At 43.7% G+C, this 144179-nt stretch overlaps 4 protein-coding genes across 4 annotated transcripts; all 4 read left to right on the top strand.

The window, feature by feature from the left end:
• Positions 1-53469: 53469 nt before the first annotated feature.
• LOC311237297 (uncharacterized protein) lies at positions 53470-64234 on the top strand. The gene is made up of 8 exons (XM_084325109.1): positions 53470-53662; positions 54702-54824; positions 55018-55250; positions 55816-55953; positions 56674-56867; positions 59807-59886; positions 61216-61299; positions 63426-64234. Exons 1-8 carry the CDS (start codon positions 53476-53478, stop codon positions 63569-63571), a joined length of 1185 nt encoding a protein of 394 aa, XP_084181235.1. The 5' UTR covers positions 53470-53475; the 3' UTR covers positions 63572-64234.
• Positions 64235-69862: 5628 nt separating this feature from the next.
• f7l (coagulation factor VII, like) lies at positions 69863-79283 on the top strand (the record flags this gene model as incomplete). Its single annotated transcript, XM_084317511.1, has 7 exons — positions 69863-70024; positions 70725-70749; positions 72332-72445; positions 76150-76290; positions 77439-77527; positions 78313-78433; positions 78736-79283. 7 exons carry the CDS (start codon positions 69863-69865, stop codon positions 79281-79283), a joined length of 1200 nt encoding a protein of 399 aa, XP_084173637.1.
• Positions 79284-90262: 10979 nt separating this feature from the next.
• Positions 90263-107341, top strand: f7 (coagulation factor VII; the record flags this gene model as incomplete). Its single annotated transcript, XM_084317397.1, has 8 exons — positions 90263-90326; positions 94657-94823; positions 95473-95497; positions 96078-96191; positions 98372-98512; positions 99783-99904; positions 106100-106220; positions 106752-107341. 8 exons carry the CDS (start codon positions 90263-90265, stop codon positions 107339-107341), a joined length of 1344 nt encoding a protein of 447 aa, XP_084173523.1.
• Positions 107342-114889: 7548 nt separating this feature from the next.
• Positions 114890-132146, top strand: f7i (coagulation factor VIIi; the record flags this gene model as incomplete). The annotated part of the gene is made up of 8 exons (XM_084317265.1): positions 114890-114944; positions 121809-121972; positions 122751-122775; positions 124602-124712; positions 125796-125933; positions 128920-129035; positions 131120-131240; positions 131545-132146. The coding sequence occupies 8 exons, from the start codon at positions 114890-114892 to the stop codon at positions 132144-132146; spliced, it is 1332 nt and encodes a 443-aa protein (XP_084173391.1).
• Positions 132147-144179: the final 12033 nt, after the last annotated feature.

The raw sequence follows: 144179 nt of genomic DNA, 5'->3' as shown, positions 1-144179 counted from the left end.
TGAGGCTTGGCGATCACAAAGTGGCCATTTTCGAAGACTTTACACCGGAGGTTCAAGCACAGAGAGGCGAATACAAGGTGGTCCTGACTAAGCTATGGAAACTAGGCCTGAGGCCCACGTTATTCGCTCCCGCGAAATTATCTGTGTTGGAGAAGGTCGGTGGTCAGCGTTTGTTTTGGTCGTTGGCTAAAGCGAAGGAATATCTCGCGGAGATACCCGAGTCTGTTGCTTGATATCTATGGCGGGTGAGTGACTTGGCGGTTTGGGCCTATATACATTGATTAGGCCGACTATTCACAAATACTTGCTGTCATGCCCAGACATGCTAACTGCCCAATGCCCATCCAACTAGCGGGGCTTCCCAATGACTTCTGTTACTTGCTAAAGCTGACCTCATGGTCGTACTTGTGTATCGCCTCTTTGGAAGCTAACGAGCTAGCTGAACGATGTACATAATAGGCTAACGTGCTATCCGGATTCATCACTAGCTTACGCGCTAGCCTCGGGCTAACCAGCGGGCTTCGTCTATAGTCTGCGCTGAGACACTCGAGACCCGTTAATGGTTACGTATTTTGGTTGCTGTTGCTGTTCAAAGGGACATTGGTTTGCACAATTCAAGAGTGATCGAATCCCTAACTAACTTCTGGTATGCTTTTATTTTTATATCCAGGTTGTTTTGAGCTTTGGGATCCATAGTAGAAGCCAAGGTCGGTTGAATATGCATATACAATATATGATAACAGGTTGGGTCGGGTATGGCTTGCACTTCATGGCTATATGGTTATATGGCTTGCACTTTAGCCATGCCCCTCTTTTCCTTTCTTTTTTCTTTCTTATTGTCGCTGTTTTTATGTCATCTGTATGCGCGATTTAAATGTGATCCGATTCTACCTTGGACTAACTGCTGGTTTGCCTTAATTTTGTTTTGAATTTTCCGTGATCCATTTATGCTATAACGTTGCGACATTAATATGCAGGTAGATGGTTACAGGGTTGATGCTGAGTAATTATATAATAATTATTGTCGCTGTTTTAATGGCATTTGAATGAGCAATTTAACTGTGATTCGATCCTACCTTGGACTAACTGCTCCGACCGATATCTTTATTGAAACAATGTATGATAACAGGTGGTGTCAGGTGTTGCCTATTACCATCCCCGGATTAATTAATGAATGTGTTTAATTCTATTCTTACATAGGTTATGTCATTTCAGCCGTTGTGCCTGATCAGAGGGACAGCTAAAGGGGTGCACTTTGACCATAACACCTTTTTTTTTTCCCTTCCTTTTTTTTGTCATTGTTTAATTGACATTGTTCACACAATTTTGCACAATTAACCTGTGACCCGATCCTGCCTTAGACTATCGGCTGGGATGCTTTAATTTAATTTTGTTTTGAATTTTCCTGTACCCATTTGGGCTTTAACATTGTGACGTTGAAGCGCAGATTCGGAAATAGATGGTTGCAGGTTGATGTGGAGTTATTATTTAATAATGGCTATTTTTACCATTATGGTTGTCTTATGTTGGGGCCAAGGCTCAGGTGGTTTTCGACCGATATCTTTATTGAATTTTATTTTTATTATTATTTGTGTTTATTGGACTAGTGGGGGTTTACTCAGGGGTTTATCTAGAGGGGGGTTGGAGTGGGGAGCGTCTTATTGGATCCATGTCTCTAGTGGGAAGTGATAGGAAGATGACCATCCTCAGGGGATGGGGCATAGGGTGGGGATTGGAGAGTGGGTATAGGGGGCCTTATAATAGGACGGGGGGGTTAGGGTTTAGAGTAGAAGGAGGGGGGGTTGTAGCTGGGGTGGTATTTTTATGTGTTTTATGTACTGTTGTCTTATATGTGTGTAATTGTTCCTCCTCTGAACTCCTGGGATTGACCGTCCGGGCCCGCCGGGATCAGCACCTCTGTACTCAGCCTGGCTGCACTGGTATGTTCTCTACGCACTTATACAAGCTCGACCATGGCTAAATTGAATATTTTAATTTGGAACGCAGGAGGGCTTAACGCCCCACACAAGCGTGCCAGTGTCCTTTGGCTATTGAAGAGGAGAAATATTGACCTTGCTCTCCTTAGTGAGACGCATTTATTGGTAGGTGACGTGTCAAGACTGGTAAATCGGCAATATCACGTTATCTCCTCATCCTCAGCCGATGATAAGACGAAAGGAGTAGTCATAGTTACAAGACGTAACCTTGATATCAAAATCTTGGATGTATGGTCGGACACGGAGGGAAGGATTACTATAGCAAAAGTTGAATTCTTGCATAGGAAGATGGCTATAATAGCATTGTATGCTCCTAACACATTTGATTCAGCGTTCTATAATACAATCACGAAGAATATGTTGGAACTTAATGGATACGCTCTCATTGTGGGTGGCGATTTTAATGCGTGCTGGGATGCGGAGATGGATAGGTCCGGGCCCTCTGAAACGAGCGACCAAAAACGGGCCTCTAAGGCCCTTAGGATGTGGGCCAAAGACACGGGGCTCACAGACCTTTGGCGCTTATGCAACCCCACCCTCAAAGATTACTCTCACCTGTCAGCCAGACACAAAAGCTTCTCTCGAATTGACTATGCATTCGCGTCCCCTAATATGTTTGATAGTTTCGATGTCTCATTGGTTCCCTTGGCTCTCTCAGACCACAAGGGGATTTTCCTTACGGCAACCTTTGGCAGGCTCTCCGCAAGAGCTCCCAGATGGCGTTTTAATTCGACCTTGCTAAAGAACGATGACTTCTGTTCTGAGTTCAGGAGTAAACTAGCTGAATTTTTGCAGATCAACGTTGGCACAGTAGAAGACCCTAGGGTCCTGTGGAACTCATTGAAAGGATTTATCAGGGGTCATGTCACACTATTTGCCTCCAATTTGCGAAAATCCCGGTCAAAAAAGCTAGAAGGACTGGAATCATTATATGCGGACCTATACGCATCCTTGCAAACTAACTATAATGAACGACTAAACACACAACGTAAGATAGTCAAAAAAGAAATAAACTCCATACTTAAACAACAGTCTGAGTTCTTGATACATAGGACAAGACAAAATTACTATTTTCACGGCTCCAGACCTAGCCATCTATTGGCAATGAAAATACGCTCAAATGATCATTTCTCGGATATCCCCTCGATTAGGACGAGCCAGGGTGCAGTCACTACTGATTCGAAAAAGATCAATGACACTTTTAAAGAGTTTTACTCACAGTTATATAGCTCAGAGGGTAATCTGGATGACTCTAAATTTGAATCGTTCATTGGCGGGCTTGAGATACCCCACATTTCTGAGGAAGAGGCCAAGGAACTGGGGAGACCGATTACTCTCGTAGAATTGAGGGAGACGATTGTTGAAATGCAGAGGGGTAAGGCACCAGGCTGGGATGGTATTCCACCCGAAGTGTATTTAGCTTTCTGGGACCAACTGGGTCCATTGATGCTCGATATGATCAATTACGCTATCGAACAAGGGGAGTTCTCAAGAGATGTCAATATGGCGTTGATTTCTTTACTTCTCAAGAAGGACAAAGATCCCAATGATTGTGGTAGCTATAGACCCTTGAGTCTTCTCGGGGCCGATTTAAAGGTGTTTGCCAAGGTGCTGGCCCGTCGCCTGCAGAGATTTATGTCTGTATTGGTACACTGCGATCAAACTGGTTTTATCCCGGGGCGTCTGGCTGCGGATAATCTTAGGAGGCTGTTGCATGTAATCGATAACAGTAAAGACAATACAACTCCATCCACAGTTCTGTCTTTGGATGCCATGAAGGCGTTTGACAGACTTGAGTGGTCATACCTGTGGAAGGTACTTGAGGTCATGGGTCTTGGAAAGAGTTTTATTCATATGATTAAAGTCCTGTATGCCTCGCCGTCTGCGATGATACTGACAGGCAAAAACTGTTCCACACTCTTTCCAGTCTCCAGATCTTCTAGACAGGGTTGCCCTCTGAGCCCGGGACTGTTCGCGCTTTCCCTCGAACCTTTGGCCCAATTTATTAGGCAATCGGAGGACATCGTCCCCATAATGGTCAACAATACTCCACACAAAATTGCTCTCTATGCGGATGACCTGCTGATTTTCATGGACGACCCATCCCGGTCGGCCACAAAATTATTGAGGATAATCGACGACTTTGGTAAATTGTCAGGTTTTAAGATTAACTGGAACAAATCAGCCTGCCTACCTCTTAATGATCTGGCCAAGGCGGTACGACTACCAGCTGATATCCCCATAGTAGAACATTTTAAATACTTGGGCATAGAGATATTCCCCACGCTGAACCAAACTACTAAGTACAACTTCACGGGTACTTATGATAAAATACGCCAGGATCTAGACAGGTGGTCGTCCCTTCCTAACTCCTTACAAGCCCGGGCTTCCATAATCAAAATGAACATCCTGCCTAGGATAAATTTTATTAGCTCAATGCTCCCCCTGCCCCCTCCAATAGACCACTGGCGCAAGGTACAATCGATGGTATCTAAGTTTATCTGGAATAACAAACGCCCGAGAATCAAAAGGGCTACTACTCAACGTAGAAAACAAGATGGGGGCCTCGCAATCCCTGATTTTAAACTTTATTTCTGGTCCTTTTCACTGAGACCTCTGATGTGCTGGCTAGACCCTGTAGAGGCTGTATCGTGGCGCTCCTTAGAAGCGGCGGCGGTATCTCCGCTAAGATTGCAGGATGTAGTGTACTCCACTGTCTCTATTTCGAAATGCCGGCTGAGGTATGGACCGATCATAACTCACGTGATCCAAACGTGGCGTAATGTACAGAGGTCGTGTGGGGTTAATTGCCCATGGCACCTGGACTCTCCAATTTTTAATAACCAGCAATTACTTGTAGGACACAAGCCGGTTAATATTCCTCAATGGCAAAGGAGGGGAGTGCATACTCTGGAGGATATTTATGATAAGAACGGCCTCCGTGCGTTTCAGGACTTAAGAGAATTTTATGATCTTCCCGGCGAGTCCTTCTTTCTTTACCTTCAACTAAGGTCAGCACTGAGGGCGCATGGCGTACCGTGGGCTCAGGCCTTGCACCCACACCCCTTCCTCAGGCTCATAGTGGACAGGACGACATCCAGAGGGTTTGTCTCCGACTTTTATACGCTCTTAATTCAATCCACGTATAAAAATTTATCATTGGATACAATCTGGCGTGTGGATATCCCGGAGTTGGACCCCGAGTTTGACTGGGATGATGTTTGGGCAAATGTGGCATTATCTTCCCGCAACCCCAATCACCAGCAAATTAATTTTAATTATATTCATAGGACCTATCTTACACCTAGGAAGCTATATGCTATGGGACTGATAACCGACTCTCGGTGCACTTTGTGCTCTCAAAAGGCCACTGGCACTTATATGCATATGTATTGGGATTGCCCACCAGTGGCCCGCTTCTGGAGGTCAATAACGGACAAACTTTCAGATCTGTGTGGCCTAACTATCCCATTCACAGCTGTTACGCTACTCCTGAACGATATAACGACACTACCGCGTCCGTACAACTGAAAAGGGTTGTCCTAGCGGGCGTCACAGCAGCGAAGAAGCTAATAGCAATGAGATGGAAGGAGCCTGAGAAGCTTACAATGATTAACTGGTCCCTAACTCTATTGGATGTGATTTATCTTGAGATATCCACAGCCCGGGTGATTGGGGTGGGGCAGGCTGGAATTGACCTATGGTTCGCAGCAGCTGAGAAGGTAAAGACCGCAGTGTGCGGCTGAGCGGGGTTGGGGTGCGTGTTCGGGTGAGTCCGGCGGTCTCTTGGGAGGGGGAGGAGGAAATGTTTTGTCTGTCTTGTCTTTTGTCTTGTCATCTTGAGTTTAGCTGGGGATATTATGGGGGGGCAGCTATTTAACAATTTCTTCACTGTTTGGCCACTTTTACACGGTCTCTGTGAGTCTATGGAACACCTCTACAAGGTTTTTGTTTTTTCATGAAGGTTCATTGCTCTGTTTTCGGGTCGTGTTCTCAAAAAATGGTCCTTGTGGTGGATTGGAGATGTACGTTTTATTAATATAGGGTCACACGGCCGGGAATCGGGGCTGAACACTGGGAAAGACCATTTATTAGATAGTACCCCTTGGAATTAAATTTAGAAGGTTGAACTCTGTTTTCTTTTCTCTTGTCTGTATAATTGTTAGTCTGTATTATTATTATTGTTTTTGTTATTTTCTTGTGAAGTTCTATGTACTGTGATTGTGGTTAATGTGTTGTCTTGTTTCATGTGAATAATAATAAAAAATTTGATCAAAAAAAAACTTAAAAAATTATTATACAGAGAAAAGCTTCAGCAAGTACAAAACGCTGCTGACCAACAAGAGAATCCCTCACTGAGGAAAACACAAAGGCCTAACCAGCATGTATCACAATGGTGATGTCAGCCAGAGATGGGGAGAAGCATGAACCTTTAAAGGACATCTCTTTGCATTTTTTTTTAATCTGATTTCTTTTAAACAAATTATTATCTTGTATTATTTAGTTATTGCACTGCACTGGCAGTTGAACTGCATTGAACTGAAAAAAATAAACTTCATAACTGAACTGGCACTGACACAGGGATTAAAGCAAAAAATTATCTCCCGACTGCTTTTTTTCAGGCCAAGTCATATTCTTATTTTAACCTCCGCTGTATATATTTTTTTAATAGCGTTAGCGTTTTAAAGGAAAACTCCAACACTTTGGGAAATTAGCTTATTTGGCATCTACCCTGGAGTTAGACAAGAAGATACATACCCTTTTCTTCTCTGTGCATGCAGTAGGAGTAGGAAGACACGCACCGTTAGCCTAGCTTAGCGTCAGTCACTGGAAGTAGGTTCCTCCATTAGCCTAGTTCCAAACGTCTTCCTACTCCTACTGCATGCACAGAGAAGAAAAAGGTATGCATCTTCTTTTTTTTGTATCCACTTTTTCTCCCATTTTCTATTTTTCTCCCATCCCAATTTCGTATCATCCAATTCAACCCTCCCCTATCTCGAACGCTGTTTCTTGCCTCCCACAAGCCGGCTGCAATGTGGACTAACTAATGTCATACATAGCACGAGTCCCCTCCGATACTCGAGGTACTGTAGCAGCCGTCGCATCTTTTCACCTGCGCAGCGCGATCTTTCAGCGTCAGGGGTCTGGGCTTTGGAGGGACGCCGCCCCCGTCGCTTCTTGATTCTACTGCGCAGGCGCACCAACCGACCTGTAGGAGTCGCTGTCCACAACGTCCGATCCCCACCCATCAGTTTCCCTCCCCCCTAATACTGCCAAATGTATTAGTGCGGACGACCAGCTAAACTGAAAGCAATGTGGAGCGTTGGGCTCGAACCCAGCGTCTCTAGCATTAGAGGTGAGTGCCTTGCCCACTGCACCACCTAGCCGCCCCAGGTATGCATCTTCTTGTCTAACTCCAGGGTTCCCAAAATGTTGGAGTGTTAAGATACATACGTTTTTCTTCTCTGTGCATGCAGTAGGAAGACACGCACCGTTAGCCTAGCTTAGCGTCAGTCACTGGAAGTAGGTTCCTCCATTAGCCTAGTTCCCAACGTCTTCCTACTCCTACTGCATGCACAGAGAAGAAAAGGGTATGCATCTTCTTGTCTAACTCCAGGGTAGATGGCAAATAAGCAAATTTCCCAAAATGTTGGAGTTTTCCTTTAAGGGAACTCGATTATTTTGAACATCTTTTCTATTGCCGGTTTGCTTTTACGTAATATCAATGCTGTTTTCAATTCATTAAATAAAACTGATACTTTGCAAGGGTTGACTCTGACTTTGTCATACAAATAAATCTACATACTGTAACTTTTCAGTGCACGTTTTTATTTACAGTACATTGTGACAACTGAACAAGCTTATGACTTGAACAAGGAACTAAACAAGGGAAACAGTGCTTTAATAATGCATAATGCAATTTTACAACAAAAAAAGTGCAGAAAACTCCTAATTATGGGTTTTATGCACGCATAACATAAAATATAGATTTCAAATGTATGTGTCTTGTACTTAATCCACAAGTCTTCTGCATCCAGAGGTTCTTCTAGTCTTTGGACTATAGACCACAGTGTTGTAGCATCTACTGTCCTTATGTGACTACAGACCACTGTGTTGTAGCCTACTGTCCTGACTGTGACTACAGACCACTGTGTTGTAGCGCCTACTGTCCTGACTGTGACTACAGACGACTGTGTTGTAGCCTACTGTCCTGACTGTGACCCTACTGTTGTGGTTGTCGCGCCAGGCAGGGAGGCTGTGTGCTGGAGAGCGTGAATGCAAGTCTTGTGGCTAGTTTCTGATTGATGGCGAGCTAGCACCCTTTTCCCATTACTGCCATACTGTAATTTCCTGTGGCATACGTTGCAAAAACACACACCTGCAGGGCTGTACGTTAACTTTTTTTGCACATAGCACTGGTGTGTTTTGTAGCACAGGCCAAAATCTTGTAGCACAAGTATAAAACGTGTTATATTTGTAACAGTCACAAATGTGCCTACCGTATTGTATTTGTGTTATTTAGTTGCAGTGCCCTGTTTGGCTGTCATTTTCATGCTGACAAGTTGACGTCACACAGCCAGACACATTACGTGTAAGGAATTATGGGATTTGGTCTTGGGTGTATGGACTCTACTAGGGGTGGGAATCACCAGTTTCATCACGATACGATACGATATTGATTCTTTGGACAACGATACGATATTTGCCGATATCTGCCATGATACGATACGATGCAGGTGCCTGCAATCGATATGAGACGATATCATAAGCCCATTTAACACAATCAGTAACATTTAGATCAACTCAAAAAAGGTAACGGAAATATAATTTGAAACAAATTAATTTAGCTCTTCCAGACATTTAAATGAAAAACAATCTATTGTTTTTCATACAAATAGACCTCCTGTTCACTATAAAGTGCCACGTTTTGATATATTGAGCTTTAAACTTTAAAGTAAATTTTTTTGGAACTCACAACTCACAACACGCAACCTAAAACCCCTTCCTCTCCCAAACCGTTCCTGCAATTGTCTTATGTTGCATGATGATCATGAATACATTTACAATGTATTGTATTTTTTATGTTTAAATATCAACATTATCTGTCCACCCTCAGTACATTTATTACAATATAATATACTCGTCTGACTTCATCTGATCTTTCCAATCACACACACACACAGAATGGAGAATGCCTAAATAGGCACACTAGCCTTGCTATGTTGCAATGTGCGTGTTCCAGACGCTACTGCTACTACTGAGACGCTACTGCTGCGCTGTGGAGCCGAGCGGATACGAGTCACGCCTCCACGGGATTTTCAAAATAAGAGTATCGATATGAACCGAACGTTGCTAGCTGCCGGAGCCATAGTTATTATGCCTGGAGCTGCGCTTGGGCAGAAATGAGACATGCCACAGGATTTTCAAAACAAGAGTGGAAACCGCTCAGCATACAAATCATATTATACCAGGTAGCCAATTGACGGGAAATCCGTCACGACTCCGAATCAAATTGACGGAAATCCGTCTCAAGAGGGAGCGCTTTAATGCCTGCACTGAACATTCAACTGCACTGGCACTGTTTGCAGAAAGTTTAGTTAAAAAATATAATATTGTATTGTTTTTTTTTGGTTAAATCCAAAGGAAAAAATATAAAATCAGAGAAATCCAAAAACAGGAAAATTTAAAACCAAGAAATCCAATTTCATAGGGCCCTAGTTAAGGTGAGTTAATAAATCCACTCGAAAAATCTGCTCCGCTCTGATAAACTGACTCTTCAGTCAGAGCGTCCAGTGTGCACTCTGAGAATTTCTGAACAATTTAACACTGGTTGTAAATAGTTATGAGTGTTGTATGTGCCTCCCTCTATTGTAAATAGTTCATGTGTGTTGTCACTACTGTATGTATAATTGTAAATAAGTAAATGTATGTGTTGTAAATAAATATTGTTAATATTTATTTACCTAATTTATGTGCAATCGTTTCATTTCAGCGTAGAGAAATGCACAGATACTAACAACCGCCTTACTGCGCGCGTCTATGACAACACTGTTGACACCACGTATCCGTGACACACGCGCCCCGCGACAACACTAGTAGTTTCGGGGGGCCTACCACCCCTCCTGAAAGAAATCCTAGGGGAAACGCTGACTGGTAAGTAAATTCTCTAACTAAATGGTTTCTCTCCTGTATGAGTTATCATGTGTCTCTTCCGATCTCTCTCCCAACTGAAAACCTTCCCACAAACTAAACAACTAAATGGTTTCTCTCCGGTATGAGTTCTCATGTGGGTCTTCAGATGTCCCTCCCTACTGACCCATTTTCCACAAACTAAACAACTAAATGGCTTCTCTCCAGTATGAGTTATCATGTGTCTCTTCAGATTTCCTTTCTTACTGAACCCTTTCGTACAAACCGAACAACTCAATGGTTTCTCTCCAGTATGATTTATAGTGTGTGTCTTCAGATCCCCCTTCCTACTGAACCTTTTCCCACAAATTGAACAACTAAATGGTTTATCTTGTCTTTTCTGTATTTTGTTTGGTTTCAGAGTCATCAAACTTGACTGAAGTCCTCCACTCTCCTTCCAATCATTATTGCCACCAGTTCCAGAAGTCTCAGTTCCAGAAGCGTCTGAAGAGAGGAGCTGGCCATCTCTAGTTGGTTCTAAATCACCAGCTGGATCTAGGTTACTGAAAGGTTCTAATCCTCCACAGTCATCTCCGTCACATTCTGTTTTCACCTGTTCAGTTGAGGTGCTGGGTAAAGAGTGAGCTTCTCCGTTTTTCTTCCTTTGGGTGTGAAGAGGCTGGAAGGGCTGAGCGTTCTCTTGGCCACATTTCACTGGGTATACTGTGATCTTGGAGCGGCCAGCTTCGTCAAGCCCTTGAAATAGTAACATTTTAATTTGCACAATCGCTGGGTCCTGGGTTTGGCTGAGCTGTGAGGATTGGGTATTATCACCATTGCTTTCATATTTCACAGGGTGTACGGTCATCTTGGAGCCTTCAGCCTCTTCTAGATCTTCAAATAATTCCTCCTGTTCCTCTTTAATCTGTAGGGACTCTGGGTCCTGGGTTTGGTTAAACCATAAGGACTGACGTTTTTCTTCATGATGACCACATTTCACAGAGACAGGACTAAATGTGAACTTTATGATATCAGCCTCCTCCAGACCTTGGAGCTGCTCTCCCTCCTGACTGGTCCAGAGGTCCTTCTCCTGTTCCTCTCTCATCTGTAGGGGCTCTGGGTCCTGGGTATGGCTGAGCTGTGAGGACCTAGACTTCTCCCCATCATGTTGACATTCCACAGAGTTGGGATATAATGTGAGCTCCATCATATCATTCTGCTCCAGACCTTGGAGGAGACTGGGGCTCCTCTCCTGCTGCTCAGGATAGACTTCCTCTTCACAAACAAGGAGCTGCTGATGGAGGGAGTCTAGAGGAAGGAGCAAAAGAAAATATTATAACAGCTTATTTAACCTCTTATGCCCTAGCCATATTTTCTGAGAATTCGCCTAAAAATACATACCTAAGTAAATGGAAGATAAGATTGCTCAACTTTTACAAGGTCCATTTGCATGTTCTTGGTATCTAGGGACATCTATGGATCTCAGGGAATGTATTCCCAGTGTCAGAAATATTGTGTCTGTTACTGAATTTTCTCTTCTCCCTTTTTTTCTTCATCTTTTACGGTGAATAACACCATGCTAACATTGACCAGACATGGACAATTGCCACTGAGCTCATTCAGCACTCTTGAGATCAAGTGTACAAAAACTCTAAGCAAATGAATAAAGGGCAGATGATTTACAGGGGTTTTTGTATACAGTACTGAATGTTGCCATACGGACACATTTGAAATATTAATATAGAATATCAGGCCTTATTATGGACAAGTCACACATCTATAGATTGGGCCAAATCTCCTCTTTCCAGTGGCAGAGTTCAATCTGGATTTAGTACCACCAGGAGCCCCTGACAGGGCAGCAAAAACCGTGAATGAAATCTACTGTAAGTAGTTACTTTTTTGTAATGTAAATAGCTCAGCCATTTTTCATCTAAGCGTTTTTTTCCCTAGATGTTCACAGAAAGGTAAAGAAACAAACTACCATTTTATGGCAATAGCGTTCAGATTTGTTCGACCTGTGAGATGTGATCCCGGAAATTCAAGTTCACGCTGGAAGTCAGATGATTGACGGGCTGGCTTGAGCTGGGAAGTGTAGTTTTATTAAATTCGAAAGCCCTGGGTCTCCTCGTTCATAGGACTCCACACACTTATGACTAGGGATGGGTACCTTTCACATTTGAACCGATACCGGTACCTGTGAATCGATACCGGTACCCAACGGTACCTTTTTTCGGTACTTTAGTCTCAAGAAATTTAATTTACCTACCTCAGTCGTAAAAATAAAATCCAAACTTCAAATAACTACAATTTCGACAGTTTTCGGCTTGTCATTGCTCCGACTGCTTTGTTGTTGAATCAAGTCAAATCCTAGGTAAGCATATATTGTGCGTGTGAACGTTGACATGAAAAGAAAAAAGTAAAATTTTTTTTTTTTTTTTTCGGTTTCTCACTTGATTCGATACTCGGTAGTACCGACGTGTTTCGGTTCGGTACCTCAAAAGTACCGAATTCGGTACCCATCCCTACTTATGACAGCTTCCTTTATTTATATTCCTTATATTTATAAACTCAAATTTAGCTAATAACACTTTAAATGTGTAAACTGGTAAAAAAAAAATTGGTAAACAAACGTAGTGCTGAAAATATACACGTTTGACTGCTGTTTTGACAGGGTTAGGGTCTTTACTCTAGGCTACATTTGAAAAAGAAACAAAACATTAATTAATACATTCTGTATTGATCGTTTTATGGCGTGATATGAATCTCGGCCCTGTACCGGGCCCGTCGGGCTTAAGGGGATTTAACCACTGTCATTTAGAGTTATTTACATATAACCCATTCAATACAGTCTACATTTATGTTTAGCTGATGCAAAGAGACTTACAATTAGAGATGTTCCGATACCATTTTTTCCTTCCCGATCCGATTCCGATACCTAAGCTTTGGGTATCGGCCGATATCGATACTGATCCGATACCAGTGCATACATTTAAAAAAAAATTAAATATATTATATAAATTATTTTAAAAAAGTATTTTTTATTTAATTTTTTTTTAGCTACTGTTTTATATATACTGTTTTTTAGTAATAACTAGAAAGTAATGGTATTTATTCAACAACAGGTGATTGTATAGATTAGTATTAGTATCATTAATTGATAACTATGCTCAATGAGTTCACCCACGGAAAGGTTGTTGGGACATTGGTTCCGCACGGACGTTATACGTTGTTGCACTTGCTACCCAGAAGGCTCCGGTTCAGTTAGCTAGTAGCAGAGGCTCTGTTGTGATTTTTAATGCACAATAAATATTCAACATTCTCTTTTGAGACTCCGCCTCAGACTCTTATCCTTTGGCACTAAAAGCTAAACATTGTCACCGGTATGGCTGTCCGCATTATGTCATTAATTGCGTCGATCAGTGACGACACTTAGGTTAGCCAGTTAACGTGAGCTAGATGGAAAGAATGTAACGTTACTGGTGAAAAAGTGATTTACCTTGGAATACTCCTTTGCCAACTTGGCTTGCAGGTCTGCAGCCATTATTGCTAGATTATGAATAGCTCCAACTTTAGCCAAGGTAACGTTAAGCTAAAACTAGCTTTTCAGCTAGCTCTTCAGATACACACCAGCAAGCGAACACATCAGAGCTCCCCGTCAACACCGCTCTGTCGGGACGATGGCATTTAAGAAAGTATCTGCTGTTAAAATGACAAACAGCATTGACACTTTAATTCACAGTCGATTAAAAACACGTTTGTGTTTACGACAAGCGTTGAGTGCCAGAAACGACATATTACGTTTTTGGATTGTTTGATCCCCGCTCTACAGACTTGCTGGGAGCGATCTGCATCATTTTGGCACATCCCCACACATTAGAACTGTATTCTGATCGACTATCACCAGGTGGCAGTATCGTACGTGTCTGAACAGCAATGGCTTGGGGTTGATAGTCAGCCTCCACTTTCATTTCTCCTTGGTTAGTGGCCCCTCCTCCTGCTGGAACAGAAATTCACATTGCTTGCCTCGGAATTCCGTTGCATAAGCGTATTTGACCATCGAAACGTGTATAAATCAAATCAAATTTATTTGTAAGGCCCGACAACACGCGTTAATGTCCCCATGGGCCGGACACGTCTTCTTTAAACAAGTCAAGAAGAAACATCACAATGAGTCAAGAACAAAACAAGAACACCATAGAGTCCAATAATTTTTTTTACATAAATGCAAAATGAATGCAACACTCCCAGACATACCCCACGCGAAGGTAAGGAAAAACTCACTAAAACCTAGCAATAGGAAAAAATGCACCACAGGAAATGTGGAGGAGAGAAACCTTAGAAGGGCCATTCAAGGGGGGTGTGGTATCCTGACGTAATGGTTTCACCCATAAGTTGGTTTAGCCCAGACTCTTGATAATGACGTCAGATACGGTACCTGTCAGTTCATGTATGCAACCCCCAAATGGAAGTAAACAAACCTTCAGCTATAATGTCATTGTGTGGACATTCAGTTCTTTCTGCTAGACACTAAGAGTGACAGGCAGAATAGAAACATTACATGGTGTCAGAATTTTAAGCTTATTTTGGAAATGTTTGGAATGGACAGTTCGGGCGTTCCAATGCCGAGAATGGACTGGGACTCGTCCAATCTACCCGATGCATGGAGGAAGTTTCGCCAGCATGTGGAGTTAATGTTTTCGGGACCTTTGTCTGCAAGAACAGAGGAGGCGAAATGCAGCTACCTACTCCTGTGGATAGGAGAGAAGGGCAGAGATGTCTTCAATACGTGGACTCTGACGGTAGACGAAAGGAAGGTACTGAATACGTACTATGCAGGTTTTGAAGCCTATGTTATACCCAAAGCTAACCCCATTTTTGCACGTTATACGTTCCACGAACGGATACAAGGCAACAGTGAGAACTTTGGTCAGTTTGTAACAGAGCTTAAGCTGCTAGTGAAGGACTGTAATTATGACAAAAGTGACGAAATGGTCCGAGACAGAATCGTGGTTGCCACTAACTCAGCAAGAGTGAGGGAGAAGCTGCTCTGCTACGGTCCAGATTTAACGCTGGAGAAGACGATTGACATCGCAAGATCACATGACATTTCCCAGCAACAACTAAAAATAATGGGATGTGCGACTGTGAGTGGAGCTACTCAGTCTGTGCACGCAGTTAGCAGCAGGAGACCATTCAAACCGGACCAAGCACGTTATGGTCGCAAAACAGTGAGCAAGGCTGACGTCATGCAGGAGGAATGTGGAGCATGCGGGAGAGAGCACAGCCGTGCTCAGGAATGTCCAGCTAAGGGATGTCAATGTAACAACTGCAACCACTTTGCCAGGATGTGCAGGTCAGCACCACAGCGACGTCAGATCAAGCCACAGGCAAAGAGGATGCATGCTATATCTGACACTGGTGAGCAGCAAAGTGATGATGATGAACTGTACATTGACACTATAACAAAACAGCATGCAAACACAGACAAAGAACAAGCCTTTGCAGAATTACAAATTGGAAAACAGAGGCACAAGCTCAAATTTAAAATTGACACAGGTGCTCAGGCTAATGTGATACCAGCCAACACATTCCATGAGCTATTTGGAAATGTAGTATTAAGCCCGCAGGCCAGCAAGCTCTCAGGCTATGGTGGGCATGTGCTTACTGTAAAAGGGGCCTGCAGGCTAACATGCAGATATAAAGAGAAGACAGTCATGCTTGACTTTGATATAATTGATGCCAATGCTCCACCTGTGTTGGGCATGAGAGCATGTATAGACCTGAATTTGGTCAAAATAATCCATACAGTCAATGCACAGCCCAAACCACACATGAACATCATGGATGAATATGCAGATGTGTTTGAAGGCATTGGACTGTTTCCCGGTGAGTGTACCATTCACCTCAGACCTGACGTAACACCAGTGGTGTGCCCACCTCGCCGCACACCATACGCCCTACGTAGTCGGCTCAAAAGTGAGCTGGATGAAATGGAGAAAATGGATATAATCCAGAAGGTCACTGAGCCAACAGACTGGGTCAATGCACTGGTGGTTGTAGAAAAACCCAAAAGGAAAAAGCTTAGGATTTGTCTAGATCCCCGCCCCCTGAACAAAGCCATCCTGAGACCCTACTACCCGCTCCCTGTTTTAGATGACATTACCCCAAAATTAGCGGGTGCACAGTATTTCAGTGTGCTAGACGCCAGGTCTGGGTACTGGAATATAAAACTCAGCCATGAGTCATCCGTTCTCACCACGTTCAACACAATCTATGGCAGATATAGGTTCAATAGACTCCCATTCGGAATCATATCTGCACAAGATGAGTTTCAGAGACGAGTGGATGAGGCCTACGAGGGACTCCCGGGCGTCGCCGCCATTGTCGATGACATCATTGTGTATGGCCGCACGAAAGAGGAGCATGATGCCAACCTGCGTGGCATGCTGGAGAGAACCAGACAGATAGGAATAAAACTGAACAAAGACAAGAGCACCATCTGTGTGACAGAGGTGAACTACTTTGGACACACACTGACACGAGAAGGTGTCAGACCTGACCCCAACAAGGTTTCGGCGATCAAGGACATGGCCGCGCCACAGAGTAAAGCAGAGCTGGAGACAATATTGGGCATGATCACGTACTTGTCAAAATTTGCCCCCAGACTCTCAGAGGCAACGGCCCGCTCCGTCAACTGTTGAAAGAGAGCAGTGAATTTGTATGGGACTCGAACCATGATGTTGCTTTCCAGCAAGTGAAAAGCATTTTAACACAAGAGCCAGGTCCAGTACTTGCCTACTTTGACCACACAAAGGATGTGAAACTGCAGGTTGATGCCTCCAAATATGGATTGGGAGCAGTCCTACTGCAGCAAGAGAAACCAGTCGCATACGCGTCCAGAGCACTGAATGAGACTGAAGTCAATTATGCTCAGATCGAAAAGGAGCTGTACGCCGTGCTCTTTGGATGTAAGCGATTCCACCAATACCTGTACGGACGCCAGGTGATCGTCGAGTCAGACCACAAGCCACTGGAGACAATAATGCGCAAACCCCTTGCAGCTGCACCGCCGAGGCTCCAACGCATGATACTTCAGTTGCAAAGATATAGCATTAACATTGTTCATAAGCCTGGAAAGCAGATTCCAGTGGCAGACACACTATCTAGGAAGCCGCTAGCGTGCTGTGATGACTCACTGAGTGAGGGCATGGACTCGCAAAAATACACTCAGTTGTAAGCAGTGCGCCTGTGAGCGACCGGAAAATGGAAGACATCAGAACTGCTACAGCCAAAGACGAGCAGCTCTCAGCCTTGAAGAAGATCATCCAATCGGGGTGGCCAGACACTGCAAGACAATGCCCCTCTGCCATCACTGAATATTGGAACCACCGGGATGAAATAACAGAATCGAATGGCATTCTGCTTAAAGGTGAGAAAATCATTGTGCCACACTCACTCAGAGGTGACATGCTGTCACGCATACACACAGGCCACTTCGGCATGGAGAAGTGTAAGCAGCGTGCAAGAGATGTTCTATTCTGGCCAGGGATGTGCAAACAAATAGAGACACTAGTTGGATCTTGTAGCATTTGCCTCGAACGACGCAACTCCATCCCCAAAGAACCAATGCTGTCACACCCCATTCCAGAGCGACCTTGGCAGGTGATAGCCACTGATCTGTTCAAATGGAACAACACTGACTATATAGTTGCAGTTGACTATTATAGTAGGTATTTCGAGGTAGAAAAAATCACTAGCCTCACATCCACCGCTGTGATTCAGAAACTCAAGGCCATGTTTTCCAGGTTCGGGATTTGTGAGAAATTGCTCAGCGACAATGGACCGTGCTATAGCTCGCAAGAGTTCAAGAACTTTGCGGATACATGGGATTTTGAGCACATCACAAGCAGCCCCCTGTACCCGCAGAGCAACGGGCTGGCTGAGAAAACTGTGCAAACAGCTAAAGCCATCATGGACAAAGCACATGCACAGAGGTCAGATCCATATCTCAGCCTGTTGGAATACCGAAACACACCAGTGGACGGATTCAAGTCACCAGCACAGCTGCTGATGAGCCGATGTTTGCGCTCAATCCTTCCAACCACTGAGAAACAGCTGCGACCAGAACTTGCCTGTCGCAGTGCAGTTCTAGGCAGACGAGAACTGTGCCAAAAACGACAAAGGCAATACTACGACAGAAATGCCAAACCACAGCCTGCACTGCCAGTAGGAGCCACGATCCGCTTCCAGCAACCAACAGGGTCGTGGAAACCCGCCACAGTCGTCGGACCAGCAGGGACCCAGCGATCCTACAACATCATCACGGATGAGGGCCACACGCTCCGGCGCAATCGGCGTCACCTCCTACAGACCACCGAGGGAGATACACGTCACGGAGTGGCAACGGATGGTCAACAGGTCGAGCCTCAGGCCACTGAGACTGTACAGCAGACTGTTGAAAATTCCCCAACTGTGCCACCACAAGGCATTACTACCAGGTCAGGCCGCTTAGTTAAGCCGAGAGACATTCTAGACCTGTGACTATTATTACACTGATGTTGTTATATAAAAAAAAAAAAAAAAAAATGCACTTATGGTGTTATATGGTGGCATAATTATATGGTGTTATAATTAAATGCACTTATTTTAAAAGAAGGGAAATGTGGTATCCTGACGTAATGGTTTCACCCATAAGTTGGTTTAGCCCAGACTCTTGATAATGACGTCAGATACGGTACCTGTCAGTTCATGTATGCAACCCCCAAATGGAAGTAAACAAACCTTCAGCTATAATGTCATTGTGTGGACATTCAGTTCTTTCTGCTAGACACTAAGAGTGACAGGCAGAATAGAAACATTACAGGGGGGATCTCCCTTCTTAGATGTCGGTGATAGTAGTGTTGCAGTAAAACAGGCGAACAGTTGGTACACAGATAAGTGCATGCGATAGCAACTGAACATTTTGAAAGTTATAGACATACGCACGGGCGGCACTGGTAATCGCAATGGCGATACGATCACTTGGAATTCTTCTTCTTGGAATACCTTTTGGCTAAGGTAAGGACCGGTACATTCTCTGTCTATTTTACCGAATCTGAAACGTGTTTTTCTAACGATCACAGTTCTGTGTTTCACCGGACGAAAAACATGGTCGGCAAACACGATCACAGTTCTGAGTTAAAAACGACCCCCCCCCCCCCCCTTGATGATTTTGTGATGGTACATATACCTTTGATTTGGGAGTATTGAGGGTTTCATGGGATCAGCCAGAACGGTTTGGGCTTATTGCACATAATGCGTTTTATCTCGCGATCTATAAAAAAAGACTGGATTATCTTGGAAATGTGCAATGTTTAGCGTGTAATAAACTACAAACTACAGCGTGTGGAAACAAACTATTATTCCCATCTTGCACTACAAGTAATGTTTGTCAAAATGAGCCACACCATGCCTCCACAGCTGTAATACAGAACACACACAGCTTCGCAAACATAGTGAAACGACCGCGGAAAAGACTATAAGGCTGGCATTCTAGGGGTAAAGATAAGCAATACGTGTGGCACTCAAAGTGTTAATAGTGCCAACCTCAAGTGCTTCACTTGGAATGCATAGCAAGCGTAGACAATTTAAAAAAAGATTCTACATGATGATGAGATACAGATCTAATAGGTGTATTTTTAGTTTAGTCACTAGTTAAGCCTGCACCAATGACAACACAGGACATGAATAAGGTATGGTATTTATTGGCAATACGAGAATGAAGCATGGATAGACGGCAGAGGGATCGATGTACAGCCTTACTGGTGGTTTGCCGTGGATGCGCGGGATGAGTCTATTCGAAACCCAAACGGTGCATGCTTCCACGTTCGCGTTTTGCGCTCTGATTGGCCACTGATGTTTCTGGTCGCACCAATCGTGTGACGGCAAGTTCTTTCGCCGGTTAAGCTTAGGCACTCTTTCGAAGTTGGTTATGGTTAGAGTTTGTCTTAGAGCAGGGCGATAGAACGCCCGCCCTGATTCCAAACTCTAACCATAACCAACTTCGAAAGAGTCGCCTAAGCTTAACCAGTGATAAACTAGGCGTTAGGTAGTTTGCTGCTGGTCGAGGCGGAAATGGGCGCGTCACGCGATTGGGCGCACATGTCACATGACCAGAAACGTCATTGGCCAATCAGATCGCACCAGAAACGGCAGTGGCCAATAAGATTAGCAAAACGCGAACGCGGAAGCATGCACCGTTTGGGTTTCGAATAGACGCGCATGGGATGGGTGGGGAGTGAGTGCATCGCGTGCAAGTGGCTGATCACCTCTGATCTACCCCAGCGTGGCCAGCAGGTGGGCAGGGGCAAAAAGAGGGAAGCAAGACAATTCGTTTATTATGCACGTAAAGGGCGCAGTGATACCCATGAATATATATAGCTGTCACGTCTCCCCTGTCCGTCATGCAGCGCGTTCAGACACACGTGAGAAGTCGAGAGGGAGACCGCGCAGGGCTGTTTTATTTGTTATTTTCAAAAATCACAAAATTCGAATATCCATTTTTACAATCGAATGTATGTTTTTTTTTTTATATAATTCGATTATTAATTTGAATATAGAATATTCGTTGATAGCCCTATTGTCTAGTGGGGTCCACATAGGACTGATGATTAGATGGCCTTGATTAATTTGGCCAGTAACAATGAGGCCTGGGTTCATTAAACTGCAGTGAGTTGGAATGACGGAGAACCCGCTACTCTTTACGGCAGAAGCCCTGGGTTCTTTAACAACTGTAGTGAGTTGGAACCCCCTACTCTTTACGGCAGAAGCCCTGGGTTCTTTAACAACTGTAGTGAGTTGGAACCCCCTACTCTTTATGACAGAAGGCCTGGGTTCATTAACGACTGTAGTGAGTTGGAACCCCCTACTCTTTATGACAGAAGGCCTGGGTTCATTAACGACTGTAGTGCGTTGGAACCCCCTACTCTTTATGACAGAAGGCCTGGGTTTATTAACGACTGCAGTGAGTTGGAACCCCCTACTCTTTATGATAGAAGCACTGGGTTATTTAACAACTGTAATGAGTTGGAACCCCCTACTCTTTTCCCCTACAAACGTTTTAAGTCACATCATACCTCAACATAATTATTGTTTTAACTAACTGTATAGCTGTTCTACAGTATTAGCTTAGCTATAAAGTAGCAGCTAAGATGCTAGCTATTCGGAATCGGTACTAAGGGAGTAGCAGAGCATGATGAATGAATGAAAACTTTATTTAACAGATTGCAGAATGGGTACAATACAGTACGGCTCAATACACACAATTGTTAAGGGGATGCAGAGCAGAGCAAGAGTTTGTCTTGTTTACATCAGGGTCCTCCAATGATGATGGTGCGAGGTAACGTTTGCTAGATTATTTGACTGCTGTTGAATGGTCGACTCGGTATGTTTATTTAATTAGATCAATACGATACGAATAACGTCCAACCCCATTATTTATATCACAATACAAACCTGTTCTCTTCGCAGGCTTCAGGGCATCGAGCAGTTGACGCTGGCGATCGATCTCTCCTTCATATTCTTCTAACGTTCTTTCAAATATTCCAAATATATCTTCAACGGCTGCAGTCAATCTCTCATTAACTAACGATCTCAGTATTTGTATTTTATACATATTCAAATAATTAAAATAAGAGGCCTGTTGACTTTAGCTAGCTCTGAAGCTAATCCACTTCACACAGAGTCATTTCCTTGCCCTATACAGAGCTCTGTGATTGGCCAATGTCAGTGCCCCACTGAGTATGGTGAGCTGTGATTATTCGACATACAGATGACGAGCTAGAAAACCCAGCCAGACAAAGACATCTATCATTTCGTCAGTCATCCAATCACACTCGGGCTTGCTTAAACACCTCGGCAAATCACGAGACTTGTCTGTCAAATGTTTGATTGATTGATTGATTGATTGATTGATTGATTGATTGATTGATTGATTGATTGATTGAACATTTTATTAACAGATTGCAGAATGGGTACAATACAGTACGGCTCAATACACACAATTGTTAAGGGGATGCATACCAGAGAAAGGCTTTCGTCTTGTTTACATCAGGGTCCCCCATTTTCAATTCATCATAACATGACATACATGACATACAGATAGACAGTACTGCTACATCTAGACATTTAAGTATACCAGATTTACAAATACAGTACTGTTTGTGATACAAAAAGAGTCTAAAAAAGAGAGTATATACATTTGATCAAGAAACTACATTGGAGGAGGTTGGGTAAGGTAAGGTAAGGTACATTTTATTTGTATAGCGCTTTTCCAGATTAAAATCACAAAGTGCTTTACAGGCAGTGAAAAGTTAATCAGAATAAAATAACCACACATGTTACATCACATACAAGATTGTAGAATACTTCAAAAACTAAATTAATTCAAATACAACCACATACACAAATGTTACACGATCACATACATGATCAATTAAAAGCCTGACTGCATAGGCGGCGGGTGGGCTTCAGGTCCAGGTAGGCTGTAAAGGGAACGCCCCTTGCGCGCACCGCGAAAAATTTTACCTTTTATTTTTGGTTGCACGCAAACTGTCCAGGTTCTGATTTCATATACACACACACACTACTAGGCTATACTACAGCGAGCCCCACTCATTTATATATAGTGCAAATTAAGTGTTCAAATGAAGGCATCCAATAATATATGAACCATTGTCTTACCTTAATGCAGATAAATGCGACGTTTCGTCTTGGTGAGAAAGACCGTTCACAACAAAAAAGTTTCCACGATTTGATGAACTCGGACTCTCATCATGTCCTCTTAGAGCAAGCCCTTGTTTGCCAAGATAAAACAACATACAGCCTCAGGTGATCGGTAGTTATGCCTCTCCTCGCTTCTCTACAAAGCGATCGGCGGGCTGAAATTCAGAACACAGATGTTTGCTTATTTACTCTGCCTGTGGGATCAGGATGATCATGTGAATGATGTGATTGGCCACATTATTTAACCTGAGCCTATGCGTGATTGGTTACTGCCTGTACCTGGAATGTTAAACGCTGCCACCGATTGACACCTTCGTCGTTGACACCTCGGCCAGCCGGCTGCAGCACAAGACACACACAATAGCCAGCAGCCTGCGCATATATTATATACATTTCAAGATTCCGAGCATAATATTCTGGGTAGGCATAGCCCCCCCTAGCCTTATATACGCGCCGCCTATGCCTGACTGTATAAAAAGGTTTTTAGACCTTGTTTAAAAGACTCCACACTAACAGCAGACCTGATTTCACAAGGTAGCTGATTCCATAGCTTGGGTGCTACGACTGAAAAAGCCCGGTCACCCTTGGTTTTTAGTTTGGTCCGGGGGACGACAAGCTCTCCTTGGTCGGAGGAGCGGAGAGCCCTATTAGGGCAGTAAGGGGTTATAAGCTCACCAATGTAGCTTGAATCCAGGGTAGGTTGGGTAGGTGGGGTGGGGGACTGTACATTGGAGGTGGTTGGGTGAGGGGGGTAACTACATTGGAGGGGGTTGGGTTAAGGCCATTTACTGTACATTGGAGGGGGTTGGGTTAGGACATTTACAGGGGCCAGTTTCTAATTGCAGTCTCCCGTCCGTAGGTGCTCTTTGAGATTGGTTTTGAAAGTGGGTAGTGATTCACATTCCTTTACAGCTGTGGGTAGGACGTTCCACATTGATGTGGCATAATTGCGAAACGTGTTTAGTCCCTTGTTTGAGCCGAAACATGATTTGTGGAGCTCCCTCTGGTGTTGTGGTCTTGGTCGTGGTATTCACTGACCTTTGGAAAGTATTTTGACATGTACGTAATATGGGTACCTTAGTCGTATAGTGTATCTTGTATCTCTGTCGTCTACTCTAAGCCATCCTAGGTTGTCAAAGTGGGCAGGGGTGAGGTGGGTTCTAGGAGTAAGGTCAAGCAGTAGTTACTAGTCTGACCAGTTTGTTTTGTGATGGTACCATGAGGTGCAAGCATAGTCGTAGTACCCTTGAATGAGTGCTCCTGCCAGAGTCTTCAGGGTATTCTTGTTTACCAAGTTTCAAGTTTCAAGTTTCAAGTTTCTTTAATAGTTGTCATACAGAAGTACAGAATACTTTTATACAAAATGCTTCTTACTGTTACGCTCCAGAGACTGTGCAAGACAAGATAAGTATGAAATAAAATAACATAGTATAGCATGTAAATTAGAAGTAAAAAAAATGAGGTCAGTGTTCAGTATAGACATATGTACAATGTTCGATGCAGAGTAGACGTAACTGAGTTACCATATAATACAATACTGTGTAGTGTACTAATATACAATACTATATAGTGCAAGGCAGAAATAGGATGAGGTGCAATTTAGGTACAATTTACAGTAGGTGTACGAGTTGTAGTGCAAATCCTTTATCAATAAATATAAAGTGTGTTTGTGTGATCTAAAGTGTGGAGAGTGGGTGCTGCAGTGTGTTGTTTGTTTAAGTGAGTGTGTGGGTGTGTGTGCTGTGTGCATTTGATGGTTGTTGCATAGTGTTTATTGTTCGTTTAGCAGCCTGATGGCCTGGGGATAGAAGCTTCTTCTGAGTCTTTCTGTGCTCGCCTTAAGACTCCGGTATCGCTTGCCTGACCGCAGCAGTTCAAAGAGGCAGTTGTTCGGGTGGCTCGAGTCCTTAATAATTCTCTTAGCCTTCCCCTTGCACCGCTTGTTGTAAATGTTCTGGAGGGTGGGAAGCCCCCCTCCAATTGTGCGTTCGGCTGAACGTGTCACTCTTTGTAGTCTGCTACGGTCTTGTGCAGTGCTATTCCCAAACCAGGAGGTGATGTTGCCAGTCAGGATGCTCTCTATTGTACATGAGTAGAAGTTCCTAAGGATCTTCTGACTGACTTGGAACTTCCTTAGGCGCCTGAGGAAGTAGAGGCGTTGTCGTGCCTTCTTCACAACACTGTCAATGTGTGTGGTCCATGTCAAATCCTCGGATATGTGGGCTCCGAGGTACTTGAAACTGTTCACTCTCTCAACCGGTGCCCCGTCGATGCTGAGGGGGCTGTAGTCCTTGACCCCCGACCTCCTGAAGTCCACAATCATCTCTTTTGTTTTACTGACGTTCAGGGAGAGGCAGTTCTCCTGACACCACTGTGACAGGTTCTCTACCTCTTCCAGGTAGGCCCTTTCGTCGTTGGCAGAGATCAGGCCCACCACTACTGTGTCATCAGCAAATTTGATGATGGTGTTGTTGTTCCGCTGTGCTACGCAGTCATGTGTGTACAGGGAGTAGAGGAGGGGGCTCAGAACACAGCCCTGGGGGGCCCCTATGTTGAGCGTGATGGATGAGGAGGTGCAGTTGCCTGCTCTTACCACCTGGGGTCTGCCCGTCAGGAAGTCCAAGACCCACTGGCAGAGGTCATAGTTCAAGCCCAGGTCCCTGAGCTTGGCTATGAGTTTGGAGGGGACTATGGTATTGAATGCTGAGCTGTAGTCGATGAACAGCATTCTCACATAGTTCCCCTGTCTCTTGTCCAGGTGTGATGCTGCTGTGTGCAGCACATGGGCTATGGCGTCCTCCGTGGACCTGTTGGGGCGATATGCAAATTGCAGAGGGTCCAGGTTGTTGGGGAGGGAGGAACAGATGTAGCCCTTCACTAGCTTCTCAAAGCACTTCATGGCTATGAAGTGAGGAGAGAGAGTGAGAGAGGAGATCCGGTACAAGAATCTAGTTTGTTGGTTGACTTTTTTTATTACATTGGTTGCCATTTTGTCACAGGAAAGATTAGCCTCTAGGATGGAACCCAGGTAGGTAATTTCATCTTTCCTTGTGACAATATTGTCACCCACTGTAACAGAAAAGCCGTTGGTCTTGCTGAGTTTGTTATTTGATTCAAAGAGAATGGACTCTGTTTTACCCAGGTGTAATGATAGTTTGTTATCAGCGAGCCAGGTGCAGATTCTGCCGAGTTCAGAGCTGAGGGCTTTTTCAACCTGTAACTTGTCCCTGTCAGAGACCAGCACCAGCAGGGACAGTAACGTTATGTTATAATGAAAATGAAAGATAGCAAGGTAGCCTAATGTTATGTTACATGGTAAGAATCCAAACAAGCCAGGATAATAATGCACTCTGGCTTACTAAGAAGTGAAAAAGACTGATAGCCAGTAAACATGGAGTCTAAGTAACCACACTAAGTGCCCTTATATGTTAGTTTGTATGTATACAGAACATGACTCAAATCTATCCTAAGATGTAACATTAACTAAGTATACTGTATGTTTTTTGTGTGCCGGGGGGGGGGGGGGGTCTGCATCCTCTTAGCAGTTGTTTGTATCGAGCCGTACTGTATTACCCATTCTGCAATCTGTTAATAAGGTTTTCAATCAATCAATCAATCAATCAATCAACAGTCTGCCCTGATATACATAACGTAACTAGCCTCAGCCCATCAATTATGTAGTTCTATCCAAATATAAATGATGGTGACCGACATCTGTGTTTATGGTCTATTTTGTAATACAGGTCAGCTGCTATCCAATACAGCTGCATCAGCCAGTCCCCCAAGAAAAGATGTTCCAGGTTTGTGAATCTACCGGTGTAATTTTCTTTTATTTTTAAGAATATGGTTATAGACCGGCTCTATATGAAAAGTGTCATGAGATAACCTTTGTTGTGAATTTGAGCTATATACATTCAATTTACTTAGTTGTGGTTGGTGGGGTGATGGTTAACATTTAATTTTATTGTTTACATATTAATTATATGGTCAATCTTAATACCACTTTTTTTTTTTTTTTTAAGATTTTTTACGTACAGTTACTTACATTACAAAAACACACATTGGGACAAAGGGGGGGGGGGGGGTCCTCCAGTTCATCTATGCCATCATCCACACCATAAGCAGGCAAAAACAAATCAAAAAGAAAAACAAGCAAAAAGGAAAGCAAACCAAGACAGGCACTGTACAGTATTGCACTTGCCTCGAGCCCATTCACATGTAGACATACATATATATTTTTTTTCCTATCCTAAGTCTGTCCATACAATGGGGCATTGGGCCTTTAGAAGGATCCGAGAAATTTCAGCAGGAAAATAGTCTAATAGTGGGGCCCACACCTCCTGAAAGGAAGCGTCGTTGTCTTTCATGGGGTATAGCACACCGAAGATCTCTCTATACCACATTTGTATAGATGGAGGCTTATCCTTAATCCAGTTGATCAGAATGCATTTCCGGGCTGAAAGTAGAAGTTTATCAAATAGTTTCAATTGTAAGAGTGTCAAATGAATTTCTTTTGATGGGAGTCCCAGTAAGAAAGCTCCCGGATCTTTCTTAATTTTCACCTTGAAAATGACCCTTAACTCACATGCCACTTGGCCCCAGAACCTGGATAAACACTTACATTCCCAAAAGTAGTGATAGTAGGTGCCCAGATCTGTTTGACATTTCGAACATAAAGGAGATATAACCACTTTTGTTTTATATTTTCTTTTTTCAGTGGATGTGAGGCATGTTCCCTGGATCAGTGATCTGAAGTGACTTCAACTAGCTGCTAACTGTATTTGAGTGAGTTAAGTCTCGGTGTTATGGTAGACTCAGACCTAAGCTTTAAATCACACATCAACACGTTGACAAAAACATAATTTGCCCACCTTAGAAACATAGCTAAAGTATGACCATTTAAAAATCAAAAGGACGCTGAAAAACAGATCCATGCCTTTATCTCAAGCCGCTTCGACTACTGTTGTTGCAACTATTATTATAAATAATATACATTTTCTTTCAGACTCATAAAGTAAAATATAATACACACACATAGTTAATTGGTGATAACGTTTTGTCTTATTTGTTTTATTTTTCTTTATTGACAATGAAAGTGCAATGCTTGTTCGCCAACAAAACTAATGCAGTTTGTCTTTCAGCACCACGCAAGAGTGGACAGCTCCTGCCAACGTGTTCCAAAACACTGCAGCTGAGCTGAATTGTTTTTGATTATCATTAGAACCAGCTGTGTAATATAGGTGGCGTGCTCTTCGAGCACACAGCATGAAATGAAATGGAAATGAAATGTAATAGAGACTTTGAACTGAACTGAACTGAACTGAAAGAATGCAAAGAGACTTTGAATTGAACTGAACTGAACTGAAAGAAAAAGAACTGAACTGAATTAGAATTTGTAACTAATAGAAAATAAAGGACCTTAAGATTTGATTCGAAGAAAAGCAACGATTGGACATTCCTGATTTCATTCTTTGTAACAAAAGCTGGTGCCGAAACCAGGGAGGAACAAAGAAAAGAAGTGCTTTGAAGACAAAGAAGGATCAAGGGAATGTACAGAAATGCCTACAGCAGCGATGTCCAAAACACAACTAAAGAAACTACTTCTGAAAAGAGGTGTGGTAAGGACTGCGATAACAAAATTACTCAATGTGATAGATGAGAAGACAAGAGTGTCATTAGAAGATGTGGACGTGGATTATGAAGAAATGCTGGACATGCTTGTGGAAAAAGAAATTGCATTGAAAGCCTTGAACACAGAAATTGAAGACGGAATTGAGGAAGAGGATTTTGAAGATGAACTTCAGGGTGTACAACGATATGAAGAGGATATATGTGTGCGTAAAACCAAATTGAAAAAGGCTATGAGAAGAAAAGAAGATGACCGTTCATCAGTGTGCTCCAACAAGGGATATGGTTTTGCAGTCAAACTCCCGAGACTGATCATTGATAAATTTAACGGAGAAATTAGCCTATGGCAAACGTTCTGGAGCCAGTACGACATGGCAGTTCATAGAAACCCAGACCTCAGCAAGGCTGACAAGTTTAATTATCTAAAGTCCTATCTCACGGGAAGGGCTGCAAACGCAATCACGGGTCTCGCATTAACCGATGAAAATTATGATGCTGCGATTAAAATGTTGGAAAACAGATTTGGCCGAAAAGATCTTTTAATCAATGCCCATATGAATAAGTTATTGAACTTGACCCCGGTTAAACGTGCAAACGACACAGTCGCCCTACGAAAACTATATGATGAGATCGAAATACAAGTAAGAAGTCTGTCAGCGCTTCAAGTCGTCTCTGAAATGTATGGTAGCTTACTCTGCCCTATCCTAATGAAAATGGTGCCAGAGAGCATAACGCTCGCGTTCAGCCGCCAAAGAGAGGAAGACGACATGTTGGAAGTAGATGGCCTAATGAAATTCCTGAAAAGAGAAGTTGAAAGCCGAGAAAGAACTGCAACCTTGATTGATCTGAACCCACAAATTGACAAACAAAATTATGAGCAAAGACATAGGCCTACCGCAACCTATAGAGCGTCTACCGCTGCATTATATACGGGAGCGCCACAGAACTGCATATTTTGCAACAAAGCCAACCATATATCCAAATACTGCACGGAAAATACAGTCGAACAAAGAAGAGAATTCCTTAAAAGACAAGGACGTTGTTTTGTGTGTTTGGGGACAGGACATATGGCCAGAACTTGTAAAATGCAGGTTTCATGCGAGAAGTGTGGCCGGCGACACCACAAAGTAGTATGCGCTCAACCCCATGATATGCGCCCTTATGAACCAAGACAGCGCGTAGCGCAACAACCCACAAACCTACAAACTGATACTACCGTCGGATATAATTCGGGCAATAATAGCAATGTTTTACTCCAAACAGCAACAGTGTGGTTGGTTGGCCAAAACGCAACCAGGAGTAAATTGACCAGATGCCTGTTGGACGGTGGGAGTCAACGTAGCTTTATAAGGACAGAATTGTCACGCAAACTAAATCTACCGGTAATAGGCTCCGAGGTAATACAATTACACACGTTTGGCAGCCTACAACCAAAACGAGTGCATTGCAATAAAGTACGGGCAAAATTATCCGATGTAAGAAATGGCCAAACAATCGAAATTGAATTACTGGAATCACCACAAGTGTGCACGTCACAAATGAGTGTACCCGGAGAGCCATTACGCACGGAGATGGAAGAAAAAGGAATGCTGTTGGCCGACGTAAAGGTCCACGGAATGGAAAATCAAGACGTGGAAATATTAATCGGATCCGACTACTATTGGAAAGTGGTCTCTGGGAAGATTGAAAGACTACAAGATGGACTAGTGGCAGCCGAGAGCAGCTTCGGATGGCTCATTCAAGGAACGGTAACTACAATGCACGTCAGCACTATAACCAACGTCGGAGTGATGCATGTCAATGTAGATAATAAAACACTGTCTGACCAGTTACGTTTATTTTGGGAGCTAGAATCCCTGGGAATCAACCCTGAACTAGAAACTAAGTTGAGCGCCAATGATGAAATTGCTCTGAAACAATTCAAAGAAATCATTACGCACAACGGAGAACGTTATGAAGTGCAACTACCATGGCGCACAGATCATTTGAAACTGTCATCCAACTACGGAATTGCAGAGAACAGGTTTCAAGGTCTGATGAGAAGATTCAAACATGATGGGAAACTCTTCACAAGATACAATGAGGTGATCAAAGACTACTTGGAGAAGAAAATCATTGAACCAGTCGAAACCAATATCACCGGTAACCCATTGTACTACATGCCACATCATGCTATTGTGAAGGAGGAACGCGCAACGACGAAAGTCAGGGTTGTATTCGATGCATCATCACATGATGAAAATAGTGACTCACTTAATGACTGTCTATTAACTGGGCCCAATTTGAACCCTGATTTATTGAATGTACTACTGAAATTCAGACAACACAAAATTGCTTTCATGTCGGACATTGAAAAGGCCTTCCTACAGATCTCAATAAACCCGACAGATCGAGACGCACTGAGGTTCCTGTGGACAGACAAGACACCTCATACAGAGAATGAAAACGAATATAATGAATGCATAATGAGGATGACAAGGGTTCCATTTGGCGCGACTGCCAGCCCATTCCTGCTGTCAGCAACGATCAGACATCATCTGGAGGGATTGGAGTCAACATACCCCTCTACGGTAAAAGCATTAAGAGAAACTCTTTATGTGGATGATTTCATAAATGGAGCGGATACAGTAGAAGATGCATACAAGTTGTATAATGAATCCAAAATAATCATGGACAAGGCCGCAATGAAGATGTGTAAATGGAAAACTAATTCACCTGAACTACAGAACAAATTACAGGAAACGAAATCGGACCAGAATGCCCCAGTCAAGGTTCTGGGAATGATGTGGAGAACGACATCGGACGATTTCATGTTTGATCTGACAAGTATTCTACGAGAATCAAAGAATACAAAATGCACAAAGAGGACAGTCCTGCAAACAGCCGCCAGGTTATTCGACCCTATCGGGTTCCTGTCACCATTCACGGTGAGGGCCAAACGACTATTCCAGGAAACATGGGAACGAGGCCTAGAGTGGGATGAGGACTTGCCCACCGATTTAAAGTCAAAATGGAAAGAATGGTATGGAGAGTTACAAACTGTCAAGAATATGGTAATTCCCAGACCCTACGACACTGGAACCACGAGTTCAATCACAGAGCGACAACTACACGTATTCTGCGATGCCAGTGAAACCGCGTACTGCGCCGTAGGCTATTTACGCACGGTTGGGAATGACGAAAGCACCTGCACGTTAATATGTGCCAAAACAAAGGTAGCCCCTTTGAAGAAGGTGACGCTACCAAGACTGGAGTTATTAGCAGCTCTAATAGGAGCGAGACTTTGTAAATATATATCGGACACCAGAGACACACCGATAAAAGCTTACCTTTGGACAGACTCAACAATCGCACTTCACTGGATAAAGGGCTCCGCCAACCAGTGGAAACCATTCGTTGCAAACAGGATAGTTGAAATCCAAAAGCTTTCCGAGCCAGAAGATTGGCGACACTGTCCTGGTAAAGATAATCCAGCCGATCTAGGCACGCGAGGAATATCCGCGGAAAACTTAAAGACTCAGAGCTTATGGTGGAATGGACCACAATGGCTAAGAGACGTGGACCCCCGTCAAATAGAAAAGGAAACCAACGGGCATAGCCTACAAGAGCCCCTTGAGGAGACTGTCAAACAGTACCATGTTGTGACCAAAACGAAAACATACCTAACAGAACCTGCAATTATTCCGCTTGAAAATTACAGTAGGCTAACTACAGTTCTCAGAATTACTGCATGGGTAAACCGATTTGTGCATAACTCGCGCAATAAAAGTAAACGCCAAGGGCCACTGACGGCAGTGGAAATGAACACAGCAGAGTTATACTGGATTGCTGAAACGCAAAAGAGAGCCTTCCCACAAGAAATGAAGGAATTGCAAAAGGGAACGGATATTCACAAGCACTCGAAAATTAAAGATCTAAACCCATTCTTGGATAATGGAGTAATGCGAGTTGGAGGTAGATTGCAAAAATCAAGCCTCAGATATGGACAAAAGCATCCGTTTATTCTACCCACGCATGACTTATTTACAGAACTGGAAATAAAACATGCGCATGAAGAGGTAATGCATAATGGACTTCAGAACACCTTAACACAGCTACGTGAACGTTTCTGGATCCTAAGAGGACGACAAGCAACTAAACGGATTCTAAACAGATGTCTCATTTGCAAAAGGTTTACAACCAAGGCCAGTCAAGAAATAACAGCACCTTTACCTACGGACAGGACAAATGAAGCTGCACCATTTGAAGTGACTGGAGTTGACTTTGCAGGGCCGTTGTACGTCAGACCTAACCACAAAAAGGCCTACATTGCTTTATTCACGTGCGCAGTAACCAGAGCTGTTCACTTAGAATTAGTGTCAGACTTGACGACACCTAACTTTCTTTTGGCCTTCAGAAGGTTTATTGCAAGAAGAGGCATTTGCTCAACAATTTATTCAGACAATGCACAGACATTTAAAAGGGCATCACAGGACTTGAACGAAATATGGAAATCAATGAAATCCAACCAAGTGAAGGACTTCTTTCCAGAAAAACGGATAAACTGGAAGTTTATTGTGGAAAGAGCTGCATGGTGGGGTGGTATATGGGAGCGTATGGTGCGTTCAGTCAAGACCAGCCTCAAAAGAATTGTGGGAAAAGCATTTCTGAGCTTCGAGGAACTGCAGACCTTTCTGACTGAAGTGGAGGCAGTGATCAATTCAAGACCACTCACTTATGTGGACCACGAAAGCGAGGTGGCACCTCTAACCCCAGCTCACTTCCTGGTAGGAAACCGACTGACGACACTACCACCACAGACTGTAAAAGAGTCAAACATACAACAAGGAACTCGAAAGGACATGAACAAGAGATGGCGATACAGAGAACGTCTCGTCAATGGATACTGGAATCGGTGGAGAAGTGAATACCTGATGGAATTGAGATCTGCTCACGCATCCTCCACAAAGAAAACAACACCACTGAAGGAAGGTGATGTGGTACTGGTGAACGAACACATGTTGCCAAGACAACTCTGGAAAATGGGTAGGATACATGAAGTATTCCCAGGTCGTGATGGCAAAACTAGAAGTTGCTCAATACAGTTACCAGGAAGGAAAATGATCAGACGGCCAATACAGTTATTGTATAACCTTGAGATTAATTGATGAACAGTGTTCATCGGGCCGGAGTTTGTTGCAACTATTATTATAAATAATATACATTTTCTTTCAGACTCATAAAGTAAAATATAATACACACACATAGTTAATTGGTGATAACGTTTTGTCTTATTTGTTTTATTTTTCTTTATTGACAATGAAAGTGCAATGCTTGTTCGCCAACAAAACTAATGCAGTTTGTCTTTCAGCACCACGCAAGAGTGGACAGCTCCTGCCAACGTGTTCCAAAACACTGCAGCTGAGCTGAATTGTTTTTGATTATCTTTAGAACCAGCTGTGTAATATAGGTGGCGTGCTCTTCGAGCACACAGCATGAAATGAAATGGAAATGAAATGTAATAGAGACTTTGAACTGAACTGAACTGAACTGAAAGAATGCAAAGAGACTTTGAATTGAACTAAACTGAACTGAAAGAAAAAGAACTGAACTGAATTAGAATTTGTAACTAATAGAAAATAAAGGACCTTAAGATTTGATTCAAAGAAAAGCAACAATTGGACATTCCTGATTTCATTCTTTGTAACAAAAGCTGTACCGGCCTACCGAAAAAATACACAGAACGACTCCAACTCATTCAAAACTCTGCAGCTAGGCTATTAACTAGAACCAAGAGGAGAGACCACATCAGTCCAGTATTAGCTACCCTGCACTGGCTTCTGGTAACATTGAATCAATTTCAAGGTCCTCCTCCTTATATACAAAGCACGAAATGGAACAGGACCATGCTACATTGTCAATTCTCTTGTCAACTATGTGCGCCCTAGAACATTACGATCATCTACTAACTGGTTACTGGTTTATTGAACGTTTATTGAACGTTCCCAATCAGCTAAAAGAAAATCGCGAAGGCAGCCATCGCAAATGATGCACCAAAGCTATGGAATACCCTACCCATGGACATTAGGGAGGCTAGATCTCTAAATAAATATATATATATAAAATTATAAAGGGGGTAAAAACGTACCTCTTCACCATAGCCTTTTGAAGGAAATCGATGATTTGCATTTGGTGTATAACCGATATAGAGATGAGTTTTAAGAGGATAATACCATTATCATCATTTTCAGCATGTATGTCTGTCTCCAGCCAAACCGGGCAGAGGGCCGTTATCAGCTGGGTGAAAACAGAGCAGGGAGCAGTCAGTGTTGTAGCAGCGAGCAGGGTGTCTGCATTCCATCAGCACATAACAACTGATAAGGACAGAGAACAGTGCAGGAACGGTCAGAGAGAGAGTTTGCCATCATTAGAAATGGCAGTTTAATGTGTGTTAAAGGTTGGAAGCAGTTGCCATGACAGCGCGTCACATGACAACCAGAAGAGGGGCGGGGCCTGTCATTGATGAATGATGATGATGATTATTATAATGTGAGTGTCTTCCGCGTATGGGTTAGATCTAGACACGAAGCTGATGCAAGCAGACGTGGTAAAACACAACGCAGAGTCAACGGATACAGAGGTGATAAGTGACACAAGCCAACAGATGAAGAGGTGATACTGGCTGATTGATCGAAAATCTAACACTTTTAATACATTCTGCTTCTTAGACTCATTGCATCCAGACTGTTGCAATGATATGATTGTTGTGATTGCTGTACTAGATGAGAACTATTTTATTGCACTGCACTATTGCATTATTTTACTCTGTCTATTCTATTTTACTAAGAATTTTATTGCACTGCACTATTTTACTCCTTTATTACTGTCTATTTTAAAATGACCATAGAACTGTCAGACACCATTAAGTTGATTGAATAACGGAGGAAAAGGCATTATGAGAAAGACCTATGGCTCCGACAGCACTAAACAGCTAAAATACTGCTGTGCTGAAGCACTTTGTGATTGCTGTACTATAGATGAGAACAATTTTATTGTAATGCACTATTGCATTATTTTATTCTATTTTACTAACAACCTTTGTTACAGTTTGGTAGTTGTGTTGGACCCAGGTGCAGTGCAGAACAGAGAAGACTGGATGCAGGTGTAGGTTTTCAAACAAAGTGATTCTCCTTTATTTTGAGTAGATGAATGAACACGCATAAGGATTGGAATAAACAAAAGGGGAAAAAACTCTGTCTCCAAAAGGCGTTAAATAATAATAAACACTAAACAGGGGGAAATAAAAGGGAGAAAGCAAAGTCTCCAAAACGGGATAAATTAAATGAAAACTTGACAAATGACGGTGCTGCATATACACAAAGCAAGGTACACTTTCAATAACGAATTACGGCAATCAAAGAACAGAAGCGAGCATACTTATCCTCCTATGGCAAGGAGCTATAAGACTTACTGTACTCACGGATAGTCTGGCGATCGACTCACGGTGTCAGTAGTGACACGGAAGAGCATATAAAGCCACCTTAACTAGACACACCAGGTGCCAATGAATGCAATTAGGGCAGAGAGACAGGTCAAATACCACCAGGTAACGCTTTGCTCCCTGAGGAGAGCAAAACCCCAAACGTTACAACTTTATTGCACTGCACTATTTTACTGTGTATCAGTGATGATAATCAAACCGTAAACAAAGAGGCCTATTAATATCTTAGATCCTAATATGAAAAACGATGTGATTTAATGTTCTATGCCTTACCTTGACTTTGTCTATTTTGCTGCTATCTATTTTATGCTTAGTTTATGTCTGCACTTCATGCATTGCTCTTGATCTGCCAATTTTGTGCTCAACCTGTAAACAATGTCAGGCTGTGGAGAAGGTCGATTTCGTACCAGCCAGAATACGAATCTACTAGCACTTGGTAGTGTTTACCATGCCATTCAAACATGTCCGTGGCAACTGTAGACCATGGGAGGTCTGGAACTGATTGAAGTTTCAGGGGTTCCTTTTGCTGGTGGGACTTGGTGCTGTTGCATGTTGCACATGAGAGCAGCTCTTCAGCGATGTCAGTTGACATTGCCGGCCAGAATATGATGCCTCTAGCTCTGCGCTTTGTGGCTTCAACACCTGGGTGACCTTTGTGCACGATGTTGATGTACTCGCTGTGCAGAGACTGGAGGATGACTGTCTTGTGGCCTTTCATGATGATTCCATCCTCTACTGCGAGTTCGTCTCTGTAAGGGAAGAAGGGAATGACAGCAGGCTGGAGCTGGCTTTCTCTGTTGGGCCATCCTCTCTGAATGACCGCGCTGAGGGTCTGTAACATCTCATCCTCTGCTGTGTGCTTTCTGAGTTCTTATAGGCGAGCAGTGGAGATGCAACTCACCGACATGACTTCATAAGCACCGTTTTCAGCAGGGCTCTGGGTGACATGTTTGTTTGGAGCTCTGGAGAGGGTGTCAGCCAGGTACATGTACTTGCCCTTTTTTACACCAGGCTGATGTCGTAGCTCTGTAGACGGAGTAGCATTCTCTGGAGACGGGCTGGGGCTGTGTGAATGGGCTTTTTCAGGATCGTCACCAGAGGTTGGTGGTCTGTTTCCACGATTGTGGGCTTTCCATATACATAGTCCTTGAATTTTGTGCAGGCAAACACGACAGCTAGAAGCTCTCTTTCTATTTGGGCGTACCTTGTCTCTGTATCTGTGAGGGTACGCGACGCAAATGCTACTGGCCTGCCACTTTGCATGCATGCTGCTCCGAGTCCATAGCATGACGCGTCACATGTGAGTGTGACTGGCTCCTTGACGTTGTAGTACGCCAACACTGGTGGGCTGGATAGGCACGACTTGAGGCGCTCAAATGCCTCCTGGTGCTGCTGGTACCAGCACCACGCCGTCTCCTTGTGGGTCAGCTTCCTCAGTGGCACTGCTATGTCACTGAAGCTGGGGATGTACTTTGCCAGGTAGTTTACCATCCCTAGGAAACGCTGTAGTGAAGTGACATCTGTGGGGACTGGCATCTCAGTTATAGCTGCAGTTTTAGAGGGGTCTGCTTTCAGGCCTTCGCTTGTGAAGATGTGGCCTACTACATAACCTACTTGGTCTAGGCGAAACTTGCTCTTTGCTGAGTTTAGCCTGAGGTTGACCTCTCTCACCCGATCAAGCACTTTTCTCAGGTTGGCATCGTGTTCAGCCACTCCGCGGCCTCCGATGATGATGTCATCTACTATCACGGAGCATGGTAAGCCTGTGAACAGCTGTTCCATGGAGGGCTGAAACACCTGGCTTGCGGAGTTGATGCCGAAAGGCATTCTTCGAAATTTGTAGCGCCCGAACGGCGTACTGAATGTGGTCAGCACTGAGGATTTCTCGTCCAGACGTATCTGCCAGAATGAGTTCTTGGCATCCAGGACGGAAAACACTGTTGCTCCTGACATCTGTGCTGCTACCTCTTCAACACTACGCATGGGGTGATGGGGCCTTTTCAACGCTGTGTTGAGGTCCTTTGGATTTGATTCTGATTTCTCGTTTGTCCTTCTTGTGTGCTGCCACCATAGATGAAACCCAGTCCGTGGGCTCAGAGACAGGTGTTATGATACCTATGCTTTGCATGCGGTCCAATTCCGCTTTAACTCTCTCTTGCATCGCTGCAGGGATGCAGTGGGCTGGTCGGACCACAGGCTGTATGCTGGGATCCAGCGTCATGGAATACGTGACTGGGAGTTCTCCAAGCTCATCACTGAACACATCTTTATAATGTGTTAGAATCTGTGTATTGAAATCTGTGTTATTCTCCATCGTGACTTGGTGGACGTCTAGGCTCATTTGAACAATCCTCGTGTACAAGCACGGAAACCTAGTAGTGGTTGCACATATCTGTCCACTATGAAGAAAGGCAGTGTGTGTTGCTGCTCCTTTAAACAGCACAACAGTGTGACCAGACCTTTGGTCTCAATTCTAGTGCCTCCGTAAGCAACAAGGTTTGCAGTTTTCTTCTGCTGCACAAGTTGCTCTCCGTTAGTCACTCTTTTGAAAGTCTCTATTGACATAACATTACATTTAGCTCCTGTGTCAACTTTAAACTCTGTAGATTTGCCGTTTATGTGCATTGTGACAAATCCTTCATCCTTCTCATTGACTTGAGAATTGACACTGTCAACATTGACACCATCCACATAGAACGTGTCGTCTTCATGTGTAGACTGGTCCACTGACACTTCATGCACAGACGGTCTGTAAGATTTTCTCTGACTTGCAACAGCTTTTGTAGTGGTTTGCCTTCTTGCAGTTATGGCACTGCTGTCTGAAGGCTGGGCATTTTTCCCTTTTAGCCTCATGACAACCACCACAATTGTTGCACTTTGTTATGGCATTTGAAAATACCTGGGGTTTAGACTGGTGCTTTCTGTTGTAAACAGGCCTCACTGCATCAACACTGGTAGCCTGTGTGGCTAATGTTTTGCTGTTTTCTTCTGTCATTTCATGAATACAACAGATTGTGATAGCTTTGGCAAGTGTTAATCAACAGAGATTTTCTCAAAGCGTCCCATGTGATGCCACACACGATACGATCACAGATAAGCTCTTCAGTCAATGTTCCAAACTGGCAATTTCTTGCTTTGATCTTCAAGTCACTGATGACGGATTCAATGCTCTCACCTTGTTTCTGGTTTCTCGAATGAAATTTGTGTCTTTCCATCGTCCTGTTGCTTTGGGGATTGCATATCTCCCTGAATTTTCTTTTCAGGCAGTCCGGGTCCTCTCTGGACTCCGCCGGTGTAATTACTGCTCCGTTGTCACCGGGTGCGCGCACCACAGCTGCTCCCGCTCTATGGCTTCAGGTCCAGCAATGTTGAGGAGTATGTAAGCCTTTGTCCTTGCAGGTTTTTCTGAGTGAGCTGCGGCAATAAAAATGTCATATTCCCCTTCAAAAATCCGCCAATTCTCTACGACATTTTCATCAAACACAACAGGGTCGGGTCTGCGAAATCCATCTGCCATAGTGTCTGTTGTGAAGGGCCAGATTAAACCGAATATATATATTTATTTATATATATATATTTAATTGTATTTGTATATTCTCTAATATTCCCTGATATCCCTTGTATATTCCTTGTACAATATGCATTGAATATCCATTATAGCCTACTGAACATCCCATAATAGTCTCCATTCTACTATTGGTCGAGACCTTGGTGCCAGGCTGCCATACCCCTCAGACCCAGTTCAAACGTACCGCTCCACATGTACGAACAAGTCCTAGTTCCGCGTAGGAATCTGGCTACCGCACCACTAATGGGACTATTTGTTCATAGTGCGTATATATACTGCGCTACTAAAGTAGGACTTTCTTTTCAGTCCAGTTTCTTACCCTCCAATAGAGTCACAGACGTAAAGCCTCCCCGCGACGCCACGTGTGGGAGTAAGGCCAAGTTCGCCTACCATCGGTATTGAGACATCGTGTATATTAATATTTGAATAGTCATATTTGGCACTATATCGTCGAGTTGGACGTAGTCTATTAAGCTAATAATAGTCTGTTAATATATAGTGCTTCGTGCGGTGAGAATACTACCGTAGTCAGTACCCCATCGTTTCGGGCAGAGAACTGGCTGCTTACCCAGGGTGGTTGACCCCATGTGAAGCTGCACCCGAGGAGCCCCAGAGCCGACGAGCGAGTGGACCTGTATACCGGATTATTCTACCGACGACAGCCCGCCTTCCCAGGCACAGATTATGCTTTGTATACTTTGATTATTCCATGGATAAAGACCCCCGACACTGCCGTGTGTTGGAACCCCCCCCCCTGGAGAGGACGCAAGGTGAGGAGACGCTCTGCAAGACGAGGTCGCTTCACGTCTCTCCCCCGTGGACCGGAGAGAGCCGGCCCACAAAGAGTCCACCTGCTTTCATCTGTGGTCCAAGGATCGCCGGCGCATTGAACGGCACTACAGTGGGTTCACCTGGGATACCCTTGGCCGGACGAGGCAGCCGGATTCTACCCCCCCCCCTCCTACTCCTGTCGGCTTACAAGCGACCGGATTAACCCCCCCTTAGTGTATCTAGTATATAATCATTAAAGTATCATTGCTGTTATTCCTTAACTATTCCAGGTCGTATATTTACCACCTGCGCCATCAGAGATTGGACATTCTCTATTGATATACCGACGAATACTCTTTGCCATAAAAGTGCATACTATTTCAATTCATAAATGTAATTAAGTGATTACGTGCTTGCTCTACACACCATTGCTGTGTAGTAATAAACGCATACTTCGACTTCGTACATTTGTGTTGGATCCGTTTCATCTACGTGAGAGTGTTTATGATAATATATTTATGCCGTGTACTGGGTGGCCGAATATTAAGTACAAAGGTAGTGGTAGTAAGTATCATATCTAGTAATACAGTCAGGGAATTGTACCCCTCAGTTACAATTGGTCCTTCGAGCCGGATGGGTAATTAGTGTAATATTAATATAGTGTTATTAATATTGAAATGGCCTATGATGAACACTCCACGAAACGATCCTCCTAACCAACGCCCGCAGCGCGAACGACGGCTCCCTCAGTACTTAGAGGCTTACGCTGTCAGTCAACAACCTAGTCTTATACTAACAGTAAACGCGGTAAAACTAGAAAGTAAAAGTATGTCTAACCCCAACGCCCAGACTACCCCGACCATAGAGGCCCCTACGGGCTCTAATGTAACTGACCAAGTTCACGGTGGGGACCAGTGGGAACCAGACATGACTTCACACCCCGCCAGTACTGAAGAAGTAGTCCCCGATGAGTCCCGGGAGGAATACAACGCTACCGAGAGAGAACTCGGCACGGAAGAAGACGGGGAGAGCACCGTGGAGATAGAGCTCCAAGGCTCCGCAAGGAGTACCCCGAGGGAAGGCTCCCCTATACAACCGCCTTCTCCCAGCGAGGCAGAGAGGACCCTACAGCAGGCCTTCCTCATCAGCCTGAACGCCGCTGCTGAACGCGACCGACTGCAGATCCAGCAGCGAAGCGAACACGAGCAGATACGTCTAGAAATAAGACGCATTCAGATGGAAGAGAATGTGGCCCGAGAACGAGTCGGTGCTCAACGGGACGCAGCGCGCGACAGACAGCAGTCGCAACTAATAGAACAGCTGATCAGACGGACAACACCCTCTCCCTCCGCCAGAGGCTCCAGGAACTCGTCTAGACACACCTCCAGGGCGGCATCCCCTAGCCGAGTAAACAACCCTGAACTTGACCAACAGACGAGGTCTATACCCCCCACAGACCACCTCCCCCCACCGGTCCAAGCGAGACCTAGCAACCGGGAAGGAGCAGCATATCCTGTGGAGAGGCTAAACCAGAGACTACAAGCACTGGATGACCTAACTGAAGACGAAGAGGAAGAGGAGGAGAACCACGCCCGAAGACAGCACAGTACTCTACCGGACCAGGAGGTCCGGTACAGCCCAGGCTATACCCCCGCGGAGCTGCGCTACAGACCCCCGACTCTATACACGGGTGAGCACGACGCACGACCCGCACCGAGGAACAGCACCTGGACAAGCGGGCCATGGTACACTGCCGGTACCAGCCCATACCAAGGAGCGGGAGGAGACTCGCCTAGGAGGCCTCTCCCCCAACACTCGCCGATGTATCCACAGTCAGCGTCATACATTGGCACGCCTATGGTACCCGACTTCACCCAAGAGAACCGGGCCCAGTATACAGAACTCCGCATGTGTCTGGAGACCATGTTGGTGGATGTATTGGATGAACGCCACAAATACGCCATCCTACTGAAGCACTTAAAGGTGCCCCGCGCACATAATATAGCGCTCGCCTACGCGACTTCCACCACCCCATACACAGCAGCGCTGGTAGCACTGGACCAGAGGTATGGGCGCATATGGGATTACGTGATCCAGGAGATCCGACACATCGACCGCTTACCCCCAGCAATAGACAATCGAGCACTGGACGACCTGTCCATCAGAGTGCAGTCCCTGGTAGGGATGTTGGGAGCGCAAAGAGAGAAGGGGAGGCATGAACTTTACGCCAACTCAAATGTGGAAAGGATTCTGGAGAAGCTGCCGCCCGCTCGTCAGGAGCGCTTTAGGCGGCAGAGGGACCACAGAGACCCGAATGGCCCCGAACCGAACCTCCTCGATCTAGCAGACTTCCTGGCGAGAGAAGTCAGCAGCCTACGGCTAGATACATTCGGACGGAGCACCCCTGGCTCCAGAGAAGGAACCAGACGACTAAATGATGGAAGAAGATCGGTGACTGTGATGCACCAATCGGAGTCAGTACCGAGCAGCAGGAGCCACAGTACCCCCTCCAGAACGGAGAAGTGGAAGATAGTGTGCCCCTACTGTGAGAAAGAACACTGGCTAGCGCAATGTGACTCCTTCCCCAAGCTGAACGCGGAGGAAGCAGGTCAATGGATAAAGTCCAACAAGCGCTGTTTTCGCTGTGCGCGCTCACACATGGCAGCCGAATGCCGCTTAAAGAAAAGGTGCACCAAGTGCGATGGAGCCCATCTGGACATACTTCACGACAGTAACAGACGGCGCCCTTCACCCGCACCATCCAGCCGCAAAGCGAGCGTCATGTACATCGATCCCGCCAGCAGCAGTGGAGCCCGAGTACTCCTAAAAGTAGTGCGTGTGACACTAAGCTACCAGAATAAAGTCCTGGACACTTACGCCGTCCTCGATGACGGGTCAGAGAAGACCCTGCTGCTCGCCTCCGCTGCGGCCCAGCTAGGGCTGCGGGGAAGCGAAACCCAAATGACAATTCGGACAATAAGACGAGATTTGAAGACGATAAAGGGCGAGAATGTCTCATTCTCTATCGCAGCAAGCGGCCAGCCTGAGCGACGGTACCAGATTGCAGACGCTTTCACCAGCCAAGAAATAGGACTGTCGCGGTACACATACCCCGTCGCCAAGCTGATGGAGAAATATGCACATCTGCGCAAGTTACCGATCCCGCTCATAGACAATGCTATGCCGACCCTGTTGATAGGCTCCGACCATGCAGACCTCATTGTCCCGATAGACCGGGTTCATACCGGACCCCGAGGCTGTCCTGCAGCAGTCGAGACCCGTTTGGGATGGACTCTCCAAGGCCCGCTCGCCAAATCTCTCAACCGAAGTACAGCCACTAGATGTCTCCACTCCCGAGTCACAGAGGGAGAAACCGCACTCCTGCAACACGTAGAGCGGCTATGGACCTTGGAACAAATGCCCTTTAAGAACGGAAAGAAAGACATTCGCTCTAAAGATGACATTTACGCCATTCACCTCCTCGAGACAGGGACCAAGAGAGTCCCGGTCAACGGCGTGTTGAGATACGCCACGCCACTCCTGCGGCGAGAAGGAATGCCTACTTTCCACGCCAAGACAGACGCCACAGAACGGTACCTGCTGAACACGGAGCGGCGCTTAGCCAAGAACCCCGCCCAAGAGAGTGTATACCGCGCTGAGATTGAGAAGCTCATCACAGCGGGACACGTCACAAAGATGGACATTAAAGAGGCTGACCAGACCACTGAATCGTGGTACGTGCCCCACCACAAGGTCCATCACAACGGTAAAGACCGCATAGTATTTAACTGCAGCTACCAGATCGGATCCCAAAATCTAAATAAAGAGTTACTGCCCGGTCCCACACTCGGCCCCTCCCTACTCGGCGTTCTACTCCGCTTCCGCCAGGAAAAGGTGGCCATCAGCGGGGACATTAAAGGAATGTTCCTGCAGGTGAGATTAGTAGAGGCGGACAAGCCCCTGTTACGGTTCCTATGGAGAGAGAAGCCAGGAGATGAGCACCCAGCCATCTACCAATGGGAAGTCCTCCCCTTCGGAACGACGTGCAGCCCCTGCTGTGCTACATTTGCACTACAGAAACATGTAGCAGAGGACCCAGCAGCGGACGAAGAGGTCCGACACAGCGTAAAGAACAGCTTCTACGTAGACAACTGTCTACAAAGCCTTTCAACCCAAGAAGAAGCCGAGGCTCTCCTGATTAAACTCCCCGCCTCATTGATCAAAGGCGGCTTTGATATCAGGCAGTGGGCCAGCAGCGATCCGCAAGTACTGCACAGCCTCTCCTCCGAGGACAAGGCAGCCAGCAGCGAGACCTGGATGGCTACAATCCCGGGAGAAGCCCAGGAGATGACCCTGGGATTGGTGTGGCGATTCAAAACAGATTCGCTTCACTACAGACACAAGCCCCTGACTACGGAGCAGGGAAGGCCGGCGGCGGCGCCGACCACCAGACGGAGTGTGTACACAACACTCGCCCGACAATATGACCCGCTAGGATGTATTCTACCGTACACCACCAGGGCAAAAATGATTGTACGAGCATTGTGGGACAAGGACCAGGGCTGGGACGACCCCATTCCCGCACACCTTGCATCCACCTGGAGAGAGTGGGAGATGGAGCTCCACTCACTCCCAGGCGTTAATATGCGCCGAAGCTACTTCCCACCCACGGTGAGGCCAGAGACATGTAAAATGGACTTACACGTCTTCAGTGACGCCTCAGAGGTCGCATACGGATCAGTAGCCTACTTACGGGCCCAAGACCAGGGGGGAGAGATCTACACAGCATTTGTCCTCGCCCGCTCGAGAATAGCCCCACGCAAGCAACAATCTATCCCACGTCTAGAGCTCTGCGCAGCCCTAGCCGGAGCGCACCTAGCCACGCTCATCCAACGTGAGCTCACCATACCGGTGTCTAGAACAATCCTGTGGTCAGATTCCACGACGGTACTCGCCTGGATCAAATCGGACTCATGCAAGTACAAAGTCTTCGTGGGAGTCAGAGTCACCGAGATTCAAGACTTAACCGAAGAGTTAACCGGAGAAACAGAGTGGCGCTACGTTGATACAAAACAGAACCCAGCTGACGTCATCACCCGGGGGATGCCCCTGGATGACCTCACCCGTCGCAATGTCTACAGTGACGGCCCCGCATTCCTAAGACTCCCGGAAGGACAGTGGCCCATGCCTATCCCGAGGGAAGCAAGTCCAGAGGAGGTGGAAAATAAGAAGTCTGTGTTCTGTGGATTGAGCACCGTAGCCTCCACCGACCCTAACATAGACGATTGCACGTCCATAGAGAGTGCACAACAAAGAACATTCCTGCGGTACCACCCGGAGTGCAAGTCCCCCGCTGATATGTCAGCAGCTAACTACGAGGAAGCAGAATTGCTTCTACTGCAGCGAGCCCAGAGAGACTCGTTCCCCGATGAATTGGCCTGTCTACAGGGAGGAAAGCCCGTCCCATCCGACAGCAGATTAATTCATCTGGCCCCCGAGAGCGACGCTCATACCCTCATCAGAGTGGGTGGTCGCCTACGCAGAGCCCCCAATCTACCGGATGACATTAAATACCCGATCGTATTGAACAGCCGACACAAGGTCACAGAGCTGATTATAAAGAAATACGATGAGGATGTACATCACGCAGGAGCAGAAAGAGTCTTCGCGGAAATCAGACGTCGTTACTGGATCCTACAAGGAAGAGAGGCGGTACGACGCTTCCAGCGAACATGTCTAGACTGCCGCAAGTGGCGCGCGCAGCCCAGCATACCAAGGATGGCTGACCTTCCTCCATGTCGCCTCCGAATCGGTGACAAGCCATTCCACTCAACGGGTATGGACTGCTTTGGCCCGCTGCACATAAAGAAAGGAAGAGGAACCGAGAAGCGGTGGGGGATTGTATTCAAATGCATGACCACCAGAGCGATACACATCGAGCTTCTCCCGACCATGAGCACAGACTCATTCCTTATGGCCTTCCGAAGATTCACATCACGGAAAGGAAGACCGTCTACCCTATTGTCCGATCATGGGACAAACTTCAAAGGCGGCGAAAGAGAGCTGAGAGAGAGCTTCCAAGCTATGGGCCCAGAACTTAAGACCCACCTCGCTCCAGCACAGGTTGATTTCCAATTCAACCCCCCAAACGCACCCCACTTCGGTGGCACTTGGGAACGAGAAGTGCGCTCCATAAAGACAGCCCTGTACGCAGTACTTGGGGCCCAGACTGTGGCGGAAGAAGTCCTAATGACAGTCCTCACGGAGATTGAGGGAGTACTTAACTCGAAGCCCCTCGGATATGTCTCCAGTGATGTGGCGGATATCGACCCAGTTACCCCCAACACACTCCTGATGGGGCGGCTAGATCCTGCATTACCCCAGACAATGTACCGGCCTGAAGAAGCGAACGGCCGATGAATGTGGAGGTACAGCCAAGTATTAGCCGACAAGTTTTGGAACAGTTTCCTACTGCACTACCTACCGTCTCTACAGACCCGCCAGAAGTGGGTAAAGGAGAGAGACAATTTGACAGAAGGAACAGTCGTCATGATTATTGATCAATCACTGCCCAGAGCTATGTGGCCGGCCGGCCGCGTAAGCAAAGTGATCACCGGTGCCGACGGCAAGGTCCGAGCAGCTGAAGTGCTCGTCCAGGGTCGCACTTACACCCGTCCCGTGGCGAGGCTCATAGAACTGCCTCGACTCCCAGACACAATCGATGATGACCATGACCCTACAACCCTATGACTTTGTGAAGTTGACTGACCCCTACAGCAAACCCTTATGTGTAAATAGACAACACGATTAATCTGTCTCTGTTTAACTGATTAGGTCTGGGACCAATCAGGGGGTGGCTGTTGTGAAGGGCCAGATTAAACCGAATATATATATTTATTTATATATATATATTTAATTGTATTTGTATATTCTCTAATATTCCCTGATATCCCTTGTATATTCCTTGTACAATATGCATTGAATATCCATTCTAGCCTACTGAACATCCCATAATAGTCTCCATTCTACTATTGGTCGAGACCTTGGTGCCAGGCTGCCATACCCCTCAGACCCAGTTCAAACGTACCGCTCCACATGTACGAACAAGTCCTAGTTCCGCGTAGGAATCTGGCTACCGCACCACTAATGGGACTATTTGTTCATAGTGCGTATATATACTGCGCTACTAAAGTAGGACTTTCTTTTCAGTCCAGTTTCTTACCCTCCAATAGAGTCACAGACGTAAAGCCTCCCCGCGACGCCACGTGTGGGAGTAAGGCCAAGTTCGCCTACCATCGGTATTGAGACATCGTGTATATTAATATTTGAATAGTCATATTTGGCACTATATCGTCGAGTTGGACGTAGTCTATTAAGCTAATAATAGTCTGTTAATATATAGTGCTTCGTGCGGTGAGAATACTACCGTAGTCAGTACCCCATCGTTTCGGGCAGAGAACTGGCTGCTTACCCAGGGTGGTTGACCCCATGTGAAGCTGCACCCGAGGAGCCCCAGAGCCGACGAGCGAGTGGACCTGTATACCGGATTATTCTACCGACGACAGCCCGCCTTCCCAGGCACGGATTATGCTTTGTATACTTTGATTATTCCATGGATAAAGACCCCCGACACTGCCGTGTGTTGGAACCCCCCCCCCTGGAGAGGACGCAAGGTGAGGAGACGCTCTGCAAGACGAGGTCGCTTCACGTCTCTCCCCCGTGGACCGGAGAGAGCCGGCCCACAAAGAGTCCACCTGCTTTCATCTGTGGTCCAAGGATCGCCGGCGCATTGAACGGCACTACAGTGGGTTCACCTGGGATACCCTTGGCCGGACGAGGCAGCCGGATTCTACCCCCCCCCCCTCCTACTCCTGTCGGCTTACAAGCGACCGGATTAACCCCCCCTTAGTGTATCTAGTATATAATCATTAAAGTATCATTGCTGTTATTCCTTAACTATTCCAGGTCGTATATTTACCACCTGCGCCATCAGAGATTGGACATTCTCTATTGATATACCGACGAATACTCTTTGCCATAAAAGTGCATACTATTTCAATTCATAAATGTAATTAAGTGATTACGTGCTTGCTCTACACACCATTGCTGTGTAGTAATAAACGCATACTTCGACTTCGTACATTTGTGTTGGATCCGTTTCATCTACGTGAGAGTGTTTATGATCATATATTTATGCCGTGTACTGGGTGGCCGAATATTAAGTACAAAGGTAGTGGTAGTAAGTATCATATCTAGTAATACAGTCAGGGAATTGTACCCCTCAGTTACAGTGTCCGTCTTTTAGTGCGTCCGTGGCTAAGTTTGCTAGGCTAGGCTATCACAGGCTAGTAAAAACACGACGAAAATTGGATGTGGCATGAACAAGTTCACCCAGGCAGGCAGTTGTTGGAGGAGTGCTGGGAGTGGGTGGGAAAAGTGGGAGTTTTGTTTTCAGGATAAGAGTGGAGGAGGAGCAGCTGGGATTGAGTGGGGGGGGGGGGGGGGGGCACTGCGGTGGTATGGCCTGCTGTTCCACCATGGCTGCTACCAAAGGTGGAGGTGGACTTTAGTATATCTGTGAGAATGAGGGAGGAGGGTAGAGGAGACCCGGAGGATTTGGTGAGGGAGAGGATGCAGGAGAACTGGGCAGGTCACTTGCAAATATACACAGATGGGTCCATGGATCCTAACAGTAGAAGGGTGGGGTTCGCAATCCACATTCCCGCTCTGCGGGTCACCCAGTAGTCCAGTCATTATATGAAAAAACCTAGGACAAATTGCAACAGTAGCAAACTCAACTGATTTTGTATCCTCATTATGTCCTTAGTGAGGGGAAAAAAGTCCCAAGGAATCCCACCATGGGAAAGTTTTGAAAACGACCTATATATATTCATATCGAAAAATGCCTGTTATAACATAGTGGTGAAAATTTTACTTTTAGATATCACTATAAAAACTCACAAGCTGATTACACACACAAAGACAAGAAAAAAAGTCAATCACAACTTCATTGAATTATTCTGTTTACTCATGCAAATCACACATTATCTTATTTGATATGCACCAATTAGCATACACGCCAGAACAAATCAAAACATTTGATAAAGACATTTCTTTCTTCTTGGAATATTAGTAGATAGGCTCTGTGGAGCTCAGTCCACGAGGATGGGGCTCAAGGGTTTATGTCCGTGGGGATAGGTCCATGGAGATGGGTTTTTTTATAATAGGCGGAAACTACATATTTGTACAGCATGCAAAACACTACATGATTCTTGCACAAAACTACATGGGCTTAACATAAATTGTCTGTATGGTATGTCTGTATAGGGGAGGCTTGTAGGTACCCATGTAACCCATTTCCATTAACATATATTGAGGTAGAAGGCCAAGGGACCATTTGAAAAATGGTGATGGCCACATTTCCCTCCCCAAAAAATCGTCTTAACTTTGAATAATTAGGTATGTAGCCCCCTTTCCAATGAGGTAACATGACATGGTTGGTCTCATTGGAAACCCGAGGTTGTCTAGAATCAAATGGTATCTTTACTTTTGAGCTACCTCAAAATTTGAACGCGTCACAATCTCTGAAAGACAGTGTCGTCAGTGATCCTGCCAGCAATCAAGTACATTGAAAAAAAACACATTTCCCATGATGGGATTCCTTGGGACATTTTTTCTCTCACTAAAGACATATTGAGGATCCAAAATCAGTTGAGTTTGCTAATGTTGCAATTTGTCCTAGGTTTAGCCTAATTCTGGCCTATAATGACTGGACTATAGGGGTAACAAAACATTGAAAAAAAACACATTTCCCATGATGGGATTCCTTGGGACTTTTTTTCTCTCACTAAAGACATATTGAGGATACAAAATCAGTTGAGTTTGCTAATGTTGCAATTTGTCCTAGGTTTAGCCTAATTCTGGCCTATAATGACTGGACTACAGAGCAGACGGCTGTCAAATGGGGTGTCAGTGTTTACATCAGAAGTAGTGGCCTTATTATGGGCAGTAAATTGGGTGGAAGAAGTGAGGCCGCAGCAGGTGGTTATCTGCTCGGACTCTGCGGCTGCATTGATGGCTCTGCAGGGTGGGAGGTCACGGGTCAGGCCGGATCTCATCTGCGAACTGCTAACTGCACTCTATAGAGCAGAACAGGCAGGAATTGAAGTGGGGTTCATATGGGTTCCAGCCCATATGGGGGTGGAGGGCAACGAGGCTGCTGATTTGGCAGCCAAAGAGGCCCTGAGGAGGGAGGAGGTGGATGTGGGCTTAGCCTTGGGGGTATCAGAATACCGCAGTAAAATAAAGGCGGAGATTACCAGGAGGTGGCAGAAGGAATGGGAGGGAGAAAAGAGAGGAAGGTTTTATTACAGCTTGCAGAATAATGTTAGGGGAGGGAACGTCACCCTGGGGAACAGCAGAAGAGAGCAGGTGATAATGACAAGGCTGAGGTTTGGACACTGTGGACTAGCGGGGGGACTGGCCCGCATTGGGAAGCATGAAAATGGACTGTGTGAATGTGGGGCAGAAGAAACGGTGCAACATGTGTTTATGGAATGTGCCAAATACGCATCAAAGAGGAGGGTGCTGTTCACTGCAGTACTGGATGCAGGGCTGCCTTGCATCTCACTGAGGAGTATATTAGGACCTGAGGAACAGCAAAGGGCAGTGGTGAAAGCTGTTATTATGGAATTTCTTGTGGACACAGGCCTCTAAAGGTGTATGGCCACAGAATTTGTTTGGGGGGTAAGATTGAATTTGGTTTATTTTGTTGTGTTTAGGTTTTAGGTTTAATTTTATTAGGTTGGATAGGGTGGTGATGTTAGGGCTGGGTATTTGTTTTGTTTATTCTGGGTTTATTGGTTTTTCTTTATTGTTTTCTTTTATTTGCCGGGTTCTTGCTGCTGGGTTGTACAGGAGGTGGCGGTATGCGCCTTCCTGTGAATGCGACCCGCCATTAAGTCCAAAGAAGAAGAAGAAGAAATACGCCGAAGGGCGTCTAGACTGCCGGTGTCATTCAAAAGAAGAAGAAGATGTTACAAAACATCAAACCAACGTAAAATGTAAATCACACCGTTTAATATTATTTTTAACCAGCCAGTATGCAGAATTCGTTTCTGCAATTTGCATAATCACACAGTCACTGTGGCTGAATGATGTTTTCCTTGGCGCGACGCAGCGACGCCACATAACGACGTTAACGTTAGTTAGTTGTGTAACGTGAGTAGTGTGGCTTATACCTTTAAGATGTTAACGTGAGCTACTGTACTTCCTGCAGTGTTTTGTAACAGTTATGAACTTATGCAAGTTTAATTCAGAAATCATTATCGGCACTTTGCTGTTGTTGCTCGAAGCAGTCGGAACTTCCATCTGCAAGTGGTGAGGAGGGTCTTCTTCATAGCCATATGAACGCAAAGTATTATTGACATGACTTGTGTGATTCTTCTGACAACATCGTCGTGAAATTACTTCTACTACTAGCTCATAATTTGCTATATTCAACCTGATCGTTTGTAAAGTGCAATATTTATTTTCCTCAAACTAAGCTACGCCATCTGACACGCTATTGCATGTACAGTACAGTACAGTACAGTATGTCAGGTGACTGGCGATGCGAACATTAACGTTAAACAAACAATCAACCAACAAAGTAATTTTGCGTCTTTTACATTACGTGAGTCTGAGCAATGTGAGCATGTTGCGCTAGTCTCTGAAAACCACACACACATGCAACAGAAGACAGATAGGTTACAGACTAACAGTGACCAGCTTGGACTCAAGATCAACACCGGAAAACCCAAGACCATGAGGTTAAATCTAAAAACACATGATCCAATCACACTGAGGGGAGAGGCCATAGAGGACGTGGAGCACTTCACCTACCTAGGGAGTAACATCAGCAGGGATGGAGGAGCAGACAGGGACATAGATGGACATTTTATGATGAATTGAAAATGGGGGACCCTGATGTAAACAAGACGAAAGTCTTTCTCTGGTCTGCATCCCCTTAACAATTGTATTGAGATGTACTGTACTGTACCCATTCTGCAATCTGTTAATAAACTTTTCAATCAATCAATCAATCAAATAGAGGCACGCATCAGCAAAGCACAGGTAGCATTCAGGATACTCAGGCCAATCTGGTTGTCCAAGCAACTCTCCAACAACACCAAGCTACGGATCTTCAATACCAATGTGAAGATTGTCCGGCTCTACGGCTCTGAGACGTGGAAGACTACTGAGGGCCTCACAAGCAAAATCCAGGTGTTTGTCAACAAATGCCTGCGCTACATCCTCAAGCTGTGGTGGCCCATCAAAACCACAAATGAAGAGCTGTGGAGGATAACCAACCAGGACAGCATAGCTACCACCATCAAAAGGAGAAAGTGGAACTGGATAGGGCATACCCTTAGGAAGAACTCCAACAACATCACTAGACAGGCCTTGGACTACAACCCGCAGGGGAAGAGGAAAGCCGGTAGGCCGAGAAACACCTGGAGACGTTCCACACTCCAAGACCTAAAGAACATCGGAGTGAGCTGGAAAGAAGCAAAGGCCCTGGCCCAGAAGAGAGTGAGATGGAGAGCTCTGGTGGACGCCCTATGCCCCCCAACGGGGTAAAGAGGATTAAGTCAAGTTAAGTCAAGAGCATGTTGAGCATAGTAATGAATTGAAAATGCACTATGAATTGAAAATGGGGAACCCTGATGTAAACAAGACAAAAGTCTTTCTCTGGTCTGCATCCCCTTAAGAATTGTGTGTATTGAGCCGTACTGTACTGTACTGTACCCATTCTGCAATCTGTTAATAAAGTGTTCATTCATTCATGCATTCATTCATTCATTCATTCATTCATTCATTCATTCATTCATTCATTCATTCATTCATTCATTCAGGTTGGATACACCAGCTAGAGGAAACGATTATTCTCACAACTGGTTAATTTGGCTAGTGCCCAATGTCCATCTATAAACCACCACAGATTAAGCACAAATATGATGCTTCTGTTCTAGGTGTCCATTCATTGTCTGTTAGCAGCACGAGTTACACAATATTGTGTAATTTGTGTTCCAACTGTAGAAAATGTGTTAATTTACACACCTTTTCTTACTGTAGGAGCGACACCTGCTGTAGGCCAGATGAGTCTGGTACGTAGGTCTGTGAGTGAGGCTCTGTGGAGTCTGTGTGCGGCAGATGCCATGTCCATGCCGGTGCATTGGTATTACAATATCCACGACATACAGAAAGACTTCGGGGGATGGATAACGGGCTTCAGCGCGCCCAAGAACAGTCATCCCTCCAGCATCCTCACTCTCTCCAACTCAGGTAGAACACTGTCCTGTGTGGGATAGAACACCAACTCTGAACCCTTTCACTACCACACTACCAAATGGTTAACCCTGTCACTGCGACAATACAGAAGGTTAACCCTTTCACTGCCACAGGGCAAACGGTTAACCCTTTCACTGCCACACTACCAAAGGGTTAACCTGTAGTGTGGTAGTGAAAGGGCTAAGATGCACAATGTTATGTGGCCTGGCAAAGGGCCAATGTTGTTATTCATAGCATTCCATCAAATAAATCTGGTGATTGTAATCAAGTAACGGTTTATAATCACTAAATAACAATAGTCACCAATGAGCTCGATTGCACCATATTTCATTTAATTTCAAACCTTTATTTAAACTCAAAAGGCAACTGAGGCGTCCCTCATTTACAGTCAGGTCGAGTGTACATACAGAAATAAGCTTAAAAAGGTATATAAAACTACAAAGCGTAAGTATTCTGTACTTCTGTATGACAACTATTAAAGAAACTTGAAACTTGAAACTTGAAATCATAACAAAGAGACAACAAGATGAGTCAAAAAGCAAGGATAACAACAAATCAATTAGAACATGTACAACTTGATTGACATAGGTTGGAGATCAAGGTTTTAAACTCTGCAACAGAGGGGAGAATCTCAACCTTTAAGGACTGTTGGAGTTCATTCCATGAGCTAGGGGCATCATAGCAAAATGCAGATTTACCCTGTTCAGAGCAAACTACGGGGACCTTAAGGACCTACCGTATTGGTAGGCATGACACATCATAGGAATACTATGGATTAGTATCATAACGATGACTGGTACTATATTTTTAGGGTGGTACCAGTGCTAGCCCAACCCCTAACCCTGGCAGTGTGAATGCCATGCTCATACTGTCTAGGACTACATGTGTAACGGAGCTAGAGAATTCTGTTCAGTTAACTGTTAACCTAACCAAAATCATATGCCATCATCATCCCTAATTCAAATTTTTTATTTTTTTTTATTTGTTTATCTCTGATCAACTCACAGCTCATTCTTGTGTTAACCTTCCCCAGCAGGAAGTGGTCGCACCACCTGGTCCTCTGGTGGAAACCGGCCTGATGTGATCGGTACCGTTATCCTCCATGATAAACTAAAGTACTGGAAAGCTGCGGCAGGGTCAGGCCACTATCACCAAGGTCTCTCTCTCTCTCTCTCTCTCTCTCTCTCTCTCTCTCTCTCTCTCTCTCTTTCTCTCTTTCTCTCTTTCTCTCTTTCTCTCTCTCTCCCCAGTCCCCACCAATCCCTTTTCTACACAAAGCAGTACAATGATCAAAGTGTCCAGCATATTGTTGTCCATGTGTGAGTCTCTGTCTTCTTTGTTCTGTTCAGGCATGCAGGCAGGAGATAACACTCTGAACACTGTGTGTTCTCTGAGAGTGGCACAGATCCTGGCCAGGGGTAAATTTGCCAACGCGTCTGAGCCGGAGGCACGGGCAGACGTACTGGCAGACTACGTGCACTTTATGACCGCTCCCGGCACGCACAACGACACCTACGCAGAGTCCTTCCACAGAATGTTCTTCAGCGACTGGCAGGATTCTAGGCCCACCTCCCCCAGTAAGGTAAAACAAACAAACCCATCTTTTTTCTTTGCACTCCAGAAAGCCAGGCAAGGATAGAGAGAAGCATGCTTGTGGCCAGTAGGTCTCCACAATACCAATACCTTGAGCAAGGCACTTAATCTATACAGCACAAGTACAATACAACGCAAATAAGTTTGCCATCCAACCAGAGTGCAAATGTAACAGTAAAGTGCAATAGTAATATACAATGCTCAGGTGATTAAGCAGGGTATAAGATATATAAATGAGTACTACTGAGTAATAGTGCTAACGCTCGGTGCTGCCACCATTGGTCGCCAATAAAACACATTACTACCACATTACTGTTAACCTGTCAGGTCAAGGTGCTGATCTTATCAGCAACCAGTGGTGGCAGCGCCGAGCGTTCATCGACTGGAGGATTTCAAAGGAGACTTTCAGCAGCGTGAGTGTGAAGCAGGGTGTTGCTGCTGAAGAAGAGCATCCGTGCTCAGCGAACTTACCCTGGGTGAATAAAGGTAAAAGTAAAAAAGAATAAAACATAGAAACTGCAACAGTCATTGAATAGTTTTGCATGTCTGTCTAGATCCTAGAGTTTGCAGAGAAGCGCTACAAACAGAAGATGAACACTTCCTTCCCCGACAGCCAGCTCGATGCTATCGGCTGCCTGCCCATGATCATTCCTTTTGTCCTGCTCTCTGCCTCAGCCAATGAGGAGCAAGCTGTGAGTGTCTCACACACACCTTTTCTGTGTTTTGTTTTTCACTTGATTTAAGCAAGTGCAGTGGTTCTCAAAACGTTTTCATATCAACAACCCCCAAATTGATACATAATGGGATCATGGATCCCCATTTGATAAGATTATGTACCAGGATTTGTTAAGATGTTATTTATATTAGATTACATTAAAATGTATTGTCATTATACAGCACAAGTACAGTACAGCGGAAATAATTTTGGCATCCAACCAGAGTGAAAATGTAACCGTAAAGTGCAATAGTAATATACAATGTACAGGTAATTAAACTTGTTATAAAATATATAAATGAGTACTACTGAGTAATAGTGCTAATCAGATGTATGTACAGAGTTGTAGTATTAATATACAGTGATACAGGTATAAAGACACTATGGTAGTAAGTCATACTGGCCAGCAGCATAACTAGTAAGAGTAGGTAAGGGATATGTATAGATATAGTATCTACAGATATTTAAAAAGGATTACTATATGCAGGTATATTCAGACAGATATGGATATAGTGTATATGCAGTAAATATATAAATGTATATATACGGTATATACAGCACTATTTTACATGCTATCATACAGAGTTATATAGGTAGACTATAGTATGAGGTAGGTAGTTTAGTCCAGAATTCCATTAACTGTAGGTGGGAAGATATCAGAGGAGACACCCTTGTTAAACACCTCTCTGCTCCACAGGTGTCTGCTGCCGTGGAGTTTGTCCGACTCACCCACCCCCATCCCAAGGTAGAGAAGTATGTGGCACTGTACTCCCGCACCCTCCACGCCACCCTGAACGGTGCCAGTCTGAGAAAGCAGGCCGAGGCTGCCCTCAGGTCCCCGATCCTGGACGCATGGGACAGCTGCCAGCAGTATATACAGAGAGCTGCCAGGTATGTGTTTTAATATGTTCATTCCATAATAATTTTTATCAAATTAATTTGTAAAGCCCGAAATCACAAGGTAAAGGTCCCCATGGGCTGGACAAGTCTTCTTTAACAAGTCAAGAAGAAACATCACAATAAATGAAGAACAAAAATAAATAAATACTACAATCTTTCCTTCTACTACTACACTACTTCTAAACTTCTTTCCCATAGTCTTCATATAAATAAAGTGTGTGTGTCTACAGTGCGATAATTTCACTGGCATTTGCCCCTAAAAATAGATTTGTGCGAACCGGAAAAATCATTTAGGAGCACAGTGTGTGAGTAATAGTTTTGCTTAGTGGGCGTCTCAATGCGCAATTGTCATTTCATATTAGACACAGAGCAGCACGGCCCTTTAATTTTAGAAGCTATGACATCCAGCTATTCAGCCCTGGGTTCGACAGCTCTGTAACAACTCATCTCGTGAGTCACGCTGTTTCTATGTGCAACGAAAACACTGCGAGCAACGGGTCCAACACCTGTGGGGGTCTTATTTTTCTTTTTATACATATATATATTTTTTTTTCAATGTACGAATTAGTATTATTTATGTTACCTAAATAAATTGTTAATAGATCATATTTTTCTTTTCAGTTTTTAAAAGAACAGAGTAATTAATGTTGTGGAAAAGGCTGCATTTCACCTCCAAGCCGCTATGCGTCGCCCATGAGCGTGTCTACTAACGCTACTCCAACCCTTTTGCACAAGCAAGCTGCATGTATTGTAGCTGGGACACATGCAAACAGCTACTTAAGAAACACTAGATTCTAATCAAGCATCATGTGTTCCTAATTTTTCACACATTTATTTAAAAAAATCCAATCATCATTTACATGCTTAGATTATATGGTATTGGGTATGGCCTGTTGAAAGATATGTAAGCATACCTGGCTTAAAGGAATAATTGTACCCAAAAATGAAAATTGAAACTGAGGAATAGAATAGAATAGAAATACTTTTATTATCCAGAGGGAAATTTGACACTGCAAATCGCTCAACATTAAACATTTAGACAGAACAGGTCACGAATAAGAATAACAAAACAAATCAAATTGCCTAAGATAAGAATAGAATAAAATAGAATACAAATGGAATAAAATATACAGTAAATAAATACAGTAAAAATATACTGAGGTCTACAGTAGGTGTAATATTGCACAGTGCTGTTTCAAAAGTAAGAGTCCAGGAATATGGTAACTGTCACTCTGTGCTCAGTGATGCAGTGAGGCACAGTGATGCATTGTATAGTCTGATGGCTGTCGGAATGAAGGACATCCTGTGCCGTTCAGTGCTGCATTTAGGTAGTGTGAGCCTAGTACTGAACATGCTCCTCCTGTCAGCCAAGTCTGTGTATAGTGGGTGGGAGGGGTTTTCCCTGATGGCCTGGAGCTTAGCAAGGCTCCTCCTCTCCGCCACCCTCGCTAGGAAGTCCAGCTCCACCCACAGACAAGAGAGCTGAAGAATGCATTTTATTACTGTTGTTTACTCATAATGTTGCTGCTTATTTGGTGACATGCTGCAGTAGTTACTTTTTGTTGTTGTTCTAAGAAGATGCTGCTACTGAAATATGCTTCTGTTCAGTGCAATACATTTTTCATTCAGTTCTTGATTACCTGTGCACATTTGTTTATAACATTATTTATTTATTTATAAATAATTTATTATTTTATGTTCTATCAAATGATAATGTTACTGTATCTATAGTATATAGCTCAGCAGCTGTAACAATAATTATTTTTTGATTATTTACATTTCAATAGCATTTCAATTATAATGAATTAAAGAATTGTATAAAGAATTTTTCATGTTCTGTCATCTAATAATATATTCCATTACATTTCCTATCTGTATCAAAGTCAAAATGTTGGTATCTTGACAACACTACAACATACAAAAGCAGCTTGACAACCAATATCCTTTTCGTCTATAGGCATGGGCCAATGTGTGATTTTGGTGGTATGTGCTATTGCACAGATGTTTGTCCCTTAGTATGCACACACACGCACAGTATAATATGCATGTAATAAATAGTTTGTTAATAAACTCTCTCGTTTCAACTAGAAACTGCGATTGTGTTTGTCGAGCATGTTTATCTTGTCTATACTCGTTTATATGCTTCAAGCAACAAAATCTCGAGGGCGATCACTGTGGAGGAGCCCTTGCAAAAAAAAGGAAAAAGTGTATCCACACCAAGCCATTCCAGTTCAAAAGGTAGGCGATACTGCCACCTGGTGAGATTCGATCGTCATTGCAATTCCAACGTAGGTAGATGAATCAGGGACACCTAGAGAGCTCCGGCTGACCGTATATAACGGGGATCAAAGGAAAATATCAAGGGATCAAAACCTGAGTATACTCGGATTTTGGCGCTCAACGCATGGCGAGATAACCCGACTTTACTCTGGTATGGCGCAGAATGAGTTAAGAATGACTATTTTACCGCTAGAAGTCAAAATTTTATTTAATTTCAAACCTTTATTTAAACTTGTAAGACACTGAGGTTACCCTCATTTTCAGTGATGACGATCTTACAAAATAAGACATAGTTCATCATCAATTTCCTACATATAGACACAATAAATAAGAATAAACAATAAAAAATCAGCTAAGATAGTTACAAGTCAACAAACAGTGGTTGGAGATCATACCGTTAAATGCAGCAAAAGAAGGAGGAACCTTCAGCTTAAGAGTCAGTTGGAGGGCATTCCAGGTGTTGGAAGTATCAATGGAAAAAGCAGTTTTTCCTAGTTCAGAGCAAACTCGAGTAACCGTAAGAACCAACCAGTCATTTGAATGTGTAAGATAGGTTCCAAGATTCCACAAAAAACATGTGTGTGTTTAAAAAAAGAAATTTAGATACAAAATGTATACCCCAGACCCCAGTGTTTATGTGTCCTCAACAGGTTCCCTGCTGATTCTGGGGAGAGGTTGAAAGTGCACCAGAATGCAGTAGAATACATGGGTCTCGCCTGCTACACTAAGGGTGTGTTTGTTCTTTTACATACTTTTTCTAGATAATAATCTAGATTAGGCAAGAGTTACAGCAAGCCAGTCATTATCGCAAAATAAGCCACAAGAGGGTGCAAGGTCTGGCGGGGCGATATGGCTAAAATATCATATCCCAATACCTTTTTAGTTTTGACGGTATTTACATTTTGTCATTTAGCTGATGCTTTTATCCAAAGCGACTTACACGTTTTGTACGACAAGTCAGTAGGAAGGGTACAACTCTATCAGCTGAGTAACAATGTTCATCAAAGTGTTCAGACTTGAGTGCTACAGTGTTGAGTGTAAGTTAGTACATTAGGAAGAGTGTATGCATCATGACAATAAGAAGTTTAGTTATTTTTTATTTTAGAATAAATAAATTGGTATTTGATGGTATTTCGGAACAGAATTTGACGGTATTTAGTTTTCCAGTACAAATTACAATGTGATATACCATATTTTTTTCTTTTTCTTTTCTTTATCTTGTAATACTTTTTATGACATGTTTACCACATGTATATATCGCAGATACTTTTGCATGGATCTATGACAGTATACCTTAAACTTCTGTATAAATCCCAGCCCTGAAGCAGCCAATTTTGCAATAATAATAACCGTCTCGCTGTACATGCATAGCTTGCCAAAAACATTAATTGTTTGACACAAACTATTCTTTCTTTTTTTTCAACCAAAGATAGGCCAGCAAAACTGTATTTGACTCGTGCCAGTGACGGTTCTAACAGCATTTAGCTGTTTTTGTTCATTTGCGCATGCGGGTCAGTTCAGGAGCGTGACCAGTTCACACTGGAATCTCATATTGGCCACATAAAAAAAGAAAGAAAAAAGAAATAATTATAATAATACTTAAAAAAAAATATATATATATAATAATAATAATTCACCCGTCAAACTAAATAAAAATCTGATCTGAGCATTAAATCAGAATTGAGCACTAAGGCTTGCAGTGTGAATGTAGCCAATGTCAGCCAGAATAGCCTAAAACTGCCTCATCAAACGGCAAACTCCTTTGCTAGCTCATCGTGACGAGACAAACCAAGATATTTATTCAACAGAATCATTTAACCTGCATAAATCTAGCCACGCCAATCCAAGTTCACACACTTGAGTGCAACAGCAGTCTTTGAAACAGTGGTCTGAACTAAATTCAGACATAACGGACCGCAGAATGTGTTCATTGACCAATCAGAATTGTGTATTCAACAGAGTTGTGTAATAAATTGCAGCAATTGTTCCCTACGTTGCTTATCCATGAACTCTGTGTACTCTTTTAAGGAACTAGGTGTGTTTTCGTACCCTTTCATAGGTGCTCTCACAAGCATGTTTTACCTGGCGCATGAGTTTCATGAGGATCCCCGCGGAGGCATCCTGGCCAACACCAACTGCGGTGGTGAGTGGAGTATGTTGTGGAATGAGTGTGTAGTTAGGATGGGCTCCGCACACGGCGGGCGATTTTAGCCAGGCGACCGACTTTTTTTGTGAGCCGACCGACAGAATTGTATCGCTTCCATTGTTATGAATGAGACAACCCACACGGCAGGAGATTTTCGAGCGACAATCGCGCAGCAACTTCTGTCGCCTGGTTATGGCTAAATATCGCCTCAATCCTATTTTTTTGAGGCGACGGCAGGCGACACAGCAAATACAATGAGGAAATAACATGACTTCTACTGGTGTATGATTTGTAATATAAATTAATTTATCAATACATTCATTGATCAATAACCTATGTATTATTACCATGCTACTTATGTTAATTTTTAATTAACAGGAACAATTTAAATAAATAACGTTAGTTGGAGAAGGTGTAGTGGCCGCTTGTCATTAACTAATAAATGGACAATGCGCCACAATGCACCTATACTTAGATGTTTTTATACTCTGGTAACAAAAGAAGTTGTGGATGTTGACAGAGTTGAATGTCCAGGCTGCAGCTGATGTAGTTTGTAAGGTTTATTTTCCAAAGAAAATGATGGTTGAGAACAGAACCGTCTTCCATGAAAAAACTCTCTCAGCAGGTGCATAACATTACTTGTCCAATCGGTGGTAGTGAACGTATTGTAGCGATCCGTCGTGCAGTAATGTCAGGAAGAATGAGGAGAGGTTGTATTCGTATATGGTGGTGTAATTCCAGCTCAATATGGGTTTTACAGGTTAATACTTTCCCTTGTAATGCACAACACAGCTACCTGCTAATACGCTCGCTTCACGACAACCTAACGTCTGGTCCGTACTCTCATATCTCCCGGGGGGAACAACACCTCCAGCTAAACAGAGCGACACATATAGCTTATTATACCTGAACGGTCGTGTCTGGTGCTAAGCGAGCGACAGCCGATCGCATCGCCAGGTGACGTCGCTCGCCTGCCGTGTGCTTTTGACTTTAGGGTTTAAATTCTGTATTTTTCACCCATCCCAATTTAGTCGTTATGCCAATTCCCTTCCTGGGAGGGTGTCGAACTACCACATGCCTCCTCCGATACATGTGGAGTCGCTAGCCGCTTCTTTTCACCCGACAGTGAGGAGTTTCACTGGGGGAACGTAACGCGAGCAGAGGCTCACGCTATTTCCCCCAGATCCCCTCCCTGCTGAACAGGCGCCCCGACTGACCAGTAGGAGTCGCCGTTTACAACGACCAGGACACATACCCCACTGGCTTCCCACCCGCTAACACTGCCAATTGTGTTGGTAGGGATGACTGACCAAGCCGGAGGTACCGCTGACAGCTGGATTCGATCCCAAAGTCTCTGCAGTGGTAGGCGAGTGCTTAGCCCACTGTGCTATCCAGCTGCCTGGGTTTTTAATTTATTCTTTAACCATGTTCTTACTGTGTTTTATTATAGTGCCATTTATATGGACAGCACTTTGGTGCAACTACAGTTGTTTTAAATATACATTTACTTACTATATGAGTGTTGGCTTAGGTGGTGATATGAGTGAGTTGTTAGGGCTTAGGTGGTGATATGAGTGAAGTCAGAAGGACTTTTTTTTAATATTGATACATATACTGTAGAGATGGTTTCCAAGTTGCAAGCAGCATTATCTAAGCAGGTGCAGTCCACGTGGGGAAAGGGGAAGTAGGGAGGAGAAGGGGATACATGCACGCAACATGTAAACAACAACATTCCTTTTGGACCCCGCAATTTTCTTTTCAATTATAGCCTACATTCATTAATAAAATATATTGGGGGGAGCAATACTTTTATTCTGCACCTTCCTAAAAGCTATGTATGTATGTATATGTTTTTTAATGATTACTTTTAATGAAATGTCATCTATAGCACATTTTAAAATATTAATAATAAATTTAAAAAAAGAATAATGCAAATATTAAAAAATGAACAGTGGATTTCCTTGATATAATTCAACTGAAGAACAAAAACTTGACCTGGTTTAAAATATGACCTGACTCAAAGCCTTGATCTGGCTTCAAAACATGACATAGAAATATGATCTATAGCACAACAAAATGATGTATCATGATTCAGGATATTCAGGATAAGTGTTTCTCTCCAGGGGAGAATTGTAATCGAGGTGCTGCCCTGGGAGCTCTGCTGGGGGCGAGGGCAGCCTACGCTGGAGGAGCCGTCTCAGAGGAGTGGAAAGGTGGCCTGCGGGACGCCCAGGAGTACGTCCATGACATCCTGAAGGACATAGCCTAAGGTTTCCCCCTAGTGGAGCGGAGGAATATTACATCACTGATGTGTAATCATTTCAAGTTCAAGTTTCTTTTTTTTTTATCTACTTTTTCTCCCATTTTCAATTTTTCTCCCATCCCAATTTCGTATCGTCCAATTCTACCCTCCCCTGTCTCGAACGCTGTTAGGCCATGCCTCCCACAAGCCGGCTGTAATGTGGACGAAGCCATACATTGCACGTGTCCCCTCCGGTACTCGAGGTAGCAGCCGTCGCATCTTTTCACCTGCACAGCGCGATCTTTCAGTGTCGGGGGTCTGCGTTTGGAGGGCACGCCGCCCCCGTCGCTTCCTGATTCTACTGCGCAGACGCACCAACCGACCTGTAGGAGTCGCTGTCCACAACGTCCGATCCCCACCCATCAGCTTCCCACCCCCTAATACTGCCAAATGTATTAGTATGAACGACCAGCCAAGCTGATAGCAATGTGGAGAGCTGGGCTCGAACCCAGCGTCTCCTGCATTGGTGGTGAGCGCCTTGCCCACTGCACCACCTAGCCGCCTTCAAGTTCAAGTTTCGAGTGACATTACAGTTATGGGGAAGAGAGGACGTTTCTTTTCTTACTCAAGTGCTGTATTTGACTTCTCGCCATTACCAGAGATTTCCCCTTGTCCCCCTTGTGTGTGTGTGTGTGTGTGTGTGTGTGTGTGTGTGTGTGTGTGTGTGTGTGTGTGTGTGTGTGTGTGTGTGTGTGTGTGTGTGTGTGTGTGTGTGTGTGTGTGTGTGTGTGTGTGTGTGTGTGTGTGTGTGTGTGTGTGTGTGTGTGTGTGTGTGTGTGTGTGTGTGTGTGTGTGTGTGTGTGCGCGCGCGCGTGCATGCCATTTTAATTCTAAGCAAATTATATATGAATGCTATGCGAGCGCTACGCCTACACGGACCATTTAAAGATTCAGTATGTAAATCGTGTCTCTCAATCAACTCCGCTGAGGGCTTATTATGGCAATTAGACTGCTTGTCTTAAAGGGGAAGTACCAATAGGCCACTCTGCTACAGTGCACACAAACCAATTTGAAGTACTGTGTGCAAAATATATCTAGATAGTACGACATCAGACAATGGAATGGAGAGATTAGTGGTCTTTTCCAAAGTAGTTTTAATGTATTTGTTTTACCAATTCAGCTGTGGTGGTCCACAGCTAGATGAAATGGGAAATTAACTACATATTACAATCTAGCTCAATGTCCCTCCAAAATGCACAAACAACCGTAGGTCCAGTAGGCTTTAATCATAATCTAGTATCCAAATATAAACTGTTTTAGTGCTACAACCTGCTCTAGAACCAAAACTAAGAATAGTGATAGAACAAATATCAACAAGCGCAATAGGCAACCTTTTTGTGATATGCCACTCTCATTGCCATGCCCCCCTTTTGGAACACGCACAGCTTCACACACTTGACCTATATGCCTAATTTCAGTCTCCTAGGGTGAAACTTATGGCTGCTAGAGGGTAGGGTAATTTTTCTGGACCAACTGAACAACCAACCAACCAACTAACTGGCAGAGTGACTTAGAGCTGCTGGTCGCAGCAAAAAAACGATTCCCTGCCACCACTGCTACAAATCACTTGCAGAAGAAACACTGGCCTGTTTTGATCAAGTCATCAATTACCTCTATTTCAGATCATATAAGGGGTCTATCATTACTGGCCAATTGGTAAACATACAGGTGTCAAAGTTGTGGACTTGGCCATATCCAATTTAACTATAGTGCAGTGGAACTAGTGCAATGAAAAGAGGCAACATCCCCCTTACCCTCCCATTGTGGCTTACTTACTGAATGCTTTCAATGAATGGCTATACAGGTGCAGCTCAATAAATTAGAATATCGTGGAAAAGTCTATATATTTAGCTGTATTGATGCAGTCATTTGTGCAAAAGGAGCCCCAACCAAGTACTGAGCGAACATACATGATATTTTAAATTTTTATTGGTGATACAGAATTTTGGGCTTTCATGAGCTGTAAGACATAATCATCAAAATTAAAACAAATAAAGGCTTGAAATATTTCACTTTGTGTGTAATTAATCTATAATCTCGCTTTTTGAATTGAATTACTGAAATAAAATAACTTTTCCACGATATTCTAATTTATCGAGCTGCACCTGTATATGTATATATAGCAATAACTAACAAAGAATAACTACCAACATATATGGGTTGAGGGGGGGGGGAAATGATAACATGTGAAATTAGCATGTAACTACTACATTCCGGTTCGGGGGGGTTTTGTAAGTACCGTACTTTTCGGACTATAAACCGCGGCTTTTTCCCCCATTTTTCGACCCTGCGGCTTATATAACGGTGCGGCTTATATGTGACTCGACGTGACCAATCCCGAAAATGTAAAAATCTAAATATTGCTTTTTTGACTGCATTGAAATGTTATTTATCTGTTCCCTTATTTGCTAAACTTGATACAACTTGTAAATGAGTTAATTCTTGTTATTTGTCCGACAGTATTGTGTCCCAATGCTAATTACATATGGTAATTAAACATTAAAACACCTGCGGCTTATAGTCCAGTGCGGCTTATATATGTACACATCATTCAATTTAGCTGCTGCGGCTTATATTCAGGTGCGGCTTATAGTGCGAAAAGTACGGTAGTTTTCTGGCTTCAAATATGTTCCACAGACCAATTGTTCTCTGAGGACAATTTATTTATTGACTTGTGAAAACACACATGTTATTTATCATCGACCAACATAATCTGAGTTCCATAGGCCAGGGAAGAGACATCACCTACTGTCTAAAGTGATACTTTGACACTGTGGTTTATAGTCATTGTGCTTCATGAGACACTGGTAGGAAAATATTTCTACATTTGTCCATATCTGGTGGAGAAAAATAACAAACTCAAATTCTAACTTTTGAAAGTCTCAATAATGCTCTTCAATGCAGTCGAGGAGTAAAAACATTTATTGAAAACAAAGTATTTTAAATCACAACATATGTATGGTTCAATTTAAAATTGTAATTCCTGTACCGTTCAGTAGAATCTGGCATTATAATCATAAATAAACACTCGGATATGACTGTGTTGTTTTTCTTGTTTCAAAAAGGTTTTATCCTTTGCACATCTTCGAATCTCAACTTCCTTTCACCTTTTGTAATATGAAGAATTGATTGATTGATTGATTGATTGATTGATTGAACATTTTATTAACAGATTGCAGAATGGGTACAATACGGTACGGCTCAATACACACAATTGTTAAGGGGATGCAGACCAGAGAAAGTCTTTCGTCTTGTTTACATCAGGGTCCCCCATTTTCAATTCATAACATTTATGACATACACGACATACAAATATACAGTACTGTCTATTTACAGGCAGATAAACTAGTTATGGTTGTTTTAAAGACAAAACAGCAGGTGATTGTAATCAAATAAAAGGTGATTATCATTAAATTACAAACATGGCCGATAACCTGTGGCATTGTGCCATTTAAAAACCTTATTTGCCTTTTGCAATTAATATTACTATTAGAGATGCTATTGTGTGAGGAATTACCTCTTGTCCAGATTTGACAGCATTGAGGATTGTACCAGATGTAATGATGTGTCATTAGAAATGTCTGACCACTAAGTGTGTCTGACTCTTAACCACCAAAAATGGCACGGACAACAACTTTATTTTTCCTCTTACTCATAGTATACTGTAGATTCAGATTCAAATAGTTTATTACCTATATTTATTGTAGTGTATAATATAACCGATAGGGCATCTACAGACCCTCATATACACCTTTGTTTACACTGTTTATTTTTCTAATAAAAAAGTATATATATTTAGAGCTAATTAATATAATATTTTTTCTCATTTCTATATTCATATAAAATTGTATTGCCTATATTTATGTCTTTCTACTATTATCCTGCCCATACCTGTACCTCCCCTCCCCATGCTGCTATTATGCCCAAATGTCCACAATCAATAAAGGAATATCTTTTCTTATCTTAAAGAAATACACATGCCAAGTGTTAGATGCAGCCGAAACACATCGTATTGCATCTGTAAAAGCCACTCTGCATATTTCAAGTGTCACCTCTCTACCGATGTTTTCAAACCTGTGATAATTTCTGATTATTGAGTCTTTCTCATAAATGTCGGCATGCTGTGGTAACAAGGTGGGTTAGTCACGTCCAGTCGGTCATCACAGTGACGCCAATCACCACCAGTATATAAAAGGAAAGTAGTATTTTAATTCCTCAAAAACACCCAGTTTTCATGTAACGTGCATCGGTCTGGTGCTACTTAAAGGTGCTATAGATAACATTCAGCCACTAGATGTCACACTAGAGCACCAGCATGTCATCCAATCAGGTACATTCCACATGGGGAAATGGGAAGTAGGGAGGCAACATGTAAACATCAATATTCATTTTGGACCCGCCAAAGGTTTTCAAATGATACATTCCTTAATCAAGTATTTTTGGGGGGGGGAAGCAATACTTTTATTCCACACCTTTCTAAAAGCCCTGGGGATGTTTTTTTTTGGATGATTACTCTACTTAAAAATTTTATCTATAGCACCTTTAATCTAGTATGCAATTAATTTCAATCAAGATTTATATTGGCTAAACTCAAATCAATTGCATTTGCAATTGTCCTATATTAGATAAACTATTAAAACAAATATGTGAGTAGTCCTGACTGAACTGTATTTAAAATAATAATAAACAAGAAGTGTCCTTTGTGATATAAAGCAATAATATACCTATATCACTGTACATATTAATACTACAGCTCTGTACATACATCTAATAGCACTATTACTCAGTAATACTAATTTATATATTTGTATTGTATATTACTGTTACATTTGCACTCATAAAACTCTTGACTTGACTTGATGGTTGGATGCCAAACGTATTTGCATTGTACTGTACTTGTGCTGTATGATGACAATACATTTTAATCTAATCTAACGTTTTTAACTTCATCACATTCTAGCACAAAGGACACTGTCTTTGCTTAATTTTTGTAATTTGTGGCCCTCTGAGGTTCTATTGTATTAAACTCTATTTAAGAAATGAAAAGGTGCTTAACTTGCATTTAGATGCGTTTCCCCTCCATTACATCCATGGTCCTGTGACGGAAGACGTACAGTATCTTCCTATGCCTTCTGTTTCAACGTAATGCAAGTCATAGTCCAGGAAGGAAGTGTGTGTGTTTGTACAAATCCTACTGTTTGTGAAGGAACTGAACTTCGCCCATGAGCCTGAAAGAACAGCAATGGAGTTGCATATCGCAGGTACCACAGACGTACCAGGGGTGAAACTCTGCCTACTGAGCTTGGTGTTGTCCTGTATCCCACTCGGCCACGCGCTACCTGGAGGTGAGTTTCTGAGGAAACACCTCTTGTCCAGATTTGACAGCATTAAGGGTTGTATCAGATGTAGTGATGTGTCATTAAATACTATTAAGAACACAATGGTCATTATCGTGATGATCTCAGGCAAACGTATAGGTCTGGTAGTTGTAGTCTTTCCGTTGTCTTCCTGTATGAAGTATATCACGGCATACATACCTTATGCATACTGCACCTTATGTGTATACTGTATACTTACTTCATCAGAGCATATATTTAGCATTTTTAGATTATATATTAGATTAGATATATTGTAACTATATTTATATATTTACCTTTTTACACTGCTTACTTGCCCAAATTCCATTATGCACATGTCCAGAGTTAATTATATTGTTATATTGTTTACACTGCCTATTTTTATTCTATTTGTATTTTTACTTCGCCACTGTACTATAATTCTATGACCTGTACCATGTCTTCTACTACCTGTACCTCCCCTCCCCCTCCCGCATGCTGCTATGATGCCTGAATTTGCCCAGGGGGATCAATAAAAGAAAATCTTATCATAGTCTCTCCAGTGGTTAGTATGCTTGGTTAGTGGTTAGGGCCGGGTCAAATGCATAGAGAATCATTGCCCCACAGGGATGAATAAAGTAGTCTTAATAAATGTAGTATGCACTACATTTAAAGGGGTCCTTTTGCATGATTGCGTTTATTTCATTTGCATAAAGTAAATTTAACAATAACATGAGTCGGCAAAATCCAATGACACACGGTGGCCATTTTGCTCTTATGTCATGCTCAGGTTGGGATCTCTTGTGTCTTCAAAGTGTCTCATGGCTACAGAAACAAAAGACTCCTGCCATAAGGACTATGATGGCTCAAAACCGACTTTATTAACGTAATTAATCTTTCATTGATACTGTTTAAAGCTCCCATGTTCCTGAGCAGGCCTGAGGCCAGCGGCTTGCTCCAGCGGTCACGGCGCGCTAACTCCATATTTGAGGAGCTGAAGGTGGGAGACCTGGAGAGAGAGTGTCTGGAAGAGAAATGTTCATACGAAGAGGCCAGAGAGATCTTCATGCTGCCTGAGAACGTGGTGAGTCACTGAATAAAATCACACGCTTTTGGATTTCAAGGCCAGATAGATGTGAATGATTGCATGTTCAGATTTCTTTTTCAAAAACGGAAAACAAGAAGAACAAATAAATACATACATTTTGTTAAATTAAAATAAGTGTTAAATAGCTCTACATTCCGGCCATCACTGATATAGAGTGTTTGGTCAGTATTATGGGTCTCTCAGTCCCTCCGCTCTGCAGTAAGCAGAAAATAAATGTTCTCGTATTCCAATTCCACTTCATCCAATCAGGAGAGAGAATCCTAGATAATTTGTATTATTTCAAATTTGCTTACTGCACTGGCAGATAATTTTACTTGTTTCAAGCACCTGTTTTGCTTACAACTAGTTTTTATTTCTTATTTTTGTCAAGACCATTTTTGCAGTGTGGAGTTCTCTCTCCTGATTGGATGAAGTGGGAATGGGATACGAGAACATTTATTTTCAGTTTACTGCAGAGCGGTGGGACTGGGAGACCCATGTTACTGACCAAACACTCTATATCAGTGATGGCTGTCAGAATATTCAGTTATTATTTGAACAAAAATAATACCACTTACAGCACCTATAAGCATACATATATAGCTACCTAACCCCTCTCTCTCTCTCTCTCTCTCTCTCTCTCTCTCTCTCTCTCTCTCTCTCTCTCTCTCTCTCTCTCTCTCTCTCTCTCTCTCAGAATGAATTCTGGAGGACATACTCAGGTACACAATGGACTCATACTCAGCCCATTTAGTTACCATGTGTAACTGCCTTTTCGTCTCTCTCAGTAAAGTATAAGCCCCAAATCACATGACGATTTTATACATTTTGTCGCCAGTGACATTAATTAAAGGGTAATTAACACAATACAAGGATTATGTGTCTTCCGATAACATCACTGCAGGACATATTCAGTCAAACCAAATTAATGTGTGCAAAACCGTTTGGAGTTGTGCCTCCAAGTATAAGCATAAATTACTTTATGATTCATCACTTTGAAAACAAGTAGCTAGCAGAGAGAAAAATGCCTACAGAATAGAATAGAATAGAACTTCCCTTGCCACACAACCAGGGCCAGTGGCATATGGTTCCGGTACATCATATTAAAGACACAGCTTCATAGTTAAGGTACACCAACACATAATAGAAAGGAACATGCACTCAGTCCACATCAACACATAATAGATACAAAGGAACATGCACTCAGTCCACATCAACACATAATAGATACAAAGGAACATACACTAAATCCACATCAACACATAATAGATACAAAGGAACATACACTAAATCCACATCAACACATAATAGATACAAAGGAACATACACTAAATCCACATCAACACATAATAGATACAAAGGAACATACACTCAGTCCACATCAACACATAATAGATACAAAGGAACATGCACTCAGTCCACATCAACACATAATAGATACAAAGGAACATACACTCAGTCCACATCAACACATAATAGATACAAAGGAACATGCACTCAGTCCACATCAACACAATAGATACAAAGGAACATGCACTCAGTCCACATCAACACATAATAGATACAAAGGAACATGCACTCAGTCCACATCAACACATAATAGATACAAAGCAACATACACTAAGTCCACATCAACACAATAGATACAAAGGAACATGCACTCAGTCCACATCAACACATAATAGATACAAAGGAACATGCACTCAGTCCACATCAACACATAATAGATACAAAGCAACATACACTAAGTCCACATCAACACATAATACATAAAAAGGATGGATTGGACTGCATTTATATAGCACTTGTATCCAAAGTGCTTTACAACTTATGCCTCACACGCCGACGACGGAGGCAACCATGCAAGGTGCTAACCTGCTCATTGGGGGAAGTTAGGGGTTAAGTGTCTCGCTCAAGACCGGGAGGAGTCAGAATCTAACCGGGAACCTTCCAATTTCCAGAAGACCGCTCTACCTCCTATAAGCCACTGTCACCCCCAAAGGAACATACAGTACACTCAGACCACATCAACACAAAGAAGCTGTTTTTAAAGCAGGCGGGTTCTGTGGCAAGTGACCCGAGACAACGAACCAGAGGGAAGAAACTGGACGGGAGAGGCCTGAGATCATCTTTTTGTACCCGTCTCTTAACCCTTTCACTACCACACTACCAAAGGGTTAACCCTTTCACAGTGACAAATACAGAAGGTTAACCCTTTCACTACCACACTACAGACGGTGAAAGAGTTAAACAAGTTAGTTGTATTATGGATGTATCCGGTTTTCTTTATGCTCCTGTTTGTAGTGGTGGATCACTGTGCACCTGGACTCTGTCTGAACGGAGGAACCTGCGTGTCCCAGGTTGACTCCTACATCTGTATCTGTCTGCCTGGCTTCCGTGGACGCAACTGTGATAAAGGTAGGAGAACAAGATATGATGTCCAATAATATGTGAGGCAAAAAAAATGACAATCAGTTTATGAAAGAAGGTAGACAGGAAGATAAATAATTGTATTCTGTCTAGTAGACCACTACTATTTACTGAATAAATAGCAAAATGGTGCTTTTTAAAATATGCCTCTCTTTGTCTTGTGAGATTAATTTAACTATAGTATGTATATGAATTATACATTTAATTGATTAATCTAATTATTAATTGTAGTTGAATCACCTGTACATTGTATATTACTACTGCACTTTATTGTTACATTTTCCCTCTGTTTGGATGCTAAACTTATTTTCGTTGTACTATACTTGTGCTGTATAAGGACAATTAATTTGAATCTAATCTAATCTATATTTTGCAAAGTTGTTGGAGGCCTTGATTATTCGTTGTTGCTGTCATTGAAATCATAGATTGGCTGTTACTATCTTATTTTATTTAACTTTTATGTTCTTCCATTTCATTGGTTGTTTTATTAATTTTAATTGTTTTTATTCATTTTAATAGTTTTATTCATTTAACTTTTTGTCTATCTCCTGTAGCACTCTGAGATTCTCGCGAATATAAAGTGCGGTACAAATTGAATCTATTATTATTATTATCTCTTATTTATTTAAGAGTTGTACAAAGACTCCTCACAGTTTCACACACTCTGAAGTTCTCTGTCTTCCAACATGGCTGCCTGTACCATAGCAACCATTGTTTTGTGATGGTTGCTATGTGTTGATCAACAAAAACATAATAATTTTATTACTGGATCTTGTAAACAAGATCTTACATGTTTTACTAATTTCATCTAAGTTTGTTACTGCCTACTATATTCTATTATCTGCATCATGGCATATTCTCAAATGTGTTCTAAGATCATACTTGCCTCTCTAACCTTGCCTCTCTAACCTTGCCTCTCTAACCTTGCCTCTCTAACCTTGCCTCTCTAACCTTGCCTCTCTAACATTGCCTCTCTAACCTTGCGCTGCTAGCTCAACGGCTAGTGACGTCACTGGCGCACCGGCTGTTGTGGAGGGGGGGGGCATCCGCGGGGACGCGGGGACGCTCTCTCATTGACGGTACACAGTGTGAGAAGAGCATTTATGCAGGTGAACACCAGAAAGGCAGCTGGCCCAGATGGAATAACAGGACGCATACTTAAGTCCTGTGCTAACCAGTTAGCCCCTGTGTTCACCACCATATTTAATCGATCCCTGAAGGAGTCAGTGGTCCCTGCCTGCTTCAAGATGTCCACCATTATCCCGGTACCAAAGAAACCCTCCCCAGCAGGTCTCAATGACTACAGACCGGTGGCACTCACCTCTGTGGCCATGAAATGTTTCGAGAGGCTGGTCAAGGATCACATTTGTGCCTCCCTCCCCAGTGATATGGACCCTATGTAATTTGCATACAGGCCAAACAGGTCCACTGACGATGCGGTCTCCCAAGTACTGCACAGCACCCTCTCTCACCTGGACCGTCAGAAGGGGGGCTATGTGAGACTGTTGTTCATTGACTACAGCTCAGCGTTCAACACCATAGTCCCCACCAGACTGGCGGACAAGCTGATCGAGCTAGGTCTGAGCTCCGCTCTGAGCGCCTGGATACTGGACTTTCTGAGTGAAAGGCCCCAGGCGGTCAGGGTGGGGGGTCAGACCTCCAACACCATCACCCTGAGCATCGGGTCCCCCCAGGGCTGTGTTCTGAGCCCCCTGCTGTACTCACTATACACACATGACTGTGTGGCCAAGTTCAGCTCCAACTCCATAGTGAAGTTTGTGGACGACACAGTGGTGGTGGGGCTGATCTCGGACAACGACGAGAAGGCCTACCGGGAGGAGGTTGAGGTACTGGAACGCTGGTGCCAGGACAACAGCCTGCTCCTGAACATTGGTAAAACCAAGGAGCTGATCGTGGATTATAGGAGAGGACAGCAGGAGACACACACACCACTGAGGATTAACGGGGCTACCGTGGACAGGGTGAGCAGCTTTAAGTACCTGGGGGTCCACATTGCAAAGGATCTGACATGGACAACACACATAGACTCAGTCGTAAAAAAGGCGAAGCAACGCCTCTACCACCTGAGACAGTTAAGGAAGTTCAGAGTATCTGGGAAGATACTCCAGTCCTTCTACTCCGGAGCTGTAGAGAGCATCTTGACTGGAAACATCACTGCCTGGTATGGAAACAGCACGGCACAGGACAAGAAGGCCCTACAGAGAGTGGTGCGCTCAGCCGAGCGTACCACGGGTATTGCACTACCACCCCTGCAGGTTCTATACAACAAGAGGTGCAAATCCAGAGCCTGCAGAATAATGAAAGACCCACACCACCCCAACAACAGCCTGTTCATGCTGCTCAGGTCAGGCAGACGTCTGCGAACACCAGCTGCTAGGACAGAGAGACTTCGGCTCAGCTTCTTCCCCCAGGCCATCAGAGCCCTGAACACTGAACTCTCCACACACAAGCACACATGAGCACACACACAACACACACACTGTACACGCTCACACACTAGCAGCCACTTTAACATGAGCAAGCACACACTCATGCTGCACACGCCCATACTTATGGCCACTAAGGAAAGGTCACTTTAAAAATAGTATAGTTTAACCGGAGATTGTATAAATTAGCATGTACAGAAAGACACTACCAAAGGACCTAGTATGTCCTCCATGCTCTGTAAATAACTTATGTACATATACCGATATGCCCTAACATGTTACTTGTTTATTGCACAATGTTACTTGTTTATTGCACAATGTTGATTCTATTATATGTTATTTGCACATTGTTGCGGGCAAGTCCACCCGCATTTCATTGTATACTTGTATGCCGTGACAAATAAATCTCTTGACTTGACTTGGCCTATCTAACCTTGCCTCTCTAACCTTGCCTTTCTAACCTTGCCTCTCTAACCTTGCCTCTCTAACCTTGCCTCTCTAACCTTGCCTCTCTAACCTTGCCTCTCTAACCTTGCCTCTCTAACCTTGCCTCTCTCTAACCTTGCCTCTCTAACCTTGCCTCTCTAACCTTGCCTCTCTAACCTTGCCTCTCTAACCTTGCCTCTCTCTAACCTTGCCTCTCTAACATTGCCTCTCTAACCTTGCCTCTCTAACCTTGCCTCTCTAACCTTGCCTCTCTAACCTTGCCTCTCTCTAACCTTGCCTCTCTAACCTTGCCTCTCTAACCTTGCCTCTCTCTAACCTTGCCTCTCTAACCTTGCCTCTCTAACCTTGCCTCTCTCTAACCTTGCCTCTCTAACCTTGCCTCTCTAACCTTGCCTCTCTAACATTGCCTCTCTCTAACCTTGCCTCTCTAACCTTGCCTCTCTAACCTTGCCTCTCTCTAACCTTGCCTCTCTAACCTTGCCTCTCTAACCATGCCTCTCTAACCTTGCCTCTCTAACCTTGCCTCTCTAACCTTGCCTCTCTCTAACCTTGCCTCTCTAACCTTGCCTCTCTAACATTGCCTCTCTCTAACCTTGCCTCTCTAACCTTGCCTCTCTCTAACCTTGCCTCTCTAACCTTGCCTCTCTAACCATGCCTCTCTAACCTTGCCTCTCTAACCTTGCCTCTCTAACCTTGCCTCTCTAACCTTGCCTCTCTAACCTTGCCTCTCTAACCTGGCCTCTCTAACCTTGCCTCTCTAACCTGGGCTAACGCTGCTCTCTTGGTCCCTCCCTGCAGCATTAAAGACCGCCTATGGCTGCCTCTACAGAAACGGAGACTGTGAGCACTTCTGCACAGAGTTTCCTGACCTCTCCCACTACTGCCACTGTGCCCCTGGCTACAGCCTACAGCGGGATAACACCAGCTGCCAACCACAAGGTCTGCCCTCACTGTGTGTTTTTAATATTGTCGTAGTTTCCTCTCTGTGCGGTCAGTAGAAACTGCACGTTAGCCTAGCTTAGCACAATGAATGGAAGCGGACATGGCCGGTTAGTCTTCGGGAGAGGTGTTAGTTGGACAATGCCTAGGCTAACCGGCCATGTCCGCTTCCATTCATTGTGCTAAGCTAGGCTAACGTGCAGCCAGATAGCTTTCTAGTGAACGCACAGAGAGGAAACTGGTATCTATCTTCTTGTCTCTCTCTGGAGAAGACAATAAGCTAATATCCCAAAATGTTGGCTTGTTCTTTTAAGGTTCAGGGGGCCTGTTTCAAGATCAAATATGGGGCCCTTATCTTATTAACAACCCCCTCTACCCCCCATGTGCACTTACAGGACAATGTAAAGCAGACCTTGGACTTAAATTGAAACATGCCTCTCTGACGCACAAATTCACTCTCTCTGACTTATTTGTGTAGCTGCTCTCAGGAAATTCTCACACACACACACACACACACACACACACACACACACACACACACACACACACACACACACACACACCGGCTAAACCAGTGATTCTCAAATGGTGGGGTGCAAGCAAATGGGGAGAGCCTGCACGTACACAAGAGACATTTTCAACATAGCTAAGGCCATCTATGTCAATGACAAAGACCAGTGTTGGCCGACACATTTAGTTTTTCAAAGCCCCAATCTGAGATTTTCTTTTTCATCGATGTGGGGTATACTCGCATACATCATTGATCTGTAGGTGGAAGATGTGTTTTTTGTGTTTCTTACCCCATTGTACATTTCAATATAGATCTATTTAATTTCAATGTTTACAAATATTACGAAGGTAAACAAACCTTTTATAGATGATGAAATACAGAAAGTATTATTTAAAACCCATACATACCTGTTGTCTAGTATTAATCTTTGTATCAAGAGCTCAATAAGAGAATTAAAACATTTTCTTTTTTGGATGGTGGGGCTACCGATTTGTTTACATGTGTAAATGTTTACTACCAGAAGAGCTGCCATAGTGTTTTTCCCCTATTTATTTTTTTCCAACTAATGTGTTACCATTTAAATGTATTGCATTCATGTCATTTCAAAATGACTTTTCCTTTATTCTCTCCGATACAGTTGCATTTCCCTGCGGGAAAACTGTGGACAGTTTCGGACCCAGAATCGTAGGAGGCTACATCTGCCCCCAAAGACAGTGCCCGTGGCAGGTATGACATCACAGTGTTGTCTGTAATTGTAATTGTTTTAAAGAAGATAGGTATCCATCTTCTGGTCTCTCTCTGGAGAAGACGGTAAGCTAATTTCCCAAAATGTTGGCGTGTTCTTTTAAAACCCGCACTGACATTTCACCAAACGCGCTCAACCTGGGAGTCATGACCCCCTGAATTATTGTGTTGTGTTAATTACACCTCAATGAAATGAGACAAGGTATTGCTAGGTATTGAATGTGTGCAGATGTGTGAAAAACTGCTTAGAGTCTTTGGATGTCTGAGATTATGTGCAAAATAAATCAGCATTGTTTTTTGGTCTTGAGAACTTGCAGAATCGACTCCATACAGTAGCTCTCACTCACCCACCACATTAAAACTTTGCACATTGGGAGAATGAAGCTTCGATTGATAATTACTACTGAAGCCCAAGAAACGGAAATGGAAAACGACCCTAACATCGGTCCCCTCCCTCTACACCCAAGTCAGAAATGTATATACTGCGTATACTTGCATGTACTAATTCAAAGCACATGTTTAATATGATAGTCCTTAATATACTGTAAGTGTAATCTAAGTACACTGAGATGTTAAGTTGTACTTTAGTAAACATATTCAAAGTGTACTATTTTGCCAAGCAAAAATAACCAAAATTCATCAAAAGTCTAATTTTAATATATTTAAGCACATCTTTAGTACAACTTAAGTAGTTTCACTTTAACACAACTTTAGTATACTGTTTTTAAATTTTCTATTATTTTATTAATTTTTTATACTTGGGGCAGGCTTTGCTGACAGAGAATCAGGAATTCAAATGTGGGGCGATTGTCCTGGAGCCTCAGTGGATCCTGACTGCCGCCCACTGTGTCTGGAGAAAAGAGGCCAGTTTGTTCCACATCACTGTGGGTAAGAGGCTACATGCGACACGAGGACTTGCAAAGATGAACATTTGGACGTTGTGTGAATACTTTAATCCAGACCTTTCTAAAATCTCTGGATGTTTTATTTTTTTTAATGATCTACATAGAAATATTATCCATAGCGCCTTTAATCTGTAAGATTGACCTCAAGCCCTGTCCTCTTTTCTTGATTCTCCAATTACAATTGTTCCTTCCCTTTGACAAACAAGAAAAGAGGATGGGTTTTGAGATAGGTCAATTAAAAAACATGTATATATATTTCACTATTCTTCTTATCCCCCTTTCAAGGCGAACATGACCGAGCGCGGAAGGAGAGTACAGAGCAGGTGAGGAAGGTGGCCAGAATCTTCACCCACCCCCACTACAACGTCACCAGCACAGACAGTGACATCGCGCTGCTGAAACTGAGGAAGCCCGTTGCACTCGGACCCTCCGTCGTGCCCGTGTGCCTCCCGGCTCCCGGCGGCTCTTTCAGCCGCACCCTGGCGACGGTCCGCGTCTCCACCGTGAGCGGCTGGGGTCGCCTGTCGCAGGCGGGGCCCCGGGCTCAGTTCCTGCAGAGGCTGGAGGTGCCCCGGGTGCCCTCGCAGGAGTGCCGCGCCCACACAGGGCTCAACATCACCAGGAACATGCTGTGCGCCGGGTACAGGGAGGGCGGTCGGGACGCGTGCCAGGGAGACAGCGGCGGACCCCTGGTCACCCGTTACAAGGACACGTGGTTCCTCACCGGCGTGGTGAGCTGGGGGAAGGGATGCGCCAACCGGGAGCTCTACGGGGTGTATGCCCGAGTCAGCAACTTCCTGGAGTGGATCAACGTCACCATGTCCACTCAGTGAGATGACGGAATCACAATCATTGTAATATCAATCAATCAATCAATCAATCAATCAATCAATCAATCAATCAATCAATCAATCAATCAATCAATCAATCAGATGTATTTATACAGCACATTTAACATGACACATGTCAACCAAAGTGCTGTACAAAGGGTAGATACACATAGATACATCTAGACAACATATAGACAACAATCATGCACATCTCAGTTTTACGACACAAGAAACACAAGAAAACAGGGCATGAGTCAGTGAACATCGGGAAAAACTAGGTAGAAGTGGGTTTTGAGTCTAGATTTGAAGGCAATATGAAGGAATATTAGATAGAGATGAACCGATCTGACTTTTTCGGTCCAGATACAGATAACGATACCTGGGCTTTGGGTATCAACTGATACAGAGTACGGATGCAGTCCAACGACCAATCTGCCATTTTGGTCATTGGACAAAATTATTGAGAATATTGAAAAATCTATTATTGCTTTGATTTCTGGCACGTTAGACACGTTTTCTTTTTGTATCGGTGCATCCCTAATATTAGAGGGGCACTTCACCATGAGCACACGCTCATTTCGTTTGTCAGTTATTGAGAGTAAATGAGTTTGAATATGTCATCGGGACGTTGAATCCTGTTAATTACCGCTCAATGAAATGATAAGGTAGCAGCTCATAAAACAAGGTATTGCTATTTTCTTTTAATCTACATCATTCACAGTGCTGTAATTAACACAATAAAATTATTCAATGTCCTTGATGACATCACTGATGAGTGATGACATATTCAAACTTGTGTACTCTCAATAACTGTCAAACTAAATGAATGTGTGAAAAGCTGTTACGTGAGATTATGTGCAAAATAAATCGACATTGTCTTTTGGTGAAGTGCCCCTTTTAAAGGCAGAATCTGTAATGTTGTCAAACAGTGACTTCTAGGCAAAAGAAGACAACATGCCTAGAGGTCACTGTTTGACAGCATTGCAGATTGTACCTTTAACCTCAGTAACCTTCAAAAGTGAAAGACAAACTGAATGCTGGGGTCACAGGGATTTTTAAACCTCAGTACGGGGTCAGTTGTGAAAATAGTTTGGGGACCAGATTAGGGTTTTAAACATGTTGTCACAGATGAAACTAGAAACTGGGCTGTAAAACTATGTATCTCAGCTACTAAAATGTTGATGTTTGTGTATCATCAGTTACACAATGTGATTATATGTGCCATATTAATGCAGTATTATAATAAAGAAAAAAGAAAAACAAATAATAGTTGAGGTATTGTTTTATGAGAAAAAGCTCAACATATACATGTATTCATAGTAGGGCTGACCTCGAATAGTCCAATAGTCGACTAATCGATCAAAAGGAGCCGTAGTCGACTGCCAACATCTTAGTAAAAAAAAATAAAGAATTATTATTATTTAAAACATTTTAATCATTCTTTCCAAAAGCAAAGAGGCCTAGAAGCGTGGCTAACGCTAATGGCACACATACCAGCTAGGCTAACTGCCTAAGAAAACGGGCACAGAGGCACTGAAAGAGGATTTCACACACTAGACATATCAAGATGTATCCATCATGTTTAATATGGACCTTGAGTCTGAAATAAAGTCTTCATCATCATGGAAAACGACCATCATCAGGATAATGACCCCCCCCCCCCCCCCCCCAAAAAAAGATTAAATACTACCAGTCGACTATCTGCAAATTTTGGCCAATCAAAGTCGACTATACAAATCCTTAGTCAGGGACAGGCCTAATTCATAGACGGGTTTGGTTAGGTTACTTTCAAATGTATTCCATATAATGACTGATAACTAGGGGTGTAAAGTAAAGGTACACGTATTTGGATCGAACCGTTTCAGTGTATACCGTAACGTACCGAACGGCTGTGTACCGAACGAATACAACGGTATGTTAACCACTAACGACTGTTTTTTTCACAATCTAATATAATTATTATTATAATTTGTTTTACAAGTCGATTATTAATTTCAATATAGAGTATTCGTTGACAGCCCTACAAGTACAATTAGTTACTGCACAGTGCACACTACATCACCCCTGAGTGGAACATGGAAAGCCAAACTTTCTCCCACTGTACCGAACCTTGACCTCAAAACCGAGGTACGTACCATGGTTTTTGTGTACCGTTACACCCCTACTGATAACATAATTACATTTGATTACTTTCGGATTACTTTCTCTTACTTGTACAGTTGGAGGGTAAAACTAACAATTCCAATTCACAGACTATTATTTTGAATGGCAAAATCGACTTCATCATTATTGAGAGAGCTAGGGGTTCGTGGGCAGAGTTTGTCGGAAGATGCATTGAAAGTACAGGTAAGTCAATGGATTTTAGTCCTGGAAGGCCATACCTACCTCTCTCCACACTGTGTTAGCACTGTGCCAGTGCTGCAGAGAGGTCTGGCTGAACCTATTATCATTCAGGTATAGGGGGGGAAATGCCTTGGCTTGTTTTTATTTCTTTTTTTTTTGATCAAATTTTTTTATTATTAATTACATGAAACAGGACAACACAATAACCACAGTAACAAAAAACATAACTTCACAGGAGAATAACAAACAATAATAATACAGAATAATAAATTATAAGACAAAAAGAAAAAGAAACAGCGTCCAACCTATCAAATATAGGTGGCTACTTCAATAACAAAAAGGGGTCTTCAAGACATGGCAACCTTTCCCCACCTTTACAAAGTGGAGTGACTTAAAAGATTGTTTATGAGAGTGTTGTCGCAGATTTACTGTAGATAGCCTAGGTCCCTTACACATGTTCAAGACTGCCAAACTCGCAGACGGTAAAGTGTAAGAAGAAAGAAATTCCTCTTCCAAGTTGGTTGACAGGTCAATCAGTCTGCCAATATTAGTTCCTTGGGGAGATGGCATGTGAATTGACATATAGCGCAGAATAGCTAAATACCAACCCCCCCTAAAATCCCCCCAGCCAAAGTTAAGAAGGACAAGACAAAAACCAAGACAGACAAGACATTTCCTCCTCCCCCTCCCCAGAGACCGCCGGACCCCCCCGATCAAGCGCCCCAACCCCGCTCAGCCGCACACGGCGGTCTTTACCTTCTCAGCTGCTGCGAACCACAGGTCAATGCCAGCCTGCCCCACCCCAATCACCCGAGCCGTGGATATCTCAAGATAAATCACATCCAATAGAGTTAGGGACCAGTTGATCATTGTCAGCTTCTCAGGCTCCTTCCATCTCATTGCTATAAGCTTCTTCGCTGCTGTGACACCCGCTAGGACAACCCTTTTCAGTTGTACGGACGCGGGTAGTGTCGTTATATCGTTCAGGAGTAGCGTAACAGCTGTGAATGGGATAGTTAAGCCACACAGATCTGAAAGTTTGTCCGTTATTGACCTCCAGAAACGGGCCACTGGTGGGCAATCCCAATACATATGCATATAAGTGCCAGTGGCCTTTTGAGAGCACAAAGTGCACCGAGAGTCGGTTATCAGTCCCATAGCAAATAGCTTCCTAGGTGTAAGATAGGTCCTATGAATGTAATTAAAATTAATTTGCTGGTGATTGGGGTTGCGGGAAGATAATGCCACATTTGCCCAAACATCATCCCAGTCAAACTCGGGGTCCAACTCCGGGATATCCACACGCCAGATTGTATCCAATGATAAATTTTTATACGTGGATTGAATTAAGAGCGTATAAAAGTCTGAGACAAACCCTCTGGATGTCGTTCTGTCCACTATGAGCCTGAGGAAGGGGTGTGGTTGCAAAGCTTGAGCCCACGGTACGCCATGCGCCCTCAGTGCTGACCTTAGTTGAAGGTAAAGAAAGAAGGACTCGCCGGGAAGATCATAAAATTCTCTTAAGTCCTGAAACGCACGGAGGCCGTTCTTATCATAAATATCCTCCAGAGTATGCACTCCCCTCCTTTGCCATTGAGGAATATTAACCGGCTTGTGTCCAACAAGTAATTGCTGGTTATTAAAAATTGGAGAGTCCAGGTGCCAAGGGCATTTAACCCCACACGACCTCTGTACATTACGCCACGTTTGGATCACGTGAGTTATGATCGGTCCATACCTCAGCCGGCATTTCGCAATAGAGACAGTGGAGTACACTACATCCTGCAATCTTAGCGGAGACACCGCCGCCGCTTCTAAGGAGCGCCACGATACAGCCTCTACAGGGTCTAGCCAGCACATCAGAGGTCTCAGTGAAAAGGACCAGAAATAAAGTTTAAAATCAGGGATTGCGAGGCCCCCATCTTGTTTCCTACGTTGAGTAGTAGCCCTTTTGATTCTCGGGCGTTTGTTATTCCAGACAAACTTAGATACCATCGATTGTACCTTGCGCCAGTGGTCTATTGGAGGGGGCAGGGGGAGCATTGAGCTAATAAAATTTATCCTAGGCAGGATGTTCATTTTGATTATGGAAGCCCGGGCTTGTAAGGAGTTAGGAAGGGACGACCACCTGTCTAGATCCTGGCGTATTTTATCATAAGTACCCGTGAAGTTGTACTTAGTAGTTTGGTTCAGCGTGGGGAATATCTCTATGCCCAGGTATTTAAAATGTTCTACTATGGGGATATCAGCTGGTAGTCGTACCGCCTTGGCCAGTTCATTAAGAGGTAGGCAGGCTGATTTGTTCCAGTTAATCTTAAAACCTGACAATTTACCAAAGTCGTCGATTATCCTCAATAATTTTGTGGCCGACCGGGAGGGGTCGTCCATGAAAATCAGCAGGTCATCCGCATAGAGAGCAATTTTGTGTGGAGTATTGTTGACCATTATGGGGACGATGTCCTCCGATTGCCTAATAAATTGAGCCAAAGGTTCGAGGGAAAGCGCGAACAGTCCCGGGCTCAGAGGGCAACCCTGTCTAGAAGATCTGGAGACTGGAAAGAGTGTGGAACAGTTTTTGCCTGTCAGTATCATCGCAGACGGCGAGGCATACAGGACTTTAATCATATGAATAAAACTCTTTCCAAGACCCATGACCTCCAGTACCTTCCACAGGTATGACCACTCAAGTCTGTCAAACGCCTTCATGGCATCCAAAGACAGAACTGTGGATGGAGTTGTATTGTCTTTACTGTTATCGATTACATGCAACAGCCTCCTAAGATTATCTGCAGCCAGACGCCCCGGGATAAAACCAGTTTGATCGCAGTGTACCAATACAGACATAAATCTCTGCAGGCGACGGGCCAGCACCTTGGCAAACACCTTTAAATCGGCCCCGAGAAGACTCAAGGGTCTATAGCTACCACAATCATTGGGATCTTTGTCCTTTTTGAGAAGTAAAGAAATCAACGCCATATTGACATCTCTTGAGAACTCCCCTTGTTCGATAGCGTGATTGATCATATCGAGCATCAATGGACCCAGTTGGTCCCAGAAAGCTAAATACACTTCGGGTGGAATACCATCCCAGCCTGGCGCCTTACCCCTCTGCATTTCAACAATAGTCTCCCTCAATTCTACGAGAGTAATCGGTCTCCCCAGTTCCTTGGCCTCTTCCTCAGAAATGTGGGGTATCTCAAGCCCGCCAATGAACGATTCAAATCTAGAGTCATCCAGATTACCCTCTGAGCTATATAACTGTGAGTAAAACTCTTTAAAAGTGTCATTGATCTTTTTCGAATCAGTAGTGACTGCACCCTGGCTCGTCCTAATCGAGGGGATATCTGAGAAATGATCATTTGAGCGTATTTTCATTGCCAATAGATGGCTAGGTCTGGAGCCGTGAAAATAGTAATTTTGTCTTGTCCTATGTATTAAGAACTCAGACTGTTGTTTAAGTATGGAGTTTATTTCTTTTTTGACTATCTTACGTTGTGTGTTTAGTCGTTCATTATAGTCAGTTTGCAAGGATGCGTATAGGTCCGCATATAATGATTCCAGTCCTTCTAGCTTTTTTGACCGGGATTTTCGCAAATTGGAGGCAAATAGTGTGACATGACCCCTGATGAATCCTTTCAATGCGTTCCACAGGACCCTAGGGTCTTCTACCGTGCCAACGTTGATCTGCAAAAATTCAGCTAGTTTACTCCTGAACTCAGAACAGAAGTCATCGTTCTTTAGCAAGGTCGAATTAAAACGCCATCTGGGAGCTCTTGCGGAGAGCCTGCCAAAGGTTGCCGTAAGGAAAATCCCCTTGTGGTCTGAGAGAGCCAAGGGAACCAATGAGACATCGAAACTATCAAACATATTAGGGGACGCGAATGCATAGTCAATTCGAGAGAAGCTTTTGTGTCTGGCTGACAGGTGAGAGTAATCTCTGAGGGTGGGGTTGCATAAGCGCCAGAGGTCTGAGAGCCCCGTGTCTTTGGCCCACATCCTGAGGGCCTTAGAGGCCCGTTTCTGGTCGCTCGTTTCAGAGGGCCCAGACCTATCCATCTCCGCATCCCAGCACGCATTAAAATCGCCACCCACAATGAGAGCGTATCCATTAAGTTCCAACATATTCTTCGTGATTGTATTATAGAACGCTGAATCAAATGTGTTAGGAGCATACAATGCTATTATAGCCATCTTCCTATGCAAGAATTCAACTTTTGCTATAGTAATCCTTCCCTCCGTGTCCGACCATACATCCAAGATTTTGATATCAAGGTTACGTCTTGTAACTATGACTACTCCTTTCGTCTTATCATCGGCTGAGGATGCGGAGATAACGTGATATTGCCGATTTGCCAGTCTTGACACGTCACCTACCATTAAATGCGTCTCACTAAGGAGAGCAAGGTCAATATTTCTCCTCTTCAATAGCCAAAGGACACTGGCACGCTTGTGTGGGGCGTTAAGCCCTCCTGCGTTCCAAATTAAAATATTCAATTTAGCCATGGTCGAGCTTGTATAAGTGCGTAGAGAACATACCCGTGCAGCCAGGCTGAGTACAGAGGTGCCGATCCCGGCGGGCCCGGACGGTCAATCCCAGGAGTTCAGAGGAGGAACACTTACACATATATAAGACAACAGTACATAGAACACATAAAAATACCACCCCAGCTACAGCCCCCCCCCCTTCTACTCTAAACCCTAACCCACCCGTCCTACTATAAGTTCCTCTATACCCACTCTCCAATCCCCACCCTATGCCCCACCCACTGAGGATGGTCATCTTCCTATCACTTCCCACTAGAGACATGGATCAATAAGACGCTTCCCACTCCCACCCCCCTCTAGTTAAACCCCTGAGTAAACCCCCACTAGTCCAATAAACACAAATAATAATAAAAATTAAATTCAATAAAGATATCGGTCGAAAACCACCTGAGCACTGGCCCTAACATAAGACAACCATAATGGTAAAAATAGCCATTATTAAATAATAACTCACATCAACCTGCAACCATCTATTTCCGAATCTGCGCTTCAACGTCGCAATGTTATGGCCCAAATGGGTACAGGAAAATTCAAAACAAAATTAAATTAAAGCATCCCAGCCGATAGTCTAAGGCAGGATCGGGTCACAGGTTAATTGTGCAAAATTGTGTGAACAATGTCAATTAAACAATGACAAAAATAAGAAAGGGAAAAAAGGGGTTATGGTTAAAGTGCACCCCTGAAGCAGTCCCTCTGATCAGGCACAACGGCTGACATGACATAACCTATGTAAGAATCGACAATAATAGGAAAAGGAAAAAGAGGGTTATGGCTAAAGTGCAAGCAAAGTTAAACTCGACCCAGCCTGTTATCACATATTTATGTATATTCGTTCGAGAGCCAACATGAACCTTGGCCCTAACATGACAGCTATAATGGAAAAATTAGCCATTATTATATAATTACTCAGCATCAACCCTGTGACCAACTACCTCGTAGTCTGCATATTAATGTTGCAACATTATAGTATAAATGGAAAAAGGAAAATTCAAAACAAAATCAAAGCATATCAGCAGTTAGTCTAAGGTAGGATCGAATCACAGTTAAATTGCTCATTCAAATGCCATTAAAACAGCGACAATAATAGAAAAAGGAAAAAGAGGGTTATGGCTAAAGTGCAAGCAAAGCTAAACCTAAGCCAGCCTGTTATCACATATTTTATGTATATTCGGTCGAGAGCCAACGTGAGCCTTGGCCCTAACATGACAGCTATAATGGAAAAATTAGCCATTAATATATAATTACTCAGCATCAACCTGTAACCATCTACCCTGGAGTCTGCATATTAATGTATCAACGTTATAGCATAAGTGCCTCACGGAAAATTCAAAACAAAATTAAGGCGAGTCAGTAGTTAGTCCAAGGTAGAACCGGATCACATTTAAATTGCTCATTCAAATGCCATTAAAACATATAGGAAAATTCAATACAAAATTAAATTAAAGCATCCCAGCCGATAGTCCAAGGCAGGTTCGGGTCACAGGTTAATTGCTCATTCAATTGCCCTTAAAACAGCGACACTAATTATTATATAATTACTCAGCATCAACCTGTAACCATCTACCCTGGAGTCTGCATATTAATGTATCAACGTTATAGCATAAGTGCCTCACGGAAAATTCAAAACAAAATTAAGGCGAGTCAGTAGTTAGTCCAAGGTAGAACCGGATCACATTTAAATCGCGCATATAGATGACATAAAAACAGCGACAATAGGAAAGAAAAAAAAAAGGAAAGGAGGGGGTAATGGCTAGAGTGCAAGCCATATAACCATATAGCCATTAAGTGCAAGCCATACCCGACCCAACCTGTTATCAAATATTGTTTATGCATATTCAACCGACCTTGGCATCTACTTGGATCACCAAAGCTCAAAACAACCTGGATATAAAAAAATAAAAAGCATACCAGAAGTTAGTTAGGGACTCGGTCACTCTTGAACTGTGCAAACCAATGTCCCTTTGAACAGCAACAGCAACCAAAATACGTAACCATTAACGAATGTCTCAGCGCAGACCATAGTCGAAGCCCGCTGGCTAGCCCGAGGCTAGCGCGTAAGCTAGTGACGAATCCGGATAGCACGTTAGCCTACTATGTACATTGTTCAGCTAGCTCGTTAGCTTCCAAAGAGGCGATACACAAGTACGACCATGAGGTCAGCTTTAGCAAGTAACAGAAGTCATTGGGAAGCCCCGCTAGTTGGATGGGCAGAGGACAGTTAGCATGTCTGGGCATGACAGCAAGTGTTTGTGAATAGTCGACCTAATCAATGTATATAGGCCCAAACCGCCAAGTCACTCACCCTCCATAGATATCAAGCAACAGACTCGGGTGTCTTCGCGAGATATTCCTTCGCTTTAGCCAACGACCAAAACAAACGTTGACCACCGACCTTCTCCAACACAGATAGTTTCGCGGGAGCGAATAACGTGGGCCTCAGGCCTAGTCTCCATAGCTTAGTCAGGACCACCTTGTACTCGGCTCTCTGAGCTTGAACCTCCGGTGTAAAGTCCTCGAAAATGGCCACTTTGTGATCGCCAAACCTCAGAGTACCCCTTCTGGTACGAGCCGACCGCATGATGATTTCTCTCTGTTGGAGTCTGTTCAGCTTGACTATGATGGGCCTCGGTTCTTTGTTCACGCCGGGAGAAAACCTGCCCGCTCTATAGGCCGACTCACAGATAGGAGGCGAGGGGAGGACGTCCGTCCCTAGTATCTTCTGCAGCAGTTCGGGCATGGTCTCAGAGAGACGGCCTTCACCGCTGGTCTCCGGTACTCCAACAATCCTGACGTTGTGGCGTCTATCCCGGGACTGCATCTCCTCCATCGCCGACTGTAGTTTGTTGACTTCAGCCTGCCTAGCCAGCAGGGCGGATTCAAGACCCGCCATCTTCTCACATTGTGATGATACCTCCGTCGTTAGCATGGCTAGTTCGTTAGCATTAGCCGATGAGGCAGCGTGAATCGTCTCCATCTTGTCTGTCAGCGGGACTACCGCCAGCCGTATTTCTTCTGATATCTCACGACGGAGGCTGATACAGAAATCCGCCAACAATTTCTTCTGTGCTTCAGCGATGCGTGCCTCAGAGTCTGCGTGTACTTTCTTCTGTGCTTCAGCGATGCGTGTCTCAGAGTCTGCGTGTAGCTTGGTCATGACCAAGAGCACAGCTTCGCTTAACTCCCCGACAGCGGGAGACGGTACGGCCATGCTCGGCGGTGTCGGTGTCGTGCCTAATTCTTTCATGGCTCTGGTTTCCACCCCCGCCATCGTAGAAAGTCGAAAAAAGTTGACGAATGTATACTAAACACGACGACCTAGCAAACAAATAAAAAACAAATAAAAATAAAATAAAGACTAATGGGGAGAAACGTATATTCAGCACGGTAGAAGGGAGCTCATGTGAAAACACGTCTACTCCATGATCGCTCAGCTCCGCCCCCCATCGCTTGTTTTTATTTCTTTAAACCAATCTGTGCCCTTGCATAGTGTCTCAGATAGCGAAAGGGGAGGAGAATTCCGACTCTGCCCATCTATCTACCTACCTCCAGTCAATGGTCTCTAACTACACACCCTCAAGACCCCTCCACTCTACATCCTATGGCCGCCTCAGACCCCCGAGCTCCGGGAGGGTCATCAAAGAGAAGCCGCCTATTCTCGGTCCTCGCTCCACAATGGTGGAATGAACTTCCCACCACAGTTAGGACAGCCGAATCCCGACCAATCTTCCGCTGTCGACTAAAAACACACTTCTTCAATCAATATCTGAAATGAAGAAAAAACTAAAAACAAAACACTAACCTTCTTACTGTCCTATACTACCATGCACTCCTCCTACTATACTAATATGTCTTATGTCTATGCACTCAGTACTGCAGCACCCAAGTTTCAGCACTGTTTGATCATTGTTATTCAGCTGAAAGAGTTGTACCCTTTCTGCTGACTTGTCGTACAGAACAGTGTGTCATGAGTCACCGTCGTCCCATTGAAAACACGCAGCAGGTGGGTGGGGGGCAAATTGTTTTGAGGGGGGGGGGGGGAGACTTCGGACCTTTAGGCCAAGAGATACAGTGTGGTTCCCGGATCTGCTGACATGATGTGGCTTTGTGTTGTTTCTCTCGTTTTAAGCATCTTCTGCAGTTGTTGTTGTCCAGCATCAGGTAAAGAATGTGTGTGTTTATTAGACAACGTGTGTTTCTTTATGTGCGTGCGTGTTTGTCTGTATATCTGTCTATGTGTCGGTCTGTGTACACTAGGGCTAAGCAATATGGCGGTATAACGGTATCTGACCAGTTTCCCAGTGTAATTTGGCTCCGTTTTCATGCGCACAGTAATGCGTCCATTGAATTTACTGAGATTAAGACAGAAGTCTAATGAAACTGTTTATATGATTTACATGTGTCGTGACGTTATTTCGATTAGATTAGGAGGTGTGTTTTGTTTAGACATGTTGACTACTTTTATCTAAGTAAAGGTATTTAAAAAAAAAATGCATGTTATATATTATGTGATGGTCGATTAAGTTAAAGGTCCTGTGTCTTATAAATGGCCTTTTCCAGTGTTTAGCATTGTTTCCTAGCAATGATGGTATATATCAATGTGGTCTGTGTCGCTAATCCTCATTTTGACTCATCAGTCTAGTCTCGAGTTCACGAGATCCTCCCTCACTCAACTAAGCCGTTCTGATTTGACTGTTTTGCTGACGTGAATAAGGCACTGGTTGTAGTCACCGCCCACAATCAAATTCGTTCAACAACAGAGCGAGTGGAATTACTTCCTCAAACGGGTTGCGCGGGTGCCGACAGAGAGAGAGGGAGAGAGGGATACGGAGCAACGGGAGCATTTACACACAAACCCAACTGCGTGTGTGTTTTCGGGACGCATCTCTCCTCTCTCTCTCTCCCTCTCTGTCTGTCTCTGTCTCTCTCTCTCTCGCTCGCTTGTTCTCTCTCTCTGTATCATGCTGTGTGGGTGACTGTCACTCAAAGCGCTTATGGGCGGAGCCAGGCCAAAACAGGCTGAAATCCTGAAGTAGAAAAATTATGCGTTTGAGTACTTCATTAGAAATACAAAACAATGAATTTTTTTGAATTTTTTTTTTACAGATGTGTTCCATAGACTCAGGAATTGTGTTGAAGTAACAATTTATGTTCACATGGCTAATAGATTTGATATTATAGTGTATTTTTGATTAATTAGTAATAGTTATTTCAACAGTATTATAGCATTATTCAGAATGGCTAGCAGTTTGGCTTGATCTTGGCAAACCTGATTGAAAACACACACACACACAGGCTGAGGTTACACCTTTCGTATCATCTTCGTATTGTTTTCTTATACGCATCGCCGCGTATCGCCGCGACGTCATGCGCCTCGAGTCACACTTTCGTTTTTTTTTCGTTTTTGTCACCAGAGCATACTGATGTAGTACACTGCCAAAGCAGTAGGTGGCAGTAGGTGGCAAACATGAAGGCAATTTCAACCAATCAGAACGAATGTGCCAATACACTTCCTGGTGGAAGCTCCAGCAAAAGAAATGTCAATAAGGCAGGCGCCTATGCCGCGCCACCATCTTGCTTTACTCAATGCAGCAATAATTTTTCAGCAAAGCCTAATAAAAGTGCAATAAACAAAACGGATACATTCACTGTGTGTTCTGCCTGTCATTTGTTGATGAAACAAAACTAACATCAACACAAGTGACCACCAAGAGCGGATAGTTTAGGCTAAAAAACGATCGGTAGCATTCTAGCATTGTTAGCTCACGCTACTTAGCCAGCATCAAAACTGATGATATCGCGAGCTATCAGTAGTTAGATAACATTAGAGACAACGCTGTGTGTATTAAACAAAGGTGAATAGATGACTGGGCCATTTTGTTTAATGCTTCTTAAGTTGAAAGAGGAACTCTGAGCTAACAGGGTCTGAATCCTGATAGCTCACGTTAGCCAGCTGCTCATGCCATCGGTAATGCTAGCAGAATGAATGGATGTAAACTTTATTTAACATATTGCATATGGGTACAATACAATACGGCTCAATACAAACAATTGTTAAGGGAATGCAGACTGTTGTAGCTTGGACTGGGGTCCTTATAACAATAACTTGACAACACATGGTAGCTGAAGCTATTTGGGACACGGAGCTCTGTCCCAAGCAAACACACACACACACACACACTCTGCTGTCACCGGAAGGGCACGCAGATGGTATCTACTGCGCATGGGCGTTTTCGCAACAACGGTAGCGTGCTGACTACACGCTGTTTGTCGACTCGTTTTTTTGCGTATCTCCAAACGCAAACACAATTTTGCGTTTCAGCCGTATCCACAAAAAAACGCCAAAAAACGCGTTTCTGTGTAGATAGGACATCAAACGTTGTCAAAAACGTATAAAAAAACGCCAGGAATACACTAGTCTAACCTCAGCCTCTATCACACCCCCACCCAGGACCCCTTTTGATGTAAACCTGATGACCGAGAGAGGCACACAATAGATGCATACACACACACCCACACACTATCTCGCCCCCACCTGAAGGCCAAAACCAGTTGATTAGGATGTGACTGAATGACCTTTTGTTTTGACAGAAACACACACACACTGATGAATGACACACCCCCTCATCCATTAGAATCTCATGCAGACAGAGACCAAAAACCAGTTTACCCAGCTAGTGATAAGCAAATCACATCACAGCATTTAGATTCGGTTGAAACACATATAAACCACACATCTTGACATTAGAGGACACACAACAGGACAAGCTGTGTGTCAGAGAGATTCTTTGTATCCTGTGAAATTGCTGTATTCCTACCGCTGATGCCCTGCTGAATAAATCGACTGAGAACCTGAAGCCATTGACTTTCAACTTGTATCCAGCGTCTGCTTTTTTGCTCTGAAATTGGTCATTCCATAACTGTTGTTTACAAAGTCACAGCTGATTTGTAACCTCAGTGTAAAGTTGCCCAAATAGTGCAAGGAATAGCAAGACATGGGACCTTTAATCTAGGGTCTAGGCTATTTGCTAGTTCACCAGCCTCTAACTGATAGATGATAAAGTTTCAGGGTCTGCAGACTTCCTACTTGATGACATTTACCCACAACATCCAGGCCATACGCCTACTGAATAAGCAAGCAACCGAATAAATATATAAATACATACATAAATAGAAACTAGACTGTCTTCTACAAAGTGAAAACGTGCTCAGAGAACATCAAAAGCAGGCTGACTTGTCGTACAGAACTTGCAAATCGCTTTGGATAAAAGTGTCAGCTAAATTACTAAATGTAAATGTCTGATATAGGTGTGAACGGGTGGTCTTGGATTTCAGAGCATATTATGTAGAATGGGAACAGCAGTGCTCAAACCATATACTATTCTCACAGTAGGCCCGACTCGTTATGGAAGGCAATGATATGTATGTCATTTATTCTTTGATGTTGTGGCTCTGGAATTGAAGTATCAGGCTTCATGTTCGCGACTCGACTGATTTGAGATTTCTTGCTATTTGATGATTTATGATCAAATGATGGGTCATCCAGTATCTGATCAAATTATTGGTCAATTGACACATCAACAGGTCAGGCATCTCATCCATTTTGCTGTAAAAAGGAATGATTCTTTAGACAAATTAAAGCAACATTTCATATTCATATTCATGAAATGTTATTAGCCCTGGTATATTTAGGAAAAAAGGGTCACAAATTCACAAGGTACAGTTGAATAAGCAGTTATTATGGATGGAAACAATGGCTTAAATCTGACAGGATAATAGGTTCACAGATATTTATATTTATTTTAAGCCTACATAGCCTATACTCTAAGAAGACGTACCTCACTGAATCTTGAGCAAAAACTCCACTTGTGAATCTAAGATAAGACCACATTCAACGTTGCTATCAGTCACATCATTCTATTGACAGTACGGTAACATTTGAATTATGACAGCCTACCTTGGAACTGATTTCATGAGTCCATTTCCTAGAATTGAGAGTAGAGATGGAGAAGTTGAAGGACAAGACCCTGTCAGAGGCCAACTCCACTACTGTACTTGGAAATATGACACACATTGCTAATGACCAGCCCTTTAAACACAGCAAGTATTTTCAAGCGTGACAAGAGAGTTGTATTTAGATTAAGGGAATTAATCAATTACTGAGACCAAATTCTACAATGGAAAGGCCATTTGGGTATAGTCGGCAATAGCCATCTGGAAAAAATGGCGGCCATGTTGGAAATGGCGAACTTCTGCCAAATTTGGTGCTTGTTGCCACATAACGACTCTGCCAAATCCTGCAGTTATCTGCTTGGCTAATATTCTCTGTTATTTTTAATCAGGGTTCCAAGACTATTGTATTGAGTTGTATTGTTTTTGTTGTTGTATTGTATTGTAATATAAAACAAAATCGTATTGTAATTTACATGTATTGTGTTGTATTGTTTTATCTTCTGATCATTTGTTGTGTGTGATCCTCTGACACTTGCAGTGTTCTTGGAGCGGGATCGTGCCCATGGCCTCCTCCCCATCAGGGCCAAGAGGCATAACTCCGGCTGGTTTGAGGAGCTGCAGAAGGGAGATCTAAAGCGCGAGTGTCTGGAGGAGAAGTGTACTTATGAAGAGGCCAGAGAGGTCTTTGAACTCACCGAAGTTACGGTCAGTAACTAGCTAGCGAGCTGTACCCAGCATTCCAGTGGTGGAACATAGGGTCCCATCTATACACTGCACACTGTAGTTGCTGGTAAAAACAAGGGAAAATATATTTTTTTTGCATAAACTATTTTATTTGTATTTTTATTTAACGACTATTAGAATATTTAAAAAAAAAACATGCACCTCCCTAGTTCATACTCGTTGGCACTCAGCCTGCATGCAAACAGTTTATACTGTAGCTTCTAAAAAAAATCTTCCAATGGTGTGTGATATTTCTGTGAGTTATCTGAGTCTATTTGAATAGGATTACTTTTCAGTAGGGTTTTAACCTAATAGAACTCTCTGGTTTGAACCCCTCCAGGTGTGTTATCACAAAAAAGAATGCTGAGAACTGAACATGATGCTGGTCATCAAAAGCAAGTTATAGAATTTTTAAAGAACATTAACAAAAAAAGAAAATTAAATCTCAATTTCACACAAAGTAGCTATGTCAGTGCCACAGCACACATTTGGCCATTTGGAAGAAATGACCCATCTTGGGCAAAAAAATTATTTTCTCTCCGTTGTAAGAATTAAATTGTGGGATAAATAATGAATACCATGACACTTGATCCATCTTATCCGTGATCTGTCTCAAAATATCTTTCCTCAGGATGAATTCTGGAGGCTGTACAATGGTAAGCACCATCCGCTCCAGGCTTCGCCATCTTATTTCAGTATCATCGCAGCACATTAAACCCTTTCACTGCCGCACTACCAAATGGTTAGCCCTTTCACTGTGACAATACAGAAGGTTAACCCTTTCACTGCCACAGGACAAAGGGTTAACCATTTCACTACCACACTACAGAAGGTTAACCCTTTACTATCACACTACAGACCGTTAACCGTCTGTAGTGTGATAGTAAAGGGTTAACCGCAGTGTGGTAGTGAAAGGGTTAAAACGGAATATCAAATAACTACCCAATGAAGTCTCAACCGAGCGTCTTCATCTGCTGCTACACTATGAATTGAAAATGGGGGACCCTGATGTAAACAAGACAAACGTCTTTCTCTGGTCTGTATCCCCTTAACAATTGTGTGTATTGAGTCGTACTGTATTGTACCCATTCTGCAATCTGTTAAATGAAGTTTTCATTCATTCATTCATTCATTCATTCATTCATTCATTCATTCATTCATTCATTCATTCATTCATTCATTCATTCATTCATACATTCATTCATTCATTCATTCATTCATTCATTCATTCTGCAGTTCCAGACAGCTGTTTGTCGGATCCGTGTCACAACGGGGGCAGCTGTTCTACCCAGGGAGCGGCTTACACCTGCTTCTGTCTGCCGGCCTTCAGCGGACGCAGCTGTGAGCTCGGTGAGAAGGTTTATCACAACCTTTTGATAGACAAATGCAATACATGTATAGGAGTTTGTCTCGCAGATGATGTGCAGAGACTCTTGGCTGATTCCTGTGTATAAATCTACTGTCAAATAGATAAAGGATTGCACTAAAAGCAAGGCCAATGTTCTGTGTGTAAAAAAAAAAAAAAAAAAAGGCTTCCTTCAAAGGTTAGATTAGATTAGATTAGATTAAAATGTATTGTCATTATACAGCACAAGTACAGTACAACGAAAAGAAGTTGCACCAGAGTGCAAATGTAACAGTAAAGTGCAATAGTAAGATACAATGTACAGGTGATTAAACTGGATATAAAATCTATAAATTAGTACTACTGAGTATAGTACTAATCAGATTTATGTACAGAGTTGTAGTATTAATATATAGGTATAAAGACACTATGGTCGTAAATTAGGGATGCTCGATATTGGCTTTTTTACCGATACCGATATTCCGATATTGTCCAACTCTTAATTTCGATACCGATACCAACCGATACCGATATATGCAGGGTTTCCCCCCAAAAAAACTGAATAATTTCAGGTAATTAATAATTTCACTGGATGCATTCAAAAGGCTTTCTAAATGTAAGCATTATCTGTGCAAAATATGATAATTAAAAAAGTAAAAATTAACATTACATATCTCTTGTTGTTGAATTAAACCAACATGCATACTTTTGACAATAAATAAAATAAGAATTGGTTCTTACTTGCTTGCCTGGGTAAATAAAGGTTAAATAAATGTAAAAAAAAAATAAAATTTTTTTTTTTTTTACCGATACCGATATTTTCCGATATCACATTTTACTGCCGATATCGGCCGATAATATCGGTCGGCCGATAATATCGGACATCCCTATCGTAAATCATACTGGCCAGCAGCATAACTAGTAAGTGTAGGTAAGGGATATGTACCGTTATAGATATAGTATCTACAGATATGTAAAAAAGGATTAAATGCAGGTATGTACATGTGGATAGATATATATATACACGGTAAGAATAAATATATACATACTGTATATACAGCATTATTGGACATGCTATCATTTCTTTTTGGATACATTTTTTTTTATTATTACTTAACATGAAAACAAGACAACACAATACAATAACCATAATAACAATACACAGAACTTCACAGGGAGATAACAGAACAATAATAATAAAATAAATAACAATTTATAAAAACAGAGTACAACATTTTAATTTGAAAGGGTTACTATCTTACAATTGGCCTTTCCCAGTATTCAGTACCGTTTCCCGGCTGTGTGGCTCTATATCAATAAGACTTATGTCTCTAATTCTCATATTGGCGCACTCTTCCAATTCCCCTCACAACCCTCACCCTCACCAAACTGAGTCATCTCAAAACGTGCATATCAGTGATGTCAGAGATTTCCAGCTGCATAACAATGTGGCAATTGTCACCAGGCCACACAGTGGTTGGAGCCCAGCCTCAAAACGGCTTAAGATCCTGAGGTAGAAAAACGCTGCCCCTGAGTACCCGACCAGAAATACAAAACAATGAACCTTTTCGAAAAACAAAAACCTACAGAGTGTTCCATAGACTAAGGAACCGTGCAAAAGTGCCCAAACAGTGAAGAAATAGCAAAATAGCTAAATAGCTCCCCCCCAATAAAATTCCCCCAGTTAAAGTTAAGAAGGACAAGACAAAAGACAAGACAGACAAGACATTTCCTCCTCCCCCTCCCACGAGACCGCCGGACTCCCCCGAACAAGCACCTCAACCCCGCTCAGCCGCACACAGCGGTCCTGACCTTCTCAGCTGTTGCAAACCACAGGTCAATACCAGCCTGCCCCACCCCAATCACCCGCGCCGTGGATATCTCAAGATAAATCACATCCAACAGTGTTAGGGACCAGTTAATCACTGTGAGCTTATTGGACATGCTATCATATAGAGTTATAGGGGTTATATGCAGGTGTATACGTAGGTATATAGAAGGATTATATGCAGGTAGGCTATATTCAGACAGATATGTATATATATATGGTAAATATAAATATATAAATGTATATATATACAGCATTATTATAAGACATTGTACAGCCAAAAGGTTTTAATTTTACATTTTCAAGTAATTTATTTTTGTAAAGTACAAAATATGCCACACATTCTCTTGCCTCTAGAATACAAGGACGTCCCCGACACTTGCTTGCTGGACAACGGGGGTTGTGAGCACTTCTGCGACGAGGGGCTTGGAAAACGTACCTGCTCATGCGCAGACGGCTACATCCAGGGACCCGATGGGCAGAGCTGCCAGGCACAAGGTGGGAACAACACCAAAATTAATATTGAATGAGTCCACACGCATACATACACTCGCTCCCAGTGTGTGCTTATCGGGAGGTCAACGCTTCAATCATGTATTGATCTTGATTATCATGTGATCGAAACGTTCACCTTTCAATAAACATACAGCAGGAGCAAGTTAACAGTGTGCAGACTATTCATTTTGATGCTGATCTTCCGTTTGTCCTGCACCTGATTTCCAGAGCAGATGTGCATGTACTCTAATCTTTGAATACTTTGGGAACAACAGAAATCTCAGAAACTACAGATCTGCTCTGATGAAGGTCGACACCTGTGTTTTAATTTAATTTGAATATTTTATTAGTATAAACCTTTTTCTTGGTATTCTACCTTGGTATTCTAGAAGTCGCCACGTGTGACGTATATTCATGTCCGGGGCCAAATGCTCTGCTTCAGACAGTGGGGGATACTAGGAGCACATTACACCCCCAAACAGTTTTGAATTTTTACGACTCAGATCTAAAACAACAAGGGACACGGCACTGAGGCGTGTTGAAAAGACCAGAGCCTCAGCCAATGCAGGAAGCTTGGCCCCCGGAAACTGTTTATTGGAACAGTCACGACTTAATAACAATCCAATAGCTTTCAGTGACCAGTCGCCATTGATGTCACAATTAGAATGTTTCCGTTCTCGTGGTACACTTCAAAGGGTTAATTGAGTGAGTGAGATGTTGTGCACGTTCTCTTACATACTATTACAAGGTGGCACTTCTCTCTAGCTTTTAAAGCCGGAGAATCTCTTGCACCAGAAACTAGACTCATCCTGAATACAGTTGCAAGATAAAAAAAAATCTATTATCCCTTATTTAAAACTGTATATTGTGTGTTTTCTTCCATTCATTCATTTGAACGGCCATGTTTACTCAACCACGTGTGAATAAGTACGCAATTTAACGGTTGAGTCTACGTGGTCCTCATTCTGTCAGACCGGGCAATCAGGACCGCTTTGATTAATAAATTACGTGTTTTTCTCCTGCTTAATGTAAGGCTTGTTCCAACCGCCTCCAGCCTAGTCTAGCAGCGCGGCTGCATTAAATTCCTTTCCAAAGTAGAGGGGCGTCTGTAGTACCTCATGTGTACCTCGTGGCTGCATACGCTCCTCTACGTAGGACATTTATTGAATGTAATCGTGCTGCTAGACCTGGCCAGAGTCGGTCGAAACGGGCCATAAGTACTACTACTGTACATGTACCTGTATGAATGCGTCCCAACCACTTGTTCCTCCAGAGACCATTGCGTGTGGGATGGTCCCCGTCTTGGCAGGCAGTGTCTCAGAGAGTGGACCCCTGGAACCACGCTCTCGCATTGTGGGTGGAACAGAGTGTCCCAAAGGTCACTGTCCCTGGCAGGTACAGTACAGCCTGGCCCTATTCGGAACCTTTTCACTAAAACCCCCCCCAAAAAGGTAACATGCAGTATATGAAAAATAAGACTGCACTCACACAACCAGGTGTAGAGGTGATACTTAAAAGAACACGCTTACATTTTGGGAAATTAGCTTACCGTCTTCTCCAGAGAGAGAGACAAGAAGATAGATACCAGTTTCCTCTCTGTGCGTTCAGTAGGAAGCTATCTGGCTGCACGTTAGCCTAGCTTAGCACAGTGAATGGAAGCGGACCTGGACGGTTAGCCTAGGCCAGGGCATTGTCCAACTAATACCTCTCCCGAAGGCTAACCGGCCATGTCCGCTTCCATTCATTGTGCTATTAGATCTTGTTTTTTATATACACCGTGGGAAGGGGGAAACAAAATAAAATGTCCCTGTCTATGTCTTGCACATTACGAGAGGTGACAATAAAGCTGACTTTGACTTTGACTTATACAGTTTGTGTTTAATATGTAAAATATGCATCCTTGACCCTGTGGCCCAAACAGTATAATAACCACTGAAAATACACAAATTAGACTTAAAAGATTAAGAAATCGGCAACCTGTGAACTAAAGGTTGTGTAGCCTATACAAGGACATTTACTTTATCAAAGTCAAAGTCAAAGTCAGCTTTATTGTCGCTTCTCATAATGTGCAAGACATACAGAGAAATTAAATTGCATTTCCCCCTTCCCACGGTGTATATAAAAAAAGATCTAATATAAACATAAAGTAACATATAGGACACTATAAATGTAAAGTAACATATGGGACACGATGTAGGCTACACACACTATACAGGACTATACAGTATACACAGCAGTGGTACATAGTAAGTATAAATAATAAATAATGGCAGTAGAATACAATAATGGCAGTAAAGTGGAAGTGAGATGATATATGGCAGTAAACTAATATAATGTAAACTAAAATAATGGCAGTAAGGTAAAGTGGCAGTGAGTTTGTGAAGTGGCAGTGTGTGTCTGTGTGTGTCAGTGTGGGGGGGGGGTTAGTCCAGAGTCTGTGGGGGCAGAGAGAGAGAGAGAGGAGTCCAGAGTCTGTGGGGGCAGGGTAAGAGAGAGGGGGAGAGGTGTGTGTGTGTGTGTGTGTGTGTGTGTGTGTGTGTGTGTGTGTGTGTGTGTGTGTGTGTGTGTGTGTGTGTGTGTGTGTGTGTGTGTGTGTGTGTGTGTGTGTGTGTGTGTGTGTGTGTGTGTGTGTGTGTGTGTGTGTGTGTGTGTGTGTGTGTGTGTGTGTGTGTGTGTGTGTGTGTGTGTGTGTGTGTGTGTGTGTGTGTGTGTGTGTGTGTGTGTGTGTGTGTGTGTGTGTGTGTGTGTGTGTGTGTGTGTGTGTGTGTCAAGTCAAGTCAAGTCAAGTCAAGTCAAGTCAAGTCAAGTACATTTTATTTATATAGCACATTTCCAGGCAGCGGCAGCTGGCACCAAAGTGCTTTACAGGCAGGTTGATAAAAACAAAATAATGTGATGCAAGATATAAGATTAAAAACATAATAAAGCAATGAAAGTAATAAAAACAAAATAATATGATGCAAGATATAAGATTAAAAACATAGTAAAGCAATGAAAGTAATAAAAACAGGTAGGACACAGTAAAACAAGGAGGATAGAAGGGCCAGGGGTCTAGTGGTGATTAAGTGGGGGGGAAGGCCAAGGAGAACAGGTAGGTTTTTAAAAGTGATTTAAAAGCCTGCACGGTCTGGGCGGTCCGTACACTGAGGGGGAGGCTGTTCCACAATCTAGGCGCTGCGGTGGAGAAAGCTCTGTCTCCCCTAGTCTTGAGCCTAGTTCTAGGCACCACCAGTAGCAGCTGGTCAGCTGATCTGAGGGATCGGTGGGGGGTGTGGCGGTGCAGGAGTTCGGACAGATAGGGAGGAGCCGTGCCATTTAGTGATTGTGTGTGTGTGTGTGTGTGTGTGTGTGTGTGTGTGTGTGTGTGTGTGTGTGTGTGTGTGTGTGTGTGTGTGTGTGTGTGTGTGTGTGTGTGTGTGTGTGTGTGTGTGTGTGTGTGTGTGTGTGTGTGTGTGTGTGTGTGTGTGTGTGTGTGTGTGTGTGTGCGCATGCGCGTGCATGTGTGGCAGAGTGAGAGCGGGGGGGGGGGGGGGGGGGGGAGCTGGGAGAGAGTTGAGCTTCCTGACAGCCTGGTGTATGAAGCTCTCTCTTAGTCTGCTGGTCCTGGCCTGGGTCGGAGGCTCCTCATTCTCCTCCCGGAGGGCAGGAGAGTGAAAAAGCGTTGTGAGGGGTGGGTGATGTCGCCCGCAATGCGTAGTGCTTTGCGGGCCAGGCGTTTATTGTAGATGTCCTGGAGGGAGGGGAGTGGGACACCCACAATCCTCTCAGCTATTCTGACCGTGCGCTGCAGGGTCTTGCGGCAGAATGCTGTGCAGCCGCTGTACCACGCGGTTACGCAGCTGGTCAGGAGGCTCTCGATGGTGCCCCGGTAGAAGGAGCACAGGATGGGCACTGAGACTCCAGCTCTTCTCAGTTTGCGGAGGAAGTAGATGCACTGTCGAGCTTTCTTCCCCAGTGATGCAGTGTTGGTGTTCCAGGGGAGAGGTCCTCTGTGATGTGCACACCCAGGAATTTGGTGCTGCTCACTCTCTCAAGTTTCAAGTTTCTTTAATAGTTGTCATACAGAAGTACAGAATACTTTCATACAAAATGCTTCTTACTGTTACGCTCCAGAGACTGTGCTAGACAAGATAGTATCAAATAACATAGTATAGCATGTAATTTAGAAGAAGAAAATGAGGTCACAGTGTTCGGTATAGACATATGTACAATGTTCTGAGTTACCATATAATATACAATACTATGCAGTGTACTAATGTACAGTACTATATAGTGCAAAGCAGAAATGGGATGAGGTACAATTTAGGTACAATTTACAGTAAGGTGTACGGGTTGTAGTGCAATCCTTCATCAATAAATATAAAGTGTGTGGAGTGGGTGCTACAGTGTGTTTGTTTAAAGTGAGTGTGTGCGTGTGGATGTGTGTGCTATGTGCGTTTGGTGGTTGTTGTTGTGTAGTGTTCATTGTTCGTTTAGCAGCCTGATGGCCTGGGGATAGAAGCTTCTTCTGAGTCTTTCTGTGCTCGCCTTGAGACTCCGGTATCGCTTGCCTGACCGCAGCAGTTCAAAGAGGCAGTTGTTCGGGTGACTGGAGTCTTTAATGATTCTCTTAGCCTTGCCCTTGCAACGCTTGTTGTAAATGTTCTGGAGGGTGGGGAGCCCCCCTCCAATTGTGCGTTCGGCTGAACGTGTCACTCTTTGTAGTCTGCTTCGGTCTTGTGCAGTGCTATTCCCAAACCAGGAGGTGATGTTGCCGGTCAAGATGCTCTCTATTGTACATGAGTAGAAGTTCTTAAGGATCTTCTGACTGACTTGGAACTTCCTTAGGCGCCTGAGGAAGTAGAGGCGTTGTCGTGCCTTCTTCACAACACTGTCAATGTGTGTGGTCCATGTCAAGTCCTCGGATATGTAGGCTCCGAGGTACTTAAAGCTGTTGACTCTCTCAACCGGTGCCCCGTCGATGCTGAGGGGGCTGTAGTCCTTGACCCCCGACCTCCTGAAGTCCACAATCATCTCCTTTGTTTTGCTGACGTTCAGGGAGAGGCTGTTTTCCTGGCACCATCCCGCCAGGACCTTGACCTCTTCCAGGTAGGCCCTCTCGTCGTTGGCAGAGATCAGGCCCACCACCACTGTGTCGTCAGCAAATTTGATGATTGTATTGCTACTCCGCTGAGCCACACAGTCGTGTGTGTACAGGGAGTAGAGGAGGGGACTCAGAACACAGCCCTGGGGGGCCCCTATGTTGAGGGTGATGGATGAGGAGGTGCAGTTGCCTGCTCTCACCACCTGGGGTCTGCCAGTCAGGAAGTCCAAGACCCACTGGCAGAGGTCATAGTTCAAGCCCAGGTCCCTGAGCTTGGCTATGAGTATGGAGGGGACTATGGTATTGAATGCCGAGCTGTAGTCGACATAGTTCCCCTGCCTCTTGTCCAGGTGTGATGCTGCTGTGTGCAGCACATGGGCTATGGCGTCCTCCGTGGACCTGTTGGGGCGGTATGCAAATTGCAGGGGGTCCATGTTGATGGGGAGGGAGGAGCAGATGTAGCCCTTTACTAGCTTCTCAAAGCACTTCATGGCTATGGAGGTGAGAGCTACAGGGCGGTAGTCGTTGAGGCAAGCAGGCTTGGATTTTTTGGGTACAGGGATAATAGTGGACTTCTTCAGGCAGGTGGGGATGACAGCCTGTTCTAAGGACAGGTTAAATATGTCAGTGAATACTGGGGCCAGTTGGTCGGCACAGACTTTTAGGACGCGGCCGGGGATGCCGTCCGGACCTGCTGCCTTCCTGATATTCACTTTTTTAAAGGTCCGCCTCACCTCATGCTCTGTTACCCTGAACACTGCGCCTCCATCAGCAGCCGACCGCCCCCCCCCCCATTGCCGTGGCTTGTGAGCTGGTGTTGTTGTTACCAGCATCAAACCTCGCATAGAAGGTATTGAGGTCATTTGCTAAGGAGATGTCACTGTTCAGTTTGAGGGAGGCGCCTTTGTAGTCTGTCATCGTTTTGAGCCCCTGCCACATAGCTCTAGAGTCAGCTTGTTCAAACTGGAGTTCAATTTTATCCCTGTAGCGCCGTTTGGCCTCTGACACTGTCCTCCTTACGTTGTATCGCGCCACCTTGTGGTCATTCATGTTGCCTGCCACTAGGCCGTCGTTGTATGCTTTGGTGCGCTCTCTCAGAGCTTCACGGACGGATTTGTCTACCCAGGGTTTTTGATTTGGGTAAACTCTCATTTTGGTAGTGGGGATTGTTTCTTCCACCAAAGTACAAACATAGTCCAGCACTGTCTCCGTGTAGACATTAATGTTATCTGTGTCGCGGAACACATTCCAGTCTGTGCAGTCAAACGCAGACTGGAGCGTCTCCTCTGACGTCAAATCCCATTTCTGCACCTCTCGCGAGACTACAGGAGTACTTTTGATTCTCTGTTTGTACATTGGTGAAAGAAAGATGGACGCGTGATCTGATTTACCAAAGCCACTATCAGAATGAGCCTTGTAGCCACCTTTAAATTGCGTGTAACAGTGATCTAGGATGTTACCGCCTCTGGTGTTGCAAGTCACATGCTGATAGAAGTCAGGCAATACCTTTCTCAGATTGGCGCTATTGAAATCACCCAGCACTAAAATGGCGGCGTTAACGTTCGCCGCTTGTATTCTATTTACCTCGTCGTGGAGTCTGGAGAGCGCGACGTTGTTACTGGCTTGCGGTGGAATATACACTCCTACAAGGATGATCGCCGTTAACTCCCTCGGGAGGAAGAAAGGACGACACTTGATGGTTATATATTCCAGGTCTGGGCAGCAGTGGTTGGATAATTCCAATAATTCCTGGGATCAAGGAACAAAGGATCTGGTCCCATTCTCCGGAGAATCTCCTCAGGCCATTGTTGCGGTTCGGAAAGCTGGTCCAGTGAGTAATCCAATCGGTAAGTTTCCCGTAATCCGATGTCTATAAGTGACTGACGGTCATACACATTAAATGCACCTACTGTTGGTACAGACAAAACTCTTAAAACTATAAATATTAACAAAAGTAAGCACAGTCTCGACGGAGCGAACAGAAAGGCAGCCGGACGTTGCAGCGCCATTCTCTTACTCCACGACTGCACCACTGATGGTCAGTGGAGGGTGCTGGGTGTGCGCTCTCCGGAAGTCGACAACAACCTCCTTTGTCAAGTCAAGTCAAGAGTTTTATTTGTCATGGCATACAAGTATACAATGAAATGCACATTGAGAATGAGGTTGTTGTTCCTGCACCATGTGATCAGTTGGCTCACCTCGTCCCTGTAGTGAGACTCGTCATTGTTTTTAATGAGCCCCATTATTTATTTTTAGGCAGTGCATTTATTACGTAGGCAGTGCATTTTACAGTGAAGTTGATAAATATATGAGACCTGTAACTATTATTATTAGCTACTGTCTACATTGCCTACTATAGTATTGTGTACTATGTTACTTTATGTTTATATTAGATCTTGTTTTTTATATACACCGTGGGAAGGGGGAAACGCAATTTCATGTCTCTGTATGTCTTGCACATTACGAGAGGTGACAATAAAGCTGACTTTGACTTTGTGTTCACCCAGGTCTTATTGGTGTATAAAGGCAGGGGGTTCTGTGGAGGAGTGCTTTACAAACCAACATGGATCCTCACCGCCTCTCACTGCATGGAGAACATCAACATTCAGTTTCTTACCATAGTTGCAGGTATGGACTGAATCTTCATGAATAACTGACAGTTATGAGTTTGCTGTGTGTGTGTGTGTGTGTGTGTCTGTGTGTTAGGGCTGGGTGATAAATCGAGTTTCAATAAAATTTTTGCTTCCCACGATCATGAAAACAAGACAATTGAGATAAACCCTGCATGCCATTGCCGTGTTGCTCTCATTTTGTCTTGTCTTCCTGGCGGTGCACCCCCCCCCCCCCCCCCCCCCCCAAGCCCACAAACAGCAGTTTCAGTTTCAGCATGGTGTTGAGAGGGAGGAGGGAGCCACAGTGTATTTCTCCAGTTATTGACTGGACTATTGAAGCGTCTTTGGTAACTTGTAGAAGATGACAGAAAGGCAGCCTTTGGTCGAGAAGAAAGTTCAGTCATCGTCATATGATGTTCTCAAATCAATGTGTAATCGAGCAGCCCTAGTGTGTGTGTGTGTGCGTGTATGTCATTGTGTGTTTGTATCTATGACCTGGTCTCCCTCTGTTTACCTCTATGTGGGCACGTGCCTCTGCCCCCTGCAGGCGAACACGACGTGGACGTAGAGGAGCACACGGAGCAGGTCATTCAGGTGGCCGAGATCATCATGCACGAGGGCTACGTGTCGCGCACCGCCGACAGCGACATCGCCCTCCTGCGCCTGGAGAGGGCCGTGGTCTACACGCCACACGCCGTGCCCGCGTGCCTCCCCACCCGCCCCCTGGCCGAGCGCGAGCTCTGGGCCGTCAACATGCACACGGTCAGCGGCTGGGGCCGTCGCAGCGAGAACGGGCCCACGTCGCACCTCCTCCGGAGGCTCCGGGTGCCGCGCATCCGCACCCAGGAGTGCACGGAGCAGAGCGGCGTGGTGCTGACCGCCAACATGTTCTGCGCGGGCTACATCGAGGGCCAGCAGGACTCCTGCAAAGGGGACAGCGGGGGGCCCCTGGTGACGCTCTACAAGAAGACGGTGTTCCTGCTGGGCATTGTCAGCTGGGGGAAGGGCTGCGCACGTCCGGGGAACTACGGCATCTACACACGCGTGTCCAACTACCTGGAGTGGATCCACAACCAGACGGCGCCTGTGGAGGACGTGGTCGCGCCGACGATGACGACGCGCAATCCGACCGACTGAAAGTACTGTGCCGGTGTTTTTTTTTGGGTCGTTTTTGCCCTTGATACTAAATGACTGAAATGTTACCAATAGGTTTTTTCACCAAATACACCAGTGTGTCAGTGTATCTGAAATACTACAACAAAACAACCGCAACAAAAACACCACATTTGACTAAAGCCCCCCTGCTAACCTCTTAACGCGTCGCTTATTTTCTGAAACGGTTTTACCGACTATAATACGGTATCCGAGGACGATTTCTTCTTCTTCCTCTTTAGACACCATATTAAAGCACAATAGAGCGACTTTTAAGGGAAATAAATGCCCCTTAGATGTTAGCATGGCATTTTAGTCACATGTAGTGACTTTCATGGCTTTATATGGTGTTTGTTTTCAGATATATTGGAAGCCTATGTGGATCAGTGAAAAATGTGCTACCAAATATTTCCATAATGGTGAAAAGATAATGAAAAATAATGTGAGACATCATTATTGTATCTTGGCAAGAATGTCTTGGGACCCACGTGTCAAAAACACTGATATTGTCCACTGACAGGTTTACTACATGTTGAGGGGCACCATTAATAAAACTCAAGACCCCTCCCCTATCATGCATCCATCCATCTTTGTGTTTGAGTTACTTTGTGTTTGTGTCCTGTGTCTTCTGTTTGTTTGTGTCTGTTGTTTGTCTCACTACCACCGCATTTTAGTGCAAAGCACCTTTGAGTTCTAGAAAATCGCTATATAGCTAAATCTAATTTATTATTACATTCATGGATCTGGGCCTGGTATGTAATCAAGCGTCTCAAAGTAGGAGTGCTGATCCAAGACCAGATTGGCTCATGAGTCATAGTGAGGTATATATTATGGTCATGCAACCTGAAAACTGATCCTAGATCAACTCTCACTCATATTCTATTCATGTTCCTTCTTGTGTCTATGCCATATTGATTAAATCCCAGAATAGACATATTACAGTATATTAGTAAGTTTTGCATTCATTAAAGCATTGTTTCATTCAGGAAAACTGTGTCTAGTTTAATTATTCTGTTCAGATTAATAGTATCCTATTTACTTATAATCCCTATGATGCTCACCGATATTTTATTTATATTTTTGTCTATAGAGCCTTGACCTATAACCTCTGCAATGATAATAGCTGTTATTCACCTCGTGTGTGTGTGTGTGTGTGTGTGTGTGTGTGTGTGTGTGTGTGTGTGTGTGTGTGTGTGTGTGTGTGTGTGTGTGTGTGTGTGTGTGTGTGTGTGTGTGTGTAGACACACATGTGAGTGCATACTTGCACATGTCTGAAGCTAATGTATTTGCCTGAAGAAATAAAAACTAAATATTTTTTTATCTTAGGAATAGTGGGCGTTTATTTGATTTTGGGCACTTTTGGGAAAATCTATTTATCAAAAATAAAATTGCATAAAACCTTAAATGATCAATTAAGCTTTATAGTAATTTAGTCAGGAATCATAATATGAACATTGTTGTAAACATCACTTTATGGAATTTAATGTATTTAACACTTTTCCTAGAATGTCAGAGAACATTGTCGTTACCATCACGTTACCAAATAACTCTTTAAAATGTAAAAAAAAAAGTAAAACATTTGTGCTTTTAAGGCATTTATGTAACATTATACCTTACTTCTGATGTATTAGTGGTTTGAAATATTTTACTTGAATTTAAACATGCTTTAGATCTTTAGATATGCAGCCTTTTAAATATATTGCTAGATCCTGTCAAGAAAGATACAATTACTACAACAACAGGTCCATGACTCTTGTTTTTCATACATAAAATGTTAAGGGAGGGCTTGTAATATAGGAAAACATGTAGGAAAATGTCAGATTTAAACTATTTGTTACAAATTTGTTAAGAAATATGTCATGTGTTGGTAATGACGTACTGTTGTGGTAATGACGAAATGTGATGGGAATGACATCTAGATAGATTTATTGAATTTCATTCATGGATACAGTAACACAACATCAGAATCATAGGTATTATCAACAACTGTTACATCAGGATAGGAACATCTAAGAAACCATCTAAAAAAAACACTGACAACCTTTATGGTTTCAAACAACATACTTTAACAGTAAGAGGTTTGTTCTTTTAACATGCCTACATCTTCTTCTCCATGAGGGAGCATACTTGTTTCCAGACAGAGGCATTGAGCATCATATGTCTTTTAGTAATCAGTTGGGGCTCTGGGACCAGCACAATTTCCATTCTATACCATATTAGGGGAGAACGGGGGACGTTGTCACACTTTTTACTCTAGTGTGAATTGCTCATAATCAAAACATCTTTCAATAGTCATTCCTACATTAAATTGAAGCTTAAGATGTTGGCTTGAAATGTGTATCCCTCTCATTTTCCAAAGTATTGTAACAAAGAGTTAATCACCTATAAAAGACACTCTGACACATTGTGACAACCAACCCCATCATGGGGATGGTTGTCACACACTATGGGGTTGGTTGTCACCATGTGTTTTAAAACTTTTAATGGGAAAATCTTAAAAAGAAGACAAGATTTAGATTTCCGATAATGATTGAAGAAGTGCGTCTTTAGTCGACAGCGAAAGATTGGATGGGTTTCGGCTGTCCTAACTGGGGTGGGTAGTTCATTCCAACATTGTGGGGCAAGGACTGAGAATAGACAAGAAGGCAGAACTAAATTTGAAAGTTTAATTGCATTGACAAGTTGACAAATACATAACTTAATGCATCTTAATGAACATAAACAGGAAACACATCTTTAGGCCATCCTATATAACAAAATAAGAACACAATAAATTGGCCTAACAATAATAGCCTACACAACATGTCTAGTAAAGTACCTGCACAGCAGGATGTCTGGCAACACCACATTAGAATAGTATACACAAATATACTAGTATAATATAATAGTATACCCAAAAACCCCAAATATCGGTTATCGAATATCGATAATATAACAACCAAATATCAGTTATTCGATAGTTGCCCTTTATCTGGCACTATTTAAAAGTTTCACTGAGATCGGAATAAAGGAGTTTTTAAACCTATTTAGTCTAGAGCGTGGAACTCTAAACCTTCTCCCATAGGGCAGTAGCTCATACTCGGCATGTAAGACATGGGAGGGGTCCGAGACTATTCTATTGGCTTGCCTTAGAGTAGCCTGTTAAAAAATAGACTGCAGGGATGGGTGACCTTTCACCCCTATGATCTTCCATGCAGTCTGCATCAGACGGACCAGTTTGGACTTTAATTGTACAGACAGGTTACCAAACCAAGCTGTAATACCGTATCTGATGAGACTCTCTAATACAGATTGGTAGAAAAGTAACATTTTTTTTTTTATCTACACCATGAACTCTAAGGCGACGTAGAAAGTGCAGTCGTTGTTGTAGTCTGCTACACAGGCTATCTACATGGGTGTTCCAGGTTAGTGTGTTATGTGACCGGCGAGATGGACTGTGTGTGGATGACCACAGGCCTGTGGTCCCCAACACCTCTGGGGTCAAACACCATCTCCTCAGTCTTAACTGATTGAAAATGTTATTAACAGATTGCAGAATGGGTACAATACAGTAAGGCTCAATACACACAATTGTTAAGGGGTTGTTTACACCAGGTCCCCCATATTCTATTTATAATGAATTGTAAGTAGGGTGCAACTAGCACTGTACAATCCATTCTCCAGCCCTTAATGTTGCTAGTCTTTAGCACTTTGTGATGGAGCAGTTTGTCAGCCATCAGTTGAGTGTTTGCATGTGTTTTACACAAGCATGTGTCCCTATCACGGACGGTTGGCCTCACTATCCAAAATGGGCAGGTTTTCCATAACTTACTATAGGAAATCTTGAGCTGTGGATGTTCATTCTTGAATTTCCGCCAAAGACTGTACGTTTCATTCAGAAAGCGCTTTTGCATTTTCACTTTCTTCTGCGTCAATGTGTCTCTCTTCCCTGTTGTTGCCCGTGAGTTATCATCACGTTCAAGAAACTCTTTGACTTTTGTCCTGGTAGAGAGAGGCAATGCATTTGCATGTTTCTTCTGAAGTCCAGTTCCTCTTCTGTATTTCCGCATCATCTTTGCAGAGAATCCAAGTTGCTTTTGAGCCAGATACACCAACTTGTACTTTTTCAGAATCTTTTTTTAGAATCTTTGAAATTACTTGCTTCTCTTTAGTGTTGGTGTCTCGCAGCTCTGACACTAGAGTATTGTGGAACAATATAGTGTCTTCCTGAGATCACATTTCTTTGACTTCATTTGTTGTTTTGATTTTGATTGTGGCGATTCTTGTGGTTTGAGCTTATTTGACAGTCTTTCATATCGTTTTTTATATTTCTCCATATTTCGTTTTGCTCTCTCCAACATCAGGTTGGCTTCACACAGATCTCTGTAGACTTTACTTCTGTTTCTGTTCACCTTTTTTCGTCCTCTTTGTTGTGGGGTTTCTTGTGGTGTAGGCTGATTGGGACTTTCACATCTGGCAATAGGGACAGGGACAGCATTGTGTTGCTCAGGTTGTTGTGTTGGTGACACTGGTTGGCCTATTCACTGTTAGGTAGTCATCCATATTTCATATTTGCTTATCGTTTGTTCTTTTGTTTCTTTGATTGATTCGCCATTGATGCCTTTTAATGTGTGCATTTGGGCAGCTGAGATATGCATTGCAGCTTACCCGTCTCTTTTCTCTTTTTATACCGCTCTTTTTCTTTTTGAAAGTATCTTTGATATTGTTCTGGATCATCTTTAAGTCTGTCTCTGTATGCTTTTGACCTTTGGCCTGTTGATTTAGGTGCCATGGTGAAGACACTAGCATAAACAAATACAAAAACCAATAAATAAATAAATAAATAAATAAATAACAATAAATATCAGTTATAAATGAGACACAACATATATTTACATATACATATACATACAAGTAATGTTATCCAAAAAAAAAAAGCTATAAACAGATATCTTTGTCATTACCACCACACGTTGTCATTACCACCACACTTCATTGTGTGGCGGTAATGACCGTGATGGTAATGACATTTTCTTACTTTTAAGCTAACAGCTAGCATAACATCAAACTTGCTTATATTCAATTCTTAGCTAGCTAGCAATGTACTCAATGTACCTACAAATATGAAGAAGTTTGACTAAGATTCAAAAGCATTATCAAATTATAGTGTGTTTGGTAATGACACACAATAAACATATTCTGTAGTATGAGTAAGTAAATGTGAAAATATCTTACATTCCTGGTGATCAAAATGTCAGTCTTCCACTCTGACAGCCATGTGCTCCACTGTCACTACAGGTTGTAATGGGTACCAAAGCAAGGGGCGTAGCCAACACTTCATTGTATTGCAAATAGTTCAACGTGATGGTAATGACACAGATATTAAGGGACAAACCTATTTTGATATTTATTTTTTTCACATATTGTACTTAAGTTAAATATTTGGCAGAGAATCATTGATTCAAATGTAGTTATAGTAATATATACCTAAAAGTATTGTTTTTTAATAGTTTTTTCTAGAGAAATACAAGACCAAACGTTAAAACTCTGGATTGGGACAAGGTGAAAATGGTCAAATTCCAACATTAAACAACAAAAAATAAGATACAAAATTTATGTTTTAAATTGAATAATTAAGTCTAGGTAAGTAATTAATTATACTAATCAATGATAGCATAAAGAAATATATATATATATATATATATATATATATATCAAATATATCCCAGGGACATGAAAATGCCCAAAATCAAATAATCACACAGTACTGCATACGTTTAGTCACCTATGAAGCACTTACCAATCAAATAAATCAATAGGCTAATATTAAATGTGTGTAGTGTAGTGAAGTAACACAGTGGAAAAACAATCGGTCTCTGAATTTGTTGTGTAATTGCTTTTCAATCTTTCCACATTTGGGCGTTTCCACCAAAAGCCTTACCTAGAGACCGTTTCAGTGGAGTTGTGTTTCTAGGGGGACAGCTTGGAGCCAGGTTTACTTACATTCAGCTCTGCAACAAGTTAAACTTTGGTCCATATAGAATGTTTATGTTGCCTAGTTGAAACCGTCTCTATCGACAGCGTTGATAAGAATTGTACTCAAGCTGGACTATGTGGTATTTGGGGTAGAAAAAATATACTTTTACTATTGAATAAAAAGATCCCAAGATAAAATGTTGGCTCCCTGAAACACTCTTTAAAACTAGAAGCAGACATGATCTGATTGGCTGTGGTGGCCCTACCCCCTCACCTCATTTGCAACAGAAAGAAGCATCTTGCATTTGTTTACTTTATCTTAAAAAGTATTTCTTGCAGGGTTTAGTTTGGTTACAAACAAGTGCTAAAGCCTTTGCATATTCGAGGGGTCATCTTTTCTTTTTTCACAAAGGGATGTGAAGCCAATAGTATCAAAGGCATGCTAAACAGTCCTACATTAGAGATACATTACATTTGGCAACCAATGTAATCAAAAAAGTCAACCAACGAGCAAGATTCTTGTACAGGATCTCCTCTCTGGTAAACAAGAATACATTGAAGACTCTGACAGGAGCACTCATTCAAGGGTTCTACGACGCTTGCACCTCATGGTACCAAAGCACCTCAAAGGCCCTAAAAACAAGGCTACAAACATCACAAAACAAACTTGTCAGACTATTGGCCTTACTCCTAAAACCCACCTCACCCCTACCCATTTTGACAACCTAGGATGGCTTAGAGTAGACGAGTACAGCAACTTGCAATGGGCCTGGTCTTCAATATACACTACACCACTAAGATACCCATGTAGATGTCGAAATACTTCCCCAAAGGTCAGTGAAGTCCACGACCACAACACCAGAGGGAGTTCCACAAATCATGTTTAACCCAGATTCGACTCAAACAAGGGACTAAACACGTTTCGCAATTATGCCACAATATTGTGGAACGCCATACCCACAGCTGTAAAGGAATGTGAATCCCTACCCTCCTTCAAAACCGCTCTCAAAGAGCACTTATGGGTGGCTGCAATTAGAAACTGGCCCCGGTAAATGTCCAAATCCCCCCACAAACCCAACCGCCTCCAATGTACAGTTTCTTCCCCTTCGTATGTATATTTATGATCTCTTTTTCACAGTACTATTTGTATGTCATAAATGTCTTGATGAATTGAACCCTTATGTGAACAAGACGAAATACTTTTTCTGCATCCTCTTAGCAGTTGTTTGTATTGAGCCGTACTGTATTGTGCCCATTCTGCAATATGTTAATAAAGTTTTCAATCAATCAATCAATACCCCAAAGTACCACAAAATACCACAAAGTACCCCAAAATACCCCCAAAGTACCCCAAAGTATACCCTAAAATACCAAAAAGTGTCACAAAATACCCCAAAGAACCTCAAAGTTCCCCAAAGTATACCTCAATGTACCACAAAATACTGGCTCAGAGGTAGAGCAGGTCAACTAATGATCATATGGTCAATGGTTTGGTCAGTGGTTTGAATCCCATCTCCTTCTGTTCACATGCCGAAGTGTCCTTGGGCAAGACCCCCAAACCCCCAAACTGAACCCCAAATGACTCCCAATGAGCAGGCTAGCACCTTGCATGGCATCTGGCTGCCATTGCTCTGTGAGTGCATGTGTGAATTGGTGAAGGAGAGGCAATTATAAAGCTCTTTGTGCAGGTAGGAAAGCGCTATATATGTGCAGGCCATTTCCCGTTCCCAAAGTAGCACATATTTTCAAAACAAATGTTTATTTTAATATATTATAATCTCCAAATGTAATAACATCTGTATTGAACACTGAACAAACGGTATAATTATATTTTTAACAAATTCCAGTAATGATGGAAGAAAAGAGACACAGTACATGACAACATATACATCAGTGGCGGCTGCTGACCAAATTTCTTGGTGAAGCACAAAATTATTATATTATATTATATATTAAATTATATTTTTTAAACATCCCCAACGCTGCAACACCCCCATTCCTCCCAGGTGTCAGGCTCCTCATTCGCTTCCATTCATTTTGGGGACCATGTTTAAATATCATACTTCTGAAGTATAAACAAACTATACTGCTGTGACGATTTCAATAAAACAGACCATTCTGAGTCAATGGTACAGCAAAACTGTACATTGGAATATTGGTAAACATATCGGTCAATCCCATTGTCCCGTGGGATTATGCCCCCCCCCCCCTCCCCACGGCGATATTAATATTTGATTAGAAACTCAAGCAAGGCTTGCGGCGACTCATGTGGTCCTTGGGGGCTACCTGGTGCCCGTGCGAACCGTGTTGGTGTATTCATAATCACTGTAAAATATATATATATATATTTTAAATGCACTCACCACACAACAGCCAAAGCAGTGACCGATCTCATCTTCCATTGAATATTGCAGCTTCCTTCTTTCCTTCTCTATTGATATCTCCTCATCACATCTTGGAAATCATAAACATTCCTTCCTTCCTCACTTCCCTAAAGCGTCTTGTTACTCGCTCTGCTCTCGTCCCCCCGCCCCCCTCCTCCTCACGAGCTCCATGTAACACGGAAGTGCAGTGGTCTATGCAGTGGCGGTTGGAATGCCCCACGGGCCCCGAGGCGAGATTGACAGCTCGCCCCCCCCCCCCCCCCCCCGATATTTATTGTATTATTATTATTTTTTCTTTTTTTTTTCTTTTTTCAACACGAAACAAAACATATCACAATACAATAATAATACGTCAAATGTATATACTCTCTTTTCTGGACTCTTTTCGTATCACAAACAGTACTGTATTTGCAAATCTGGTATGTCATGTATAGATGTAGCACTACTGTCTATCTGTATGTCATTATGTTATAATGAATTGAAAATGGGGGACCCTGATGTAAACAAGACGAAAGTGTTTCTCTGGTCTGCATCCCCTTAACAATTGTATGTATTGAGCTGTACTGTATTGTACCCATTCTGCAATCTGTTAAATAAAGTTTTCATTCATTCACCATGACATGTTTAGGTATTTGGCCAGATCCAGCTTGTCTGTGATGAGAGTGTTTTCTGTCTTTATGATTGACTATCATCATTAGATATTTCAGTTTCGTTATTACAGTAGCTGGCTAACAGTACTAACTGGCTAACAGTACTAACTGGCTAACAGTACGTTAGTTGACTAATACCAGAGTCAGAATTGGGTAATAGGCAGACTACTGGCAGTGATGCGACCTATGTTACCACATAACTTTTGTCATCTCTGGTACTATGCAGTGCACTATGCAAAACGGCAAAGAGATAGGTAATGTTCGTTAAGTGCCAAATTACCATCATCATGATACACCCTCACATAATTCACAAAGTGTTCACGTGCGCCACCCATGTGGTAACCTAGAAATACCATAGATTGTGGCTAGGTGGTAACGTATATGTTTTCTATGATCACTATGAATTGAAAATGGGGGACCCTGATGTAAACAAGACAAACGTCTTTCTCTGGTCTGCATCCCCTTAACAATTGTGTGTATTGAGCCGTACTGTATTGTACCCATTCTGCAATCTGTTAAATAAAGTTTTCATTCATTCACCATGACATGTTTAGGTATTTGGCCAGATCCAGCTTGTCTGTGATGAGAGTGTTTTCTGTCTTTATGATTGACTATCATCATTAGATATTTCAGTTTCGTTATTACAGTAGCTGGCTAACAGTACTAACTGGCTAACAGTACTAACTGGCTAACAGTACGTTAGTTGACTAATACCAGAGTCAGAATTGGGTAATAGGCAGACTACTGGCAGTGATGCGACCTATGTTACCACATAACTTTTGTCATCTCTGGTACTATGCAGTGCACTATGCAAAACGGCAAAGAGATAGGTAATGTTCGTTAAGTGCCAAATTACCATCATCATGATACACCCTCACATAATTCACAAAGTGTTCACGTGCGCCACCCATGTGGTAACCTAGAAATACCATAGATTGTGGCTAGGTGGTAACGTATATGTTTTCTATGATCACTATGAATTGAAAATGGGGGACCCTGATGTAAACAAGACAAACGTCTTTCTCTGGTCTGCATCCCCTTAACAATTGTGTGTATTGAGCCGTACTGTATTGTACCCATTCTGCAATCTGTTAAATAAAGTTTTCATTCATTCACATTACGTTAGTTAGCATCCAAGCTACCGTGATAACGTTAGTAGTTAGCTTACCTGCAATAATGTTGTCATCGTCCTGGACAGATAAGACTTGTTAAATCATAATATATCCACACTTTGTGCTGGTCCTCGGTAAATGTCCCCTTTAGCTGCTCGGCGTCGTCGGATTTTAATACACCATGGTAGCGGTGGTGATGTTTCAGGTGACTTATTATGTTGGACATAGCTTGCGATATTTTTCTCTGATGTCGCGTTCACGTTACGTGGGAAGAAGCGGAAGAACCAGAGGACATCTCGTTGCTACAACTAGGAAGCCTTCACGCATTGACTCGATCAAAACGCCCACATCCATACTTCCGCAATTCGTGACGCGAAGTGGGAGATATCGGGGTCTATAAAAAATGAAATCCCATATGTCCTAGTAGGAATTACAACTAGGAGGCTGACGTGAATGGTTTTTCCCAGTCGGAAGCTGGTTCTTCCGATTCTTCCCACGTAACGTGAACGCGACATCAGAGAAAAATATCGCTTCCCACCTCCGCGCTGCTTGTGAGACTTACGTGGCTACGTCACAGCCAAGGAAAGGGAGCGCTGGATTTGTTCAAAACGCCCTGTTCCTAAACCACACGCTATCAGTCGTACTCGTACCACAGTACTGGCAAAACGGGAGGAGCCTAGAATCAAAACAAACGCACCAGTCCCAGTTGCCGTTACCAGTTACCGTTCGATCCAGTCCCACACGCGAACGGCAACTCCATTCAGTCCCGGGCCTGGGCCCGGGCCCCCCTCCCGCCAGACGGTGGGCGGGCCCTAAGGCAGCTGCCTCTGCTGCCGCGCCTATAGCTCCGCCCCTGGGTCTATGCCATGTCTCGCAGCTCCTCTCTGATTGAAGCTCAGACCGTCGAGGGCTGTCAATCATTCAACCCGCGTTCGTGAGTAGCGTGTGCCAAGTTGCACGGGCAGGGCTTAGATGACTCAAATAGCCTATTTTGATTGGATAATAGAATAAAAATATCAACCAGTGCAGGGAAAGTTGCACTTGAGTGATTGACAGCTAGCCATTACTGACTGCAGGCCTGATCAGAGAGCTCAGAGCTGTCACTTTTGGTCATTTTTGAAGAAAAAAATAAATTCACTGGCATTTTTTAAATAATAATTAAAAAAAAATATATATATATATATGTAAATTAATAATAATTATGAATTATGAGTGAATTTGTGTTTCACGTGTTGTCATGGAATAACCTCCACTGATATACATACATACACACACACACACACACACACACACACACACACACACACACACACACACACACACACACACACACACACATTAGGTTCGCTACGGTTCCTAATTTATGCAAATGACATAAGATAAGAGATATTCCTTTATTGATCCCCTTGGGGAAATTCAGGCATCATAGCAGCATGGGGGGGAGGGGGGGGGGTACAGGTAGTAAAACAACACAGTATACAGGTAGTAAAAGACAACACAGGCAGTGTAAACAATTTGATCAATATGGTCAATATAATTTACTATCTGACTAGCTGAGGAATATTCACATTATTCACAGTGTCACATGAGGTGCAGTATGCAAGAGGTAGTGTTATAATTTACTATCTACTGAGTATACATTAATCAAAGTACCAGGGTAGTCTACTTTGTCCCCCTTGGGTTCCTATAAGTCCCAGGTCAATGTCTGGTAGCAGTCGCTGTCGCTGCCCCCTGTTGTGGGGCCTGGAGGCTGCTAGTCGCTGCCCACTGTTGTGGAGCCTGATGGCCGCTGGTATGAAGGACTGTCCGAGGCGGTTAGTTGAGTGTCGGGGGGGGATGAGTCTGTGGCTGAACGAGCTTCTCATCTTGACTAGCTCGTCGTAGAGGGGGTGGTAGGGGTTCTCCATGATGGCATCCAGCTTCCTTATCATCCCCCTCGTCAGCTTGTGACTGCAACTTGTTCCTGTTTGCGGACGACTCAGCCCTGCTGGTCTCTGACAAGAACAAGTTACAGGTTGAAAAAACCCTCAGCTCAGAACTAGGTAAAATCTGCATATGGCTCGCTGATAACAAACTAACATTACACATGGGCAAAACAGAGTCCATTCTCTTCGGTTCAAATAACAAACTCAGCAAGACCGAAGGCTTCTCAGTTACAGTGGGTGACAATATTGTCACAAGGAAAGAAGATATTACCTACCTGGGTTCCATCCTAGAGGCAAATCTTTCCTGTGACAAAATGGCATCCAATGTAATAAAAAAAGTCAACCAACGAACACGATTCTTGTACCGGATCTCCTCACTGGTAAACAAGAATACCCTGAAGACTCTGGCAGGAGCACTCATTCAAGGGTACTACGACTATGCTTGCACCTCATGGTACCAAAGCACCTCAAAGGCGCTAAAAACAAAATTACAAACATCTCAAAACAAACTGGTCAGACTACTGCTTGACCTTACTCCTAGAACCCACCTCACACCTACGGGAGACTGCAATTCGAAACTGGCCCCTGTAAATGTCCTAACACAACCCCCCCCCAATGTACAGTAAATTACCAAGTATGGTCTTGTCAATATTCCAATGTACAGTTTTGCTTGTTCAGTTGTACAGTGTCCCCCACCCACCCCTCCGGTGTCAGAGAGCCGCGACCCCCACTATTATAGGAGGTAAAAAAAATTATAATAATAATAATAATAATAATAATAATAATATATATATATATATATATATATATATATATATATATATATATATATATATATATATATATATTTTTTTCTTTTTTTTTTTTTTTTAATAAATGGAAATGTATGGTTGAAACATGCAAATGTTCAAACACACACACACTAATAAGCATTGGAGGCTTTTAACCAGGGCCGGACTGGGGAAATCATTCAGGCCAGGAAATATAGTGCAAAATATAGCCCCAGTCAGGCCACTTTTTAAGCAGGGGGTCTGGGGGTCCCCCACCAGGAATTTTTTTATTACAAAGACTTCATTTCCTGCATTCTGGTGCAGGAATAATTTTATTTGTACCCTTTAAATGCCAGTGTTTGTGATGGCATCACAAATTATTGTTAAAAAACAGGCTAGCATATGTATGATTAGCAACAACACAGATTTGTATGGATTTTCAGTTTTTTTGTAATTGACAAAAAATACAATCTTATTCAACTTCAGCCCTGATCATAACACCACATATTCATTTTATAATTCTAACCATTTAAATGCCAGTGTGTGTGATGGCATATATTAGCAATATATAAAATGCAAAGTAGATTTTTCTGGGGGGGATTATTACAGGCTAGCATGAGTCAATGATTAGCAGTTTTTTGTAAGGGTCCCGCCTCCACCAATCACATGCGGCTCCCTTGTGTGTGTGTGAGAGCAAGAGAGAGAGAGAGATAGTTCTCCAACTTGTGTGAGTTGCAGTGATCTCCTGGTTGTTCCCCACCTAGGTTATCTAACTATTGCGCTGGTGCAACTAGAAACACTGGCCTGGCCTGCTTCTAAGTTCAGTGGCCTGACTGCATAAATTTTTTTTTAATCATCTGGCGACCCCCCCCCCCCCTGAGGACTTTTTCTGTGATCACGGAAAATAAACCTGTGTTAATTTTTTACAACTCGACTCATCTGAGTTCCTACAGCTCACTGTCTCGACTCATTTAGAATATTCCACAACAGTGTTTACAGAGAAGGTTCGAATTCCAGTGGTCATCACCATGCAGATAGTGAAAACAATTTGACCTTTTGACCCTTGGTTAGAGTGGGAGTGTATCGAGCAGGGCTGTCTCTGTTCAAACCTGCATTGGGGTGAAACACTCTTTACCTCAAGGTTGAACCCAAGACATACTGTCTTGTCTTGTCACAATGCTGTTCAAAGCATTTTTCTTTCTCTGGGCCTTTGCAACTGCTGCTGCTGGTAAGTTATTCTCTATGTATTTTTTACCCTTTTATGATATTGTTTTTAATGTTTTCTCAGAATTCTATTGTCGGAAAATCCAAAAACTCCATAGGTGTTTGTGGCCATTGTTACATTGTGATTCATTCAAGTCATTCAACCTTTATTTAAACTCGAGGGACACGGAGGTTTTCCCTAATTTACAGTGACGTTGAGTATCCTACTAAAAGAGATAGAATAACACAAAGGTAAAACAAAGATAAAATCTATTGAAAATAAGACAAAAACAAGAAACAGGAAAAGCAGACTAAAAACAATTACAAAATGATATACAAGGGTTAGATTCAGATCTCATGAAAGGGTCAAAGCTTTATTTACTTGAAAATAATGTTACAAGTTGTTTTCCAATGAGAGGAAAAGCCTATTGTCTTTTGTCATTTTTGAAAAAGTCTTCCTTGAGAAGGAGGAAGCGCACGTGGTGTTGCACAGGTCCCGGCGTGCCAACACCGGCTTCCTGGAGGAGCTGAAAGCAGGCAACCTGGAGAGGGAATGCGTCGAGGAGATATGTGACTATGAAGAGGCTCGGGAGGTCTTTGAGGATGACGAGAAAACGGTAACGTTTTATTGATCAATGACTCTATGTAACAACCCATCATCTACACTCATTGCACACACATCCACATGCACACACTCACTTACACTCAACTTATTAACACTCACTTTAGACACTTTAATCTATTAAAGAGATTTGCACTACATTCTAGTTTTGTACCTCATTGTCTGCATTTGTACTTCACTGTTTAGTCATTTTTACTCACTGTACTTAGATTGTATATTGTATTGTATATTCCTCTTTTACTTACTTTTTACTTACTTTTTTTTCTGTATGAAGCACACTCTCAGCGGCTCATAAAGAACCAAGCATTTCACCATTCAGCATGTATTTTATTGTGACAACTAATAAACAAACTTGAAACTTGAAACTTGATTGTCTCCACATCATATACTACTACTAACCTTCATACTGTCTTCTATAATGCACTTTGCTACTAGGTAATCTACCTTGCCTATACTATATCACTACCTAGTACCTACTATGCTAATATGTCTATGCTTCTATGCCTATATTACTACCTACTATCCTAATACTGTATGTCTATACTAATATGCACTCAAGACTGTAGCACTCAAGTTTGACACTGACAAACAATCTTACTGCCAGAGTTGTACCCTTCCTGCTGACTTGTTGTACATAACTTGTAAGTCGCTTTGGATAAAAGCATCAGCTAAATGACACAATTTAAATGTATCTTTTAGAATACTATTTAATTTGGTACCATTTCATACACATTTACATTTCTATATCAATAACTCTTGTTTTGTTTTTACAGAAGCAATTTTGGTTGACATACAATGGTGAGTAAACTCAATTCATTTTTGGATATACAGGTGTATATATACATAGCATATATAGGGGGGGGGGGGCATATTGTAACAGCGGGGGGGCATACATAAATAAAATATAGGCTTCAGAAAACGAATTTCCCGCAAACCAACACACATTTCAAAACATGAGTGCGCATAAGAGATAAGACAGTCCCTCTCTCTCTCTTTCTCTCTCTCACGTCACAAACACACTCGCGTCTCACACACACAAATTAAACAGTATGAAATAGGCCGAGGCTGGGCTTAAATTCATTAACAAGTGAAAGTATTATTAATAATAACAAGGGGCAAGGCGGCTTAAATTAAACAGTATGAGTCGTATTACTTACCCATTAGAAGAGTTGGAGGCGGCGAGTCGTGGCACTGAATCTCCTCAGGACGGTCTTTTGCAACTTCAAACTCTGCCTCAGTTATAGGCGATCCATTATATTATCCATTATTATTATTATGACATATTATGATTATAGACCACGTTAGCTTCTGCTGTAACAGATGCAGCTGCAGCGGCAGTACCGGGCGCTTCTTGGCAGACTTCGTCTTCATGGCGCCTTACCGAAAGCTCTTCAACGTTAGATATTGGAGGACCGTCACCAGGGAGGAGGCCGTGAAGAAGCCGTAGGTGCCCCCCCTGCACCATGCATGGCATGCAACCATTTTCGTATATACATTTTATGTCCGTCTCCAAGTGTTATATTTTACCCACTGACTCTATTGTACTTTTCATGCTCACTCAAGTCACGCAGTCACGCTCTGACTACCCTACCCATTTAAGACTTTTTTTGTTTAATTTCGTTTAATATTAGGCTAAATAGCCTATTTATAAAGGAAAACATCAGACTTTTACTATAATAATTTTTTTTTTTTTTTATTATTTAATTTTTTTATAACAATTGCCCATGACGTTTGGAGGGGCACAGTGCGCCATCTGGGGGGGCATGGCCCGCGAATGCCCCCCCATGGCGCCGACACTGCTTAAAGGGGAACTACGAACAATTTCAGAATTCATACTGCCATGTTATTCCTCTGGTCTAAGACAGTACAATAATATTAGTGAAAATGAGCAACTGTCTCCCAAATCCCAAAGACTAGAGTGCTAAAACACAAATGTGTGATGTCATCAAGTATAAAGTCTGAAGCTGCTCCATAGACAATGAATTGGGAAAGATCTTTATAAATGACACTCCGAGCACCCAGGGGAATGTTCTGAGTTCATAGGTAAATTTTCTGTTTCAAAACTAAGAACACTACTATAGAATAAAGCTCATTTGGATATAAAAAAAAAGAGAAAATAAAAGCTCTGTGGGTCCACAAAATCAGTCTCAATGGAGCAGCTCCAGACTTTATACTTGATGACATCACAAGTTTGATTCTTCTCTGATTTTGGGAGAGAGTTTTGGGAGAGAGTAGCTCATGTTCACAGATATTAATTGGACTGTCTTGGCCTGGTTCAGCAGCAGTTATACTAAGGATTATCTTTGGAGATGTGTACATGATATACATTTAAGAATGAGTCATTCGCTTTTGGTTAAAAAAAATAAATAAAAAATGTATAGCTATTTTTGAAGATTATAAATGTAAATACATCTTTTTGTAATTTTTTTTTAGAATACTGTTTTGGAGTCTTAATTTTGTTAAGAATATAGGACAGGCATGTATACGCATTATGCTTCAGCCTGTACCTTTTCAGTCACTGCCAAATCAAAGATTGTTGAATGATTGTGCTTATTGTATTGTGTGTGATGACTGAATAAAACTACTACTACTGTATTATCTTTGATATCACTTTTATTTAACAGGTCGCGACCCATGCCTGGCCAATCCCTGCCAAAACAATGGGACTTGTATCTACATGGCCGACTACGTCTGCCAGTGTCCTGAGGGCTTTGAGGGTAAATTCTGTCAAACAGGTAAACAGCCTTGGAGATCATCTGAATAATTTAGCAGCAAGTTACCAGAAGTCGGCGCGGCTGGGTAGCGAAGTGGACTAAGCACTCGCCTACCACCGCAGAGACTCTGGTTCAAATCCAGCTGTCAGCGATACCTCCGGCTTCGTCAGTCGTCAGCGGGTGGGAAGCCAGTGGGGTATGTGTCCTGGTCGTTGTAAACTGCGACTCCTACTGGTTCAGCAGGGAGGGGATATGGGGGAAATAGCGTGAACCTCTGCATGTTACGTTCCCCCAGTGAAACTCCTCGTCAGGTGAAAAGAAGCGGCTGGCGACTCCACATGTATCAGAGGAGGCATGTGGTAGTTCTACACTCTCCCCAGGCCGACAGTGGGGCAATGTGCGCAACGACCAGGAAGGGAATTGGCATAACGACTAAATTGGGATGGGTGAAAAATACAGAAAGCCCAAAAACAATTGAATAAAATAAAAATAAAAGTTACCACAAGTCAACTTGGAAATGTTTGAGAAATATTAAGCTGCTACAAAAGTGTCCCCACCCTCTAGCAACCACCGTTTTCACTAGGAGGCTGAAGTACCCATAAAAAGGCAAAAAGCAGGAATTATGTATTTATTCACAGAATTTACTTGAAAGCGTATACGATTCTTTAGTGTTCATCACAAACTGGCCAATTGTACATGAAACAACGTAGAACAAACTGCCTAGTGCCTCATTAACACACACTGACCACAACTTGATTATTATTAACTATTAATTATGTCCCGGAAAACGTTGTTACCATCTGCAATAAAAGATATATATGTATACTATACATCATGTTTTATCGAATACGATTAAGTTTTCAGTCTGTTCACTTCATTCCAATAATCTTTATTCCAGTAAAATGGGATTGTCAAGCAAAAAAGTATATATATACTGTATACTGTATATATAAATATATATTTTTTATATCAATACTTGGCGCCAGTGTATCAATAACATGTCACAAGAGGAAGTACAATCATATATCACAGTATCGTGATTCCAAACGACCGGAAATCTTACAAGTAGCAGCTTTCACTTGAACCCGTGGTCACCTTCCACAGTGTTTGAAGATACTCTCAAGTGTCTGTATCTCAACGGGGGCTGCCAGCACTTCTGCGACGGCTCCGGACCTCGTCGTAGATGCTCCTGTGCTTCCGGTTACATTCTGGGAGAAGACGGCAGAGAGTGTGTCGCTCAAGGTAAGGTTTGCTGTTGCACTCTCTCCCCTTTTTTTTTATCCACTTTTTCTCCCATTTTTATATTTTTCTCCCATCCCAATTTTCGTATCATCCAATTCAACCCTCCCCTGTCTTTGAACGTTGTTTCATACCTCCCACAAGCCGGCTGCAATGTGGACTAAGTCATACATAGCACGAGTCCCCTCCGATACTCGAGGTAACAGCAGTCGCATCTTTCCACCTGCGTGGCTCGATCTTTCAGCGTCAGGGGTCTGGGCTTTGGAGGGGCCCCGCCCCCGTCGATTCCTGATTCTACTGTGCAGGCGCACCAACCGACCTGTAGGAGTCGCTGTCCACAACGCCCGATCCCCACCCATCAGTTTCCCTCCCCCTAATACTGCCAATGTGTATTAGTGCGGACGACCAGCTAAACTGAAAGCAATGTGGAGCACTGGGCTCGAACAGGGAGGCGTACCTGTTCGAGCCCAGTCTCCAGTATTCGTGGTGAGCGCCTTGCCCACTGCACCACGTAGCCGCCCTTGCACTCTCTCCCTTTAAAGGTAGAATCTGTAATGCTGTCAAACAGTGGCATCTAGGCAAAAGAGCCCTGCTTGGTACTGCACTTTGTTTACTTTTTTGTTTTGTTTTGATGTGATGTGTGGGTTGGATTTGAATGGCTATAGGGGAGGGGTTGCTACTGTTGACCACACCACAGGCTCTGCCAAGAGAGGTCTGGAGAAATACACTAAACTCCAACCCACATATGAGACCAAAACAAAAACATTTAAACAAAGTGCAATACCAAGCGGGGCTTTTTCGCCTAGAGGTCACTATTTTGACGGCATTACAGATACTACCTTTAAGTGCCTGTGAAATGATGACTTGTTCATCGTGTTACCTTGTGCCTGTGTACCTATGGAGAGAGTCCATCTCACAGCACCGAAACCACACTGGTCAAAGTCATCAATGACCTCCTCATCTCCGCTGATGCTGGTGCCCTCAACATCCTGATCCTACTTGATCTTAGTGCAGCCTTTGACACAGTGTGTCACTCCATCCTCCTCCAAAGGCTGCACCAACTGGGTGTTGAAAGCTCAGCACTTGACTGGTTCACCTCCTACCTCACAGACAGACATCAGTTCATCTCCCTCTCCCTCTATGGCCACACTTCTTCCACCTCCTCGGTCACACAGGGGGTCCCCCAAGGCTCAGTCCTCGGCCCCCTGCTCTTCATCCGCAAATACAACCTCCACTTCCACTGCTACGCCGACGACACCCAAATCTACATCAGCACACAATCCCCCCACAACCCACCCCTCAGCCACATCGAGTCCTGCATATCAGAACTCCAAACCTGGCTGACCCACAACCTCCTCAAAACTAAATAGCGACAAGACAGAACTTTTCATCATCGGCACCAACACCACCCTCAGCAGATCCTTACCCATCACACTCACCATTAACGACTCAACCATCACCCCCTCCCCCGTAGTTCGCAACCTCTGCGTCATCCTGGACCCCACCCTCTCATTCGACCCCCATGTCCGCTCCATCGTCAAAACGTCCTACTTTCACCTCCGCAACATCGCCAAAATCAGACACTGCCTCTCCCCCCCTGCCGCTGAAACCCTCATACACACCTTCATCTCCTCCCGCCTCAACTACTGCAACTCCCTCCTCACTGGCATCACCTCCCATAAACCTCCATAAACTTCAGATGGTCCAAAATTCAGCTGCCCGCCTCCTCACCAACACCCGGTCCCGTGACCACATCACTCCTGTCCTCCACTCTCTCCACTGGCTCCCGATCAAGGAACGCATAAACTTCAAAACACTACTCCTCACTTTCAAAGCCCTCCATAGCCTGCCCCCCCCTACCTGACTGTCCTCCTTCTCCCCTACCGCCCCACCCGTTCCCTCCGGTCCTCTTCCACTGCTTCCCTCACTGTCCAGTCATCCAAACTTAAAAGTTTTGGTGACCGGGCATTTTCACGAGCTGCACCCCAACTTTGGAACACCCTCCCTCAGACTGTCCAAGACTCTCCCTCACTCTCCACCTTCAAATCCCGACTCAAAACCTACCTGTTCTCCCAAGCATACAACCTTCCCTACCCATAACCACCCTCCTCCAACCTACCACCTCCCCTTCCCCACTTTCTCTCCATCTCCTGTCCCCCCCCCCCCCCTCCCCTCGGTTTCCTTACTTCCCTGACTGTTTCCCTACTGGACTCTGTATTTGTTACTTGTTACCCGTGGTTTTATGTCCTGCGTATTCATACTGTTGCTTATTCCCTGTGGTTCTTTGTTTTCTCTGTTCATTTGTTTTGCTCATTGTCAGCGTCTTTGGGTTCTTGAAAAGCACTTTATAAATAAAATGTATTATTATTATTATTATTATTATTATTATTATTATTATTATTATTATTATTATTATTATTATTATTATTATTATTATTATTATTATTATTATTATTATTATTATTATCATTATTATTATTATTAGAGTCGCCAGGAACGTTCTGGATGAAGTCTTCATCTCACAGTTGAGGTCATAGTGGGGCTTGAGGTCTCCAGCGAGGTTAAAGGAACACATTTTGGGAAATGTGCTTACTGTCTTGTCCAGAGTCAGACAAGAAGAATAGATACCAATTTCCTCTCTGTCCGTTCGGTAGAATGCTATCCAGCTGCAAGCTAGCCTAGCTTAGCACAAATTAATGGAAGCGGATACGGACCGCTAGCCTAGCTTAAAACTCTGGGAGAGGTGTTTGTACTTTAACCCAGAATGTCCCTGGCAATTCTCTCATCTACTATGCAGCCATATATGTACCAATGCATGCCAAAACACTTAATTTCACAGATCTCCCTGGGTGAAACTACCCAGGTTTGATTCCTGTGCTTACTAGCATGAAGGGCAGCAAAATTACAGATGGAGAATATCTTGTTTTGATCAAAGGGCAGTATCTCTGAGCAGTGAATTAACATACTTATGTGTCATCTGACCATTTAGTCCAGTATCCATGTGGTCAGATCCCCACAGAAGACCCCGATCCAAATCAAACAGTCCAAGGCAACACCAGGCTGGTTGGAGCGAACCACTGTCACAAAGGAAACTGTCCATGGCAGGTAGGGATGCAACGGTGTATGAGATTAATCTGGTATGATTATAGTCTGAGCCGAGGAATGATCACAGCTTCATGGTAGCACAATTTAATCAACCTAGTGGTAGGAAACTTCATTGGGTTCCTTTAAAGCGGCAATAACTGTTTTCTGACCACTAGGGGGTCATGAGTCGCTTGTCACATTATGAACATGAAAATGTCTTACTGGCACAATCTTTTAACAAAAAATAATTTAAAGAAATATATAAGATTTCAACTACAATACATAACTTTCTCTTTTCCTGCTTTTCAAACAAGGTAGGTAAATACACCTACAAACACAATACTATTCAGACAGCACAACATTGATTCACTGAAAAAATGCTTCTTAAATGCATAGGTTTATAAACTAATATAAAATACAAAGAACATAAATGATGGAATGACAACAGAGTGGCTGCTGGTAGCGCAGGGTTGTTTGAGTAGGACACCAGGAGGACATTTTGAAAATATGAAAAATAATGTCAGAAAATGGTTATTGCCACTTTAAAGGTGCTATAGATAACATTGAGCCACTAGATGTCCCACTAGAGCACCAGCATGTCAGCATGTCTCAAACCAGAAGTAAGGTAAGTAAGTAACGCAACATGTAATTAACAACATTCATTTTGGACCCGCCAATTTTATTTTGTTTTTTATAAATTCATGAATTGATTGATTGATTGATTGAAAAGTTTATTAACAGATTGCAGAATGGGTACAGTACAGTACAGCTCAATACATACAATTGTTAAGGGGATGCAGACCAGAGAAAGACTTTCGTCTTGTTTACATCAGGGTCCCCCATTTTCAATTCATCATAACATATATGACATACATGACATACAGATAGACAGTACTGCTACATCTATACATTTATGACATATCAGATTTGCAAATACCGTACTGTTTGTGATACAAAAGTGTCCAGAAAAGGAGTGTATATACATTTGGCATAGAAACTGTACATTGGAGGAGGTTGGTTGGGTGGGGTGGGGTTGGGTGGGTTGGGTGAGGGCTGTACATTGGAGGTTGGGGGGGGGGGGGGGGGTTGGGTAGGGGACACACACACATTTTACACTGTACATTGGAATATTGACAAAGCCTTACTTGGTCATTTACTGTACAACTAGGTTAGGACATTTGTAGGGGCCAGTTTCGAATTGCAGTCTCACGTAGGTGTTTTTTGAGAGTGTTTTTGAAAGTGGGTAGTGATTCACATTCCTTTACAGCTTTAGGTAGGGCGTTCCACATTGATGTGGCATAATTGCGAAACGTGTTTAGTCCCTTGTTTGAGCCGAATCTGGGTTTTACATGATTTGTGGAGCTCCCTCTGGTGTTGTGATCGTGGTATTCACTGACCTTTGGGAAGTATTTTGACATGTACATGGGTACCTTGGTCGCGTAGTGTATCTTGTAGACCAGGCCCATTGCAAGTTGCTGTACTCTGTCGTCTACTCTAAGCCATCCTAGGTTGTCAAAGTGGGCAGGGGTGAGGTGGGTTCTAGGAGTCAGGTCAAGTAGTAGTCTGACTAGCTTGTTTTGAGATGTTTGTAATTTGTTTTTTAGTGCCTTTGAGGTGCTTTGGTACCATGAGGTGCAAGCATAGTCGTAGTACCCTTGAATGAGTGCTCCTGCTAGAGTCTTCAGGGTATTCTTGTTTACCAGAGAGGAGATCCGGTACAAGAATCGCCTTCGTTGGAATCAAAATAAAATTGGGGGGAAAAGCAATACTTTTATTCTGCATCTTTCTAAAAGCACTGTGGATGCCCTATTTAAAAAGAAATTTGTATCATTAGTCTACATGACATTTATATCTATAGCACCTTTAAGTATTGTCCAAGTAAAAAACTTATGTAACAAATGCTCCCCAGTGTAAATGACTAGTTTAGAGTGATCTGGTGATTACATCATGTCCAAGCAGGTTCTCATGAAAATGTTTCGCTAAATTGATCCTATTGCCCCAAGAGAGGCACACTTCACCACAACTCTTAACCTGTAACTTAGGCCATCTGTCACAGGCCCTCATTCATTCACTCACTCACTCGTTAATTTTCCTTTGGGCTTCAGATTCTGGTTAAGTACAATGGCAGCAGTCACTGTGGAGGAGTCTTGGTCCATCCTCAGTGGATTGTCACGGCTGCACACTGTGTCCACATGAAAGACGCTAGACTCCTGACTGTGGTGGCAGGTAATTTGTTCTGCATGTGTGTGTGTGTGTTTGTGCCTTTTTATGAGTGCAATAGTATGATGAGTTACAGCTCTGCAGGCTGATCAACAAGTGTTGACTCCTTGTTGACAGTCATCCAACATACTGTTGACAAGTTACTGACATACTATTGATCAAACTAAAGTGTTACCATCAGATATGAGAAATACATAGAAAGTAATCAAATAAACCCTGTACTCTCAATAACAAAGAACCATTTTGTCTAGTAAAGTAGCCTTTTTATAAAAGTGTCTCACTCATCTGACTGGTTCATTCCTGTTACCAGGGGAATACAACCTGGAAGAGGAGGAGGGAACAGAGCAGAGGTTCAACGTCTCTGGAGTAATCACCCACGAGCATTATGACCCGGCTACGGGCGACAGCGACATCGCCATGTTGTTCCTGGACCGGCCAGTGACCCTCGGCCGCCACGCCATCCCCGTCTGCCTGCCTCAGGAGCAGTTCCTCAAGAGCGAGCTGAGGCCGATCCGTTTCCACACCGTCAGCGGCTGGGGCAAGCGCACCAACGGGGGCAACCACCTTGAATCCGACAACCCACCCGCCCCTCCCTCCTCGCCCATCCTCCGCAAACTCTCCGTTCCTATTCTGGCTAACTCCGAATGCACCCAGAAGAGCGGTTTTAACTTCACCGATAAGATGCTGTGCGCTGGGTACATGGAGGGCCAGCAGGAAGCTTGCACGGGGGATGACGGAAGCCCATTGGTCACTCAATACGGGTCCACCCACTTCCTGATGGGCGTGGTCGGCTGGGGGAAGGGCTGTCCGAAAACCGGGTACTACGGGGTGTACACTGACATGGTCCACTTCCTGGATTGGATTGATGTGAATTCTAGGTTGATAGCTCAGATAGAGTTCCAACTCACATAGAGACCAAAACAAACAAATTTAAACAAAGTGTAATACCAAGCGGGGCTTTAGAGGTCACTGTTTTGATGGCATTAAAGATTCTACCTCTACGTGCCTGTGAAATGAAAACTGACTTTTCCATCTTGTTACTTCTTGTGCCTTGTACCAAATGAATGGAAGCAGATACGGACCGCTAGCCTAGCTTACATTTCTGGGAGAGGTGTTTTTGGAAAATTGTAGTATTCGAAAATAAAAGTACTAAACACATTGTGTGAAATGTGTAGGCCTACTGATGACTGCGACAACACAGTCTACTAAATAAATATTAATAAAGGATAAAAAACTGTACATCTGGTTCACTGTGGTAAAACTATCATTTAAGATTTGTATTGTCTTTAAAAATAGAGTGGGCAGTAGGAGGGCTGGGAGGGAGACACATGAGAGAAGGTTTTATATTGAGACAGTAAGAATACTGAGATGGAGACAGAGTAGGAGAGAAGGTTGTATATTGAGACAGTAAAAATACTGAGAAGGAGACAGAGTAGGGAGACACAGGAGAGAAGGTTGTATATTGAGGCAGGAAAGCTGAGAGGGAGACAGAGTAGGGAGACACAGGAGAGAAGGTTCTTTATTGAGACAGTAGGAGGACTGAGAGGGAGACAGAGTAGGGAGACACATGAGAGAATGTTCTTTATTGAGACAATAGGAAGGCTGAGAGGGAGACAGAGTAGGGGAGACACAGGAGAGAATGTTCTTTATTTAGACAGTGGGAAGGCTGAGAGGGAGACAGAGTAGGGGAGACACAGGAGATAATGTTCTTTATTGAGACAATAGGAAGGCTGAGAGGGAGACAGAGTAGGGGAGACACAGGAGAGAATGTTCTTTATTTAGACAGTGGGAAGGCTGAGAGGGAGACAGAGTAGGGAGACACAGGAGAGAAGGTCTTATATTGAGACAGTAGAAAGGGTGAGAGGGAGACAGAGTAGAGGAGACACAGGATAAAAAGTGTCTTTATTGAGACAGTAGGAAGATGATCCAAGGCCAGCAGGGGAACATGTGGTTCCAGATATTGGGGTCACTACACCATCTCTGAGGGCACAAATATACTCCATACAGCCTATTAAACACCACATGAAAGACTAGTGGTCCTATACTCTCTGAAACACAGTCGTTGTGTTGACTGCTGTTTGAGGAGATAAGTTATTGATCCCAGGGGTAAATATTAGTTCAGGGTTTTTGGACCTCAGAACACTGAAATGGCACTAATGTCCTGCCCCTTGTGAAAGCAGCCTGGATTGGCTGACGTTCAGCTTTTCATGTCCAGAACACACAGCAGAGCTACAGGAGATTTGGCACAGTGTGACACGAGTTGTGTCATTTTAACCCTTTCACTACCACACTACAGAAGGTTAACCTTTCACTACCACACTACAGATGGTGTGGTAGTGAAAGGGTTAACCTTCTGTAGTGTGCTTGTGAAAGGGTTAACCCTTTGTCGTGTGGCAGTGAAAGGGTTAAAATGACACAACTCGTGTCACACTGTGCCAAATCTCCTGTAGCTCTGCTGCTATATACCCTTTGGTAGTGTGGTAGTGAAAAGGGTTAAGTGGGTGCTAATCAGGTCTGTCTGTCTGTATCTTAGTAAACACACTGCAGATCCATATTTCACAGTAGCCTCTATATCCCATCATCCAGGATGTTGGCTGTCACTTGTTGGCCAAGCTGCTGAGGTAGATTTTTTTAGGCAACGAGATGGTTCTGGTCCCGAAGAAGAAATTAGACTGGAAACAGATTTCAAAGCAATGGCTTCTAGATTCTCGCTGGTTTATTTCAGTCAGGCAAAGCAAGTTATATATCAACTGGCTTCGTGTCTCGCTCTGCCTTCTGACATAACCCATTATCTCCAGCACCTAGTGTGCTCCGGGGAACAAAACAAATGCACCCACTTGCACGTGACCATGCCACTCCCATGCGCAGTGGCTGCCGCTGGTGCCTTGTAGGTCGCAGTTCTCGTTAATAGGTCGAGTTGAAAATGTAATGCTCTGAGATGCTCTGGAGCAATCTCTCTCTGTCTCTCGGATCAATCAAATCAAATAATTAACACATGTATGTTGTCATTTTAAACAACTCACCATTCATTCATTATGCATCAGCAGCAACACAAACACGCACAGCTCTCTCTCTCTCTCTCTCGCTCTCTCTCTCTCTCGCTCTCTCTCTCTCTCTCAGATGATGTCAGATCCATTCAATAATAAACACATTTGTAAAGCTCGTTATTTTAAACAAGTTACCATTCATTGTCTGAGTGGTTATGTCCCACATGCCGCGAAATTAGAGAGAGAGCGAGAGCGAGAGAGAGAGAGAGAGAGAGAGCGAGAGAGAGAGAGCATTTTAGTAAAGTTACATTTTCAACAAGATTGCTGCTATTTAAACACTTCATGGAAACGGGGTAATGTTAACCTTATGTCGACTGTAGTATTGTATGACCTCGACATAACGTTTAAACGTTAACGTTACTCCGTTTCCATGCAGTAATTATAAAATTGGCCAGCTAAGCTAACGGAGCTAACAGCTAGCAGTAGCTGTAACGTTACAACGTTATGCGGCATCAGTAGACAACGTATCATGTATTAAACTAGAGTTAAGATCGCTAATCTACCTTGTTGTTGGCTTGTAGATAAAGTATATCCACTCCATGGCATTGTCCATCCAGCCTGTGTTGATGTCCATCCATTGTCCATACATGTCCCTCCACACTGCATCCATATATAGCTTGTTGTTAGCCAACAAGCTGTGTGAGTGAAGAGCTGTGTCTTTGTCCATTTCCGCCTCGAACAGCCTGCAAACTACCTGGCGTTCTATCGCCATGCTCTAAGACAAACTCTAACCTTAACCAACTTTGAAAGAGTGCCTAAGCTCAGTGTAGTTGCTGTTGTTGTTGACGAGTCGACTGAACTGCTGTTGCTGAACTTGCTGTGTTGCATTCTCTCTGTAAGCCAACCCGAGAAATGCGGCTATGGAAAAAAACTGGCATCGCGTCGGCCAATCAGAGAGCGTCTCCACGAAAATGCGGCTATGGAAAATACTTCACGGAAGTTCACGCGGCTGCCTAGACCGCTTCAAATCGCGCTCGGATTCCAACATAATAGTCATATTTCAACGCACAACGCCGTATGCACTGATTGGCTGTGACGGTGACAGCGATCAAACTGTGACGCGCACTCAGAGCGCTATCGCTTCTAGCCCGGGCGAGAAATACGAAAAAATAAAAAAAATAAAAAAAACGTGATGTCACTTCCTGCTTTGGAAAACGAGTGTTTTTTAATTGCGATAATAACGTTATATTGTGCATTGGAAACACAAACATACTTAAAATGAGTAAATATTATTAATTTTAAACATGTTTATATTATTTATAGGGCTATAAAACTAAAAAACTAAAAACGTATTTGTCTTGTTCTCTCATATAACCAGGGTAGGAGCTGAGGGGGGGCGGCGCCCGAGCGCCCCTAGTGGTAGAGCCGCCACTGCCCATGCGTCCCCTAAATTACGCCGGAAGTGGTCACGCCTCACCCTTCCTCATTCGTTTCCAACGCGGAAGCATGCTCAGATGCACTTCTGAACTGGAGATTGTTTGTAGCGAAAGATTACGCAATGTTGGGCTTCGCCAGAAGTACGCCAGCCCCCGGATCCTTCTCGGCACGTCCACAGCACAGCGGTCCTATCCCGTGTTTTTTCCTCGTCGCTTGACAGCGGACCGATGGACTTCGCGCAACGTTTAGCAGTCTAGCTACGTCGCGCTCAGGTAGGACCTGCGCTAGCAGGCATTGGTACTGGCATGGGTAATACTGCTCGTTGTCTCATGAGACGACCGAGTGATGTATTGGCGCAGGGGGGCGGGATATTTGGATAAACGTGGTCATCATGACTCACTTTTGAGATGTTTTTCCAAGTATCCTAGTGCGCGCAGCTAATGCTAATGCTACAATGTTAGGGCGCCGTTCCCATGTGCCCGCCGGGGCGCGTGAATACTTTCGACAACAAATGTTTGTTTCCGCGTGCGAGTTTTGCGCTCTGATTGGCCAGGTCATGTGACATGTGCGCCAATCGTGGGACAGCAAGTTCTACGCCTATTTCCGGGTCTAACAGCCTGCAAACTACCTGGCGTTCTATCGACATGCTCTAAGACAAACTCTAACCTTAACCAACTTCGAAAGAGTACCTAAGCTTAACCGTCGAAAGAAGGGCAGGCGTTCTATGGACATGCTCTAAGACAAACTCTAACCGTAACCAACTTCGAAAGAGCGCCTAAGCTTAACCAGTGTAGACACTTGCGGTCCCACGATTGGGCGTACATGTCACATGACCAGAAATGACCTGGCCAATCAGAGACGCGGAAACAAACAATTGTTGTCAAATGTATTCAGGCCGCCAGGGCTGTCTTTACTCTTCCCTCCTCTTAACCATTCATGCTGACGGTCAATCGGTGTGTAATGTTGGGGGTTTAGCGGAGGCTTATTTACCCTTTACCTGGGCGGATGGGCTGACGACAGGGCTCAGGGAAGGTGTGCATTTTGTGAATCTATGAATTGAAAATGGGGGACCCTGATGTAGACAGGACTAACGTTTACTCTGGTCTGCATCCCCTTAACAATTGTGTGTATTGGGCTAGCCCATTCTGCAATATGTTAATAGAGTTTTCGTTCATTCATTCATTTATCCCGTCACGGGTGCACACTGCAGGGGAGGTTGTTGCATGCCTACTAGTGGAGCAGTGCTTCACTAGTAATAGACTTTGGTCAGCAGCCGCCACTGGTGTTCCGTGCTTAGTGGTGCAGGTGGCATCGGTCCTTTGCCCTGACATGGTGGAACGGTATCCCGCCCGGCCGACGCCAAGAGGTGGGCTGTTGAAGCTTATACTGCCGCGGTACAGAATTTAGCAGCAACTAACAACATTGCTCAATTGGCTGCTTTTCTGTCAAAAATGGTGTCGGGTGGTGGGGCCTTAGGGCTAGCCGACATCAAAACCATTGTGCGATGTTTTGAGGTTATTCAGTTTTTGACCCAGCCGCAAGCTATAACCGCAGGGAGGGCTAGGATGCTGTCAACGGTTGTTCACAGGCATCTTGGTTGGAGCAAACTCCCCTTGAGGAGGGGAGGGGTCTCCTCCTCAGGGCTCCCCTCTCCGCGGGTGGACTTTGGTCTGTCCACGGAGGCACGGGCGGTATTTGACCTGGGCTCCACGCCGCCCCACACCGCGCAGCCAGAGTTGAGAGCACGGCCTCGCCAGCGGCTTAGGCGAGGCCCCTGGCCAGCGGCCATGTTTCCCTCACCTGAGATACCCTTGACACAAAGGAAACAGGTGATCACAAGGCCGACAGCCTCGGCGGCCGAGGGATCGGCTATATTAGATGGGCACGCCCTAAAAAACCGTTGCCATCTAGCTGTGTCTAGCACGCTCTCCGGTTACTCCCCCTGCTACGCTACGGGACTCAGGGCTCTGATTTGTCCCCTTTGGCTACGGGCAGCGTTCTTCCAGTGAAGCACAAGCGGCCCCACATTTCGCTTCTCATGGAGACAGGGGCTGACACCCAGTTGCTAGCTAGGCCTGGGTCTGTCTATGAGAATGCTGTGCTGTCAAGCGGCTCCCACACCACACGTCCTGTGTCTGTGTTTGGTGAGCCTGGTGTTGTATCTGTCGACGGAGCAGGGTTCCCTGTATCTGAATTTTTTTGTCAGAGGGGGAAATCTAGGCCCAGGAGGTCGCAGCGTGGGTTCCCCCCAGCCCCACCCTCGCCAGGCCGGGTATTACGTTAGTGCCTCCCCCGTCTGGACTTCCGATCCCGCGGTGGTCAGTTAGGCACGTGTAATTTGGGTGGTAGTAATATCACTACAGGGCTACGGTGTATAGAGACCCACCCTATCGGGCAGTGTGGGACCACACACCATGCATGTCCAGCTGCAGAGCTCCCCCCGTATCAGACCGCCCCTTCTGTTGGGGTCCCCCCCTTGGGTGCGATATCCCGGCTCCGCGGGACACCCTGCTCGCGCGGTTGGCGAGACTAGGGTTGACGACGCACAGCGGGAGGGACCGGGCCACCTATCTACGATTCCTAAGCGGACCAGCGGCAGTTGGCGGCGGGGGCGCTTTGGAATTTTTTACCACGTATGGCTGCAGTAGTAGCCATATGTCGGTGTGGATGGAGAGAACGCTGAGGGCGGCGCTTGTGTTACAGTTTACACACCCCCGCCTTCCGTTTTTGGGTTTGGTACAGACTCTATTATCAGAGTCCACGGCAGTGACAGCCCTGGCCGAGGAAATTCCTTCTCTGGCGGCGAAGCAGGCCGCCATCGTGGTCCCATCGGAGGATGCGATGAGCGGCGTTTCCTCTCGATATTCTCTGGTGCCAGAGAAATCGGGGGGGGGGGGGGGTCAGACCTATACTGGACCTGTCCCATGGAAGGTTCATAATGTTGACCGTCACCCACCTGTTAAGCGATGTCAGGTGGGGGACTGGTTCACCTCCATAGACCTGAAGGATGCGTATTCGCATCCCGATCTTCCCTCCTAGGACATACCTACGCTTCCTTTTCAGGGCTTAGCGTACGAGTACCAGAGGCTGCCGTCCGGCTACTCTCTGGCTCCTCGCATCTTCACCAAGTGCGTGGAGACCACGCTGGGGCCTCTGCGTCGTCAGGGGATACGCATTTTATTCTACCCTGGATGACGTTCTGGTCCTCTGCCGGTCAGAGAAGATCGCCAGGTCTCATACCAGGCAGGTGGTGGAATTCCTCACCAGCCTGGGTGTTTGCTGTAGACTGGAAGTAGAGTACTCCTCTTCCCAGTCAACGGGTGGAGTACTTGGGCTTATTTCTAAACTCAAGGTCTATATGGACATTCCTCTCAGAGCGGCGGCGAGTGGATGTTCTCGGCGCGCTCGGGAGGTTCCGTCCTAGGACGGTTACGGCGCTGTCCGTGATGCGCCTGCTCGGTATGATGGCATCTGCTCACTCTGTGGTCCCTCTTGGCCTCCTCTTCATGAGGAGGATACAGAGGTGGTTTTTCCAGTATGGAAATAGACCCGGTGAGAGAAAAGTCGAAGCGGCTGAAGGTTCCCATGTCAGTACTGGGGAACCTCGCCCTCTGGGGAGGGCCTGGGGCCCTCACCAGCGGGGTCCCCATGGGCAGCAGGCTGTCACACGTCATGGTCTTTACCGACGCCTCCCTCACGGGATGGGGGGGACGTGTCGGGCCAACGCAGTAGGGGGCAGCTGGCAGGACCATGCTGCCCGGTCTGCACTACATTTCAATGTGTTGGAATTGAAGGCAGTCCTTCTGGTCCTCAAACGGCTCTGCCACCTTGTGGTGGGCAAGCATGTTTTGATCAGGACGGACAACACGACGTCAGCGTCGTATATCGACAGACAGGGAGGAGTACGCTCCCCCCGTCTGCACCGGGCGGCGGTCGAGCACTGGCTATGGGCGTCTCTCAATCTGCGCAGCCTGAGGGCTCTCCACATCCCCGGCAGGGAGAATGTGGGTGCAGATGTGATGTCGCGGGGCGGTCCTCACCCCGACGAGTGGGGACTACGTCCAGACATAGTCAGACAGGTCTGGGACCGATTCGGGAAGGCCACGGTGGACCTGTTTGCGAGCAGATAGTCCCACCAGTGCCCCTTGTGGTTCTCGGTCAGTCGGAAGGACAACCCCTCTCTGGGGTGGATGCCTTCTCGATGTATCTGTGGCCGCCCGGGATTCTGTACGCGTTCCCCCCATACAACTGATAGCTCAGCTATTGGGGCAGGTACGTCAGGAGCACGGGACTTTGATCCTGGTCACGCCGGGCCGGGGCTCAGCTGTTTGGTTCCCGGCCCTGATTCAGCTCTTGGTGGCCCCCGCCGTGGCCTGTTCCATGGTCACCGTGGGCCCTCTCTCAGGCACACGGAACTCTGTTCTGCCTCCTGTTCTGGGGCGGCCTCTAGGCTTGGCTGCTGAAAGGGTGAATCTGGTGGGGATGCGTCTTAACTCTTCTGTGGTTAATGCCATCTGGAATGCGCGCGCTCCATCCACTACCGCGGCTTACGCAGGGAAGTGGCGTATGGTTCGAGAGTGGTGTGAGATTGGGGGCTTGGACCCGGTGTCATGCCCCCTGGACTCGGTTCTGTCCTTCTCCAGTCTATCCTGGATGGGCGGTCGGCCTCAACAGTAAAGGTATATGCCGCAGCTATATCTTCTTGTCATGTGGGCTTTGAGAGCAGAACACTGTTCAGCCACCCTCTCGTGGGACGTTCTTGCTTGGTGCACGGCATCTCAAACCTGTGGAACGTTCTCTGTCTCCGAGTCAGGACCTCCAACTGTTCTGGAAAGGCTGTTGGGGGCCCTGTTTGAGCCTCTTGAGCAGGTGCCATTGGATCGTCTGTCTTACGACCGCATTCCTTTTTTGGGCCATCACCTCCGCTAAATGCGTGGGTGAGCCATGTGCTCTCTCGGTGCGGTCGGAGTACCTGTCTATTCGGGCCGATAGCAGGCGACTCTGTGGCCTGATCCGGCCTTCGTGCCAAAGAATATCCGGAGCTCTTGTCGCTCCTGGGATATTGTGCTTCAGGCGTTTCGCCCCCCTCCTCACGCTAGTGGGTTGGAGGTGAGCCTTCACCTGTCGTGTCCTGTCCGTGCACTGAAGGTTTACCTTAGTCGCACGCGGGATCTCAGGGCTCCTGTTTGTTGTTACGGTGGCCCTGTCCAAGCAGCGCCTGTCACAGTGGTTGTACGAGGGCATTGCCCTTTGCTTCACGTTGGCTGGACAGGTTCCCCCCGGGGGCGTCAAGGCGCACTCCACTCGTGGTGTGGCGGCCTCTGCTGCCCTGTTAGGGGGGGCCTTTCGTTAGGTTTTACCTCATGGGCATGACTGGGGGTTCTGTCTCCCAGGCGGTCCTGAGGTCTGGGACCTCTCCTGCATCTTGCCATCAGGTGGGCTAGCAGGGGTGTGTGGGTGTGGGCCGCGGGGTGCTGTGTCACACATGGTCCCGCTTGCGCTGTGCGTTCGGGGGTGCCTGGTTCCCCTTTTTTCGCACTTTGGTGGAGTTGACTGCCTCCCCCCCTTCGTTAGGACGGGCGGGTGTACGGGACTCCCCTCCTCCTTGACTGGGGCTTACGGGCCCTCAGGGGGTGCATTTGTCTGGGGCATGCGTCCGATCTGCCCTTTATCTCAGAAGGCAGAGCAAGATGCGAAGCCAGTTGATATATAACGTAAGGTTATCCTATAACCCTAATTATATGATACTGGCTGAGCGTCTCGCTCTTTAGCGCCCTGAGGTCCCTTGGATGTTTTCCGCTTATGGAAATCGAACTGGGAAGGGTGAGGCGTGACCACTTCCGGCGTAATATAGGGGACACATGGGAGTGGCATGGTCACGTGCAAGTGGGTGCATTTGTTTTGTTCCCCGGAGCACACTAGGTGCTGGAGATAATGGGTTATCTCAGAAGGCAGAGCGAGACGCTCAGCCAGTATCATATAACTAGGGTTATAGGATAACCTTACGTTATGAATATATGAACCATCTGCACCTCTGTTGCGCAAATATTCTCTACTATCAAATGACAAACTTAATACCCTTCAAACATGCTCATTCATATTCAAGTTCATTAACAATAGGCAAGCTCTTCCTGATACCTTCCATAGTTTCTTCATCTTTTCATCAGAATTTCACTCATATCCAACAAACCATAGCAATAAACTCCACTTACCTTTCTGTCGGACAACTAGCCATCAATTCAACATTAGCTTGAAACTCTGGAACACTCTAAATTCATCATTGAGTTCAACAACAACCTCCTTATCCATATTCAAAAAACTATTAAAATCTAATTTAATTTCATCATAAATCACCATCACATTAAGTTACTCCTGTGCATCTACTGTTAGTATGACTGCTTGTTTGATTTTCCTCATTATATACCGTTAATATGTTATTCTCCTCTTCTTTGCCCTCTTGTACTAAAAACTTGTGTCAATCTTCCATGTTTTCGCTATAGTGTCTGCCTTATGTCTCTGTTCCTGTTTTGTAGTTTGTGTGTGGTCTTATAATTACATCAAACTGGTGTCTGGGTGTGTCTCAGTGTGTGTGTGTGTGTGTGTGTGTGTGTGTGTGTGTGTGTGTGTGTGTGTGTGTGTGTGTGTGTGTGTGTGTGTGTGTGTGCATTGTTACAATGAGGTGAGGAGACCCCATGTGGTGTGACCCCATGTTGTTTCAGACAGGCAGCTATCCTTAATTTAATCAAAGCTGAGTTGATACACTTTTATTTATCTAGCTATTTTTAAGTTAGTATTACATCAATTGGCCATATGAATCAAAAGGATACGTCATTCATCTCTTGTAAATTCCTAAATGGGATTTACACCAAAGTTTAGCTTATTTTAATCTCATATTCTAATTTGTATTTTTCCAGATTGGTTCAATGTATTTAACCTATCAATAGTAAGATACACATATACAGTTTTCCTAGAAATGTTTTAATGAAAAATTTATAATAATCAAAAGAGTAATAATTATAAAAATAATAATAAAATAAATAATACTGGGAAGAATAATAAAAGGAAAGCATAATAAAGAAATAGTGATAGAAAGAATAATAGAATAAATACTAATCAAAGAAATCAAAATAATTATAATCAATTTTTTCTTATATTTTTTTTATAAAAAATTAAGAATTGTGGTCAGTCATGGGTCAGGCTGGATCTCATCTGCAAACTGCTAACTGCATTGTATAGAGCAGAACAGGCAGGAATCGAAGTGGGGTTTATATGGGTTCCAGCCCATGTGGGGGTGGAGGGCAACGAGGCTGCAGATTTGGCAGCCAAAGAGGCCCTGAGGAGGGAGGAGGTGGATGTGGGCTTAGCCTTGGGGGTATCAGAATACCGCAGTAAAATAAAGGAGGAGATTACCAGGAGGTGGCAGAAGGAATGGGAGGGAGAAAAGAGAGGAAGGTTGTATTACAGCTTACAGAATAATGTTATAGGGGAGGGAACGTCACTCTGGGGAACAGCAGAAGGGAACAGGTGATAATGACAAGGTTGAGGTTTGGACACTGTGGACTAGCAGGGGGACTGGCTTGCATTGGGAAGCATGGAAATACTAGTGTTGTGGAAATTACTCTAAGAGAAGAAACAATGAGCTGAGTAATTCTGATTAAGTCGAGTTGTAAAAAATGAACACAGATTTATTCTCTGTGACCACAGTGAAAGTGCTCAGTTACTAATCAGAGACCAAGTGTACACAAGAGTCTGACCAGAAAGTGAGACAGAACCTTGGTCAGACGTACAATTAAATACATCACTGAACATGACATGACGTACATTAAGATGACCAAACAGGTAAACATAGATTTAACATAGAAGAGAAAATAAAAACAGAAGATAGGTCTAAGGGTTTGTCGTCCCTGAGACAAGACTGGAGTCAAGTTTAAACAAGAAAAGAACAAGATGTGATTTACATGGAAATGTCTATCTGTCCTGGCCCTTGAGGTTGTTTTAAGAACATCAGCCAGACTGTTGCCCTAGTGTCTTTGAGCTCTGCTAGTTGACCTATATTAAACTAGTCAAGGCTATCGAATATGTATGATAGAATATGTATTTCAACACAGATCTATGACATGATAATATTTCCATTACACTAGTCAACATCACCATGTTACAGGAGTGCCTTTCATTTATAAAATGATTTATATAGAATATAACATCAAACTGTTGTTTTAACTGCAGGAGAATACAGTGTTTAGGAGCTTGTTGTAAATGTAATAAAGATGTTTTAACTGCAAGAGAATACAGTGTTTAGGAGCTTGTTGTAAATGCAATAAATATGTTTTAATTGCAGAAGGATACAATGTTTAGGACAAACAAGACTACAAACATCACAAAACAAACAGACTACTGCTTGACCTTACTCCTAGAACCCACCTCACCCCTGCCCATTTTGACAACTTAGGATGGCTTAGCTTAGATACAGCAACTTGCAATGGGCCTGGTCTACAAGATACACTACACGACTAAGGTACCC

Source organism: Notolepis coatsorum (assembly GCF_963971535.1).
Source record: "Notolepis coatsorum genome assembly, chromosome: 1".
Taxonomy (NCBI): domain Eukaryota; kingdom Metazoa; phylum Chordata; class Actinopteri; order Aulopiformes; family Paralepididae; genus Notolepis; species Notolepis coatsorum.
This window is presented reverse-complemented; position numbering and strand designations above follow the sequence as displayed.

Bases quoted from the DNA above. Each gene is read 5' to 3' on its own strand.
- LOC311237297 (XM_084325109.1), top strand. From the start codon at position 53,476: ATGAGTCTGGTACGTAGGTCTGTGAGTGAGGCTCTGTGGAGTCTGTGT. The intron at 56,868-59,806 runs GTATGTGTTTTA...TGTCCTCAACAG, and splicing joins TATATACAGAGAGCTGCCAG to GTTCCCTGCTGATTCTGGGG. The intron at 61,300-63,425 runs GTGAGTGGAGTA...GTTTCTCTCCAG, and splicing joins GGCCAACACCAACTGCGGTG to GGGAGAATTGTAATCGAGGT.